Source organism: Elephas maximus, chromosome 15 (assembly GCF_024166365.1).
Source record: "Elephas maximus indicus isolate mEleMax1 chromosome 15, mEleMax1 primary haplotype, whole genome shotgun sequence".
NCBI lineage: Eukaryota > Metazoa > Chordata > Mammalia > Proboscidea > Elephantidae > Elephas > Elephas maximus.
In genome coordinates, this window is record NC_064833.1 from 55,552,278 (window position 1) to 55,665,923 (window position 113,646).

General features: G+C 39.8%; 1 protein-coding gene across 2 annotated transcripts; it reads right to left on the reverse strand.

Moving 5' to 3' along the window:
* Positions 1-42,276: 42,276 nt before the first annotated feature.
* On the reverse strand, positions 42,277-95,960 carry ATP6V0D2 (ATPase H+ transporting V0 subunit d2). Of its 2 annotated transcripts, XM_049854081.1 has the most exons (8): positions 95,608-95,960; positions 79,176-79,347; positions 57,432-57,610; positions 55,853-55,932; positions 54,196-54,273; positions 46,461-46,637; positions 45,003-45,080; positions 42,280-43,021 (listed from the first exon to the last, which is right to left on the reverse strand). In XM_049854081.1, the coding sequence occupies exons 1-8, from the start codon at positions 95,735-95,737 to the stop codon at positions 42,860-42,862; spliced, it is 1,056 nt and encodes a 351-aa protein (XP_049710038.1). In that variant the 5' UTR covers positions 95,738-95,960; the 3' UTR covers positions 42,280-42,859. The 2 variants fall into 2 exon arrangements, with proteins under 2 accessions (XP_049710039.1, XP_049710038.1); XM_049854082.1 differs by lacking the exon at positions 54,196-54,273 and having other exon boundaries at positions 42,277-43,021.
* Between the last annotated feature and the right edge of the window lie 17,686 nt (positions 95,961-113,646).

The following is a 113,646-nucleotide window of genomic DNA, read 5'->3' on the forward strand; positions in this document are numbered from 1 at the left end:
TTTTGGGAGCTTATTGAAGCAATCATTGTCACTTTTTAATGTGATTTGATAATGACTGTTGCCTCCGAGACATCTATAAGTTATTGTATTCATTTGTTTTATGTTTGCTCACTGTGTCCTAGCTTCTTGCTTTCTTTTGTTTTGATATACCCAAATAGGCTGCTTGAGTGAACTAGCTTGACTACTGGAGCCTTTAAAGCTCTAATGTCCTGTCATCAGATGGCTAGAGCTATTACCAGGTATATGCGCCTAGAAGTCCATTCACTTTTCTTGTATGGATTCAGCTCAGGTGTCCAGGTAGTTGGTCAGCAAGTGTGTGGTATAGGCTCTCTCCTATGTTCTTAGAGGAGCAGTGGTGTGTGTACAGGTTTATGGTTGCAGTAGGGGTCACACTCTGAGCAAGACAGGGGGCTGATAACCATCCCCCAAGTGTCTGTGAGGAAGGCATGCCCCTGTTCTCTAGAGCACACAGGTAGGTGGGTTCTGTAGCCTTACCATAGGCACCCAATGCTTTTAACTGTAAGGACTGGGAGGCACCACTTATCTTTGGACTCATGTTGCAGGAGGCTAGGTGGTGTGGGTGGAGCCTCCAGTCCTCAGGTCCCTGATGTGGGTAGGTGAGGGTCCTGTTTAATAGCAGAGCGGTGTCAAACATCAAAAACTCGCCTCTCCACTGCACAGCTGAAACAGTAAAAGTCAGACCTCAGGTACATATACCCTTGCACTGTGACAAGGGCCTCATTGCTGAAATGGGGGCACATGGATCCATGCAGGGGTCAAAGGCATTCAAAGTTGGTGGACCACTTGTGCCTGGATAGGAGACACTTCTGCCCTAAGTTCCCAGCTTAGGGGAGCCAAGAGATTGTTTTTTCCGTTTGTAAATTTTTCCTTTTCCAAAGCTAGGAGAAGGGGTCTGTGTGCACAGCAGGACCTATCTCAGGCCCAGGGAAATCGACCATCACCGAAGCCAGCTCAGGGCCTGGGGTAGAGGGTAGGAGGGATCACATAAATGGGAGAGAGTTCTTTCGAAAGGGGATGCAAGCACTAATTTTATGCCAAGAGCACTGTTCTTCACTAATTTCAGAGGCGTGAGTAGACTCTGTGCCACCAGCTCTCTGTGCCTAAGAGACCACATCCCAAATGCTACTGCCAGCCCTGCTGCAGTGGCGCCAGGGGATCAGGGATGAGGGGTGCAGGTTCCCATCTAGTTAGGTTCGGCAACTCCTCTGAACCATCTCTCCCTCACCCTGCTGCTCAGTCTGATTTCTTAACTTTGCCTTTGATGTTCAGGACTCCTAGCTTGTCATATATATTATCAATTCACTTGTTTTTTCAGGTCTTTTTTTGTTGTAAGGGACCACCAGAAGTATCTGACTACTCTGCCATCTTGGCCCCGCCTCCTCCTGTATTACTTATAGCATGCTGTTTTGGCTCATGAATGCAATATCTTCACTTATGTCTCTGAAGATATAGATAATAATTTTTTGGAGTTTGTTTTTTTTTTTTTGTAAGCACTGTTTTTCTGACAATTTTTTTTTTTTTTTAACCGTGGAGAAATGGAGGCAAACTTAACTTACACTACAACTGCCTGCCCTAGACTTCTTATTATGTGCCTTAATTGAATATTATTGTGTAAGACACTTTTACCCAGTTATTCTACTTCAAGACAAAATCATCTTAACTGGTAAAAGTGGTTATATGCAGGGTGCTCAGCACTTAGAGAGAGAGGGTAATTAATCTCTTTAAACCTGTTTTATCACCTTTAAACCTGTTTCATTACTTATAAACATAAGTTACTGCCTACTGCTTAGATTTGTTATGAGAATTGAATGAGATATATATAAAAACTAGATAAAGTGTTTGTCTTGGTGCTGGCACACAGTAAACTCTAAATGAATGGTAGTTAACATTATTTTAAATAAATCAAGATCTTTACCTTCTTTTGTTTTGGTAACCGTCTTAATCACATCCATGATTTGGCCTAATCAGACTATACAAATAGGAGGCAGGGACAGCTTTATTTAAAGTGAAAGTTTACAGTTCAAATTAGTTTCTTATCCAAAAATTTATACACACATTGTTATGTGACTTTAGCCGTTCTTCCTATACTGTGACAACACACTCTTCCTTTCCACCCCGATTTCCCATGTCCATTTAACTAGCTTCTGTCCCTTTTTACGTTTTCATCTCACCTTCGAACAGGAGCTTCCCATTAGGTCTCAAGTATCTACTTGAGCTAAGAAGCACTCTCATCATGAGTATATATCATGTCTTATAGTCCAGTCTAATCTTTGTCTGAAGAGTTGGCTTTGGGAATGGTTTCAGTTCTGGGCTAACAGAGTCCAGGGGCAATGTCTTCTGAGGTTCCCCCAGTGTCAGTCAGACCACTAAGTCTGGTCTTTTATTAGAATTTGAGCTCTTAACCCAATTTTTCTCCTGCTCCGTCAGAGACTCTCTGTTGTGTTCCCTGTCAGGGGAGTCATTAGTGGTAGCCACGCACCATCTAGTTCTGGTCTCAGGCTGATGGAATCTCTGGCTTATGTGGTCTTTTCTGTCTCTTGGGCTTATATTTTCCTTGTGTCTTTGGTGTTCTTCATTCTCCTTTGTTCCAGGTGGGTTGGAACCAATTGATATATCTTAGATGGCTGCTTGCTAGCTTTTAAGACCCCAGATGCCACTCACCAAAATGGGATGCAGAACATTTTCTTAATAAACTTTGTTATGCCAATTGACCTAGATGTCCCCTGAAACCATGGTCCCCAGACCCCTGCCCCTACTACTCTGTCCTTCAAAGTGTTTGGTTGTATTCAGGGAACTTCTTAGCTTTTGGTTTAGTCCAGTTGCGCTGACTTCCCCTGTATTGTGTGTTGTCCTTCCCTTCACCTGAGATAATTCTAGTCTACTACCTAGTTAGTAAATACACTCTCCCTCCCTCTCCACCCTTGTAACCATCAAAGGATGTTTTCTTCAGCGTTTAAACCTTTTTTTGAGTTCTTATAATAATGGTCTCATACAATATTTGTCCATTTGCAACTAATTTCATAATGCCTTCCAGATTCACCTGCGTTAGGAGATGTTTTGTGTATTCATCATTGTTCTTTATCATTGCATAGTATTCCATTTTGGGTTTTTGGGTAGTATTCCATTGTATGAATATAACATAATTTGTTTATCCATTCATTCATTGATGGGCACCTAGGTTGTTGCCATCTTTTTTGCTATTGTTAACAGTGCTTCAGTGAACATGGATTTGGATATATCTATTTGTGTGAGGGCTCTTATTTCTCTAGGATATGTTCCAAGGAGTGAGATTGCTGGACCTTAGGGTACTTCTATTTCTAGCTTTTTAAGGAAGCTCCAAATTGATTTCCAAAGTGGTTGTACCATTTTACACTCCCACCAGCAATGTGTAAGTGTTCCAGTCTCTCCACAGCCTCTCCAACACTTATTATTTTGTGCTTTTTGGATTAATGCTAGCCTTGTTGGAGTAAGATGGTATCTCATTATAGTTTTGATCTGCATGGCTAATGATCATGAGCATTTCCTCATGTATCTGTTAGCCACCTGAATGTCTTCTTTGGTGAATGTCTGTTCATATCCTTTGCCCATTTTTTAATAGTTTTTTTTTTTTTTGTCTTTTTGTTTTTCAGGTGTTGCAGTATCTTGTAGATTTTAGAGATTAGATGCTGATCAGATTTGTCATAGCCAAAATTTTTTTCCCAGTCTGTAAGTAATCTTTTTACTGTTTTGATGAAGCCTTTGGATGAGCATAAGTGTTTGATTTTTAGGAGCTCCCAGTTATCTAGTTTCTTTTCTGGCATTTGTACATTGTTAATAATGTTTTATTCTGTTTATGCCATGTATTAGGGCTCCTAGCATTGTCCCTGTTTTTTTGTCCATGATCTTTATCACTTTAGATTTTATATTTATGTCTCTGATCCACTTTGAGTTAGTTTTTGTGCATGGTGTGAGATATGGGTCTTGTTTCATTTTTTTTTACAGATGGATATCCAGTTATGCCAGCGCCATTTGTTAAACAGACTGTCTTTTCCCCGTTAATGGACTTTGGGCCTTTGTCAAATATCAGCTCATATGTAGATGGATTTATGTCTGGATTCTCATTTCTGATACATTGGTCTATGTATCGGTTGTTGTGCCAGTACCAGGTTATTTTGACAACCGTGATAGTATAATGATTCTAAAATCAGGCAGTGTGAGGCTTCCCACTTTTTTCTTCTTTTTCAGTAATGCTTTACTTCTCTGAGGCCTCTTGCAGGGTGTGTCTTAAGCCAATCACTTTTGAGATATAAAAGAGCACATTAGTCACAGAAGCAAGCAAGCAAGCACTAATGGGGAAGACAGATGCAATGCCACATGAAGACTGCCAAACAATCAAGGAACAGAAACTAAAAAAAGACAATGACCTTCCCCTAGAACTGACAGAGAGAGAAAGCCTTCCCCTGTAGCCAGTGCCCTGAATTTGGATTTCTACTCTCCTAAACTGTGAGGAAATAAATTTCTGTTCATTAAAGCCATCCCTTGTGGGTTTTTTTTTTTGTGTGTGTGTGTGTGTGGTATTTCTGTTACAGCAGCACTAAGAGGCTAATCCTATCTGGAGTTTTATACTAAATATCATATTTGATTATGTGACATCAAATTTCAATTCATACAATATACATTTAGCATTGTGTTAAACAGAACTCATTAAAACAAATGGAATGCAGCAGAGAGGTTTCCATAGAACAGAGTGTTCCTCATAAAAGCTTGTGGCCTCTATAATCCTTTTCCCCTTCTGAACTGTCGGGCTCATTCTGGGCACCAGAAAGAGTTCCAATTAGAGTTCCATCATCTTTTGGTCCCAATCTTATCACAACAATTTGTATTTTTAAAAGGAATACATAAAATTGAAAGATAATATTATTTTCTCTTGTCCACAGGAAACGTGCGTTGTGTTTTTCACTGAAAAAGTCTGGCTCACATATTTCTTGACGTCACAATGGAACTTAAAACCCACTCTTGTTTTGGAATCTTTAAAAAGTCTGATTGCAAGTTCTGCAGAAATCACAGTCTAAAAAGCAAGGGCTCAAATGTCTGTGCTGTTTTTCATGCTCATTCAACAGAATCCAAGTTACCTCAGGTCAATATAAAGGAAATGGCTTAAACCAGTTATTAAATTTGTGTAAAGTCTTCTGGAATGAAGTAAATAATTTATGTCTGAATATTTTATAAGCTTAAAGGCTGAAACAGAGAGATATGGTTTTGAAAACCCAAACCATTGAAGAATTAATGCTGTAGTTTCTTCGGTTTCTTTTCTGGAAAGCCACTGAAAGATTATGGGCACATATCTGGGGATAAGGGAAAAAGCCACTAATGGGACAGTGCCATATGCTTTCTTCACCTTGTCTAGCAGCTGAAGAGTGGCCCTTGTAGAATCCCAAAGTATTAGTAGGCTTCAATCCTCAGTCAGTGGAAGACTCAGCTTATGGTCGGATAAGGACAAACGTTCATTCGCAAACTCATGAATAAGTAGTAACAGAAGGGACAGTATGGCTGACTTAGGTAGAACACAAGTGCACTGAAAAATTTTCAGCTGCGGTAAACCAGTAAGGAGCCTTTGGGTGGTGTAAATGAATAAAGCACTTGGCTGGTAACTGAAAGACTGAAGGTTCAGGTCCACCCAAAAGCATCTCAGAAGAAAGGCCTGGTGATCTAATTCCAAAAAATCAGCCATTGAAAACCCTATAGAGCACAGTTCTCCCCTGACACACACGGTGTCACCATGATTCGGAATCTACGCAATGGCGGCTGGTTTTTTACTAGTGAAATGAGGCCTTAAACACCAGTTCGTGAGAATGCTCAAAGAGTATACACAGGGTATACAAAAAGATTGGAGAAGGACAATTATCACTCTCCACAGTGGAGATGGAGATTTTATTTGCTGGTTCACATTGGCAGTGGAAGTGTGTTTGGCAATATCTCATCTTCCTAAGGTTGTTGTGAGACTTAAATGAAATTATGTCTATAAATTGCTTAGCCCATGTAAAACTGGCACGGGGGCCGTGTCTGACCTCCTCTAACCCCACAAAGGGGAAGGAAAACCAAGATCAACAGCTCAAGGCTAACTCCTATAAGTCAGTGGCCAGATAAATCTCCTCTCTCCACCATCTCTATCAATTCTGACACTTAACTGTCCCTCCCACAACACTCTCTGCTGGGTTAGATAATTCATTGCAATGTCCGCACAGAACTAATAGACCATACTCACAATTATGGAGTTCTTTTAGGGAAGTAACAACTACAATTCAGGCTCAGGGACACTCAAAATACAATTCTTCCATCAGGATAGACTTTTCCCAGCTGTGTTCACAGGCACGCCTCTCCCTGGCCCTAGTCTCTCCTCAAAGGCACTCAGCCTCCTCACTCCATGGGCCGGGAAGCCCAATGTGCCATCTCCTGCTACCGGATCTCCCCTGCTTGTCTCTCCTTCCTTGGTGATGTTGGGCTCCTCTTCTCTGCTCTGGAATTGGTTCTCTTTTAAGGCGAAACTGCCCAGTCTCCTTGGTAGGCCACAGTTACCCTATCACACAATCACCTAGGTGGGAGTTACAATACCATGGCTAGAAAGGCCGCACACAAAGGTAATTAATTGCACCGCAGCCCATAATAAGGGCTCAGTAATTGTTAATGGATATCATTACTATGGAAGCCCTGGTGGTGTAGTGGTTAAGAGCTATGATTGCTAACCAAAAGGTCGGCAGTTCAAATCCACCAGGTGCTCTTTGGAAACCCGATGGGGCAGTTCTACTCTGTCTTATAGGGAGGGTCACTATGAGTCGGAATCGACTCGACAGCAATGGGTTTGGTTTTTTTTTTTTATTGTTATTATGTGTGTTGTACAAAATAACTGTACCACAGAGGCAATTTTATTTAAATTCTCTTTAGATGCTCCATTAACTCAGGCAACAATGAAATGAACAAGTCCATCATGAGATCTCAGACATCCATGCTTTCCTGATTCTTAGTTTTATAACAAGATAGAATGGATGAAAGAATTTCTGACATTTTAAGGCAGAATTGCCTTTCATCCCACAAGTATCAAGGCACCTTAAAGACACCACAAAACTTTCAGCAAAATTGAAAATGAGAGTGCTGATTATTAGAATTAGAACTCAAATGCCAAACAGTGTGTTTTGAATCTGGGATTGTGCAGAAGTAACCAGCAAGCCTCCCCTGTAGCACACCCAAACCTTCCCACCCCTTTTGCTACCCTCCCCACCAGATCTACCCAACTTCTCTTGCATTATTTCATTATTTTGAACAAGGATTAGCTATGGTTAGTTACTTGAGAAAAAGCTTGAGTATATTAAAGGACATGATTAAGCCATGTGATATTTTCTTATTTTGAAGGAATGCATTCCAGAATAAAGAAAAACAGAAAGAAAGCCAATCAAAACTACATGGAAGAGCAAAAGACGATACGAACCAGTCTTCAGAAACAGGAGTATAATTAGCATACCACACAGACAAAAACGTCTAGTCTCTAGGTCATTGATAACACATTTTCTGGAAAGTGTCTGAAGGCAAACCATTCTGGGATTCAGTTATAATTTATGTTTTCTTCTTATCTTGAAAATGACTGATATTATTTTTCTCAACTTTTTTAATGGCAAAAATTATTTCCAAATGTTTGTGCTTCTTTTAAAATTTATCTGATGGAGAGAATAAATTGTCAACATGTCCAAAAGCTTTATATTGTTTGATTCAATTGCAAAGAGGTAAATTGTTACCTAACTGTACCCTGATATTTCCATTTGCCTACTCGAGCCTTTTGCACTTGGATGTTTTACTGGTATTTGAAACTCAGCATGTACAAAATTTAACTTCTTCCCTACCAAAACTACTCTACTTTTACCTCTCAATGACTTTAATATCTTTCCAGCAATGTCCCTTCCCTCAACCCCAATACTCAAGCGGCTATCTATCTTAATTTCATCTTGACAGTATTTCTCATATTGGTTCTGTCTTTTCCATTGCCACATCTACTTTTCTAGTGTAAGCCCTTAATGTCTTTTAATAGCAGTTACTACAAAAACCTTCTAATTAATTTTCCTGCATCTAGTTATATTTTTCCCCAGTCCATCTTCCTCATTGGTATCATTTAATCTTCCTGAAGCATAGCCATGGACATGCCATTCACCTATTCAAAATCTTACAATGCTTATATCCCATTAAGCTTAGGATAATGTTTAGAGTTCTTTCAGATACTTACATACACTTCTGATCCTTAAAATGTCCATCATTTGTTAAACATCCGTCTTAGGAAATGATAGAGTTTTCATCTATATTATCTTTATTTCTCATAATTAGGTCAATGTGATTAGGCTCTACCAACTATCCCCCACTTCCTGACTTGGGTTGGGGTGGGCGGTGAGTTTAGTTATTGGGAAGGTACAGTTGAGCATGTAACCCTCCTGTGCTAAGTCCATGGGTAGGAACTTTGAATTACAACCAAGGAGAGAAGAGGACAGCTGTTCTTCTAATATAGGATCTAAAGTTATACTAGCAGGGGGATATGAATCTCTTCTAGAGACTTATGGATGGAGGCTATCTGACTTGTTTTATATCCTTGAGGACAACCAGAGAAAAACAAACTGAAACCTCAAACACCAACTCACATTGGAAGATTGTCTTTCTTTCCTCTTCCACTTTGCAGCTTCTTCTTCCCTACCCCACAGTGGACTCAGGCAAAGGGGAGAATGACTACAATTCACAACTTATGCTGGAAGCAAATAAAATTTTCCAGACTCTGGAGAAGGTTGAAAAATGGTAGTGCCCAGGAAGTTGCGAAGGGAGAAGAACATGATGGGGAAAGCTGAGGCTTTGGTGGAGAGAAGGTAAGAAGGAGCATAAGGAATGTAGACAGGGTCAATGTAGGACAATCTGCTGACTTACGAAATATTTGTTTGGGGACAGCCTAAAGATCGGGGCAGTTCAGTTCCATATTCTTATATGATGACCAGAATAGAGGATGAAATGCTACTCTTCTTCCCAGTCTCTGTCATCTGGATTTTATCACTGGAAACTTGAGCGTAGATAGGGCTTCTTGAACCTCGCTTGCCATTTCCTGCGTAGAGTAATAGAAACGCCTCTTCACCCTCAAGGGCCAATTCAAAAATAGCAGGCAGCTGACACCCTTTCAGTTTTTGTGTGAGAAAGAGAAGTTAGGAAAATACTAATGCTGAATCCCTTGCGCATCTCCTTCAGCTTCACTACCCTTGTCACCCCCAATGTCAAAAGTAAGGACCGTAAGAACCAAAATAAAACTATTTCACATAAAAAGATTCTGAAACTCTGAGAGCATAATTAACTTGTTCCAGGCCAGAGTTAGAAAATGGCAGAATCAAGAGCTGAACCTAAATCTGTGTCAAAAGTCATATTATTTCCACCTGCACATTACCTTTTAGCTAGAGATGAGCCAGAATCTAACATTAGGGAGTGAGGCTACACTGTTGGTTGGGGATGGGATGAAGAGCGGAAGATATGGGAGGTTTTGTGTTTTGTGTATAAAGATGGCACCACTCTCTGACTCCCTCTTTAAGTGTCTCAGGCTGTTGCTTTCACACTTTTTTCTCTAATGTACTTTTATCATAGTCTTCAAAGCCATAATAAGGACATATTACTTTAAAGCTGTTGAAATAGTATCAGTTTTGGAGAAAGTACCCAAGAGAAACAATTGCTTCTTCTTCTCTGACTGTCTTTCTTAACAAAAGCTGTCTCTCCTTTTCTGCCCTTAAATTTTACAATTTCCTTTGTTCTGATTAAATTGACCTAGTTGGTGTTTATTCGACATTCCATTTATTTCTCCATCTCCATGTATTTATACCCCCTCCTCAACTGCTTTTCTTTGTTTCTGTCTTTTTCATCAAAAGACACTGGTCCAAATCCTTTCTTGAAATCACTGCTTTCCGAGTAAAAGTAATCTTCTCCCTAATGAGCTCCCATAGTACTCTCAGACTCCTATATTGAACTTGCCAAATTCTGACATGTATTATAGGTACAGGAGTCCCTGGCTGGGCCAAACAGCACACGGCTACTTAACTGAAAGGTTGGAGGGTTGAGTCCATAGAGAGGCACCTTGGAAGAAGGGCCTGGTGATCTGCTTCTGAAAGGTCACAGCCATGAAAACCCTATGGAGTATAGTTCTACTCTGCAACACATGAGGTCTCCATGAGTCAGGATCAACTTGAAGACAACTGGTTATTATAGGTCTAGTGCATAGGGATAGCTCCTCATTTCAAATTGTGAGCTTCTGAAAGACAGGGACATCTTTTATTGTTAATGTAGAAATTTCAAAATGGTAAAATCATGAACAAATATAAAATGAATAACTATCAACATTTTATTTAAGTTATTAATTAATGGGATAAGAAGATGCTAAAACTAGTTCAAATGAGAATTTGACTTACAGAGATTTATATTCTTCTCAAAACAAAATTAATTTGCATTGCCGTGAACTAGAGTTATTTAAATTATTATCAGTTTTCTACAATTTAACTTCTATCCCCCAGAGTTGTAAAAAGACCTAGTCAAGAAAAGAATGTCAAAGGTCATACCCCTATAAAACCTGTATAAAACCCAAACCCGTTGCTGTGGAGTCAATTCTGACCCATGGCCGCCCCATAGGACAGAGTAAAACTACCCCACAGGGTTGCCAAGGAGCAGCTGGTGGATTCGAACTGCCGGCCTTTTGGTTAGCAGCCAAGCTCTTAAACATTGCATCACCAGGGCTCTGAAACCAAACCCTTTGCCATCGAGTCGATTCCAACTCATAGCGACCATAAAGAATCAGATAATTCTCAAGAATCTTTCTGTTGACACCTAGGACTCCACTAAAAGGACACCTAGGAGTCCCTTTTGGCTATCTCCACATCTTGGACAAAATGTCCTGATATTATCTCTTATAATTTCTAATGAAATGCCAAAACCAGTGTCTTGAGATATCATACTGAAAAATAGTATACAATTGAATTAGCATAATACTTATTACTGTTGTGTGGTATAATAATTATAATACTTAGTAATGTTGCATATAAAATATATTAGATATCTGAAAAAAAATCACAATTCGATAACTCCAAAAAATGTATCATTGTATTTTCTACTAAATCTAGGCCTTAGGTTGAAATTTTGGCTTGTCAGGCCTTTATCTTTAGAACAATTTTTAGTAGCATTATTTGGAAACTATTTTTTAGTTCCTGGGACTAGGCAAATCCAACTCATCTGGTTTATATTAACTTTACCAAGACGTATTGAATTATGATGGTCAATTAATTAACACCAGCTTTTAGAGAATCAAATAAATCATGTCCTGGGCATTCCCAAAATGTTATTTTGATTGTTATTACCTCAGACAACCCAGTTCCACTAAATGATTCAGAAAAGGAACTTTATTTTACTCAAAGTTTCCAAACATATTTAACCATAGAAATCCCTTTAATAATACCACCTATAAAAACAAATGGTTCATAATTTGGGAAACCTACACATAACATAATAAATGAGAAAAGTTTTGTCCTTTAAAGTAAGAAAGAGGCTAAAAATATTCTTTAATTCGAGAAACATTTGTACGTCTACCATATGGCAGGCAAAAACTTTTCAGGACCTCAAATGTATTCTGAGAGTGGAAATGGGAAATAATCTGATAAATAGGAAGCTATAAAATCATGGCTCAGTTAACATTGACTCACTAGTTGTGATAAACCTCTTGTACAGTGATGCTTTCCTGGTACTGGAGAAAATGCCCTGAATCAGTGCAGAATTTACCTGATGTGCTTGGCTGCTAACCAAAAGGTTGGTGGTTCAAGCCCACCCAGCGGCTCTGCCTAAGACCTGGCGATCTGAACCCGTAAAAATTACAGCCTAGAAAACCCTATGGAGCAGTTCTACTCCCTCACATGGGCTTTTCCATGAGTTGAAAATAGACTCCACACCACCTAACAACAACAGTTTCAGTTGGCATTAAAGACAGCTGCCAAAGAGACCAGATCCAGCCTAATGTAGGACCAAACTAATGAACTAATTGGGCCAGCTGAGATTACTTAATGTGTTTAATTAATTAATAAAAGGTGAATCCAAGTTACTGGCTTTTCGCTTAAGAAAACTCTAACTAGTTTCAAGTTCAAGAAATTTCTCACAACTGTCATTTTGATTGAAGTGCCAACCCAGTCAGACATTAAAGTGAAAATCCCTATGTGAAATTTTGTTTGCGTTGCGCTTGTTGTTACCAACAATGGTACTGCACTGATCTAGGTATATGACCATTCTAAAACCGAAGCCAAGACAGTTGCTGTAGAGTGGATTCCGATTCACAGGGGTCCTATAGGACAGAGTAGAACTGCCCAATAGGGTTTCCAAGGAGCAGCTGGTGGATTCAAACTGCCTACCTTTTGGTTAGCAGCCAAGCTTTTAACCACTGCATCACCAGGGGTCCATGAGCATTTAAAGGCCCATCTAATTGATGTTGAGGGTGGGGGTGGGGCAGTGCTCTAGTGCAGAATCTGTTGGGAGGAAGAGGAGGCCTGGGACCACTTCTGGGGCTATCTAATCCACTCTAAAAGGCAGCTGAGAAGCAGCTGGCAGAGCTCGAGGTGCTACCATTTATGCTTACTGGAGGGTGGCGTAGTGGTTAAGTGCTACGGCTGCTAACCAACAGGTCGGTGGTTCAAATCCGCCAGGCGATCCTTGGAAACTCTATGGGGCAGTTCTACTCTGTCCTATAGGGTCGCTATGAGTCGGAATGGACTTGACGGCAGTGGGTTTGGTTTTTTTTTGGAGAGGACTGTGGGAGATGGCCTGGAGCAAAAGGTAAGGGAGGTGCACACAAAGTCAGGGACAAATACCACTGTCCCTCCTGGGATTTCTTCTGCTCCCGGAATTCTGCCACGGGGAAATAATCCATGCCTGCTGAATGAGAAGGAAATTTTGAATGTAACTCATCTTATATGGAAACTCTGGTGGCCTAGTGGTCAAGTGCTACGGCTGCTAACTAAGAGGTCGGCAGTATGAATCTGCCAGGCGCTCCTTGGGAACTCGGTTGGGCAGTTCTACTTCTGTCCTGCAGGGTCACTATGAGTTGGAATCAACTCGACGGCAGTGGGTTTGGCTTGTTTTTTTGGTACACCCCATATTAGCATTTTCATGGTCACCATTCGTGTATAACTACTGAATGCCTGCTGAATACGTATCCTTTAACTAGGGAATATGGAAAAATTCCACGGAAAAATGATAGAGATTTTACAGAGAAATGAATAGTTATATATTAAATACACACAAAAAATGTATATACATGCACATATATATGTAAATTTAGTGCATATTAATAACTGGGCTTAAAATTAGTGTCCAGATTACAGATGATACATTTAAATTGCGAATAGGTGATAATTTGTTTATACTGGTGGCAATGAACTTTTCCTTGGAGAAGCTCTCATGGACTCCAGGCTTCCCAGGGCGTTGGGGCTGGATGAACTCCTGAAACTATTGCCCTGAGATAACCTTCAAACCTTAAACCAAAAATATATCCTGAATCTTCTTAAAACCTAACAATAGTTTAGCTTACCTAGTAAAAAATAACTGCCTTGAGCATTATGCTCTTTTAAGAGCTATCTATATGGGATCAGATTGACAACAGCAATTCAAAAGATGAGATAGGAACTAAGAAGGCAGTGAGTTTATGTTAATAGTGGAAGAAAAACTCAGAAAAGAAAAATTATGCAACTCAAAGAATGTAATCAATGTCCCTGAATTGTACCTGTAGAAACTGTTGCATTGGTATATGTTTTGCTGTGTATATTCTAATCCACAATAACAACAACAACAAAATCAATAAAATTTAGAAAAAGCGTTTTTCCTTGGACAGCCAAGATCTTATTTCCCATTTATTTTAGTTGGTAATAAACCCTTTGCCTTCGAGTCGATTCCAACTCATAGTGATCCTATAGGACAGAGTAGAACTGTCCCTTAGGATTTCTAAGGACCACTTGGTGGATGCCAACTGCCAACCTTTTTGTTAGCAGACATAGCTCTTAACCACTGTGCCACCAGGGCTCCTCCATTGATGATGTCAAGTAGTAATTCAATTGTGGAAGAGAAAAAATGTTTCTTTTCTTTATTATTGGTTTATACTGCACTGTCTCTTAGAATTAATATTTGGTTTTTGGAGGTGTGTGTAATATGTGTGTGTGTGTTCATTTTTAACAAGCCTCTCTGTTCAACTGGAAGACTAACTGCCATGCCTTCAACTGAGAGTGATGGGTGATGAAGAGGATGACGGCACCTGGAAGACCTCACTACCTGGATGTATTCTGAAATGTCTTCATTTCATCTTAAAAATCAAGGATTCTCAGTACAGGTATCAATTAACTTTGTCAGCTTCACCCTAAAAAAAAGAGTTGCTTCCTGCCTACACATACATCCTCTCACACATTTCTGTATCTCTTCTGCTTTTTCTTCTGGGCCCGCTGCTATCTCAGTGGGGCTAGGGGTGGGTGGGTAGGTGGCAGGGTCAGATTTGGGTGAAAGTCAGTGAGGGGGTGAAGATTGGAAATCAACTCACACATTCAGTCTATGAATATTTATTGAGAATTTGCTCTGGAGCAGGCACTGTGGCAAGCTCTAGAGATACAATGTTTAGTAATAATAGACACTGATCTTGCAGCAGAAACAGGTAGTAATCCCTCTGTGTTCAATCTCACCTAATGTCCTAAATCTACATTTTTTAGGCTCTTTTGCAATTAGGTGTGGTCATATGACTAAGTTGTAGCCAATGGGAGGAAAGTAGAAGTGATGTTTGCTCCTTTGGGCTCTCACCCTTTAAAGGATTGTGCTTGTGTTTCTCCGCTTCCCTTTCCCTTCCCATTGACTGGGAGATAACAAGAACTTGGCAGCCTTCTTGGTTTGGAGATGGAAACTATGTGTCGAGGGAAGCAGAGCTATCCCACTAGCTCTGGATTGCCCAGCTCTGGAATGTTATGTGAGAGAAAAAAAAACCCTGCAACTTGTATAAGTCACATTATTTGGGGTTCTCTTTGTTAAAGCACTTTAGCCTATATATTCAGTAATGCAGTGCCTATCTTTATGGAGCTTACAGTCTAAGGGAAATTTAGACATTAATTAATGTATCTAAAAAATAAATGTGTTATTACAAACTGAGACAAAAGTCATTAGGAAAAGAACATGGTATTATAAGAGCATTTAACAAGGAATGACGAGACTGTGTCTTACATACTTTGGACATGTTGTCAGAAAGGATCAGTCCCTGGAGAAGGACATCATGCTTGGTAAAGTACAGGGTCAGTGGAAAAGAAGACCCTCAATGAGACGGATTGATACAGTGGCTGCAACAATGAGCTCAAGCATAACAATGATTGTAAGAATGGCGCAGGACGGGCAGTATTTAGTTCTGTGGTGCATAGGGTCACTATGAGTCAGAGCTGACTCAATGGCACCTAACAACAACAACAACAACATAGTGAGGGGATTTGACCTAGTCTGGGAGTTGAGGGAAGATTGGAGAAAGAGCAAGGATGGAGTAAGCACTTAGATATATCAAACACAGTATTTGATAATTTAAAAAGTAGTGATTTTTACCTTAAACCATAACCTAAACACTTTTCTGTATGAATTTCTCTGCCTGATGTGGTCCTTGGACTTGAGGAAGAGATTACAAATGTAATACACAGAATAGTCAAGTGAGATATTACAATAAAATGAAAAAAAATGTAGCATTTTGTAAGACACCGAATTAGGATGAATTTTCAAACAATAGTATATATGTAAGACATATGAGCTATAAGTATTATAAAAAGGAAAGAATCCTAAATTCTGAGCAGAACAACACTATTAGTATGTAAATTATGTTTGACTTAAAAAATAAAGGGAAGAGAAAGATGTTTGTAGAAGGTAAATCCACATAGATAGTCATATGAGGACAGCTGAAGTACTATACAGAGAAAATCCAAGCCAAAAAAAAAAAAAAAAAATTCCAAGCTATTTCTCTTACCAGAGAATGAGGTTATTTTTCATCTGAATTTATGGCTTGGCTGTATACAATGATCCGATACAACAGAAAGACTGTACAACTCTCTGTTCACTTTGTATAAACTTGGAGCCAGAGACTAATTACAACTGATTGTGTACTGAGAGGGAAAGACAATATATAACTAGAGCAATGCTCCATTGATGAACAGGAAACATTTTCAGTATGATAGACACTCAAGCAGTTTTAACAAGGTGATGAACAAATGCACAATTTTACAACAGAGGTTCGTTGCATTGTTGGATGATATCCAGGTATCTGAATAAGAAAACCAGTGGGGACAGGCCAACTCGCAGATTAAAACTGACCACTTAATCTGTTTGCTCTATAAAAGATCTTTGTTTTTGTTATGTCTCAAATGGGGATAATTTGGACGTGTAGCCACAAGGAATTGACTAGATCCTCAATATTATGCTAAAACATACCCACTCAATTAAAAACACCCCCCTCCCCCTGACCCAGTGATTATGGCAAAAAGTTGCAAAAATTACCCCATATTACCCCATGATGGAGCATCATAATCTTCCAAGTTAAGATGCAATTATGTAGAAGAAATAGACACATCAAGAAAAAATATGGTCTTTGCAGAAAGTATTGACTGGACCAATTAGTTCACATGCTAAATTAAATGTAATTTTCATTTAGTGCCTTAAGGATAAAAGAAAATATGCATTGGGAGGAAGAAAGCAGCATGAAAAATGAACAAATAGTTAAAAATATTGGTAAGAAAATAGCCATTAACATGCTCCTTTCCCATATAAATGGAAAATTCTGCCAGTGGATATCATCTTAATAATTATGATGCTGATGGAAATTTCACTACATTAGTTACTCTAAGTGTTTTTCAGGAGAGTACTGATAATTTAAGCAAATCTCTTTTGAGAAGAAATTGTTTAACATTTTGTTTTAATTATATCAGTATATAAAGAGAAAGAGTATGTGTTTTTGGAAAGCTGAATTGACATGGGAAAGAAGAAATTTCAAAGAACCTGTTGTAAATATCACCCTCATCTATTTTTGATATAATTTTATTATGATAATAAAAGCCATATCTAATTCAAATTAATATCATGTTCAACTATGACTGATTTAAAGAAATAAAAATGTCATAATTTAGAAAATGAATTGTGATACCATCTTAAGTGGAAGATAAAGAATCTAATAGAAATAAAGAAAAGCATATATTCAAGAAACAAAATATTTCATTAAAAATAATCACATGTACATCTTATTTTATGATTTTCAAGACATTACCATAGGCATTACATAGTTTAAGATTTATAAAATTCATGCAAGAGCAGATAATTATTTAGTAAGTGCTTATTGAGCACCTATTATGTGCCAAGCACTATTAGGCAATGAGGATACCATGCTGGGCAAACAAACACAGTCATAATCTCTTAGAGTTTATAATTCCTATAGTAGAGAGGGAAATACATTTGATAGTCTTTTGTAGGAGGAAGAAAGACATATTACACCACCGTACCCATTGCATTTGGGTTGATTCCAACTCATGGCAACCCTGTATGTGTCAGAGTAGAACTGTGCTCCATAGAGCTTCCAATGGCTGATTTTTTGGAACCAGATCACCAAGTCTTTCTTCCAAGGTGCCTCTGGGCGGACTCAAACCTTCAACCTTCCATTTAGCAACCAAGTGTGTTAACCATTTGCATCACCCAGGGACTACACCACCCACTTAGAGAAACTTAAAGATGGTCAGTGTGCTGAAAGCACAGAATGCAAGAGGGAATTAAGGCTGGAGAGAGCGATAGGCAGTGGTGTGCCGGCAAATTGTTTCTCCAGGGGGGAAAAAGTCCTGATTTGTAGTTTGTTGATGTCCATGGTGTACATTCTCCCATCATGGTCAATTCCAAACTACCAATGGTTCAGCAATCAGCTTTCAAAATTCCTGAAAATTCAACAATTGGGTCTCAAGAGCCAGTACTAGCTGGTATGAGCGAGCTACAGCACACTCCTGTTGTATACAGGGACCAGATTACCCAGCAGCTTTTATGCCATGATACAAAATTTGGTTTTTATCTTAAGAGCAACAGAAAGCCATTGAGGAAATTTATTTTTAAAACGTAACTTTAGCTATAATAAGGAGAACAGATGGAGAAAAATATGATAGGATGTTATAAGACAACTTCTAAAGCTATTGCGAGGGCCAAGTGAAAGATAAGGATGGGTTAGACTAGGTGATGGCGATACAGAAAGAGGAGTAGAAGAACTCAAGAAATATTTTGGAGGTAAAATTGGCAGGACTTAGTCATAGACTGGGGTGTAAGGGAGAGGATTGCTGTTGAATAGAAGTTACAGGCTCTTGGCTTGCAAAATTGAATGGTTGGGTGGGTGGTAGTATCAAAATAGAAAACATGGAAAGAAACTAGATTTGGGAACAAAAGGCCATGGACTTGTAGATTTTGACATGCCTTTCAGACCTCCAAGTAGAAATGTTGAGTGGATAGTGGGATATGCAGATTTAGAATTTAGAAGAATAGGTCTGGACTAAGGATAGGTTTGAGAGTAAAGGACTTAATTAAATCATAATTGATGCCATGCACTTGGAAAATATGAAGAGAGAAGAATTAAGAGACCTAGGAACAAGCCTTGAGGAGCTCTGCCATTTAAGGTCAGGTAAACGAAGTTGAGCCAACAAAAGACGGACACCATGGCCAGCAGGGCAGGAGGAAAGCTAGGAGTGTAGTGTCACAGAAGCCAAGAAAAAGGAGTTCTTCTGAAAGGGTGGAGGGGTCAACACTGCTGGATGCAGGTTCAGGGGGTAATTTGTCCAAGCTCACCCTGTGGACTAGGATCTAGTCCTTCTCACTCTGCCAGTCAGAAACAGAAGCTCAGTCTAACCAGGTAAAATAGAAGGAAAGATTATTTCAAAGATACATGGATTTTATTGAGAAATTAGTACAGGATCTGAAATTTATGGGAATTAGAAATGAAAAAAGCTTAACTTCTATTTGTTATTTATTGTCAAATATATGCTATACAATACATATCATATACTATTATATGCTACATATAGTTACGTATATTTATGTCATTATATTATACAGTTTATAATTATGTAGTATATTATCACATCATATTACATTATAATTGATTTATAAGCTTACTATGGGCCAGAGGCTATTCAGCACCTCACATACATCTTTTGATTTTAACAACAGCCTATGAGGATGATACCAACTCCGTTTTACAGATAAGGAAATTGAGTTTTAGAGAGGTTCAGCAATTTTTGTGAGGTCATACTAGTTGGTAGAGGATCTAGGGCTCAAACCTAGGTTTAACGAATTCCAAAGATCATATTCTTGAAAGTTATACAGGTTTTCATGAACCAAGGCAGCAGGTACTCCCTCTATGACCCTGTCTCTCAGAGGCCCACTGTAACTTGTGCTTCTCTCTGTAGGAGGGCTCCATTTTCGTCTTTTTGAGGGTGGCTTCCTCAGCTGCAGCTTGCACATGGCATATCATAGTCTTAGCCCTGACTCTTCATGAACTCAGTCTCTACACACCTTGACTCCAAACGCTACAGAAGAATCTTTTCTTTCCAGACCATAGAAAGAATCAGGTACCTTCTCCTGATTCAAATAGCTGTGGCCACGGATTGAGGTGGCAAAGACTGTAGGAATCATGGGCAAGGACTACTACCTCAGAAGGGTGCTCTGGGCAGCCAGAAACAGGACTGCTGTCTTGAGTATACGCTCAGGTTTTCATCTTTTTGTGTGTTCAGTGTTTTTCCTGCTTCTTTTTCCTGAACATATAAACATGTTCCCCTCGGTATTAATTAGGCACTTTTGATTGGAAAGGGTAGAAAATTAGGTGGACCTTCCTTAAGCAGCAAGGCGAATTTTATTATAAGGAACCTGATGATCTCATAAATCTCAAAGGAAACTATGCTGGCTGGGTCTCTGGAACGACCAGATACAAAGATCTAAATGTTGCTAGAGCCCATCTTTCCTTCTTTCTGTCAGTCCTTTATCTTTAATTCCTCTAAATCTTAACTTCATTCTTTTTTCTAATTGCAATTTGGTTTTCAACACATGATGAAAGCAAATTTTACAGCTTATAGTTTCAAACACTGTAAAAAAATTGACTTGATATTTTTCTAGTCTAAAATCTGAAAATCCCATGGTAGGGAAGCATTGCCTAACTTGAGTCAGTTAGCCATTCCTCATTCATTCAAGTGGTTCATGGAGCTGGGTTCTTTGGACCAGTTTGGGTCAGACTTATCCTTGGCCAATCAACCTTGACCAGGTAGTGGGTCATCTAAAAACACAGCATCTCTCAAAAATACCATGTAGATGGAACTGTTTTGGGAAAAGGCGGGAGGGGGATGCAGTTTCCAGGAGAAGGAAGTTGCTCCATTTTTCCCTTTCTGATGGCTGACTTTCTCTGCTTCAGTTTGCACATGACCCAGTGTTAAGGATTGAATTGTACCCCTCCACCCAGAAAAGATATGTTTAAGTCCTAACCCGTGCACCTGTGAATGTGACTTTGTTTAGAAATAGATTCTTTCTTGGTAGATGTTATCAGTTAAATTAATGAGGTCATACCGGAGTAGGTGGGACCTAATCCATTCTGAGTGGTGTTTCATAAATGGCATAAACAGACAGGGAGACAAGTTACACAGAGATAAGACACCAGGTGAAGACACATCTACAAGCAAAAGAAGACCAAGAGATTCCTGGGGCTGCCAGAAGCTGGGAGAGACACAGAAAGCATGGCCCTGCTGACAACCTGAATTTGGACTTCTTGCCTCCAGAGCTGTGAGACAATAATTTTTTTTTTTCTTTAAAGGCACACATTTTGTGGTATTTTGTCATAGCAACCCTAGGATTCTAAGACACCTGAACAAATTCTTTGTCCTAGGCTCTTCCTGAGCTACATTCTCATGAGGGTGCTGAACTAACCATGGTATTACTTTTCACCTTCCTTTTCACGGGCCAGCTTATGGAAATGGAATCTATATTCATCTTCAGTTGCCTTATCTTAAGGTCAGTCCTTGATATACTGCAATTTGATTTACATTCTTACCACTCTAAGAAACTACTTGGGCCAAGGTTGCCACTGAGTAATTCAATGACCGCTCTTCAGTCCTTACAAGAACTCTCTTCATTTTATGTTATTGTTCACAAATTACTGTGGGGCAGAGATTTCCTGTTGCTTCTTAGGATCTATTTTTCCCTTCTTCATTAGTAAAATAGAGCCCTATTATCAACTGGACTCATGGTTGCCCAGAATAAAATCTGTATTTCCCAGCCTACCTTAATGCCTGATGTGGCCATGTGGCTAAATTCTGCTAGTGGATTCAAAGTGGAAGTGTTGTATAAGATGCAAATAAAGTGTCCTTAAAGGCTTGATCGTGTCCTCATTTCCACCGGGATGAATCTTGAGCAACTATCTTAGACTATCAGGATGTTGAGTAGAAGGTAGAAAGAACCTGATGATCATGGAGCCACCACACTTGTACTGGCTGCCTGGCTCTGTACTTGATTTATATGAGAAAGAACTGTAAACTGTAAACTAAACTGAAAAAAAAAAAAAAAAACTGAAGCTAAGTCTAATTCAACTGAAACATTCTCTTTCTTGAAACTCCCTTTTTCTTTGTATACTTTCTGTGACTCTGCTCTTAACTGATCTTCCTATTATTCTAGATTTTCCAACTCAATCTTCTTTTCCTTGATCCATCCCTTAATTGTTGTCTCCAGGATTCCATCCTCAGATCTTTGCTTGTTCTAAAGATTATACATTGAGACCTCATCAGTGCCCATACTTTGGTCTGCTACATGATGTTGTTGACTCAGAAATACAGCTGTCATTCCCTCTTCTCCTGACTACAGACCCATGTATCCAGTTGGGCTCAAAAGAGTTTCATCATTTTCTTCTTAAGTTCCTTATCTCAGTTAGGCATCCATTATCGAATTTGTTCCCTGAGAAAGAAGACTGATTTTTCCTGGATGGCTGTTTCTCCTTCACTCCTCACATCCAATTGATTTACAAGATCTGTTGATTCTATTACATGTCTCTCAACTTCATTTTTCTTCTCCATTCCCACTGCTGCTAGCTTAATTCAAAGCCTCATAATCTACCTTGTTTGTTCTATTGCTGCTCTCTTATACCTGGTCTCCTCTTATTTACACTCTCCTCCCCATTGCTGCCAAAGTGATCTTTCTGAAACCGAACTTTATCATGTAACTTCCCCAAATAATAAACCACTTAGTGATTCACTATTGCCTAAAGCATCAAGTCCGTTCACCTTAATGTTATATAATAGAACTTTCAGGGACCTGCCTTTCTCTACAGACTCATTTTCATCAACTTTTCCTTCAGATTCCAAAGCTCCAGCAATAATGAACTATTTGCAGGTCCCAAATTATCCATGCTGTCTGTTACACTTTATAGATTCTATATGCATTGAAAATGCATTTTCTCTATAGTGCATGCCTCTCTTCCACTATTTCACAACAAAGTCCCACATATCCTTCAAGACTCAACCCAAACATTTTTCCTCTGGAAAGTTTTCCCTGACATCTTAGGTGTATATAGATTGGTGCTTTTCTTCAAGGCTTTTAACTTCCTAAATAGGTGGAGCCCTGCAGGATATCTACTAATGACATTATTTACACACCTGCATCCCCCACTTAATTAAGAAATTATCTTTTTTATGCCTGCGGTTTTGTTTTCTGCTTGGCACACTGTAGGAATTTAATGAAGTGTTGAAATTATTAATTTGAAAATGTAAAAATATAGGAAAACCAATGCTTTATTGATAGCCATGTGAATCAAGAGCCTGATTATGAGCTCATTAATAATAGTCAAGGGAAATTGGGGTGGCTGCTCAGTTCATAATAATTCTCCAAGTGTCTGTATTGCTTGTCTGTATTGCCTTCCCTTACACCTCGCACTCCGTATTCCTTGGTATTTGCTATTAATCCAAGCGTAGAGATGCTAATTCTGATTGGTCCATTAGGATACTCCCTACCCAGGCATTTGCAAAGGAATTGAGATATTCAGAAATGGCAGGTTCTCAGGGCTGAGTCACCTGATGCGAGTGTCCTAGAGAGAAGGTTTGTGAGCAACCAGCCCTAATAACTTCCTTGGATCTACTCTGATTTCTGTCCTTCTCAAAGTCTATGTATCCTCCATTTCGTCTGATTTTGTAAGCAAACTTTTCAATGAACTATGTCACTTGGATTAGCCAGAGTCAGGTTCTATTGCTCGCAGAGAAAAGAATCTTAGCCAGAGCATCAATTAAAAACATGTGAAGAGACTGCAGACATATTGGCTAATTGTCTGCTCTGTGGGCTAATAATTAGGTTTCCGTGAGCACAGTATTGGAAATACCAGCTTCCAGTGCAATGTGCAAGCCACCACAGTACGATAAACAGACAGACAAGTGGTGGGTCATAATAAATTATGGATAACATTGCTAAGAATGAGTATTCTAGAACTCTTAATTGTTCTCGTGTGGAGCCTGTACATAGGACAAGAGGCAGTCGTTTGAAAAGAATGAGGGGAGACTGAGTGGTTTTAAAATCAGAAAAGGCGTGTGCCAGGGTTGTATCCTTTCACCATGCCTGTTCAATCTGTATGCTGAGCATATGAAGAAGAGCGGGGCATCAGAACTGGAGGAATACTCATTAACAACCTGTGATATGCAGATGACACAACTTGCTTGCTGAAAGTGAAGAGGACTTGAAGCGCTCACTGATGAAGCTCAAAGACTACAGCCTTCAGTATGAATTACACCTCAACAAAAAGAAAATAAAAATCCTCACAACTGGACCAATAAGCAATATACAATAAAAAGAGAAAATATTAAAGTTGCCAAGGACTTCGTTTTACTTGGATCCACAATCAACGCCCACAGAAGCAGCAATCAAGAAATCAAATGATGTATTGCATTGGGCAAATCTCCCGTAAAAGACTTCTTTAAAGTGTTAAAAACCAAAGATGTTATTTTGAGGACTAAGGTGTGCCTGACCCAAGACATGGTATTTTCAGTTACCTTATATGCATGTGAAAGCTCGACAAAGAATAAGGAAGACCGAAGAAGTAATGATGCCTTTGGCGAAGAATATTGAATATACCACAGGCTGCCAGAAGAACAAACGAATTTGTCTTGGAAGTAGTACAGCCTGAATGTTCCTTAGAAGTGAAGATGGCAAGACTATATCTCGTTTACTTTGGACATGTTATCAGGAGGGACCAGTTCCTGGAGAAGGCCATCAAGCTGGTAAAGTAGAGGGTCATCAAAAAAGAGGAAGACCCTCAATGGGGTGGATTGGCACAGTGGCTGCAACAATGGGCTCAAACATAGCAATGATTGTGAGGATGGTGCAGGACCAGGCAGTGTTTCCTTCTTTCGTACGTAGGGTTGCTATGAGTCAGAACCTACACGACAGCACATAACAACTACACAAACTCAGACAGAGAAGCTCTTCGAGCATACAGGTTTCATAGCCCTTTAAGCGGTTAAAGTTAATAGAAACAAAGGTAGGCTCCACAAACTGTATGAAACAAATTGTATCTCTCTCTCTCTCTTTTTATTTCAGATACCCTGGTGATGTAGTAGTTAAGAGCTACAGCTGCTAGCCAAAAGGTTGCAGTTCGAATCCACCAGGTGCTTCTTGGAAACTCTATGGGGCAGTTCTACTCTGTCCTATAGGGTCACTAGGAGTAGAAATTGACTTGACAGCAACAGGTTTGGTTTTGTTTTTCTTATTCTCACTAAAGGCACATATTTCCCCCTTCAAGAAACTGACTTCTACTCACTTCCAATTTTAAATGTCAAGCTGAGTTAGTAAAGGATCTTGATTTAAACTGTTCCTTGACATTAGGTCCATTTTCTTTCAATGTCAGTTAAAACACATAGTCTGACATAAGGGAGTATCTGATGTTTCCATAGAAGCTCGCGTCTAAGCAGCTTTACTTACTAATTAGCCAGACAGTAGGCTGTGAAATTCCTTCTGCCCAAAGAATACAGGCTGTAAGAGATGGCCTTTTTGTAAACATAACCTCACATGACAAGAAGCCAAAAAAGCAAAATTTACCTAGATGAAACAGAAAGGGGAAATATGCTCAGCCAAAGAGTTAAGTGCAAGCTGAGATTTGGCAGAACACTGGGAAGAAAATATCCTCTGCTGTTTTGTTATCACACACATACTCAGTGGAATACTTAATAATCAGAAGGCATTAAAGGCTTGGTTTTGTAATTAAGTCTGGCAGCTGGCACTGCCTGTACCCGAGGTCTCTGTATGGTCACAGGACATTATTTCATACTGATTTAGAGGACATATCAGTCTGCTGATTCAGCTCCACTACTTCCTGTCAACAAGACTAATAGTATAAAAACCCTTCACGTACCCAGCAGTTATTTAACAAAGTAATCTCAGCACTCAGGAAATAGAAAATAATCCATCAAGCCAAAAAATTACTGAGAATTCAAAGCAGCATCACAAAGTCCAGGTGTGAAGGCTTATTTAGCTTTATGTAGTCTTATTTTAGACAATTTGAACTGGCATGAAAATTTAGTTTTATTGCCCCCAGTACGTAAGCATCAATCAGAATCACTAGAAGGGAGCTAGAGAAAGGTAATAAAAAATAACGGCTATTTCATTGATCCCTGGTGGCGCAACAGTTAAAGTGCTTGGCTGCCAGCTGAAAGGTTGGTGGTTAGAACCCACCCAATAGCTCTACAAGAGAAAGACTTGGAAATCTGCTCCTATAAAGATTACAGCCTCAAAAAGCCTATGGGGCAGTTCTACTCTGTCATGTGGAGTCGCTATTTACTCAACGGCACTTGTCAACAACAACAGCATTATATTAAGAGCAAGAAAGGAGGCATGAAAATTATAGAAAATACCACACGTTTATCTGGAGTCATTTCAAGGAAGGGCTAACAACCCTATTCAGCTTAGCAGTTCCCAAGCCAACACTGTATTTTTTTTTTTACCAGCAGAAGTGGGGGAGCAGGCATTTCGAGTGATAAGAGTTTATGTCCTGTGTGAAGCCCTCTGTTTAAGAAGGCAAGCACATATTTATTGAAATTTCTGTAAGAAGTTACTAAAGACTAAGTAGAGGCCTGGGCAGGGAAGGACTCTGAAAGAAGTGGAGCAATAAGTCCCAGGAAACAAAACAGGAGACATGACCAAGAAGTCCGTTGCGGATGCAGATGTTACCATGAAAGACTTGGGAAGGGAAAGGAGAAGGAGAGTTGGAAGGAGTAACTGGAATTGACAGGACAAACGCATGAACTGCTCTAATTGGTTAGGGGAAGGCGGAAGGGAAAAGGAGGCCTTGGGTTAGTAACAGAAGAAATTGCTGAAATGAGAGAGAGAGACTACACGGCGTTGTGCAGGTTAGTATGGAGAGTGAGGGTTATCATTTATTAGAATTTATGAATCTGCAGCCAACAGCAATCTGGGAATAAAGTAAAATTATTTTAATCATATATCTATGTGTGTCAATATCCTAGATCAAATGTTTGATTTTATTTTAAAAAGCATGTGTGATTTATTTGAGCAAGCATTGTGTTGTGAAATAATGGAATACAAAGGTAAATATGAAATGGCCTCACTTTCCAGGTGCTTTCAATCTAGTAACAGAGATACTGGTAAAATGACACACAAAAGTCATTTTAACCCAAGTCTAAATGAGATACAAATAGAATATTTATTGAGTACCTACTTTGTGACAGGCTGTGTATTAAGGATTTAAACATATTTTCTAATGAGTTGGAATTGACTTGACAGCAACAGGTATTTTTTTTTTTTAATCAAATATAAGAGGTATAGATAACAATCTCACTTTCACAGATGACGGAACTGAGTTTTAAAATTAAGTAACTTGCCAAGGCCACAATATTCTGGAAATTAGAAATGATTGAAATTCTCAGACTCCAAAGAAAGATTTGTCTCTTCAAGGGCTTCTCTCCTCTAACTAATTGATTTCTAAGAGCGCAGTTTTGTTTGTTTAATGCCCAACAATTCAAATCATTTGTTTATGAAACCTCATCTGCTAAACTCTGCCTAGCAAGTAAAGGAGACCCATTTTGGAGAGTGATGCGATAACATATTGAGAAGAGAGGTCCTCCATGCAGGTGGGGCGCCTCTCCATTATCAAGAATATGGAAAATGAAGTTCATCTCCAAAACCATTTTGCCCTTTGACCCCTTGATCTTTTAAATTTCCATTCTCCCATATTATCAATGCAAACAATAATCTTTGATGTAGCTCTGTCTCAAAAAAATCTTCCTGCATGAATATAACATAGGTTCTAGAGAAGGGGCAGCTGGTCAGAAGAGCAGCAAATAAAGACCGATATGCCCAAACATCTTTATCTTTTATTACTTTCCTTCCTCTAGGCCTGTATTTCATATGTCTTCCTAAGTTAATATGTTGAAGTGTTAGGGCTACTGAGCTGATTTATTTGGGGAGTGTCTCCCTTGAAACTCTCTTCTTTTTGGAATGATGAATTTGAGAAATATTTGACAAGATGAAGTTTATTATTAAGCCTAAAAGGACTGAGTGTCACTGAGGAAATACAAAGCTATTCCATAGCAAGTACTCACCTTGAAAAATAATTGCATAACTGCAGAGAGGTTTCATAAGAGTCAACGCATTCGTGTAGCTTTTAGTCTGTGTTTGGACATGGTCTTGCTTAATCTTAACCAACTCCTGAAGTACTCCATTATGGAATGTTCCTCTCACCCACCTCAAGGCTTCCACATTTAATTGTTTGTTTTGAATAGATTCCTAAATGCTACGTAACAACCACAAAAGCATATTATGTAGATGTAATAATTGTGGAGGCCCCCAAACAGCTATTTCAGAAAATCTCAGAAAATGCCTCTCTAGTTTAATAGTTGTTGTTAGGTGCCATCAAGTCGATTTCAACTCATAGTGACCTCATGTGACAGAGCAGATCTGCCTCATAGAGTTTTCTTGGCTATAATCTTTAAGGGAGCAGATTGCCAGGTCTTTCTCCCACAGAATGGCTGGGTAGGTTTGAACTGCCAACCTTTCAGTTAGCAGTGCGGCACTTAAATATTGCACCACCAGGGATCCTTAGCTTAATAGTACAGTAGCCTATCTAAGATTGTTCCATATTGGTAGGATGGATGATATTCAGCTTGGTGCCTTGTAGACAGACACTGGGTTCAGTAATGTTTGGAACTTTGCAATTAACCTTAGATGCTATTTGTAGATGTTTGAAATAATATCTATCCCTCTCCTTTTTCTTAATATCATTTGTCTTTTCCCCTGTAATATACCCATTAATTTTCATTACTGAAGTGGAATATTCTGTTTCTGCTTTTATCTATATGCCTTGAACACTTTGAAGGAGAGATAACATAATTAGTTGAATAAGCAGTGCATGGTAGAGTATATCTCCTTTGGTAGTTCAGTCCAATCTTTTTCTTTTAATGACTTCATAAATGAGGAAATTAACCAGTTATTCATGTATTCTAGAGTCTATAAATCCCAAGGTGGATGTTCAGCGTTTGGGCAGGCAGACTGGATTGAGAGTCATTGCCTAGGCTTGTGCTGGTGTTCAGGAGACACCATGGAACAATCTTGGTGTACTTACTTATCTCTTGGGTTTGTCCTTTGACAACACCCGTATTTGTAGACCACAGGAAATAGGCTCTATTAGTAAAGTAGTTCTTGGCCGAAGTATATTTCAGGGCTGGAACTGACTTGGCCTCTGACTGTTAGCACTATGCCAAATGCTACCACAAGCAAAGAATTGGGATCTGGCTGCCCCCACATACTCAGTGAATGCTGTGTTTGGTGCAGATCCCAGAATCTGCTTCCCCCTTTTGTTGCAGGGGTCAGGTGTGGGTACTGACGGAATAGTTTTCCCATATACAGATTTATTCATTAAACAAATATGTGTTAATGCCTACTGTGTGCCAACCATGTGCAGTATGCTTCGCTTGCTTTGCCTTCTCTATCTTCCTTCGCACTAAAAATGTTTGTACCCGGATGGGAATTTACGGATCCCTTGGCCTAGTTTTTTTTTTTTTTTTTTTTTTCCGGCCTTTTCTTCTAATATTTGAATCATAGAATTTTACAGGTGGAAGAATTAGCTCATTCGTTCATTAAATAAATACATATTAAATGCTACCCTAGGCTAGGCTTTCTGCCAAATACTGTATATGCAGCAGTGAACAGAAAGATCAATTTCCTACTCTCACAGAGCATGGTTAGATGTGGAAGACCAATATTACAAAACAAATACATAAATTTATGGTTACAAATTGTGATAAGAACTACAAGGTAAAAGAATTGGATACTTTGAAAGAGACCAACAGAAGGTATCCCTGTAAGACTGAAGGACCTCTTTGATGAAGTACTATGCAACACTGCTGTGTACTGGTTGACCTTTGCACAATTCCAAAGGTTGATATTTCAAGTTTTTGGATGACGATATGAAAGACACCCACTGAAGCTGGCCAACACAACAATATGGTGACATTAAAACCACAAAGAAAGAAGTGGCCAGCCATGTGAAAATCCAGTGGAAAAACATTTCATGTAGAGGGAAGAACATGTGTGATGGCCCCGAGATGGGAGTGAGCTCAGGGTATTGAAAACCTTAAAGAAGATCAATGAGAGTGAGGTTATAGACATGCAGAAGCCAATAAAAGAGATTGGAAAGATAGCCAAAGGCCTGACCATTTCTGGCCTTGTAGGTCACGGTAAAGGTTTGATTTTGTTTTGTGTGCAATACAGAAGGGTTTTAAACTAGGAGATGATATGATCTTAGGTTTTTACAAGCTGTCTTGGTAGCAGTGAGAATAATGGATTAAAAGGGCACAGAAAGGAGACAGCCAGGAATTTATAGCCCTAATCTAGATAAGAAATGATAAAAGATTAAATTTAGGTAATGGATGAAAGAAATATTTTTTGTTAGTAGAATTGGGAGGGTTTTTGGTTGTATATGGTGGATGAGAGAGATTAAGATGTCACAATGTAACTTAATTATTAACATTTTAAATTAAATATTTTAAATAAACCAAAGCTTTAGTAACACACATTCTAAATAATTTTATGTATTTGGCATTAAGGTTGGACAATGGCAAAATGATTTGCAACTAGAAGTCTTAAATTGCTGTGAGCATGATAAGGCCTGGTAATTACTATGTATTCAAATATAAATAAAATAAAGAGTTTCTACTATCCAATAATTATAAAAACAAATTAAAAGCATATCATTGTTTATATTTTTTCCTGATTTCCCAAATATTAGTAGAGTGGTAAATATTGTAATTGGAAAGGTTCACGTGAAATGCCTTAGCAGACAAGTCGCTGTCAATCCCAGTACTTTTTTGTTGCTATTGGAGAAGAGGGACTCTTACAGCTGGAAGCTGGTAGAACGTAAACTGGAACTGCTACTGATCATCTCTGACCACACTACACGGGCAGAGACAGAGAGACAGGTTCCAATGAAATCTTTAAACCCTGCCATCTAGGTACATTTGCCCTTTAACTTCCCAATAACATGAGACAACCAATTTCCTTTTTGTGTTGTAAGGTAGTTTCATGGTATTTGCATCATTGTCACAGTTCGTCTTCTGACCTAACAAGGACCTTAGTCAAACTGGAGGCTATAACTTAAGGGGAATATAAAAAATGAAGCCAACACTAATAAGTGTGGGGGGGTGGCGGTGAGGGAGGCCTAGAGATAGAGACAAGGGAGAGAAAGAGGGAAAGAAAGAGATAATGGGAATGGAAGTCAGGACACTTGAAAAACAGATCTAGTTTTGATTCCACTGACTTCAGTTCCTTTATTTGGAAAACTAGGGTGCCTTCTAGCTCTGAAATGCCGTGTTTGTTTCTAAGGACCCATTTTAAGCCTATATTTCAGTATCCAGTTTAAATAATGCATCTTATTTCTTGGTCCCTTAGGGTAGATATAGCAGTGAGAAATAAAGATGTTTCTTAGATAGCTGTTGCCATTGAGTCGAGTCTGATTCATAGAGACCCTAAAGGACGGAGTAGAACTGCCCCATAGAGCTTCCAAGGAGCACCTGGTGGATTCTAACTGCTGACCTTTTGGTTAGCAGCTGCAGCCCTTAACCTCAACGGGTTTCAGTTTCTTAGATGACTATATTGAATTAACAAGGAAACAGAAGAATATTCATGTGCACACACTAAGGTTGTCAGATCAAGATTATGGTGATTAAAGATGAATTTACTATAGAAACATTAATAGTCATATATGGATGTCTATTTATTTATAGGGATATCATGTAGCTATTTAGTCTGAATTTGTGCTGTAAGACAACAAAGGCCTAGCTACAAGTAATACAGAGGAGGTGAATCTCTCCGGCATATACAAACCAAACATGCTGACCAGGTGTGTTAAAGCCCATGAAGGATATCATAAAAATACAAAAATGGGCTCCGATAGTCTGGACTTTTATCACTTTAGAGAAACCATGAGAGGCATCTGCTATCTCGCTTGGTTAAAACAGTGCTTCCTTACTTCCACCTCATTATGTGCATGCAAAATGATGGCATTTGTATGGCACTCGGGCAAAAGCAGACGAGATGATCCTGGTGAGAGGAAACTGGAGGCCATAGGCACCCTGAGTCTGCGGGAATCAACCTCTCTACACCCCTATAACCCACCTAAAGCAAAGCTGTGTACTTTGCTAAGCTGCCAGAGAAACTCTGATTTAAAAAATATGTCTCTCTCCCACATACTCACATATGCCAGTATCATATTGTCTTAGTTATCTAGTGCTGCTGTTGCAGAAATACTACAAATGGGTGGCTTTAACAAACAGAAATTTATTTTATCATAGTTTAGGAGACTTTCTCTCTCTGTCAGCTCTAGGGAAAGGTCCTTGTCTCTTTTCAGCTTATGTTCTTTTGTTCCTTGGTGGTCTTCATGTGGCATGGCATCTATTTTCCCCCATCTCTGCTTGCTTAATCTGCTACTTTTATGTCTTGAAAGAAATTCACTCAAGATATGCCCTACACTAATACTGCCTTTTAACATAACAAAGGGAAAAAAATCCATTGCCGATAATTTGATTCTGACTCATAGTGACCCTATAGGACAGAGTAGAACTGCCCCATAGCATTTCTAAGGAGTGGCTGGCGGATTTGAACTGTTGACCTTTTCGTTAGCAGCTGAGCTCTTAACCAGTATGCTATCAGGGCTCCTAACGAAGAAAATCCATTCCCAAATGGGATTATAATCACAATCACAGGTATAGGGAGTTAGAATTTGCAACACATATTGTGGGTGACACAATTCAATCTATAACTAGGGGCAGATTACCCAATAGACAAGGTAACCACTTTGTTAAGGTAACCACAGTGGTTATCTTGCTTACCAGATCATCTGTAGTGAACAATGCCACATTTTTTCACCACATCAAAGATTCTACTTCTGGGTATGCCTGACATCTCTCTCTCTCCCCAACCCCAAAGCACCTTCCTACAGAATCAAAGCCTCTTTTCAAATTTACAGTCCCTGACAGGGGTGGATGACCCAGTAAGCAAGGTAAGCACCAGCCTACTTGTGCTTACTTACTAATCCATAGTGAACAATTTAATAAAAGATGTGGCGAAACCCATGTGAAATTGTTCACTAGAGATGAGCTGGTAAACCAGGTTAGCACTGTGCTATTGGATAACCCACCCTTGTCCATAACACACACGTATATGTTTATACACACACATATACACACACTCAAAAAACTGTAAAATTCTGGGTTTGGGCTCACGTTGGTTGGCAGTGTCCATTAGTCCCTCAAAACTTGTTTCAGCAGATTGGTAGCACTTTTATGAGCTTGAATAGAAAAACCTTCAATTTACATCTACTTTATAAAATAAGAAGACTAATTAAAAGGCTAAGAGCCCTGGTGGTGCAATAGTTAAGCGCTCGGCTGCTAACCAAAAGGTTGATGATTCGAACCCAGCAGCCACTCCACTTGGTGGAAAAAGTCATGGCAGTCTGCTTCCGTGAAGATTTACAGCCTTGGAAGCCCTGTGATTCTACTCTGTCCTATGGCGTTGCTATGAGTCAGAATCGACGTGATGGCAGTGGGTTTGGTTTTGGGTTAATAAAACGGCAGTTTTTCTTTTGTGCCCACAATCACATTTATAGAATGCTAGAGGTGGGGGCTCATTTTCTATTAACTATCTCAATTTGCTGAATTTGAGAAGAGCCTTCTTAAGGTGTATATGGAGCACTTAATTAATTATTCCAGAGGGTCCTTGGATGTTCAACAAAAGCTGTCATACTGCCTTACTTTGGTCTCTAAGAGGTTAAAGCCTTTTGGTTCCATAGTGCCTGAGAGTTAATATTTGAAATCAGCCTTCATGTGTGAGTCTACTTTTGCCTGATTCAATTTAGCACTATTGATAATTATATCCTATTGGGCAAATACATAGGGGAAACCTAAATAAAACGTAGGGAGAAAAAGGTTAAAATATTAGCTTGACTTTAAAAGAGTATGCTTCGCATTCAACAACCACCTGACATTTGCTTTCACTGGCTTTTCCTCAGGTAAGTTGTCTAAGTAGGCTACTCTCATGGCTTGAACCCAGAGCCAATTTTGAAAAAAATCATATGCTCTGTGGAGGTTTCCACTGATGATTCCTGCTTTGTTTTTACAGAAGCATCCCTTTTCTCCTTTCTGCTGTCTTCCCATATTTTAAAATCACTCCTGTCATAAGCCAATTTATGGTTTCCATGTGGCTTACGAGGGTGCAAGCAGTGTGTCCAGCTGTTTTTATTTACACAGAATCATTTTCTCCACAATCTTGCCTGAAAAAGGCCTCGCTGATGCAGGGTAACGCAGGCTACTTCCTGCACATAAAAATATATGTTTTCTTCTGGGAAATATACTGATTTAAATCCACCTGCTCTTCCTGGATTTATAATATTTACTAAGGAGGTTATGCATCTGGCCTGCCCACTCTTCACTCTTCCACTTGACTTACTTTTATTTGACTTTAAGCAATAAAAGATGACTAAGAAGATAGAAATGATTCATTTCAGGTGCCAGGAGGGAATGTGAAAGCCCAATTTTCTTCTATTTCACCAAAGAGGAAGCCTTAAAAGTATTTTTTCCTATTTGACCATTCAGCCCTGAAGAAAAGCTTCAGGAAACGTCGCAGGTCTGAGTTTATTTATAATCAATTCACAGAGTTTTCTCCTACTTTTCTTGCGAAAAAAGCAGTATCATTGCGTAATACATTTAGTGGATCTGAGTATCAATAGTTTTAAAAACAGATACAGATGCTTTGGCTTATAATTTTGGTTTAGTATGAGGGCAAAATGGCTGTGACTTCTGTCACTCCATTCATCCCCATGATTGATGTGACTGAATCTTACTGGCCAGGTGCGGAGACCTTCTCCACCAAAGCACGGTGCCTTTATCCTCAAGCTTCTTGCTCAGTTGAATAAGATGCCCTTCTAAGAGGCGGAAAGTGTGTATGAGTACCTATATTTTCTTTTTTTTCAGATTAAAATCCTATCTTATCCATTACTTTCTATCTCATCATTTTCTTTCCGCTGATAACCTGTGCAATAGAGGTTTCAGCCTAGAATCTATAGACCCTGAGGTTGTCCATGAGTGGATTTTAGGGAATCCATTGTCCCTTCAAATATTATGCAAAATTTGGGGTGAATGTGCAGATGTCTATTATTCTGAGGATGTCCAAAGTGCTTATCATATTCTTAAAGGGTTATACAAACCCAAAGGATTCAAACCACTGTTAGGGACTCATGGTGAATCCCATGGCCAGGATAATCCTGGTATTCCACAGGATTACATCCAGCGCAGGACAGAGGGTTCAGCTGCAATATGTTGATTCTTCAAAACGTGATTTGTGTTCCTTTTCATGTATGGATCTTGCATAATTTTCTTCCTTCTACTGAAAAGCCTTTTGATTTATTCAGCAGAAATCATGTGATCATCACCCCCAGGGTAAGTCCTTGTGTACAACCACATGATATGGGCACAGGGGAACTGAGATTTGTGGTCACCTTCTCTTCCATGCCTCCAAAAATCCTAAGAAATACACTGTTGAATTAAAACAATACCCGATCATGAAGATTATTAAAGTCTTAGCTATATGCTTTGTGTGTGTGTGTGTGTTATGAATCATAAGCTTTATTTTTCAGTTCATGAACTGGGGAACATCTAGTCTAGAAGTCAGACAAGAGCTCTGAAGCATGGTACAAAGCAAAAAGGTTTTATAACAAGGAAGCTTATACTGGACAAATTTTGGATTGGCTGGCAGCATCTTCTCTCCTCCTTTGGTATTAAGAGGAAATTTCGAACGAGGTTAGGCTCAGCGGGAAAGTCCTGATTCCTAGCTTAGGCTTCCATTTCTGGGGGAGTCAGTGGATTGACTTGGACTTCTGTGCCAGGGAAAGTTAGGCATTTACGAGAAATAGAAATTTAGATTTTGGTTTGCCGACATGGGACTCAGCACAAGCAACTCCATTTTGGGCCTAGTTCAGTCAGGTTAACAAGGTTAACATGAGTAGAAAAGGTGCTATATGAATTTTTTTTTTTTTTTCCAAAAGGAAAGGCCTACATTCAATCTCTTAATTTTTAAAAATGCCTCATGTTGTAGAAATCAGCTGAAATGTATTAGTAATCCACTACATTGATACAAAACACAAAAAACAAAGAAAGCAAAAATGTGAAAAGTGAGCATCTAACAATGAAATATGCATCACAACATTTATAGCTGAATATCGAATTAAATGCTTGAATTAAAAATAACCCATAGAAGTGGAATCTAAAAATGTACAAATAATTTAAATTTTGGAATTGCTGTTTGTTCAAAAGATGACAAAGATAATGGCTTTCATCCCTGGAAAGCTAGATTCATTGTCAAGACAAGATGTCCAGCTAAATTCAAAGCCAAGTCTTACTGGGAAATAAGACTATTCCATTGGCAACTGGTGTTGCTTGGTCACATCTGCCTCTTGGAATTGGCGTTCTGTCTTCAAATGGTACAGAGGTAGTCCCTCTAGGTTAGAGGTGAAGCTCATTTGTAGGTGATTGTGTGTGGAAAGCTACACCCTTCCTGACTACTTGCAGAGATGACTGCAGCACATTGGGAAAGGACTTATGGGAGAATACAAAAATATGTTTGACATATTAAGTGATGATTGTTGAGCACATTGTTTCCTTTTCTGTTACTGCAAAATAAAGTAACAAAACTTAGTGATTTGAAACAATGATTTTATTATCTCTAGGTTCTGCAGTTCAGGAATTTAGGAAAGGCTTGTCTAGGTAGTTCTCACTTGGAGTCTCTCATGCAGTTGTGGTCAGGTATCGGCTTGAGCCTTAATATTTGAGGCTCAATTGGCTAGATTTCCGAGACGGCTCTCTCACCTAGCTGGAAAAACCCATTGCTGTTGAGTAGATTTGAACTCATAGCAACCGTATAGGACAGAGAAAAGCTGCCCCATAGATCTTCCAAGGAATGCCTGGTGAATTCAAACTGCCAGCCTTTTGGTTAGCAGTCGTAGTTCTTAACCACTACACCACCAGGGTTTCCCACCTGGCTGGTAGTTGATGCTATTGGTTAAGAGCTAAACTGGGGCTTCTGTCCTGAGTGCCCATACTTGGCCTCTCCATGTGGCTTGGCTATCTCAGAATATGGAAGGCTCAAGAAAGTTGGACTACTTTCCTGGTGGCTCAGGACTCCAAGCACTAGTGGATGGTGCATTGCCGTTTATGCCCAAGCCTTGGAAGTCATATAGGGTTACTTCTGTATTTTGTCGATTATAAGCAAGTCACCAAGGCCAGTTCAGATTCAATGAGAGAAGACAAAGGTTTCCACTTCTTAGTGGGAGAAGTGTCTAAGTTATTTGTTGACATGTTGTAAAACCACCACAGCCAGCCATAATGATAGTCACCTCTATTGATTAGGGGCCTATCTCTTGCTACCTGAAAGATGACTTACGTTTTCTTGTAGTTTTTTTTTTTTTAACTTGTTTCCAACTTTTACAATAAGAGATTTCTACTGGCGTTTTTTTTTTTTTTTTTTTACTGGCTAGCAAGTACACAAGGCTCAGGGGGACCAGAAGGCTACTGATAGCCCTACTCTTATCATAGAGCTACAGATGTATTTTTAGTTTGTCAAAGATGCTAGCTTTTACAATGGTGTTCGCGTATTTGGTCAGGGCTAGTTCTCTGGAGACAATTCCTTTGTAATACATTGATATTCACACTGGACTCTTTCTATCTTTTCAAAGACAATTCCAACTTGACTTCCTTTGCATTAGTAGCCAGATTTTATCCATATTGAACAACGCTCTGGTGAATTGAACTTCAATGAGTGATCAAGTCAGTGATGGAAGCTGAAAACTGCAGCACAAAGTGATTGAAGAGAAAGTGGGAAAGTAATTAACGGGAAGCCAAATGAAATATTGAAGGTGTAAAGGAGAAAAAGGATGGGCAATTACTTAGGACAGGTGGTTTGGGCCTTATAGTTTAATCATCCTAGTATTGTAGTTATAATGTATCCATCCATACTTGAAGCATCAGCCATAGTGAGACAGAAGGGATGAACTCATTAAGAATGATATCCTTGAATAATACCCCATACATTCCTCAGAAGTTCTACTCCATACACATAAGTATTAATGCTGCTATTTGCTGAAGAAGAAAGAAAATGATTCAAAAGTAATTAAATGAATCAAGGAATAGGGAGACTATTGTATGCTCCTGAAACTAACAAGACAAAATACAAAGAAACTATAATCATATTCTTTTTCATATCTATGTCTTATTTGTTAGATCTGTTAAGATATTGTTGACAATAATTGTTAAGTGGTAAACTGAAGAATTAATATTAATGAAGTCCCTGAAATCCAATCACTGAAGTTTTTTTCCCTCTACAAAGATTTCTCTTAACCTTCTCATTGTCTTATTACATTGCTGCTATTGGCGGAGGGTCTTCAGTCGGGTCAGATGAATTCCATCATTACCTAACAATGCTCGGCCAAACTGGCCCAGATTCAGAAAGATTATTTCCAACTGCTCTCAGTCAATGTTCCTCATTCATCATAAAAAAAAAAAAAAAAGAAGAAATGACTAAATTTCTTCTTTGATGTTTTCCAAATGTCCTCAGAATTGCAACTACTTTCCCATGTTCTTGTTAGCTTTTGTCAAGTGAAACTTCTGACTCATGGTGACCCCATGCACAATGGAACTAAATGCTGCTCCGTCCTGTGTCATTTCCCTGATCATTGTGGATCAGACCATTGTGATTCATAGGGTATTCATTGACTGATTTCTGGAAGTAGATCACCAGGCCTTTCTTCCTAGCCTGTTTTAGTCTGGAAGCTTTGCTAAAACCAGCAGCATCACAGCAACACAAAAACTCCACGGGTGGTAGCTTTTCATGACGTGTACCGGCCGGGAGTCTTCCTCTAATCCTGATGCCTTGTTCTTCTTCATATAGTCCAGCTTCTCTGATTATTTGCTCAGCATACAGATTGAATAGGTATGGCAAAAGGATACAACCCTGACACACACCTTTCCTGACTTTAAACCACTCAGTATCTCCTTGTTCCATCCAAACAACTGCTTCTTGATCTATGTGTACAGGTCCTCATGAGCACAATTAAGTGTTCTAGAATTCCCATTCTTCACGATGTTATCCATAATTTGTTATGATCCACACAGTCAAATGCCTTTGCATAGTCAATAAAACACAGGTAAACATCTTTCTGGTATTCTCTGCTTTCAGCCAGGATCCATCTGACATCAGCAATGATATCTCTGGTTCCACGTCCTCTTCTGAAACCGGTCTGAATTTCTGGCAGTTCTCTGTCAATATACTGCTGCAGCCATTTTTGAATGACCTTCAGCAAAATTTTACTTGTGTGTGCTATTAATGATATTGTTTGATAATTTCCACATTGGTTTGGATCACCTTTTTTGGGACTAGGCATAAATATGGATCTTTTCTAGTCAGTTGGCCTGGTAGCTGTCTTCCAAATTTCTTGGCAAAGATGAGTGAGCACTTCCAGCACTGCGTCTGTTTGTTGAAACATCTCAGTTGGTATTCCATCAATTCCTGGAGCCTTATTTTTCGCCAATGCCTTCAGAGCAGCTTGGACATCTTCCTTCAGTACCATCGGTTCCTGATCATATACTACCTCCTGAAATGGTTGAATGTCGACCAATTCTTTTTGGTATAATGACTCTGTATTCCTTCCATCTTCTTTTGATGCTTCCTGCGTCATTTAATATTTTCCCCACAGAATCCTTCACTATTGCAACTCGAAGCTTGAGTATTTTTTTCAGTTCTTTCAGCTTGAGAAATGCCTAGTGTGTTCTTCCCTTTTGGTTTTCTAGCTCCAGCTCTTTAATAGCTCATTAACAACCTGCATTATGTAGATGACACAATCTTCCTTGCGGAAAGAGGACCCGCAGTGCTTACTGATGAAGATCAAAGACCACAGCCTTCAGTATGGATTACACTTCAACATAAAGAAAACAAAAATCCTCACAACTGAACCAATAAGCAACATCATGACAAATGGAGAAGAGGATGAAGTTGTCAAGGATTTCATTTTACTTGGATCCACAATCAACACCCATGGAAGCAGCAGTCAAGAAATCAAAAGACACATTGCATTGGGTAAATCTGCTGCAAAAGACCTCTTTAAACCATTGAAAAGCAAGGATGTTACCTAGAAGACTAAGATGTACCTGACCCAAGCCATGCTATTTTCAATCACTTCATATGCATGAGAAAGCTGGGCAATGATTAAGGAAGACCGAAAAAGAGTTGACGCCTTTGAATTGTGGTATTGGCAAAGAATAATGAATATACCATGGACTGCCAAAAGGACAAACAAATCTGTCTTGGAAGAAGTACAACCAGAATGCTCTTTAGAAGCAAGGATGGCGAGACTGCATCTTACATACTTTGGACATGTAGTCAGGAAGGATCAGTCCCTGGAGAAGGACATCATGCTTGGTAAAGTAGAAGGTCAGCAAAAGAGAGGAGGGCCGTCAATGAGATGAACTGACACAGTGGCTGCAACAATGGGCTCAAGCATAACGATTGTGAGGATGGAGCAGGACTGGGCAGTGTTTCATTTTGTTGTACCTAGAGTCGCTATGAGTGGGAACTGACTGGATACCACCTAACAACAACTAGCTAGGAGTTGAAGCTGTCTCATGCACAGAAGGTGAGAATTCTACCATTAACCATCAATGCCCCTACTAGAGCATCACAAATTTTCCCCAGACTGTGAAACCTTTGGAGGTCTCAAAGTTCCTGCTCTTGGGTCACCAGGGAAGGGGCAACAAGCAAACCTATGATAGCAATGCTAGAGAGTGAGGGATGGAGAGTGACAGTGGCTGAAAAGACTGCTGGAGTGTACAGGCAGTATTGACTGCAGACTGCGAGGAAGTCCAGGCGTAAGAATGTATATGGAAAACAATGTTCCAAGACCAAATGCAGCAGACTAGAGAGGTGGAAATCTGAGGGTTTAAGGAAATGCTGGAAGGTATTTGCTGGAGATCAGCGGGGAAGGGAAGACAAGAGCCTCAGTTTCAATTACTCAGAACAAGAAATACATTTTTGCATTACTGTTTTCTACTTTGTTATATATACCTAATCTTTTGACCTCATTTTATAGAAGATAAAATTTCTCTAATGATCTGTGGTTCTCTACGGTAGACACGTTCCCTGAGGCATGACAGCTAAAACTTAAGTTCAGAGACCAGCTTCACCACTTAATAGCTATGAGACTTCAAGTTCAAGTTTGAGATGTGTCTCATCACTAACGGGGGCACACAGTACTTGTCCCATGGGGTTGTGAGGGAAGTTCCTTTCTTCTATATTCATATAATGGTTAGAGTCTTCAGGGACCTGAAGAGCTGAGGTTGGGAGATTGTGGCCTTCGTTGTTCTTATAGAGGAAAAGGGAGAAGTTATAACTTAAGCCTATAACCTTGTCACACATTAAGAGTCCCATCCATAGCATGCAGAGGTGGGGTAGGAGTGGGGGGTTAGACTGAGAATCATCTCATACCTTTCTCTAAGCTACCCCTTTCCCATCAGCAACAACCTCTAAAGAAGCCCCTAAATCTTAAACCTTCCACTGTGGCCATCAAGGTTAAAATGTAGAGACACCTCCTGACCCAGGCCCTGGGGTGAGAGACAGCGGCCTCTTGCAGGAACCAGGAACAGGTCAGCAGAGGAAGCTTTCCAGATCAGGTGTAGCACCTGGGAAGGGTCTTTGGCCTCAGTGGGTTGGTCTGCACTGGAACCCTCTACAAAATTTGGATGTGTCCTGGGCCTCCCACACAGATGTGAGGTGAGGCCCTGACTTTGTCACTATTTTTCCATATGTTTAAAAAATACTAACACTAAAACTACTAAAGTGTTTTGCTAATATAAAGGTTGGATTCTTGAGGAAAAATGGATTTACTCCTTGGTCTATGCAGCTAATTGTAGATACTAGTATAGGTTAGTTCTCTGTCAATATTCTCATTCAAAGGATTTCCACATATGTATATACACTTTTTTTTTTTTTTTTTTTATATATACACTTAGGAAATTCTGGTGCTGTAGTGGTTAAGTGCTATAGCTGCTAACCAAGAGGCCAGCAGTTCAAATCCACCAAATGCTCCTTGGAAACTCCATGGGGCAGTTCTGCTCTGTCCTATGGGGTCGCTATAAGTCGGAATCAACTTGACAGCAGTGGGTTTGGTTTTATATATGTTTAATTTTAAAATATAGCAAATATAGATTTTACATTTAAGGAATCTCCTTTATTTTTAAAGGAAGGAATGAAGCAGCGTTTGACTTCTCTTTCTGGATAGCTTATGTGCCCGTCCTTCAGGGGTTTCATGGAGAATCCATAACCCACGTACTGACTCTGTGATTCATACTTCTGCATGAATGAGATACAATTAGCCGTGGCTTTTTTTCTTCTCAGGCAAAGCATGAGGAAACCACAGGAAAGAGAGATACACCTTTTATTTAAAGTTGTGAGAAATGACTTTATAAGGGGTAGCCTGTTGATAACAAAATTAACACTACTTCCATCTTAACCTGTTACTGTCACTGTAGCAGCCCTATAGGACAGAGTAGAGCTGCCCTATAGGGTTTCCAAGGAGTGGCTAGTAGATCAACTGCCGACCTTTTTGGTTAGCAGCATGAGCTGTTAACTACTGTACCACCAGCGCTCCAGTTTGCATTTAGGGAATATGATTTGGAATTGTGTAGCTTTCCCAAGCCTACTAAATCAAACTTTATTGGAGGGAAGATCTACAATATTTCCCATCACATGTGGCCCATGTTGGCTACCCCTGGCTCTGGACTTTTATGGAACTAGGGAAGTAAAAGGTAAAAAGTAAAACAACCATTCAGCATTTGGGCCTGTGGAGCTGCATGGAAAAAGCAGAAGTAAAATACTTTTATTAGTCTTGATTTTTAGCACAGCACAACAAGAATACAAAAAGTACGATACGGTTAAGTGAAATCAAAGTCTAAGGGACAGTGAACAATGAGACATAAATGTGGAAGCCAGATTTAAGGCCACTGGAAAAAAAAAGACATGCTGTATTTCTGGGTTGGTTTATTTTATTTCCAGTGATTCTGCAATTTATGGAAGGTAGAGTGTAGTTTACTTTTGCGTATCCTAGATAACGTAACAGATTTCTTACTTTCCTGTATAACTTCCTTTTAGCATTTATGATTTTCTGCATTTGAGGCCCTCTCCTGGGTTATAAAATTGGAATGTAACTGTTGATTTTAGTTCGATGTCTCTGGGAAATGCATTCTGCTATCCATACGATATTTCTCATTTCTTGTTCCCTCAGCTTTATGTATGCATAAAATACGCCGTAGTGGAATTGCCTGTTGAATGCCAGCACATTCATCTTTACCTGAGGAAGGAAAAAATGAATAAATAAATAACATGAACCATGAACTTCTTTGGAACACACTGCATTTGTGAAATAATATTAAACTACAGCTTGCACTTAATCTACTTGTGCTGTGCTCGCTTCTATTTAAGCAAACGATATCTGAGTCAGGCCAAATACAGGAAAACAGTGGCAAAGTGGCAAGTGCTAAAGCGATGGTGTCAATCTGCAGATAAGTTTAGAGACAACTGTGCTTTAAAAATAAGTTTGGTAGAATCACAAGACACCAGCACAAAGATTCCTAGGAGAACTTCTCGTGTGTGTGTGTGTGTGTGTGTGTGTGTGTGTGTGTGTGTAACTCTGTAGTAGTATCTGTCTTCCAGCTATCAGGCTCATCTCATTTAGGTAAGTAAAGTCTTTCTCCTCAGCCACAACTATTGCAATTTTCAAAAGGTTTCAGGCTGTCTGTTCCTCCTCTAAGCAATGCCATGAGCCCCTGGAATTCAGACTGAGTGATATTCTGAGCTTTCTCAGGATGCCCTGCAGCCACTTCACACACAGTTGAAATGTTTTCTTTCTGCAGAAAGGTAGATGCGCAAAAGAAACTTAAAAAAAAAAAAAAAATTTTTTAAAACTGGGATAAAGTCGGAAAGGAGCTCCTCCTTTGTTCTTTTCCACTTTGACATTTAGAATGGAAAAAGGAGGCAAGGTGCTGAGTCCCACAGGCAGCTCTGAAAACATCAAGCAAAGTAATCAGGAAGTGGGAGCTCCCGCTCTCAGGAATAGAGGCTCATATTTTCTGCCAAGAGCAGCTTCCTTAACAGCCTCCTTTGAAGCAGTAGTGCAACATTGTGAAATTTTTAAACATCGCCAACATATTGAGGAACTTGCATCATTTTTACTTCTTCCCAGGACAGGCACTAGAGAGCTGCAGGAAAATGCCTACAGAGCAGTCCCTAGAGAAAGGTAACATACTGCTCCCAAGAGCAACTCTTAACCACAAAGCTTGGGTAAATGTCAGCGTTCTTGGTTAGTCCCTGTCAGGTTGACATGGAAGAGCCAGGGGTTTCAGACAAATGAATAGTAATACACTAGAAAATTTCTCTAGACTTGAGGACTCTTACCTAGCACCAAAAATTTGTGTTGAACCGTAAGTGGCCCAGAAATGAACTACAAATGGGCTCAATATTCTCCTGCCTTTTCTAGGGGAACAGAAAAATTTAGACCTTCTGAATAGATTTTTACGCAAATGATTCCTGAGAGTTATAGTTGTGCCCATTAGTTATAATTATAACCATAGTTAGACCCATTGTGGAAGAAAGGATGGAGCAGATACGCCGATAGAGTGTGTACCATGAGAATACTTAGTATTTGATCATAAGTATGTCCTAGCTTTGCTTCTCTATATTTATTAATTGTTGAATAGCTGCATTCCTTTCAGAGCTTCGCTCTGTGCACATCCATCTGAGTAGGGCAATTGTGCACAAGGCCATCATGTGTGGTGGCTTTGTCTCTTCAAGGAGGAGACACTAATTAACCATTAACTATGCCCTGTCAAATTAGGATTGTGCCTAATTAATTGGCCCAATCAGCTGTAAAAAGAAAACCCAAAGTAACAGTAACATCACTAGGGTTGGTGTCACCCAGTGCAGAAACTCATGGTGTCACCCTCCCCACCAATGGATCTTCTTCTGTACCAGACCATACAGAATCTGGCCAGGCCTGCCACCTCTAGGTGTTCCCCCACCACATGTGCCAAGACTTGGACCAGCCCATGCTGCCATGTCACCTGCAGGTGTCCAGCCTGGCCTGTCAGCGTCTCGGACACCAGTGCCCACAGCTCGCACTGCACAAAAATTTTACGGACAGCCATTTTGGTATCACCCCGGTGTGGTCCACACTCCTCACACCGCCCTGGTAACACCACTACAAAGTAAGAAAACATTTAAAATCCAGAGTAAGAGAAAAAGAGCACATAGGTTAATAGCATTTCCACTTATACCTCATGCTCAAAAAACACGTCCTCCAATGTCTTTCCCCCATTGTTATCACCTACAGCATCCAACAAAGGCTTGTATACCTTAAAAACAGAGACAGAAGATTATTTTTAAATAAATATTCACTTCTCATAAATGTATACAAATGTATTTTCCTAGCAAAATAGAAATCGTGCACCTATTTATTGTAGGATCTTTGGCCTCCTGAGAAAATGCAAAAAAAAAAATTTCAAGTAAGGAGAGAGTGTGGATGCTATTCTAGCCTATTGGCTTATTTAGGCTTACAAGGCAAGAGGAAAAAACAATTCTACTCTCAATGTACGGTACACTGTTTGAGCCAACTTCCGCGTTCAGTTTCCTAGGGCTAAAAAAAAAGGGCTAGTGAGGCACATTATAGAGACTCAGTGAAAGCTTGTGGCTTGTCAAGTATGGGTTCTGTCACAATCGATACAATTCACATGGAATTTTAAGTGAGGGGTGTGGAAATTGAGGAAATTTTATTGCTATGCTAAAAAAAAGCCTCATGCAATTTCATATGACATATTACAAATGTTTATCCATAATTTGCCAACTTTTGTCTTTCCAGCGAAGTTCCTAGGGTGGTACAAATTGTTAACAGCTTGGCTGCTAGCTGAAAGGTTGGTGGTTTGAGTCTACCCAGGGTCCGGCCATCTGCTCCCCCCAAAATAAGCCAGTCAAATTCAAGAGAGTGCAGTTCTACTTTGACATACATGGGATCGCCATGAGTCTACTCAACTGGTTATTGGTTATCTTTCCTGAAGGGCTTGAGAAAAATGCAGGAAAAGAGTGTCCCTGTAGTCTGGAAAAGTCACCTGGAGGGTATGTGTATCAATGTCTGCAGTTCTAAGGGAGGAGGCTCATAACTGTGAGCTGAGACACTGCAGGCTCTCCAAGAGCAGCTGGATGCTGGAGTAGGAGAAGGACATGAACAGCCCTGTTTCCTTCCCCTATTTCTGGCCACTCAGCAAAGGGAGTCATACAAGCCAATGCATGCATACTCTCCCTTGCAGTCCGTGTAGACATTCTGTACCTTGCCCTGTTTACCCAATCCACACTTGAAAGGACTGCTGGGTCAGGTTATTTTACATAACTTTGGCGTGAGCTCAGATTTCCAGAACACTGCAGCAGTCTCATGGGGAACTTGCTTTATTGAGCACTTCAAAAGAAGTGCTCAAATGACCACCCCTTGGGGAATTAAACAAGTACTTACTTGGCAGGAACCTTTAAAAAAAAAACCAGTTTGGGCTAGAAACTTGAAATACTTCTTTTGGAGAATAGTTACAGCAAGAGACACTGTTTGCTACCTTAAAATCATTGTACTTGCTTTAGATAAAAAAATATAATAATAATTTGACATATGAGCTTTTAAAGTACATGTGATGAACTATGTCGTGCCATTTGGGAATGGTAAGACATTCAGGGAACCCGGTGTAATCACGTACTTCGTAATGATCTGCTACTCTCTTCATCTGTTCAAAGTCTTCTACTTGGGCCAACAGGCGAAGGCCCTCAGGATACAGCTTGCCACAGGTAGGGTAAAGGGACTCCCGGTCATCCTTGGTCAGTTCAGTGCCAAAGGAGTTAAGAGTGATGATAAAAGCACGTCTGTCAGCCTCAAACTAAATTTGCAAAACATAATATTGGTGAAATCTAATCATCCACTAAACGGTACAAACAGAACTCTATGTAGACAAATTCATTTCCAAAGTGGTTTGCAATCCTTCCTGGAGCTACGTCTAATTACAAAGCAGACATGTGTTATTAATGTTCCCTTAAACTCTTCTTATAATGGAGTAAATTTACTTGCCCGAAAAAGACCACACAGCAGAGAAGATGGCCTACGACTCTTGAAGTTTCACTACATTTTATTTCCCAGGCACCCTGCAACTAGTTATGTGTCTCTGTCACATACACCACTGGAGTCCTTTCCATAAAAACGGGACTAATAATACTTACCTGCTTTTTGGGCTTCATTCAAGGAGAACAAGACAAGTGGAAGTGCCCAGCCGAGGGTTTAGAACAATAAATGCACATAATACATGTTAGTATCACTTTCTAATAGTTGACGTTAGCATACTTTTTACGTAGTGAAACTTAGTGCTACCTACCATTTGCTGACACTCTCATGATTTTATTTTTCTTTTTTAATATCCTGAGTTAGATGTCAATAAATCTAGCTTGGTAGCTAATGATCCATGGCTTGTGGCAAGTTATCTTTCTCTCAGCGTCTCAGTTTTCTTATTTGTAAGATGATAGTGTTTGGTTGCGTCATCTTTAAGGTAGGTTACCATATACTCATGGCCATATACTGCCATACTCTGTATGCTGGGCACTTGAGCTCCCCTACCCATGTCAGACTTTTGTTTTACCTAATTACTCACTCCTTCTTAAAATTCTTTCTTCATTCCTGTGGTCTCCATGTCTCTACGGTCTCTTGGTTCTGCTCCTATGTACTCTAACCATTCCATCTCAATCTGTCCTCCAAGGCTCCTCCTCTGCCCACCACGGGTGCTGGCCATGGTGTCCTTGGTTTAAGAAACTCTTCTTTATATACCGAAAGCATCCTGAACTTACCACATTATGTATTTAAAATCTGTATTTTTCTCCCCACTAGACAGTAAAATCTTTGAGGGGACTTGTCTATTTTGTTCATCATTCATCTTTTAATATGCATTGCCCAACACATAAGAAGATCTTAACTGTTTACTGAATCAAACAGAATGGTTTATGATTCTACCACTTTTGAAATTCTCCAGTATTCTCTACAGTGTTGTTTCTCAAAGTATGCTTCATAGATCAGCAGCTTTGGCATCTCCTGGGAGCTTGTTAGAAATGCAGAGTCTGAGGCTGTACTCCAGACCTACTGAACCAGAATCTGTATTTTAATAAAATTCCAAGGTGATTTTTCTGCATTAAGGCTGGAAAAAGAATTGCTGTACAAAATTTTTTAATTTGCTTACATTTTGACTAACTAACCAATAACAAAACCAGACTTGCAACAGATTTTACTGGAACTCTTTTGTTAGAACAGGTGTTTCCTGTCAGGAGAGCCAAAGTTTAGTTTTATCTAATCTTTTTGATTGTCCTCATGGAAATTATGGATGAGCCAGAAGCAGGGAGTAGCCTTACTTGGAGGCAAAGGCGGGTGCCTCTAGCTACTGAAATTAATCAGTCCTGACAGTAATTTTAGACCTTATAGAGATAAGAGAAGTCCTGGTGATGCACTGGTTAAGCATTTGGCTGCTAGACAAAAGGTCAGCAGTTCGAATCCACCCACCACTACTACACGGGGGAAAGATGTGGTAGCCTGCTTCCATAAAAATTCCTAGGAAACCCTATGGAGCAGTTCTATTCTGTCCTCTAGAGTTGCTATGAGTCAGAATTGGGCTTGGTTTTAGGAATAAGAGGAGGAGCCCTAGTGGCACAAGGGTGAAGTGATCAGCTGCTAGTTGAAAGTTTGGAGGTTTGAACCCACCTAATAGTTCCAAGCAGCAGTCAAGAAATCAAAAGATTAACTGCATTGGGTAAATCTGCTGCAAAGGACCTCTTCAAAGTGTTGAAGAGCGAAAATGTCACCCTGAAGACTAAGGTGCACCTGACTCAAGCCATGGTATTTTCAATCACATCATATGCATGTGAAAGCTGGTCAGTGAATAAGGAAGATCGAAGAACAGTTGACACCTTTGAATTGTGGTGGTGGCGAAGAATATTGAATATACCATGGACTGCCAAAAGAACGAACAAATCTGTCTTGGAGGAAGTGCAGCCAGAATGCTCCCTAGAGGCAAGGATGGTGAGACTGCGTCTTACATACTTTGGACATGTTGTCAGGAGGGATCAGTCCCTGGAGAAGGATATCATGCTTGGCAGAGTACAGGGTCAGTGGAAGAGAGGAGGACCCTCAACAAGGTGGATTGACACGGTGGCTGCAACAATGAGCTCAAGCATAACAACCATTGTAAGGATGGTGCAGGACTGGGCAGTGTTTCATTCTGTTGTGCATAGGGTCGCTATGGGTTGGAATCGACTCAACAGCACCTAACAACAACAACAATAATTCCAGGAGAGAAAGGCCTAGCAAACCCTATGGAGCAGTTCTACTCTGTCATATGAAGTCACTATCAGTGAAAATCAACTCAACAGCACCAAACAACAAGAAAAAAAGAAGAAATGCAAGATGGAGATTTCATGGCAATAAGAAACCTTGAAATAAAAATTAGAGCAGGAGGAGGCAACAATGTAGGTAACCGTCTTAGATGTTCTATACAGAGCTTTCTAGTTCTAAGATGTTATGATTTTAAGGAGAGAAATGGGATAGTGTAGGCTACACTACAGACACCCAAGGCAACTGAAGCCATCCTGGGGGAAGAGGCTGCGTGAAGAAAAGCGTGACATTTTGGAGGGATGACTATTGTTCAAGTATTAGGGAAGCAGCTGCTATGGTGTTTTCAATCGCCTCACATGCATGTGAAAGCTGGACAATGAATAAAGAAGAGCAAAAAATTGATGACTTCGAATTATGGCGTTGGTGAAGAATTTGAATATACTATGGACTTCTGAAAGAAGGAACAAATCTGTCTTGGAGGAAGTACAGCCAGAATGCTCCTTAGAAGCAAGGATGGAGGGACTACGTGTCACATACTTTGGACATGTCGTCAGGAGGGATCAGTCTCTGGAGAAGGATGTCATGCTTGGTAAAGCAAGGGTGAGCAAAAAAGAGGGACTCTCAACATGATGGGTTGACACAGTGGCTGCAACAATGGGCTCAAGCATAACAACAATTGTGAGGATGGTGTGGGACTGGGCAGTGTTCCGTTCTGTTGCAGAGAGGGTCAATGAGTTGGAGCTGACTTGATGGCATCTAACAACAAGAACAAAGTATTTAGTGAGATCTTTCTGCAGTTTGAAGCAGTTGCTAAATTTAGAAAGAATGACATTCTCAGTGAGAAACCAGCTAATGTAAATGCCCTATCATTGGAACAAATCCAGCATATTCAAGGATTTCAAGGAAGACTGGTGTGACCAGAGCATAGAAGGCCAGGGGGAAGTGATGTGAGACATGGTCTGAGAGGGAGGGAGAGGGCACACTACAAAGGGCATTCTGGGATAGACGGAGGACGGGCAGTGTTTCGTTCTGTTGTACATAGGGTCGCTATGAGTCAGAACCAACTCAACAACACTAAACGACAAGAGTTGGAAAAGTAGGATGGACAAGTAGCTGGGGAGAGGACATGCCAAGAAGTCTTTGATTGATACAACAAGTTACCTGAATCCTCCACACACTTTCCAACTCTTTGTCTTTGCAAATGCTTCTTTCTCTCTTCTATACAATAGCATATATTCCATTCCATAACTCGGCATATCAAAATTTTAACTCCACTCAAGAGGCCTCCTCAAATTCCACCTTTTCAATAACAAGCTCTTCTACTTCTCTAACTGGATATGACTTCTTTTGAACTGGTATTACACCTTAATTTTCCTCTTTTTTATAACTGTCTGTGTGCCTACCTTACTCATCTCTTCTAGTCTAGAAGCTCTCCGTGTATGAGTGTGTGTATCCTTTTCTTGAAAAGGACTATAATTTTGGAATTATAAAAGGGCTACATTGTTCTTTGACAATCCCTAAGCAGACAGTTAAACACATGTGTCAACTTGGCTAGGCCATGATTCTCAGTAGTTTGGCAGATATTATATACTCATCCTCCATTTTGTGGTCTGATGTGAGTAGCCTATCGGTTGAAAGGGGAGTTTCCTTAGAAGTGGGGGCTGCATCCAATAATATGGATGTTCTGGCAAAGTTCGCACTCTCTTGATCCTGTGTTTGCCTCGTCATCTTCTGACCTCTGGTTCTTTGGACAAAACTACCAGCTGCCTGACCTGCAGATTTTGGATTCACCAGCTCCTGCTGCCCCATGAGCCAGCAGCCTGCCATCTGACCTGCAAAGTTTGGGTTCATCAAACCCTGCTGCCACGTGAGTCAGAAAGAGCCTCCAGCCTGATGCCTGACCCGGGGATTTGGGACTTGCCAGCCTTCACAATCAAGTGAGCCATTCCTTAATAATGGCGCTCTCTCTCTCTCTATATATATATATTTATATATGCACATCACTGGTTTTGCTCCTCTACAGAACCCAGCCTAAGACAACATCTGATTGTAAAAGAGTGTGAGTGGGATGGTATTAGTCTCACTTAACCGCTGCTTCTTCGCAGAGGATTGGTGCGATGATTGGCAGTGTAAATCGGATGTCTTATGTCTCTTCTTACTTACTGTTTACTCCTCCCTACAAATAGGCATTCATTTTAAAGCCATAACTTAATTTCTGTTGTTGTTGCAAAAAATAAAAATGCACTGTCGACTTATGGAGTAAATTCTTCAAGATCACTATTATTTGCGCATGATCGAGTTGGGCTGCTCAGGTCACACATTCTAGCCCATTCCTTGCACGAGGGAGAGTATACCTGGTGGAAGCCAGTGGGTGGAGGTGTGGATGGCAATGGAAGAGAGTGAAATGAACTGGAATCAAGGCCAGCCTTATTAGCAGTGTGTGCCGACCAGTGGAGAGAATATAAACACATTCTGTGTTTATTTTTTCACTATATTTCACTAACCACACAGACAATCAGAAAAACAGGGAGAAAAACCTAACAGTACAGTTCAGCGCACTTGCCTGGAACATAAATTGGTGTCTATTTTTTTGTATGAAGTTACAATTTTGTAGTTAGGTCAAATTTTCCTACGCAAGCCTGGGTGAATGCTTTTTCTCCCACCATATTAAATCTTTTGAAGCCTCCTGTCAAATGAGATTTAATGAGAATATATACAGAAGTTTATAAACTGTAAGTACTTTCCAGTTGCACAAATAAAAGAGGGGTAATTGCATGACCTAAGATATTTATGTAAAATTGATAAACCTCTTGTGATTATATCATTAGAAAGGTTATAACTGCATGCTATTGCAACTGATATTTCTATATAAATATATGAAGATAATTAAATGGATTTCTATATCAAATCTAATGCATTAGTATCATGGGATAGGAAAGGGGCCATGAGAACACTGGGCATAGAGAGTTTCATCAAACCCTCTCAACAGCGAGCTTTTTTGAATCATATTCTGTCCTATTCACATTACCAAGGTTTGCAAAGACACAATTCTGTATTATTTCTGATTTTTATAGTACCCCAGTATGATCTTAGAGCCCTGGTGGCATACTAGTTAAGAATTTGGCTAACTAAAAGATCTGCAGTTTGAATCCACCAGTCGCTCCTTGGAAACCCTATGGAGAAGTCCTATAGGGCCGCTATGAATTGGAATCAACTCGACGGCAACGGGTATAGGTAAGTATAGTATGATCTTGCTTATAATTTAGCGCTTACTTTTACACAAAAAGAATTGTGAATGATAATTTAATGTAGTGGCAATGTGATATAGTGGATAACCATATAGATTCTGGAGCCAGGCAGGCTGTCTGGGTTCAAATCCTGACTACCACTTACTAGCTGTGTAATGTCAGGCAAGTCACTAGCCTTCTCTGTCCCTCAGCTACCACTTTGGAAAAATAGAGATACTAAGTCACTCATCTCCATGCTATTTTGAAGTCCAAGTAAATTCAGGTATATAAAGCACTTAGCATAGTATGTGACCCACAATAAATTTTTGCTATTAATAGTGCCATATTGTATACCTTTTGTAAAGTTATGAGCTTTAATGTAACTTCTACTTCACATATTTTTGAGTATAAAGTACACAAACCATTTCTAAACCACAAGAATTATGCCAGATAGAAACTATACTTTTGAGCCATAGACAATGTGGCTTCTTCTGTCGTGGCTAATAGTTGAATTTATAAAAAGAAAGGGACTGCTTCATAGGGTCACTATGTTACTTATGTTATAAATGTGATTAGCATATCTGAAAGAGATAAACTTACTTTCTGACATTTACTATGCCATGAAAAGATGCTATTTATCTGATGTCTACTTTCCGTGTAATATGGATAAGTATAAATGATATTTCTTGGATTTCCCCAGTGATAAGCTTCTTATTTCAAAGAGCTTTATTTTGCCTTTATTTTGAAACTTTCAACATGAGAAGCTGTAACTGTAAAATTTAATGCTTTAAGAACTAATTTTATCATACATAGTTCTAGAACATTAGGCTAAAATATATGCAGATGAAGTTATTCTGTTTTTTTTTCCCCCCTAAAGGGTAATATTTATCAGGCTTTTCTGGAAATTGGAGAAGTCATTGAGCTTATCTAAGTATCTACCCACTGATGAAATTACTGAGGCGAAAATCTAATGATTAAAGAGATTCTTTAGATGAAACTTAGTTTCACAGAGCAAAGCAAAGCCTTAGGAAAGTCCAGAATGCTGTTCGGTATTAAAGAGCACAGATGAAATCTGTTATAATAAAGAATTAAAAAGAGTATAACAGTAATTAAAGAGGAAGACACCAATGATGACATTTGACACACAATTAAATATGCTTGCAAACTATGAATCTCCTGCTCCAAGGAGTCTTCTTGCTCAGAGTTGGAATGCTTGCTCAGTAGTTAATTGGCACAGCTCTGTATTTTAGGGTTCGTATTTTTTTATAAGGAACTAGGTCCCTGTGAACAGAGACATAGTGAACTTTGGTGTCATGCTATGGGGTTTCCCAGCTCCCCAAGATTCCCTATGGAGGGAATTTGGGTGATTTTTACGAGTGTTATATATAGGTAATTATCTATATAGTCCACAATTGCCCATGGTCTATTAAGTTTTTAACTAAGTATTATCTACTTTCTGCATGCTACATCAAATTAACCATGATCAAGCATTTTTATGTGTTATTTTTTTTCTAATTCCAAATAATCTCTTCTATGTGGAAAGCTTGGAAAATATTACTCTTAACTGAAGACATCAAATGATTGTATATATAGTTATGTGTAATATATACTGATTATGTATTACACATGGTTTTTGTTTTTTTATGGTTTTTTTAGCATATATATTATACTATGTATATAATGATTTTATATATATGTATATAAATGTACTGTTCATTTTATCTCTAGATAAAGGTGCTTCTAAGGCTAAAAAAAAAAAAAAGAAAGAAATGGGGTTAAACAATGAAAACTGTAAAGGACATTATTTGGCATTAAAAAAAAAAAAGCTCAAGGACTCTTTCTTACCTCAAGAATAGGGCACATAATTTCTGCTGTGACATCACCATGATTCTTACAGAACGTATAGAATGCCTCAAGATAAGACTTAAAAAAAGAGAGATGATAAAATAAATATACTTTCCTTTAGGAAATTTCTAGATAAGCTTTTCAAGGCTTATAAAATGCTTTAATGGAGATTGAAACACTTCTCCCCTAGGGAGCTATCTTATAATACATTTGGTGCAAATGTTCACCTAGCAACACGTTGCACAGACTAAAAGAAAACTCCACAAAAGAATAAACTCAACTGCACTTACCATAACTTATATTTCCTTACCAAGCATTTTTTTACATGGTTCTTAGGTTATTTCACACGGTTAAGTCTTACTGTTCTAACAAGAGTAACAAGCTCTTTTATGGACAGAACTCAGACTCAAGCTCAGCAAATAATTCTAGATTTGATCCTATACTGACATGGTGCCCAGAATATACATTTTGGATGGCTTTGAGCATGGAGAGTATACTGGAAAGGCACAGAAGTCCAGGCTGTAGAGCCAGATCGATGTGTATGAATTCCTACTCTATTACAGCCCGAATGCTCCTTAGAAGTGAAGATGGCAAGGCTTTATCTCACAAACTTTGGACATATTATCTGGAGGGACCAGTCCTTGCAGGAGAACATCATGCTTGGTAAAATAGAGGGTCAGGAAAGAGAAGAAGACCCTCAATGAGATGGATTGACACAGTGGCTGCAACAACGGGCTCTGCATAGGAATGATTGTGAGTATGGCACAGGAGAGGGCAGTGTTTTGTTATGTTGTACATAGGAACTGACTCGAAGGCACTTAACAATAACAACAACAGCAATGGACTCTTGCTAAGTCAACCTTCTCTCTCCACACCCCAGTTTTCTCATCTGAGGAGTGGGATGGTACAAATATCATAGTTTTACTGAGTAGATTAAGTCCATTAACACCTTTACATTGCTTAGAGCAGTGCCTCTGTTAGCTGCCTCTCAAGGATGCCTTCTCTGAGCCCATATCTCTTTTTATAAAAATAAGATTGCCTGTGATATTATGCTTTTGGGAAGACCATGTGTTTCTCCATAGCATGCTTTATATATACATAAGGCAGTCATCTGGTATGCAGCACAGGGGCAGTAGATTACAACTGAATTGGGAGATTCAGGGAACCTGTCAGAGGATCAAGGGCAGAGATGAACACTAGATAACAGAAGATTCACTATATACGCTGGTGGCTTTAAAATGAATTGATATGGTTCACCCCATTCATCTTCTACACACCCACCACCCATCCATCCAATCAGCACTTTTTATGTTCTGAACACTGTGCAAGGAGCTAGGGATACAGAGAAGAAAACCCAAAACCCAGTGCCGTCGAGTCAATTCCAACTCATAGCAACCCTATAGGACAGCTAGAACTGCCCCAACAGAGAAGAATGGGGCATGCTATTCCCTCTCAAGAATCTTACTGGTTAGGGAAAGTTGACATGCACGTATTTAACTAGAAGACAGGGCAGGATGATAAGAGCTATATTACAAAATGCAGAGCTTGGTAACTATAAAAAAAGAGGTTGGCTAATGTACAAAGCAACTTTTAATATAGAACTCTAGTTATGATATATTGTTAAATAAAGAAAAACAATATTTGGAGAAACAGTTACCTTGTACAGTTTATTGCGCAGTAATTCAATATTCAGTTCATCTAGAGTATTTTCAGACATACAGTCTTGAAAGAATGGAGCTGAAAGCAGGAATGATCACACACAACAAATAATCAAAAGCATGATTACAAACTTTAGAAAAATGTATCCCAAACACACCACCCCGTGCTCACTCCTGATTAGATGAGTGCATGAACAGGTAACCCGGACTGGATAAAAGTAGCAATAATGATGATAATAACCAAAAAGCCAAACCTGCTGCTGTTTTCGATTCCAACTTATATCGACCCCATAGGACAGGATAGAACTGCCCCGTAGAGTTTCCAAGGCTGTAAATCTTTGCGGAAGTGGACTGGTACGTCTATGTCTTTCTCCTGCAGAGCAGCCTGTAGATTTGAACTACCAACCTTTTGGTTAGCAGTGCTTAACCACTGTGCCACCAGGGTGCCTTAATGATGATAATAGGAGTTATTAGAGCCACTGGCCAGGTTCAAACTACTAACTTCTTGGTTAGCAGCTGGGCACATAACTAGTGCACCACCAGGGCTCCTTGTGCTATAGTAAGATGCCATTATTTCTAAAATGAGGGAGCTTAAATGAGTTGAATTGCCCCGAGCCACTTGTTAGGACTGGGCAGAGAGCCCGGCTTCACACCCGGCTGTCCAGTTCCAGAGCTCATGCCCTTTCCACCATGCTATGCTGCCTCCAGTATTAGACACTTAATGACGACATAAGACTTTTTTAAATTTCTGTTTTGAAGGGCAACTATTTTGACAGATGATTAATAGTGAATTTCTAGGGACAGGAGGGAGTGAGGGGCAGAAAGGGAGGCATTGCTTAGGGGACACTGAGTTTCTGTTAAGGGTGATGGGAAAATTGGAAATGAATAATGATGGCAGTACACCATGATGAACATAACCAACACCACTGAATTATACATGGTAAAAAATGTTGAAATGGCCACACACACACATACACACAAAAAGTAAATTGCTACTGTCCAGGCTTCCTGATAATACTAAATAAAGTGGTGCTGTGATAAAGAGCTCGGCTACTAAACAAAAGGTCGGCAGTTCAAATCTACCAGCCGCTTCTTGGAAACCCTATGAAGCAGTTCTACTCTGTCCAATAGGGTTGCTATGAGTCCGAATCAACTCGATGGCAACAGGGTGTTGTTGTTGGTTTATATGCAACTTTGTTTACACAGAAGCCTAAAATAAAAACATAAGGAACTAGTCACGTAAAACCCAAGTAGACAATTTTTTTTTTAAAGTTACAAATTCTATCTTTAATTTCCACAGTAGGGTACAAAGTACAAAGGTTTGGAGGTTAGGAGATGAGCCCAGTTCCTTCACTATTACAAATAGCTTGTTTGTGACCCAAAGCAAGTTGATTCACTTGTCTTGACCAGAAAAATGAGGGAGCTAGACTAGATGATTCTTTACTGTTCCTTCAGTTCCTAGGAACCTGTATAGCATGACACCGTACTCATGGGGGAAAATTTGAATTGAAAGTACATTTTCTGATGACTTTGATAGCCTACGTAGGCAGCTATAGAATTGCTTTTATGCATTCATACCTAACGGTGTTTCAACCAAAATGGCATTAAAGAGATCTGAAGCTGTTTCCGCAATGTTGACTGCTTCCATTTCCATGAAACTGCCCAACGGGTGGCACTTCACCAGAATATCCTTCACAGGTTTTTTTTGCAGTGCACCATTCATCAATAGGATGACATTGTCTATCATGTAACTGCACCTGGTTTAGAATAAGTAGTACAATTATTAGGATAAGAAGCATCCTCCAAGTAAATAACACACACCACAGTTCAGGCACACACTCTTCCACTAAGTGAGTCCCATTTTATTTTAAACTCTGGGGTTTGGGAGATGTGCATGGGGTAAAATGTTTGGCTCTGAGTGTGTCATGGGTGGAAAAGACATATGCAGTGCCATAATAACCAACTGTTGTCTCGTGCTGTCAAGTCTGTTTCGATTCATGACAATCCCCTGTGACAGAGTAGAAGAGCTCCATAAGGCTTTCTTGGCTGTAATCTTTATGGAAGCAGATTGCCAGGCCTTTTCTTCTGCACTGCCACTGGGTGAGTTCCAACCGCCAACCTTTAGGTTACCAGACGGCTGCAAACCATTTGTACCACCCAGGGACTTTAAATAACCAACTAAAGCTAAATGAAACCTTGACTGACAGGAATATACAGGAGATGGACCCTACACAGTAATTGTCAGATGTAGTGAGAGTGGGTGAAGGTATGAAATTGACTTATCTGAATGGGCTGGGGCTTGAGATGTCAAGAAACACAGACCTAGAGAATCTTACATCTGCTTTAAAAAACTGGCCATTTGTCAGTGACGAATCTCTGAAACATTTCATAACATGGAGGAACCTGGAAGGCATTATGCTGAGCGAAATGAGTCAGAGGCAAAAGGACAAATACTGTATAAGACCACTATTATAAGATCTTGAGAAATAGTAAACCTGAGAAGAACACATACTTTTGTGGTTACGAGGGGGGGAGGGAGGGAGGGTGGGAGAGGGTTTTTTTATTGATTAATCAGTAGATAAGAACTGCTTTAGGTGAAGGGAAAGACAACACTCAATACATGGAAGGTCAGCTCAATTGGACTGGACCAAAAGCAAAGAAGTTTCCGGGATAAAATGAATGCTTCAAAGCTCAGCGGAGCAAGCGCGGGGGTCTGGGGAACATGGTTTGCGGGGACTTCTAAGTCAATTGGCAAAATAATTCTATTATGAAATCATTCTGCATCCCACTTTGAAATGTGGCGTCTGGGGTCTTAAATGCTAACAAGCAGCCATCTAAGATGCAGCAATTGGTCTCAACCCACCTGGAGCAAAGGAAAATGAAGAACACCAAGCCCACATGACAACTAAGAGCCCAAGAGACAGAAAGGGCCACATGAACCAGAGACCTACATCATCCTGAGACCAGAAGAACTAGTTGGTGCCCGGCCACAATCGATGACTGCCCTGACAGGGAGCTCAGCAGAGGACCCCTGAGGGAGCAGGAGAGCAGTGGGATGCAGACCCCAAATTCTCATAAGAAGACCAAACTTAATGGTCTGACTGAGACTGGAGGAATCCCGGCGGTCATGCTCTCCAGACCTTCTGTTGACACAGGACAGGAACCATCCCTGAAGACAACTCATCAGACATGAAAGGGACTGGTCAGCGGGTGGGAGAGAGACGCTGATGAAGAGTGAGCTAATTATATCAGGTGTACACTTGAGATTGTGTTGGCAACTCTTGTCTGGAGGGGGGATGGGAGGATAGAGAGAGAGGGAAGCCGGCAAAATTGTCAAGAAAGGAGAGACTGAAAGGGCTGACTCAAGACGGGGAGAGTAAGTGGGAGTAGGGAGTGAGATGTATGTAAACTTATATGTGACAGACTGATTGGATTTGTAAATGTTCACTTGAAGCTTAATAAAAGTTATTATAAAAAAAAAAAAAAAAAAAGACTAAAGGGGCACACCAGCCCCTGGGGCAAAGACTAGAAGGCAGGAGGGGACAGGAAAGCTGGTAATAGGGAACCCAAGGTTGAGAAACGGAGAGTGTTGACATGTCATGGGGTTTTTAACCAATGCCATAAAACAATGTGTGTACTGTTTAATTAGAAAAAAAAAAAACTGGCCATTTGAATCGAGGCCCTGTATAGTCTTAACCACTGCCACAGATCACTGGATGAAAATTAACTGAGACACTTGAAAACATTGTTACTGGCGCTGGCTGCATGGGTTACCGATTGCCTGTGTAAGAACTCACTTATGGCTGGAAAAGAGAGTCTGCTTCATAGTGGAGCTTCTAATGATTTACCCCCAATAAAAATTCTAACTACAGAAGTTTTTGAAGCAGGCCAATTATGCCTTTTTAAAAAGCGCAAGACTGTAAAGCTTCTTCCCCTCCAAAACAGCACTACCAAATTTAGATATTATGGAATTTTTTTAATCCTTTTTATCTCTTGAAAATGATATTAAAATAGAAGTGGGTTTTTAACTGTCCCTTTATGGCTCACTCACAAGTAATTACCTTAGAGGGAAATTGCTAGCCCTTGATAATCCTTAGCAGGCTCCAGACATTTAATTGTTCCCTACAGCAGCCCTGTGATGTGAAAGCATGTGAATTGCTAACACTCCCAATATACAGAATACTGAAATCCTCCTGGCTTAGTGCTTAAGTGCTACGGTTGCTAACCCAAAGGCTGGCAGTTCGAATCCACCGGGCGCTCTTTGGAAACTCTACAGGACAGTTCTACCCCGTCCTATAGGGTCACGACGAGTCGGAATCGACTCAACGGCAATGGGTTTGGTTTTTTTTTGTTTGTTTGTTTTATTAGACCAATGCAGAAGAAAGAAGTGGCAGTCTGTTTCTGTAAAGGATTTACAGGCTTGGAAGCCCTAGGGGGCACTTCTACTCTGTCCTATAGGGTGGTTATGAGTTGGAACCAACTTGACGTTAGTGGGTTTGGGTTTACTAGACCAATGTTGACGGGCAACAACACTAAAGATTTGGCCCACATGTAACACTCAGGCCTATGCCTGTATAGTGGGTGTGTGTGGTTGTGTACATAGGTGTTTGTGTGTGTGCATGCGTGTGTATTCAGTATTTTTTTTTTTTTTGCTGCTAGAGAGGTTGTGCCTTACATTGTGAAGAGCAAGGGCTCTGTAGATTGGATTCAAATTTATTCCAACTTTTATTAAGTGTCCTTGTTTCGGGACAATAACACCAGTTCTCATAGTTCAGGAAACCAAGTGAGAACCCAGGGCTTGGCCCGTGGTAAGGGGTTTCTCTTTCCTGCCCTCTCCCTCATCCGCATCATACATATGCACCAGACACGAAATTATAATTGGCCCTTAGGGGTGTCATGTGCCTAGAGGACAGTTTACTTTCCCCAGGGTCATTCATATGGAGGTGAAGAATGAAATAATTGCTGATGTTGCCTGAGTAATTTTTGAGCTTAAAGACACACCTGGGTATTCACCTAGTTCAAACTCATTTTTTCGACAATCGTGCTCATAAGTAGTGACAGTGGCAGAATTAACTTTTCTGCTACTCATGGTCTAGACGTAAAAAACCAAACCCATTGTCATCAAGTTGATTCTGACTCCTAGCAACCCCACAGGACAGGACAGAACTGCCCCATAGGGTTTCCCAGGCTGTAATCTTTATGGGACGAGACTGCCACAGCTTTCTACCATGGAATGGCTGGTGGGTTTGAACCACTGACCTTTTGGTTAGCAGCAGGGCCCTCAACCACTGTACCACATTTGTCCTCATTTTTAGTCCTAAATTTTTTATTCTAAAACTCTGATATTGGCACCTGTGAAAATCATGAAGTCACCTAAAACTGATAAATTACTGAATTTCAAAAAAATTTAATAATAATAATTGCTACTAATAAAATAGTAATAATAGTAATTTTTTAAAATGCCAATTCTTTTTGAGGATTTTCCTGTATGCCAGGCATTATATATATGTTCTCACTCAAGCCTGGCATCAGTCCAATGCTGTAAAGACCACAATGGCCACCACTTTAAAAAATACAATGAAACTGAGGCTGAGAGGGATTAATGACCTTGCCCAAGGTCACACTGTTGTAAAGAGGCAAAGCTAGGACCCCAAAGCTAATGCGGTGGCTCCTGATTAGTTTCAACTAAAACAGCTTAAACCAAACAATATTTGAACATTTTCCCTTTTGTCTTAGAGCTCTTTTTTATCTTGCTCCCTGACTTCTTTAAAGGATCGTGAAGATAACTAAAACATATTTCCCCTTTGCTAACTACCAAATTCTGGGCTGATGTAATAGCTGTTAAATGGCCAAATAACATAGAGCCATAATTTGGTGAGTTAGAGGAACTCTTGCTCTATGGATAAAAATTTTGAGTGCTTAAGTATCAGAAGCAACAGTTAAGAAATGGCTGATGTTCACTCAGCACTCTGGCATGAAATGGAAAAAGAGAAACATGCTGTAAGGCAAACGTAGCTCTGTGAAGCTAAGACGAGTTCAGAAGAAATGAGCCAGGCCCTTTCTGAAGACACAGTCACTAGAATGGTGGGCAGAGGTATTACCAGCATTCAATTCTTTACAAATAGACCTTATTTTTAAAACTTTGGGATTTATAGAAAAATTCTGAAGACAGTACAGAGAGTTCCAATATCCCCTGCACCCAGTTTCCCCTATTATTAACATAGAGTACATTTGGTACATTTGTTAATAATTAATGAAAAAATATTGATATCATTAACTAAAGTCCATAGCTTACTCAGCTTTCCTAGTTTTTACCTGATGTCCTTTTCCTGTTCCACAATCCCATCCAGGACACCACATTGCATTTAGTTGTCATGAGACTTTCCTTGTTTTTGATGACCTTGGTAGTTTTGAGGGATACTGGTCAGGTGTTTTGTAGGGTGCCCCACTATAGGAAGTTTCCTGTCTTTTTCATAAGATTGGGGGTATGGATTATTGGGAGAAAAATCACAGAGGTAAAGTGGTATTTTCTTCACCTCATATCAAGGATACTATTAACATAATTTATAACTATTAATGTTGACCTTGCTCACCTGGCTCAGTGGTGTTGGTCAGTTTCTCTACTGTAAAGTGACTCTTCCCACCCAACCCTATACTGAGGAACCCTGGTGGTGCAGTTGTTAAGAGCTACCACTTTTAACCAAAGGTCAGTTGGCAGCCTGAATCTACCAGCCACTCCTTGGAAACCCCTACTCTGTCCTATGGGGTCGCTACGAGTTGGAATCAACTCGAAGGCAATGGGGTCTTTGGTGGGGGCGGGGGTAGGTTTCCACACTGTACTCTTCAGAAGGAAGTCATTCTGCACAGCCCACACTTAAGAAATGGGGAGTCACGATCCCCCTCCTTGAGTGCTGAGCAGCTGCATAAATCATTTGAAATTATTCTTTCCCATTTACTAATTCATTTGCTTTTTGTTTTTATCAGTATGAACTTATGGATGTTTGCTTTATACTTTGGCTTGTAATCCAATACTATTTTTTTTAATTTAATTTTTATATTTATTTTTTCAAGAGTTTCATTTCAGTATTATTCTCACTCAGTAAGTTCCACTTCAAAGATGTCACTCATGACTTTCTTCTACTGTGTAGAAACTGACTATTTGAAAATCTTTTGCTCTAGTCAAACCCTCTCCCCAACCTCAGATCCATATTCTCTTACTTTCTTTCCAGGATATATGGCTACCTGATTTTCTCATAGGTATCTCATTCCTATTGTCTCAAAACCTCACTTCCCCTAATCTCTTTTTCCTTCTGCAATCCCTGTCTTAAGCAGGGATATCACGACCTAATCGCCATCAAAGTCAAACTGGGAGTCATTCCATTTTTTTTTCCTTGCATATCATATTTAATCAATTAAGTCCCAGTTCCTTTTGTCTCCTAAATTCCTCTTTTAATGCAGTCTTACATTTTAGTTTGGTCATCTGATTTTCTTGCTGAACTGCAGTAATAACTTCCTACTTTAGTCTTAACTCATTCTAGTCCATGCTCCTTTCCAAAAAACAAATCCCATCATGTCATTTTCCTTCCTAAAAATCTGTCAATGGTTTCCTTCTGCCTTTAGAATAATACACAAATTTCTCATCATTGTGTTCAAGGCCCTTTATTAGTTGGTCTGATTACTTCTCTAGCTATGGATGTGAATTAAACCATTAAAAAGTAAGTGTATATTTAGAAGAGCAAATAAGGCAGAGCGCCCCCCCTCCGCCCCAAAACCCTAAAAGCCTGGAAGGAGACATTGCAGGGAAAAATGAGGAGGGGCTGGAATGTTAAAAGGAAAACAGAAAGTGTTATCACAGAATGCAAGAGACAAAGGAAGCTGAGAGCTGTAAATACCAAGGTGAGTTATGAAAGGACTTAGCAATTAGTATGGTTTTGGTGATATGATGGGATAGGAAACAAGACTAAAGAGGGTTGAGTAAGTTAAGTGAGAAGGCAGAAAAAGCGACTGTAGACGATCCCTTTCAAAAGCTTGGTAGTAAGGGATAGGAGAGAAGAGAATACCATGTCTTCACATGGTCATCGTGAAAATTAAATCAGACCATTGACATAAACAGATTGCAAACCATAAAAAAAATTGTCGTAGTAGACTGAACCCAGGCTTTGAAAGAGCTAAACCTGATTGTAAGCCCAGCTCTGCCACTTAAAAACCAGTTTAACAGAAGCTCCATTTCTTTGGTTTTAACATGGAAATATTTCTTTAACTTTAAATGGTTGACATTAGGATTAGTAATACACACAAAAGTACTAGAAGGGTGGATAGGATAAAGGATCATGCACTGTTAGAGACAGATGTTTGCCCATAAACTGGACTTCGCAAGAATGGAAGCAAAACATTGTAAATTATATAAACCACGTAAAAAATCAAAATTGTATAACTATATAATCTGTGAAAAAATTAAAATTATATAAACCACATAATCTATGAAAATTTTGCAATTATTTATATTCTTTTATTAAGCCTGAGATCACCACATCTCTGTTGTTTTTCATTTAGTTCTAGGCAATACAATCCTTTCTAAATTAGCTGATTGCTCTAGGAAAATAAGGAGTTATCAACCCAGGTGTGGTGAATGGTACAGTCATTTGGAAGGATGGAAATATCCCCAAGACCATAAATCTTTTTACCTGTTGGGATACTGGCCCCAACTCTGGTTTACACCTATTTTATAAAACCTGTTTTATAAAATTCTGTTCTGCATCTTGTAACCTAGGTGTGTCCTTGTGTGATTACTATTTTGTATATGTTTCCTTTGAGATGTCTGAACATTAATGTTTAATGTTATCTCGCAAAACAACACTTGCTAACAGGTTGTCATGAACGGTAGCCACTTTTTTAAAAAACAGAAAGGACTGAATCCCTCTGTTAGATGAAGGCACTTCAATGCTTTTCAGTCTGAAATGTCTCCTCTCAGGCTCAGTTGAATAGTAAATAACTTGCTGATTACGACAGACTCATTATTTAAAAGCATTGCAGCTAAAATCTGGCTTCATCACAGGAGGCTTGAAATCACATCTTTATGTCAGGCCTTGATTGCTACGAGTTCCTTTTTACTCAGAAGACAGAGTCAGCACCCTTTCCTCCGCAATGCCTGAGACTGTGCTGTCAAAGGCAACGATTTTCTGTTTTTGGTGACCAGAATTATGCGCTATATTAGCTGGGTCACACTTGTATGCATGGACAATGCAGGCACATAAAATGCCTCTTCAGAGGTCATTGTCCATGGAAAGCCGGAGGGGGGGGGGCGCTGAAATATATTTGGTGCATTTTTTAAGTGACTTCATTACTTACAGGTTCAGTTACCTTTCCTTAGGGTGCTGATTCACTTTTAATATGTCGTACCATTAGTGAGGAAACCCTGGCGATGTAGTGGTTAAGAGCTACAGCTGCTAACCAAAAGGTCGGCAGTTTGGATCCAGCAGGCACTCCTTGGAAATCCTATGGGGGCAGTTCTACTGTCCTATAGGGTCGCCATGAGTCAGAATTTTCATGACAATGGGTTTGGTTTGGCTTTTTTTTGGTACCATTAATGATCATGACATGGCAGATAAGAGCCGTGTTGGAAGTGGAAAAGATACTTGTTTTATATATGTACTATATTAATTAAAATACTATATATAATGTACTATATTAATTTTCAAATGAAAGTTTTCCTTGATTACACTGGTGAACATTTCAGTCACATCCCAGGTTTGTTCCATCTGAAGCTCACCGCATCTGCTCAAATGGGGCAGCCATGCCATTTTGCCTAATTGCTGAATAGTCTGTTGAGGTTTAGAATAATCAGATAAACACCCTGCTTCCTCTTGAAATTTGCCATTTTTGGTAGCATTTCTTACTTCCCTGAAGTTTCCTTTTTTTAAGTAGAGGAGGTGAAAATGGAAATAATTTTAAGGGGAATTAATTTTGATGTCCCATTCATTTTCCCTTCCGGCAAAATAAAGTCCTGAAAAATTACTTGAGAAGTCAACATTGCCTATGATAGCATATTCTAGAACAAAGCTACGGCTCACTATGCATTTCCCAAACCCTTGATAGCTCTGGAATCTTTAGGAAAACTCTCTTCTCTAGCATTTCAAATTCTTTACAATCTTGGTTTAGCATGTTTTGGATTCAAAATCCCCCAAACTTGTTTGTCCTCTTCATCTCTAGACATAGAATTCCTCCCTTTCCCACCAATCACTAAAAGTTGAAATCCTTCCCACTCTTCAAGTTCATATTCAAATACCACATTTGCCATTAAACCTCTAAATGTCTCCAGCTAGAAGTGATAATACATTTTTTCCCCTCTAAATTTCTGCATTATACTTATCCTATGGTTAAATTAGAGGAGCTTTCATAGTGCAGTGGTTAAAGTGCTCAGCTGCTAACCAAAAAGCTGCTAACCCACCAGCTGTTCCATGGGAGAAAGATGTGGCAGTCTGCTTCCCTAAAGATTTATGGCCTTGGAAACCCTATGGAGCAGTTCTACTCTGTCTATAGGGTCACTATGAATTAGAATTGACTCGATGGCAATGCATTTTCTTTTTTTTCTGTTTTAGGATTAGTTTTCAATATACATTGGTAGTATCAGTGGTACATGTTGAGAATATTTAGCTGTCAATCTCAAACACATATTACATAGCTAATACAAGATAAGGTATGGATTTCTGTAGTTAAGTCTGCCACTAATTGGCTATGTTCTCTTAGGTGAGTCATTTTACATGTTAATTTCAAATATAGTTATTTGCAGGTAATGCTTATCCATCTTTATGTAGTATAATATCCTTGAAGGTAGGGACTTTAGTACATTTTTTTTTTTTTAATAATTTTTATTGAGCTTTAAGGGAACATTTACAAATCAAGTCAGTCTGTCACATATAAGCTTATATACACCTTACTCCATACTCCCACTTACTCTCCCCCTTCCAGTCTCTCCTTTTGTGACAATTTTGCCAGTTTCTAACCTGGATCAGACCTTCTATCAGACTGGGAACATAAACAGCATTTTTTCAACGAACGAGTAAGTTTTTCTCTATGTTCATACGAATATATTAGCTCTGCTACCCACAGAGTAAACAGAAGTGAAGGTATCTTACCCCCAGCTCCCTTTCTAGGAGTTATAGCTGCCTGTTCCTTGCTTGTCCTTTAATTTCTCCATCCAGGAGAAATTATTGTAATACTAGAGAGGTTCTTCCAGTATTGCCCCTTCCCTATCCATGCATATGAATATTCTGGTAACTCATAAGAAAACACCAATAAAGAAATTCTTCTTGCCCGTTAGCCAGGTTAAACATTCTGTGTCTATCATAGTCTTTAGTGTACTCAAAACACCAGTCACAGCAGACCGGAGAATCTTATTTCTTCTAACAAGGAAAGAAAACACACAGCCCAGAGGGTAGGAAAGAAATAAGACTTCTGGACATTGTTGAAGTCTGAGAGAACAATCTGGTAATATCTATCAAAATCTAAAACCTGCATATGCTTTGACAAAGCAATTTCACTGCTGGGAATCAGTCCTAAAGAAATTCTGGCATGAGAAAGCAAAGATACATGTACAATGAAGTCCAACGCAGCATTACGTGAAATAGCGGAGAAGCGAGTCAGCCTAGATGGTCAATAGGTGAATGACTAAATAAATTAGAGTACACCTCACACAATGGGAGATGACAGCTTTGTTAAATGAGATAGATCTATACACATTTATGGAAAATGCCTAAATAGATTATGTAAAAAACAAGACAAATTTTAGACAATACATACATGATCCCACTTTCCTAAAACAATCAAACCAACTGTCTATATTTTACACATATAACTGTTGCTGTCAAGTTGATTCTGACTCATGATGACCCTATAGAGCAGAGAAGTTTCCAAGGGGTACTCTTTAGGGAAGTGAACTGCTACATCTTGTTTCCACAGAGTGGCTTGTGGGTTCAAATGGCCGACATCTTGATTAGCAGCCAGGTACTTAAACACTGCATGACCAGGGTTGCTTTTAATATATATAAAAATATAGATACATATGAAATTTGTTTCCACATAGAAAAAAATTCAAGAGATATGCACCAAACTTATCAGTAGTTACCTCTGGACTTTGGGAAATGGGTATTGAAATATAGTGTTTACTGGATCTCTGTTTCCTTATTTTTAAAAAACCCAATAATATTTATGCCTCCTCACAAAGTCATGAGAATTAAATGAATTAATACATTGAAACTGATTGTAAAAGTGCTGGGTTATAAAAAAAAAAAAGCACTAAATAAATTTTAATAAAAACTTAAAAAAATAGGTGCTCTTTTTCCATTATTCTAGGGTAGTGAATATCTGGATTAGTACCACGGTGTATTTTAATCTCTCAAATTTGTTTCACCAAACAATTCGTTGGGGAAGGAGTATTACTTTGGCAAACAGGTTCCTGGGATCAAACATGCCCCCTGGTGGTTGACTGATGCCTAGCCAGCAAGTGGATGAACAACAAAGGAAAGAACATGGCTCTTAGCATGCCACAGCAAGGGGAGTCCAAGGAACCCTGGCTGCTCAATGGTTAAAGTGCTTGGCTGCTAACCAAAAGGTGGGCAGTTCAAATCCACCAACAGCTCTGCAGGAGAAAAGACCTGGTGATCTGCTCCCATATAGGAAACCCTATGGGGCAATTCTACTCTGTCCTATATGGTCACTCCTGATTCCACAACAAACACCAAGGGGAGTCCCTGGGTGGTGCCAACTACTAGCTGAAAGCTTGGCAGTCAAAACCACCCGGAGGTGCTTTGGAAGCCAGGCCTGGTGATCTGCTTCTGAAAGGTCACAGCCTTGAAAATCTTAGGGGAGCAATGTCAGAATCAACTCCGCAGCAACTGACAACAGGGGAGAACTATTTGTGATGGCATCCTAAGCGCTTTCACATCCATTATTTCCTTAATCCTCAGACAATCATTTTGCTGACCTTGTGTGGCATCAGCAACCTAGCAGTAGTTCTTGCAAGTTAAGCCTCTTAGTCTGTGCTCTCTCTGCCAGGTGTGCGTTGTCCCAGCCATGTCCACATACAGACATGCTCCCATCCTTCAAGCCTCAGGCATCACCTTCTTTATGAAAATCTTTTCTGGCTCCCAGGTGGAACATTATATTTTATTTTTGAGCATTGTGTACATATATGTGTGTGGGTACATTTATATATTTTATATGTATACATTTTCAGTCAAGGCCAGCTTCATGGGAGCACAATCTGGATAGTTGCACAGGGCCCCACACTTGGTTTAATGCTCTGCTGTTTCCTTGGATGGTGGACATGCTGTCAGGAGGAACTAGTCCCTGGAGCAGGACATCATGCTTGGTAGATTAGAAGGTCAGCACAAAAGAGGAAGCCCCTCAATGAGATGGATTGACACAGTGGCTGCAGAAATGGACTCAAACATAGCAACAATTGGAGGATCACGCAGGCCAGGCAGTGTTTTGTTCTGTTGTACACAGAGTTGCTATGAGTTGGAACCAACTAGGTGGCACCTAACAACAATAACATCGCCCTCTTGAAATTCTTATTTTTTTAAAAGGGGGCCCATATTTTCATTTTGTACTAAAAAAAAAAAAAATTGTACTAGGCCCTGCAAAATACGTAGCCTGTCCTGTTTTCAAACTCACAGCTCGATTCTGCATATAATTATTATTTCTGTCTTACAGATGAAGAAAGCAAGGAATTGAGTGACGTTTTTCAAGATCCCTTAGCTGGTATTTTGTGGATCAAAGTTAAAACCTACTGGTTGTATTTCTCACCTGCATCAGAGACAGCTGGTAGTCTCGTTAAAAGGACACATTCCAGGACCTACTGAATCATAATTTCAGAGGCACTGTCTTGGAATCTATGAGTCGGAATCGACTTGAAGGCACTGGGTTTGGTTACTGGGTCTCGGAATCTACCCCTTAAGCAACTGCCTTAGAGAGCAACGTCTATATTCAATTCATCTCTAATGCTAGAATCTAGCACAGGTTTCACCCACAGCAGTCACTTAATAAATGTTTTCCTAATTAAATGAACATCACTGAGGTACAGATACAGCAAGTATTGCTTTTGCAGAACAGTACCAGTGTTTTTCAATTCGCAAAGCACTTGAGAGTTTGAAACGCTGAAGACCTTATCAGCAGCTACAGTTGAGACATTTTTGCCTTGTACTTGCTCCAGATTGAAACATTCATATTGAATCTACCGATATGAAACCTTTAAGACAGCACAATCTTTAAGGCTTCAGAAGAAATTTTTCTGGGCAATAGAGGTTCAGAATCACAAATCACAATGGTGTCGCATAGTCAGTCCTAACAATACAATTGAGAGTCTGATTACCAAAATCAGTTTAACAAATTAAACACTAATGCAGACTTTGGGGTAAGGGGCAGACAAACTTACATCCAAAATGTCTGTGATGGATGGAAAGTTTTATATAGTCATTTAAAAATGTTGGTTTAATTTTCTTTTTTGACATGAGAAAAATGCTGATAGAACAAGAGAAAAATTAAGATTCAAAATTTTACTGACAGAGTGATTTTAGTTCTGCAAAATATAGAAGAGCATAGAAATATGTCAAATATAGAAATATGGTGAGATTAAGAGATTTATTTATATAATTTCCTGCATTTCATATTCTTTTTTTATTATTAGAAATAAGAATCAAAATTCTTTATCTTACAAATTCTCTCTTCCCTTAGCTTAGAACTCTTAGGAACCACTATGTTTTCTTTCACCTGACATAAATCAAAATACATAATTCTATTACGCCTATCTCCCAAATGTGTATCTAACCACTGTCCCCTTCTTCTTATCTTTACTGTTGCTACTTCTCATCTAAATATTTTATTTATTTTTATTGCGCTTTAACTGAAAAGTTGACAATTCAAGTCAGTCTCCCATACAAAAATTTATATCCACCTTGCTATGCACTTCTAGTTGCTCTCCCTCTAAGGAGACAGCACACTCCTCCTGTCCACCCTGTATGCCCCGTGTCCATTCAGCCAGCTTCTGTCCCCCTCTCTGTCATCTAAATATTTTAAATAGCTTCTTCACTGGTTTGTCTGGTTCAAGCCCCATCATTTCAAGGCCTCTTTTATAACACCAAGGGGAACATCTTCCTAATATATACATCAGAACAATTCCCTCACATTAGGAGACAGTGGTGGTTCAGTGGCTAAGAGTTCAGCTGCTCACCAAAAGGTCAGCAGTTCGAATCCACCAGCTGCTCCTGGGAAACCCTATGGGACAGTTCTACTCTCTCCTATAGGGTTACTATGAGTCAGAATCAACTTGACGGCATCGGACTTGGTTTTGGTTTTAGAGTTGAAAAGTAAAAAGAAAAAACATCACCTTTGGAGACACACCTGATGTCACATTTTAGCTTCTCTACTTACTAGCTAAGGGGGCAGTGGTGGTTCAGTAGAATCACAGCAGGTAGAATTCTCACCTTCCATGAGGGAGACCCAGGTTTGATTCCCAGCCAACGCATGTGATACACAGCCACCAATTGTCTGTCAGTGGACACTTGTGTATAGCTATGATGCTGAACAGGTTTCACCAGAGACAGACTAGGAAGAAAGGCCTGGCAACCTACTTCCAAAAAATCAGACAATGAAAACTCTATGGATCACAATGGTCAGATCCCACTGTTCATGGGGTTGCTATGAGTCGGGGCTGACTTGATGGAAGCTAATAACAACAACAACATACTGGCTATGAGGACTTGATCACTTTATTTTATGTATGCCCCAGAAATAAGGCATTATAATAGCAATTATTGATTATTGAACAAGCATTATGTGGCAGGCACGATGCACAATAATCCTAAGAACAGGTATTCTTCCATTTTCTAGATGAAAAACTAAAGCTTTGAGGTTAAATTGTCTTAAGTCCCAGGGGTAGAATCAGGCTCCCCAGTGCTCAACAATTCTGTCATACAGCCTCCCGGTAGGAAAATACTCCTCATCTCAATGGTGCTGACGGTTAAGTGACAGGTACAGCAAACAAGAAGCATGCAAATGGTAGTGTCCTTTCTGAAAAGCCTTCCTTTGTTTTTTAAAAATTTAATTGTTGTAAAACATATAAAACAAAAACTTTGCCGTTTTAACCATTTGTAAGTATAAATAAAGTGACATTGATTACACTCAACTTGTTGCGCTACCATTACCATTATCCTTTTCCAAAAGTTGAAAACTGCTGCCATCAAGTGATTCCCACTCATAGCGACCCTTTTGGACAGAGCAGAACTGCCCCATAGGGTTTCCAAGGAGCGGCTGGTGGATTCAAACTACTGACCTTTTGGTTAGCAGCCAGGCTGGCCTTACAGACTTAATGTTAAAGCCTTTAACCTGGCATCCAGGCTCTTTACTCTCTTAGCTCAGTCTACACCTCTGCTCCTGTCTAGGCCTCAGCCATGTCTGAGATGATTTATCATTTCCAAACACAAAATCCTTTCATCCTTCTCTAATGTGCAAGTTATTCCTTCAATCTAATGCCCATTTTTAACATCGGTTCAATTCTACTTTCCCTGCAAAATCTTTTAAAATCTGAATTGGTTGTTCTACCCTCTAGGTTCCTCCAGTTGAATGCTCAAGACTCTACCATAGCTGTTACCTAATTCTGTCTGATGTTGTGGCCATTTGTAGACACATCTGGTTGCTCTATTGGCATATAAGCTCCTAGGTGAAGAGTTTGGCTGCTAACCAAAAGCTCTGCAGTTTGAATCCACCAGGTGCTTCTTGGAAACCCTATGGGGCAGCAGCTCTACTCTGTCCTATAGGGTCTCTGTGAGTTGGAATCGACTTGACAGCAATGGGGTTTGTTTGTTTGTTTTTTAAAGCAGCTCTAATTCGATGGCACTGGGTTGGGTTTTTTTTGGTTTAATGGCTTCTACAGCTCCCAGTAGCTCTAATTAAATTCATTTTTTAACTGTCAGGTGATAAGATTACCCAGTTTATCCCAGTTTGCCTAGGACATTCCCAGTATTACCACTGGAAGTCCTACATCTTGGGAAACCCCTCAGTCCCAGGCAAACCAGGATGGTTGGTCACTCTCTTGTAGTGCACAGTGCAGAGCCTGTAGAATGTTTATATCACTGGGATTCGTCTAGAACTTTGGTTAGCCTTAACCAGTGAATTCTTCAGTGTGTGATCCTTAACAAGATTCTTGATTTACTATGTAAGTACCGAAGACTCTATTTCCATGATGATCCTATATTCTGAAAATTTGAATACAGACCCTGAGATGGAATGCTTTGAATGCTGAAGACATAATTCGAAAAAGATGGTTAATTTCCAAAGGGAGGAGAAGTTGAGATGCTGCTGGGAAGTGTTAGGTAGGAGGCAAGAAAAATAAAACAACTCAGGCTTCTATTAAACAGTCTTTTCATTAAAATGCTGTTGGATTCGTTCCTTTGTTTCACACAACTGTGTATAATTATAGTATATAAAACCTCCAGATCGTTCTGCTATTCGTCCTGCTATTAGGTATTTAAAAATATCTATTCCACGTCTTCAAAACAAGTTTCACATATACAGTAATTATATCCCACAAAATGTGCAATGCTTAGGATGAACTTGATATACCAACTTAAATTTAGGCTGTCTGTACAGGGTTGACTTAATCATTCCTGTAAGATTGTCCTAGACACTTCCTAACAGGACAGGAGGTAAATCTATTTGATAGAAGTTCATGGGTGCTAGACAGATACTTGACTTTGCAAACTATAGAAGAGAAATAAAAAAAAATGGTTTCAGAATTGTGAGACCTCCCCTTCATTCGTACACCCTTTGCTATGGTAATAAATCTCTAGGCTCTGCAGGGGACAGTTGGTGCTGCCAGTGCTGGCAAGAGACATGCAAATGGCAGAAAGAACCATGGGTTGCCATTCAGAAGACATTTGTTTTGGTGCAGTTGATCTCTTTTGTCTCTGAGAGGGAGATGATGCTATCAGTGTAGATAAGTATGGGGGGAAACTCCTGAGAGATTTGTGAAAATACCTCCCAAGCCATGGAGCTAAGACACCATCAAAAGGAACTTTTAATCAGAGGGGAACATCAGAATAACCTTGGGAGCCTTTTCAAAACACAGGTGGGCCTCACTCAAAGCTCCACTAAATCAGAATTTCCTGGGGCAAGGATCAGGAACATACATATTTTTTTTTAAATCACACAGGTATTTCTGGTGTGTCTGACTTGTTATAAACTACTGGGGCAGTGCCAAGGTTATTTGCTTTCTAGACTAATGGACCTGGAGTAGAACCCCTTTCAAGACTCTTAATAATTTTGTGACTTCAGAAAACTCATTAACTCGCAACACTCGGTTTCTCTAATTTAAAAATGGAAATAAAACAGCTTTCTTACAGTATTCTTGTGTAGAACCCACCACCAGTGTAGAGATATAGCTAAAACATCTAGGTCAGATTTCATAAACAAGTATCTTCAGGGGTCTGATACGTAACCTAAGTGCATGAAGAAGATTGTAAGGCCATAAGGAGTGTTGGAGATTGTGGCTAACTGGAGAACTCAAGCTCTGCTTAAATGTATTTGAAAAATTGTTAAAAAACACTGAAATGGCCAAACGAAATATATCTGTAAACACGACATCAAGTTTTTTCCCCTAACATATTGGCTCAATAAATAACCAATATTCAAGTGCTATATAAAACATAAAAATGCGGAGTTCTGTGAAAACATTTTTCTAGTTCTGTATAAAAACCCATTGCCATCGAGTAATTTCCTACTCATAGTGACCCTATACGATAGTCTAGAGCTGCCCCATAGGATTTTCTACGCTGTAATCTCTATCTCTAAGGGAACAGATTTCCAGGCCTTTTCCCCACCCCCCGCACAGCCACTGGGTTGGTTCGGACTGTTAACCTTTCGATTAGCAGCCAATTACTTAACTATTGCACCTCCAGGGCTTCTCTATAAAGATTACAGCCAAAAAAACCCTGTGGAGCAGTTCTACTCTATAACATATGGGGTCACCACGAGCTGGAATTCACTTGATGTCACAAGACAACAACAACAATGTACTATACCAAGTGCAGATATACTTAAAAATTAATTCAAAAAATTTATAACCAAGAGGGAGAGAAGGCAAATGAAAATGTCTGTTACTAACGCTGAGGAGCCCTGGTTAAGCGCTCAGCTGCTGACAGAAAGGTTGGGGCGATCTGCTTCCCTAAAGATTTACAGCCTTGGAAACCTTAAAGGGGCAGCTCTACTCTGTCCTTTAGGGTTGCTGTGAGTCAGAATCAACTCCACAGCAACAGGTTTTCTTTACTAAATACGAACACTACCAAAACTGCCTTCCTACTTCCCTTGTAGTGTAAACACTCTACCCAGGCCTTGTGACTATCTGTATTCTTGTGTACAATTTTTATACATCACTCTATGGACCCCTGGTGGTTAAGAGCTCAATTGCTAATCAAAAGGTCAGCAGTTCGAATCCACCAGCCGCTCCCTGGAAACCCTATGGAGCAGTTCTACTCTGTCCTATGAGTTGGAGTCGACTTGACAGCAACTGGAGAATGGGAGAATGATTATATAAATAAGGAGCTCTTGTGGTGAAATTGTCAAGCGCTCGGCTGCTAACTGAAAAGTCATTGGTTGGAACCCTCCAGCCACTCTGTGGGAGAAAAAACCTGACAATCTGCTCCCATAAAGATTACAGCCTAGGAAACCCTATTGGGGCAGTTCTACTCTGTCCTAAAAGGTAGCTATGTTGCAATCGACTGGATGGCACACAACAACAATGGCTATAAATATTTGTGTGTGTGTGTGTGTGTTTCAAAGAAACAAAGTATATTTTAACTAGAATAACATGTAGTTTATTGTGAAATAAGGATGTTTGCCTAATTAATGCTAAGGCTCCTTTCAGGTCTAAGATTAGGTTGTCTGCTGTCCCGCAAGAAAAGGAAAGGAGCTCCCAGGAGCAGTTAAGAGCCCAGCAGGATGTTGAAGGGAGCATTGGGGAGGGGACATAGCTGCTGCTTCTAGGGTTTCAAAGGGCGATGCTACCTGGGTTACAGCCACTGCGGCTGCCATTCCGGTGGGCTGGGAGAATGGGGCTAATGCCCAGAGGGTGAGGCCAACACCCATATGGTACCTTAAAATAAAGATTATTTTCAAGTCTTGAGATCTAATGAGATTTGTTCTGCAGGGTTTTGGTCTTGCTTGGTACCCATGATACCTTGTTTACCTCCAATTTCTCCTTTTGGAATGGGAATATCTACCTGATGCCCATCCCACCATTGTATTTTGGAAGCAGATAAATTGTATTCTAGATTTCAAAGGCCCACAGACAGAGAGGAATTTTGCCCCAGGATGGAAAACACCCAGAGTCTCACCCATACTTGATTTAAGTGATTTAGAAGATGAAGCTTTAGCATTAAAAGTAGATGTTGGAATGGGTTAAAAGTTTGGGAATGCTGGGATGGGGTGATATATTTTGCACGTGGGAAGGATACGAATTTTGGGGAGACAAAGGGTGGAGTGTTATAGATAGAATTGTGTCCTGCCAAAAGTTATGTTGAAGTTCTAACCCCTATACCTGTAAATATGACCTGGTTTGGAAATAGGGTTTTTTGTTATGCTAATGAAGTCATACTGGAATAGGTTGGGTCCTAAACATAATTACTTCTGAGTTGTGTTTCATAAAGGGGAACACAGACACAGAGAGAAAGATACAGACAAGGAGAAGAGACCATGGCAGAACTGTCTACAAGCCAAGGAATGCGAAAAGAAAAATACGCCTGGGGCCACCGATGGGGAAGGATCCTCCCCTGGAGCCAATGCCCTGATTTGAACTTCTAGCCTCCACAACTGTGAGACAATAAATTTCTCTTCTTTAAAGCTACTCACTTGTGGTATTTTTTTGTGTGACAGCAGCACTAGGTAACTAAGATAGGCAGCCAATACATATGACTAATAAATGTGAAATCATGTTCAATTTCACTCACAAAGAAATAGAAATTGAAGCAAAGAGATACTGTTTTTTAACCTACTGGACTGGCAAAAATTAAAAAGATAATATCCAGTGTTGGTTATGGTGTAAGGACAAGTGCTCACATGCACTGTTTTGGGGGTGCAAATTGGTGCTACCTTTGTGGAAAATAATTTAGCAATATTTACCAAAATAAAAAATGGATATCCCTTCAGCTTACCACTTAAAAATAAGTTTAAGAGCTGCATAGAAAGAAATGAATCACAAATGTTTTTGTAACGGAAAAAAAAAGCAATTTAGTTACTCATCAATGGATGACTTGTAAACTGTCATGGTACACACGAAACATGAAAATCTAGGTAGTTGTGTGAAAAAAGTACTGAAGGAATATGATTACACTTGTATAAATTTGAAATGTGGGGATGGGATGTGGAGAGTGTGTATTAATACACACAGAGACATTAATATTTTTTTCTGGAAAAAATAGTTGAGAAACTGAAAGTGGTTACTTTTGGGGAGAGGAACTGGGTGAGAACAAGGGGACACGTGGAATGGAGGGATACCTTTCTGAACTCTTGGAGCAATTATAATCTTGTCCCTTGACTTACCTTTTTTTTTGTTTGTTTGTTTCCTTAATTATTCATTAAGTAAATTTGATATTCGAATAGTGTGATGTGATATTAAATGCCAAACAAAAGGGCCTTTACTTCTGGTCTTGTCCACTATCAACAGCAGGAAGGTTACACTGATTTTCCTCTGTGCCTAAGGCCTGAAAATGCAGTTCTGTTTCCAGAATATTTTCTGATTGCCATATTTAGATTTCAAGAAATATCTGGCACAGTGTGAGGAATCTTGCTGACTTATGCGTTATTTTACCCTCAACTTAAAGTCATGTTCAGCAGTTAGAGTCTATTTAGCTTTGTTCAGCTTCACAGATACATTCGGATATTCTTAGCTCCATTGTCTTGTTCACCGACTATAAAGGTGCCTGATGGAGAGAGTCACTGTTATTTATAGAACACAAGAATGGACGGATAGAGAAACAGATGGAAAGAAGAAAGCATAAAGAATGGAAAGAGTATCCTTCTGGTTGGATAAGCTGATCATTTTTAGTGACTGGTGCTTGAGGCAATGAAGTCATGTTACAAGGTTCCAAGTAGAGGTGTAGCTAAGGCTATACCTTAGCAGGAAGGTGCGTTGCCAGCTATGAGAGATTGTTCAGCAACTTAACACTAATTGCCCTAGGTGCCATGTTCCATAGATAGGCCCCTGCCCAAGCCCAATCCACCAGGTGGAGGTTGAAGCAGAGGTACAAAGTTGGCTTTTCATTTCAGAAGGCACCATTGACATCATTCAGCCATTCTCGTATTCAGTTGGAAATCCGTGGTCACTTCCCAATATCACACTTCGACAAACCCCAATGATCTGTTTCTTTTGTTCATACAAAATTTCTCTAATTTCCTACCTCTACAGCCAAGCACAGTGTTCACTGAAAAGTCCTATTCTTCTCTTCCCTTTTGATTAATTTCTAGTTTCTGTAATGTTGCATTTCTTCATTTTTTGCTTCTTTTAACAAATATATTGAATCCCCATGTGCTGGGCACCAGTCTCAGGACTGGACCTGGCACGCACAATTGTGTACATTACATCTAAAATGTGTCTATGTAAAAAACAGCTCATCCATTGACGACATTTGTTCTGGCTTGTCAGCTAAGACTATTGGAGAGGCACAAAGTCATTTCAAATGCCCCTTTTAATCACTAAGTAAAACTCATTAACTGAATTAATAAAAGTACAATTTGCTATTGTGCGGGAGTTCAAACGTTTTTAAGAATGAGGAGCCCTCAAACTGAAAAAGCTGGAACCATTGGTAATGAAGGGGGAAAAAAATAGAACACATATAACTGTGACAGGGCCACTCTTTCTGTCTGTCTTATGGGAATCAGGAAGGGTTAGGTGTGGTCTTGACAATTTTTGATACTTCAGTCCCACCTCCATTCAAAGACAAATGATCCAAAAATGTCCCATAATATTCACCTTCAGTAGAAATAGCCAGAACACCTTAACCATCAGTACTGCTGATTATTTTTTAAGATGAAAAATGAAAACAATCCTTTATGTGGAGGATAGTACCACCCACGTGGCTATTTTTATAAGTAAATAAAATCTGTTTTCTAATAGTAAAAATGTTCTGTGAGCTTATAGTTGCTAAAATTTAGAGGTATTCCAGCTTACAAACAATAGGAAAGGCCACTCCAGCTTAATACCCTACCTGTAACTTTTATGAGTCATTTGCACAATCAAACTGGGGCTTAATAGGTTTATCTGTTGTCACTTACGTCATGTAGGTGAAAAATGTGCTGAGGGGCTCCAGGGAATGATTCCGAAAATATTCAAATTCTCTGCATAGCTTTTTTTTCATCTTGGTATCGATGATGGAAACAGTAAGAGGACCTGTTTGATCGGCCAAGAAGTTGCCATAATCAGTGGTCTGGAGATGAATTTTCAGATCTGAAATTAAACGAAATCCCAAATCAGATTAAATTTTGGGCGTGCATGATAGCCTTTACAATATTAACTGAATTTATGATAACTTTATGTTAAATAATTAATTGTTACCTCATTAGGCCTTAATATAGTCACTGTCATTGAGTTGTTTCTGACTCATAACAATCCTCTAAGACAGAGTAGAACTGCCCCATAGGATTTCCAAGGCTGTAAATCTTTACAGGAGCAGAGTGCCATATCTTTCTGACAAAGAGTGGCTGGAAGCTTCAAACAGCCAACCTTTCAGTTAGCAGCCAAACACTTGGCCCCTGCACCACCAAGGCCCCTACGTACCTTAACATGATGTTTTGGTTAGGTGCCATCTAGTCAGTTCTGACTCACAGCAACCCTATGTGCCACCCTCACAATCACTGCTGTGTTTGAGCTCATTGTTGCAGCTTCTGTGTCAATCCATCTCATTTTTCTCTGACCCTCTACTTTACCAAGCATGATGTCCTTCAGGGACTGGTCGCTTCTGATAACATGTCCAAAGTACATGAGATGAAGTCCTGCCAGCCTTGATTCCGAGGAGCTTTCTGGTTGTACTTCTTCCAAGACAGATTCGTTCATTCTTCTGGCAATCCGTTCAATATTCTTTGCCAACACTACAACTCAAAGACGTCAATTCTTCTTCAGTCTTCCTTATTCATCGTCCAGCTTTCATATGCATATGAGGAAATTGAAAACACCATGACTTCAGTCAGGTGCACTTTAGTTCTCAAAGTGACATCTTTGCTTTTTAACTCTTAAAAGAGGTCTTTTGCAGCAGATTTGTCCAATGCAATATGTTGGTTGATTTCTTGACTCCTGTTTCCATAGGTATTGATTATAGACCCAAGTAATACAAAATCCTTGACAACTTCAACACTTTCTCCATTTGTAATGATGTTGCTTATTGGTCCAGGTGTGAGGATTTTTGTTTTATGTTGTGGTGTAATCCATACTGAAGGCTGTACATAGTCTTTGATCTTTATCAGTAAGTGCTTCAAGTTCTTTACACTTTCAGCAAGCAAGGTTGTGCCATCTGAATATCGAAGGTTGTTATTTAGTCCTCGTCCAGTCCTAATGCTGCGTTCTTCTCCATATAATCCAGCTTCTCAGATTATTTGCCCAGCATACAGACTGAATGAGTATGGTGAAAGGATACAACCCTGATGCACACCTTTCCTGATTTTAAACCTTTCAGTATCCCCTTGTTCTGTTCAAACAGCTGCTTCTTGGTCTATATACAAGTTCTGCCTGAGTATAATCAAGTATTCTAGAATTCCCATTCTTTGCAATGCTATTCATAATTTGTTATGATACATAGTCAAATGTCTTTGCGTAGTCAATAAAACTCAAGTAAGCATCTTTCTGGTATTCTCCGCTTCCAGCCAGGATCCATCTGGCATCAGCAATGATATCCCCTGATTCCACATCATCTTCCAAATCTGGCTTGGATTTTTGGCAGTTCACGGTCAATGTACTGCTCCAACAGTTTTTTAATTATCCTAGCAAAATTTTACTTAAGTGTGATATGAATGATGTTGAATGTCGACCAATTCTTTTTGGTACAGTGACTCCGTGTATTCCTTCCATTTTCTTTACCCAAAGAATCCTTCAAAATTGCAACTGGAGGCCTGAATTTTCTCTTCATTCCGTTCTTTCAGCTTGAAAAATGCTGAGCGTGTTCATCCCTTTTGGTTTTCTAACTCCAGGTCTTTGCACATTTCTTTATAATCTGACGGATGATACTGAGTTTCTCCATCATCTCTTTCCAAAATGTAGTGGATTTGATTCCTGTATATTCTATCAGGTGAGCTCCATGTGTGTAGTTGCAGTTTATGTTTTTGAAAAAAGGTATTTGCAATCAATAAGTCATTGGTCTTGCAAAATTCTATCATGTGATCTCCAGCATCACTTCTACCACCAAGGTCGTTTTTTCCACATATCAATCCTTCTTCTTTGGTTCCAACTTTAGCATTCCAATCACCAGTAATTATCAATGCACCCTGATTGAATGTTTGATCAATTCCAGACTGCAGAAGTTCATAAACATCTTCAGTTTCTTCAGCTTTGGCATTAGTAGTTGGTGCATAAATCTGAATAATAGTCATATTAACTGGTCTTCCTTGTAGGTGTGTGGATATTATCCTACCACTGACAGCGTTGTACTTCAGGGTAGATCTTGAAATCTTCTCTTTGATGATGAATGCAACGCCATTCCTCTTCAATTTGTCCTCCCCAGCATAGTAGACCATATGATTGTCTGATTCAAAATGGCCAATACTAGTTCATTTCAGCTCACTAATGCCTAGGATATTGATGTTTATGAGTTCCATTTCACTTCTGACAATTTCCAATTTTCTTAGATTCATACTTCATACATTCCATGTTCTGATTATTAATGGATGTTTGCAGCTGTTTCTTCTCATTTTGAGTCATGCCACATTAGCAAGTGAAGGTCCTGAAAGCTTGACTTCATCCACGTCATTAAGGTCAACTCTACTTTGAGGAGCTAGCTCTCCCCCAGTCGTATTTTGAGTGGCTTCCAAGCTGAGGGGCTTATCTTCTGGCACTATATCAGACAATGTTCTGCTGCTATTCATAAGGTTTTCACTGGTCTTTTTTTTTTTTTTTTCCTAGAAGTATATCATCAGGTCCTTCTTCTTAGTCTGTCTTAGTCTGGAAGCTCTGCTGAAACCTCTCCACCATGAGTGATCCTGCTGGTATTTGAATACCGGTGGCAAGCCACCGCAGCATGACAAAGTAACGGACAAGTGGTCAACCTTATATACGAGTCTATGTGTGGCCTTAACATAGACTCATATATAATTTAGATTTCAGTATTGATCTCTAAAGCAATGGAAAATTCAATGTTAATGTAGATATTCTAGGAGTCCCTGGGTGGCGCAAACGGTTAAGTACTCGACTATTAGCCAAAAGGTTGGCAGTTTAAGTCCATCCAGAGGCGCCTCAAAGACAGGCCTGGTGTTCTGCTTCCAAATGGTCACAGCCTTGAAAACCCTATGCATCAGTTCTACTCTGCACACAGGGGGTCACCATGACTCAGATAATTAAACGGATGGACTGTTAACCAAAACGTTGGTGGCTTGAAACCACCAGTGGCTCTTCAGAAGGAAGATGTGGCATTCTGCTTCCACAGAGATTTATAGCCTTGGAAATCCTATGGGGTCACTACGAGTTGGAATGACTCCATGGCAGTGGATTAACAATAACATAGCTATTCTAGTATAAAATTAGCAGTCTCTTGTTGGTGCAAAAAGTTAAGCACTCGACTACTAACCAAAAGATTGAGGGTTTGAACCCACCCAAAGGCATGGCAACTAGATTTTTGGCTTAGCACACCATTAACATTTTCAAGTACCTAAAAAATCTAGTACATCGAAACCTGAGAGAGCCGAAGGCCCTGCCTTGTTTTTCCCGGTCTCACAAGTTTTCTGCCTTTGACAGGGTGCAATCTTAGCACTTTTCTATTGCTCTCTATCAGTGGAAAATATTTGGGTTTTCCTTCTCTGACAGGTTTTTGCCTTACACAGGTTCCAGCTTTCGCAGGTTTTACTGTATCGTTAAGTAGAGCTGAAAAGAGCATTGTCAAACATCTAGTCCAGACACAGCCAGAAAGTTTTACCTAGCCAGTTTCAGTCTATTGGGAATAGCTGCTTAGAAAACTGTTGAGATGGGCAAGTTCTAAGGCTCCATCCCAGTTTGGTGGAAAAGTGTAATTTATTAGTAATATCTGCTACAGATGCTGGAGGTAGGATGGAGAATAATCACTATTTTATTTCAATATCTTTCTGTTACAGAAAAAGAAACTGAAGCTCAGTAGGATTAAAGGACAGTTGTATAGTGGTAGTGCTTGGGCTAGGGGATAGGTCTTCCTACTCTTAAAATCCAACATCATTTCCCTGCAGCATGCCAAGCATCCCTTGAATGGCAATGTTTCTGGCTGTTAACTAATGGGATTCAGTTAAATTCCAGGTACATTTGTTGTCACTTCCTCCTGAACAAACCCTGTGTCCCAAGCATGAATACTTTTGTTAATGCTGACCCCTCTCTCCAGAATTCCCCTTGCCCCACCCCGGCTTTCAGACTTGCTCATTGTAACGTATCCTTCAAGGTCACCAGTAGTTGAGTGCTCATTATGTACCAGGTATCGTATTCAGCATGAGGGCATTGGTGGCTCAGTAGTAGGATTCTCACTTCCATGGGGGAGACCCGGGTTGATTCCCAACCAATGCATCTCATAGGCAGCCACGACCCGCCTGTCAGTGGAGGCTTGTGTGGAGCTATGATACTGAACATTCTTCAGCCAAGCTTTCTGACTAAGACAGAGTTGGAAGAAAGGCCTGGCAATCTACTTCCAAAAATCAGCCAATGAGAACCTTATGGATCACATGGGTTTGACTGCCAACTGATGATGGGGATGACACAGGACCTGGCAGTGTTTTGTTCTGAGTTGGGCTGACTGGATGGCAGCTAACAACAACATTGTATGAAGGTATGATCTCCTTCCAAACTCATGGCAACCCCATGAGGCGGGAACAATAAGAATACTGAAACTCAGAGAGGTTCATAACTTGCTCAAAATCACATAGATAAACTGGGATTCAAAGCCAGATTTGTCTGACTTCAAAGCCACTTAAAACCTGTATTATAGTGCCAACAGATTAAATGAGAATGTCATTTGCTCTCTAAAGCCTTAATTCTCTCAGGCGGAATTATTCAAGTTCACTCATCTGAATTTCAAGGTGCTTTGATAATACCTTTAGCATAGTACCTACTCAGTGTATTATGTAGTCTTAAGTACGTTAACTCCAAAAATGCAGATATATTATCTTTTATCTGTGGTTCCTTGCACAGTATTTAGCAATTAAATATTGATGAATATCTGAATATTGAAAATATCTTAAGCACCATGTTGGAGCCAGTATAACATCCTAGAAATTAATAAGTCATGATTCTTTCATTCAAACATTTATTAAGCATCTACTACTGCTGTCAATGGCCCTGGTGGCACAGTGGTTAAGTGTTTGGCTGCTGATCAAAAGGCTGGCAGTTGAAATCCACCAGCTGCTCCTTGGAAACCCTACAGGGTGGTTATACTTTGTCCTATAGGGTCACTATGAGTCAGAATTGACTTGACAGCAACAGGTTTGATTTTTGGGGGGTTTACTGCTGTTAATTACAAGAAACCCAAAAATGAACCAGACATATTTCTTGTACTTAATGGTACCACAAACAGAGAAGTCAAACAATGTGATAAGTTTAATGATATAGACAAGAACCTTGATTTATGGGAACATAGAAAAAGTAGAGACTGAACCATAGGAATGGAACTTGTGAGAAGTCCAGGAAAGTTTCCCGAAGGAGGTTAAGCTAGATAGAGGTGAGCCTTAAAATGTCATGTTAGAGTAGGAGGAAGGCATTCCACGAATCAAGAGAGGTATAGTATGTGCAAAGGAGCCCTGGTGGTGCAATGGTTAAGCACTCAGTTGCTAACCGAACCCGGCAGTAGCTCTGAGGGAGAAAAGACTTGGTGATTTTCTCCCATGAAAGATTATAGCCTAGGAAACCCTATGGGGCAGTTCTACTCTGTCCTATAGGGTCACTATGACTGAGTCAGAATTGACTGAGTGATACACAACAACAACATGGTATGTGCAAGAAGCTCAAAGCAGCTCAGTGTTGCTGAAGCATTGAGAGAAAGGGAGAGGTAAGAAATGAAGCTAGGGAGGTAGGCAGGGTTGGCTTGGTATGACGTCTTTTATGCTGAGAACAACAAGCCACTATGGGGTACAAACTGACTACTCTGGTCGCTGAAGGGGGCAGGTGGGGAGAGTGGGTCTGCAGTCAGGCAGGATGTGGTTGTGTGGTGAAGATTCAGGGTACGGGGCATTCGTCGACATGTCTAGAGCAGATGATGCATCTCACATCCTCTTTCTTTGCCTGCAGAATTTATTTGTTCAGTTATCTATTTAATTGACTTAAAACAATTACACTTTTCTTTTTTGTCATATCTTGTTTGGCTTTTATTTTGGCAGTTCAGGTATTTATGCTACTTGACAGTTTACATTCTCAGCACGGGAATATTTGCCAACAGAAGTGTCACAAATGGTATTTCTTTCAAAACCATGATATTTTGCTCATGTGACATATGTTTCTTTTAAGCAGAGTAACCTTTCAGCTGCCAGTGAGATCCTGAACCTAAATGTCCCAGAGCCTGTAGAAATCTTGTAATACTGTAGTTGACAGAGGGGCAAAGAGGCAACAAGAGGGAACCCCTCTTCTTCAACCAACAAGAACTTGAATCCAAAGGGACATTTGCATTTAGATTCTAAAAAAATCTTAGAATCTGAAATATTTCTTCTGATGCGATGATAAACCAGGTGCCGTGAGTCAGTTCCAACTCATGGTCACCCCATGTTTGTCAGAGTAGAATTGTGCTCCATATGGTTTTCAATGGCTGTAGAGTTTTAGTTTTTGGAATGTCTCTCTGAAACGTTTTCATGATTTCTACATAACCTATTCAATAGTCCTTGCTGTTGTTAGCTGCCATCGAGTCAGCCCCTGACTCATGGTGACCCCATGCACCACAAGATTGGACCATTATGATCCATCAGATCTCATTACTACTCAAACATCAGTGAAATCCTTCCTCCTAACCAGACACTTCCTCCATTTCTTCTAACTTAACTACTATTCTTACGATGCTGAAACTTCAGTGTCCTCTTTGGTGCCTCATTACTCCAAATCCCCTGGATTGTTCCTCCATTTCTTCTGATTTCCACTTTTCGCTCCCTGGTTTAGGATCTGATAACTGGATTACTGTGGTGATCTCTTAATTGCTTCTCCCCCTCATTTCTCCACACCCACTCCCTCCCTCAAGTTTCCTAAGAATTGTTTTGATCTTGTAATGACCCAAGTAAGTTGGAGCAAATAAGAACTTTGTGCAGATTAAAAAAAAAAAAAAAAACTTTTATAATGTTTGTAGTGTTTTATCACTGACAGGAGGGTTTTAATATACATTATCTCTTAACCTTAACAATAATCCCCACTTCATAGATGAAGAAATTGAGGCACAAAAGTAACTTGTTTAATTCACTAGTTCTAAAATGTCTAGAATGTCTTCCCATCCCAATCCACCTCTTCCACCCCCTAATCTCGTTGGCCTTTTCACGGTCTATTAGTGGCATAGTGGTTAAGTGCTACGGCTGCAAACCGAAGGGTCGGCAGTTCGAATCCACCAGGCGCTCCTTGGAAACTCTATGGGGCAGTTCTACTCTGTTCTATAGGGTCGCTATGAGTCGGAACCAACTTGAGGGCACTGGGTTTGGTCTTTTTTTGGTTTTTGGTTTTTTTGGTATTATCCTTTAGGTTCCCATTTAAGTGTATCTGCAAAACCTTCACCTTACCTGAGGTATTCTTTCCCTCTCTGGACATAATTACTGTTTGCATTCTTGTCTATAAGTTTGAACTGTTCTCATACTTTTAATGATCAATTTTTTAACTTATTATGATAACTTTCAACTAGATTGGAAGCCCTGGTGGCGTAGTGGTTAAGAGCTATGGCTGCTAACCAAAAGGTTGGTAATTCGAATCTACCAGGTGCTCCTTGGAAACCACATGGGGCAGTTCTACTCTGGCCTATAGGGTTGCTATGAATCAGAAACGACTCAACGGCAATGGGTTTGGTTTGGTTTTTTCAACTCGATAGTTACTTAGGGAGTGAGTATAATCTTATTCTTTTTCATATTCTCCATAGCACCTAACACAGTAAAATCTGTGAAAGCTGGAAACTGTAGAAGGCAGAAACCTGTCAGAGAAGGAAAACTCAAATATTTTCCACTAAAACAAGTGATAGAAAAGTGGTAAGACCACACTCTGTCAAAGACAGAAAACTTGCAAGACCCTGAAAAACAAGGCAGTCCCATCGAGTTCCGGGTCTCAGTTTTCACTGTATAATTATTGTCATACAGATGACCCTCAAAAATTAGTAGATTCAATTGTAATTAAAACCTGGAGTCAATAAACGATGTGCAGTCACACAGCACTTCATTACGTAGTTCAGTGAGTGTTAACCAAACCAAACCCATTGTCTCCAAGTTGATCCTGACTCATGGCAACTCTATAGGACAGAGTAGAACTGCCCCACAGAGTTTCCAAGGAGTGGCTGATGGATTTGAACTGCTGACCTTTTGGTTAGCGGCTGAGCTCTTAACCACTGTGCCACCAGGGCTCCCAGTGAGTTACCAGTGTCAAAATTCCTCATTTAGATTCTTCTGTACCAGAAAGAATATTTCCATAACAAACTGGTATTCTCTGAAGGAGAATGGAATCAACTAGATAGAGTCGTATACCAAGCACCATTAACCAAAAACAATGAAATGGGACCAACTATTTCAGGAATTCAAGTCTAGCAGAGGAGAGAAAACTAATACGGGCAGTCCCCAGATTATGAAACAGTTCGGTTCCTAAATCTGTCTTTAAGTTGAATTTGTATGTAAATCGGAGCAATTAGGTACAGTTCATATCTAATATCAGTCAAATATTTATCTTAGTCTATAGCATACCTTTCTAGGCATCAGAAACATTCAACACTTTCAGATACACTAAAACATCTTTAACATAATACAGTAGTAATAATAGTAATAATGTTTTGATGCACATGGCAAAGTAGCACTCATTGGTTACTACAAACCGATGTATGTACCTCTGGCTTTTAATATAATAGGCTTTACGGGGGTTGGTTTGTAACTACAGGTTGCATGTAAGTCAGATGCTCTGTAACCAAGGACTGCCCGTACTGGTTATCCATACACTTCAGTTCATGGGGTGTATCTCAAGAATACTTAAGATTTACACTTTACAAAACATCTTCGGAGGTTTCTGATTAAGCTTACAGTATTGGACATAGAGCCATTACTCAAGAATTAAGCCCCTGGCAGTGACAGTCTCTGGGGCTAGAAGGACAAATGAGACAAATGGCCTGCCTCTTATATACTTTGGACATGTTATCAGGATGGATCAGTCCCAGGAGAAGGACATCATGCTTGGGAAAGTAGAGGGTTGGTGAAAAAGAGGAAAAACCTCAATGAGATGGACTGACACAGTGGCTGCAACAATGGGCTCACGTGTAACAACTGTGAGGATGGTGCAGGACCGCGCAGTGTTTTGTTTTGCTGTACATAGGGCCTCTATGGGTCAGAAGTGACCGGATGGCAACTAACAACAACAACATGGTAATTTTAAGTTTAATCAGACAAAAAATGTTCTTCTTATCTAAAAGTGGCCAAGGAGCCCTGGTAATGCAATGGTTAAGCATTCGGCTGCTAACCTAAAGGTCAAAAGTTTGAATCCGCCAGCTGCCCTGCTAGAAAAAGATGTGGCAGTCTGCTTCTGTAAAGATTTATAGCTTTGGAAGCCCTTTGGGCAGTTCTACTCTGTCCCATAGGGGTGCTCTTGAGTGGAAGTGGACTTGACGGCAATGAGTTTGGTTTATAGGCTTTGGTGAGAGGTGGTCTAAGTAAGCTTTTTTGACTTCAGAGGAATTCTCAAATGTTTCATTACAGTAACTAGGATCTTGCTGAGGAGGTCTTCTGCACTCTACATTCTGCAATTTCCTACTTGTCCATTCCTCCATATACCTGCCTCACCCTTCCCAGGACCTTCCTCTTTGAGGCAAACTGGGTCAAAATGGCTGTCTCCCCTCACCCTCTCTCTGGCTCTCCTCAATGAGAGGGGAATTGATTTTTTTTTTGACTGTTGGATGATAAAAGTCCCATACCCACCAGTTCACACAACTCATTTGGGTAAGATAGTTGATGAAGTTCACGCTCACATGTGACCAATTTCTCAGTGAGATCTAAGCTCCATCACATCTTAATGGGAATGAGTTAGGCTAGAGAACCCTGGCAAATGTGTTCCGAGTTGACAAAAAGATAAACATAGGGAGGAGGATAAACATAGGTTAGTCAGAAGTTGCTCCTTCTACACTGTCAATGTGTGCCACCACTGTGTGGCCTTTGCTTATGGCTCAGAGTGTTTCTCAGCAGGAATAAGTCTGGGGTGAGGAAGCACAGCTTAGTTTCAGCGTTTACAAGACTAAATGAATCAAGCTTGGGTCAGACCAAACCAAAAAAAAAAAAACAAACCCAGTGCCGTCAAGTCGATTTCTACTCATAAGCGAGCCTACAGGACAGAGTAGACCTGCACCATAGAGTTTCCAAGGAGCGCCTGGTGGATTTGAACTGCCAACCATTTGGTTAGCAACTGTAGCACTTAACCACTACACCACCAGGGTTTCCAACAGAAGGGTGGAAATTGCAGGGCAGGGTTAAGTTAGAACAAGGAAGTTGAGGAGCTAGAACGAGCCCTTAGAGTAGGAGCAGCAGAAAAGGGGGTTGGCTCATGTCTCACCTTTGATTGCTGAACAAATTGAGACAAGGACACAAGAGTGGATGATGGATCAAAATATTTCTTTAATATCTGAGAAATATGTATTAGTGATCACTACTTGGGCCAGAGGCCAATATGGCTTTTACTCCTTCCCTCAAAATGTCGATTGTGGCAAGGCTGCAAGGAAAGTTTTTGCAGAGCAATTGCTATCTAGCTTCATAGGGTTGTCAATGACTGTGATCTTTCACCTCTGGGTGAACTTGAACCACCAACCTCTCAGTTAGTAACCAAGTGTCTACCTGTTTGCATCACCCCAGGACTCCTGAGATAGGCAACACTGCTTTTTAAACTAAGAGTAAAGCTTATGATGAAAGCCATTGAAGTATTTTTGAACAGGAAAGTGACAAAACTGATTTGTTTTTTAATACACGGCAGAAAAAAATAAGTGCTATAATTAGAGGAATAAATAATGTCTAAGGGAGCATTTTTTAAGGGAGCATATAAGGCTGCTAACCAAACGGTCGGCAGTTCAAATCCACCAGGCGCTCCTTGGAAACTCTATGGGGCAGTTCTACTCTGTCCTTTAGGGTCGCTATGAGTCAGAATCGACTTGACAGCAGTGGGTAGTGGAGTGGAAGGGAGCATAGAGGAAAGCTCTGGGAAATAAGAGTCTTCTATTTATTTTTTACTTTAAATTTTAAAATAGATAGTAGGTACACAGCTATCACCCACAAACCCATCCAACACAGTCTTTGGATGGAGCACGTGGCTAAGCGCTCCACTACAAGCAGAAAGGTTGGTGGCTAAAACCCACCCAGAGGTACCTCGGAAGACTGGCCTGGCAATCTGCTTCCAAAAGGTCACAGCCTTGAAAACCCTCTGGAGCAGTTCTACTTTGCACACACCAGGCTGCCATGAGTCAGAATCAACTCAATGGCAACTAACAACAACAACCCACCTGCTCCCCTTGACCACTCACCCTGGCCTTGGGTTCCTACTATAATCAGTTTCTTGTGGATCCTTTCATTGTTTCTTTGTATTTAGACAAACATACAGAATATATACATATATTTTTATTTATCCCCCCTAGATTTTATCACTTAATATATCTTCTGATATTTCCATATCAGAGTGCTTCCTCATTCTTTTTTTTTTAATAGCCAAAGAATATTATGTGAATTATTTATTTAAGCATTTGCCTGTAGATGGACCTTTGACTTATTTCCATTTTTTGGTATCACAAACAATGCTACATGAAGAGTTTTGTACACCTGTTATCTCACATATATGCAGGCCTCTCGGCAGGACTTGAAATTCCTAGGCCTAGTACGTAAACATTTGGGATTTTGATCGGTATTGAACCATTGTCCTCTTTAAAGTTTTCTTATTTTTCTAATACTTACGTTCTTTAGAAGTGAAGGTCTCTTTAGGACAGAGAATATGTCTTATGCATCTTTACTTCTTCGACTCTAGCTACCAAACAAAAAACCAAACCCGTTGCTGTTGAGGCAATTCTGAGTCATGGCAAACTCACGTATTACTGAATAAAACTGCTCCAGAGGGTTTTCTTGGCTGTAATCTTTACAAAAGCAGATTGCCAGCCTTTCTCTCATGGAGCCGCTGGGTGTGTTCAAACAGCCAACTTTTAGGTTAGTAGTCAAAGGCAAACTGTTTGCGCTACCCAGGGACTTTCTGACCCTAGCTAGAAGGTATTTAATATGCAGTTGTTGAATTAAGACACAAGTGGAAAAAGAATGAAGGTGATGTCCCTTGTGACATAATTCTTAGTAAGGTATAATCAGCTACCCTCAGTCCCTTTCAAAAAATTATGGCAAGCGAGACAAAGCAGAAGCTCACTCCAGTATGTCTTCACCATGTCCTGAGAGCCAGGTGGACACTTCTACCACCTCTTTTAGAAAATCCCATTTATTACTAAATTCTAGAACTCTAAAATGTTAGTTTCACCACCACATCTTTTTCAAAGAAGAACGAATACTTACAACATAGCAGCCTTTTTTTTTTTTTTTTAGCAGCCTTAGTTGTAATTAAAAACAACATTCCAATGAAAATAGTAGTGTTTATTCTTTTAAATATATATTTTGCGTTCCGCTAAGGTTATGATTTTGGTTCAAAGCCACTTTTAAAGAACTTAAAATTTCTTTATGAATACCACCTCAAAATACTACCAGTGACAAAGGCAACTCAAAGTAGCTTCCCTCTTTTGTACCTTGGAAAGACTGAGTCACAAGGGACTAGTCATGGTTATTCTGTTAGTCAGGGGCAGACCCTGGAATAGATGCGTATTTCTGACCACACTTACACAATTGTGCACACAATTAAGCACGGTTATGAAGACTAGGACTTTTCAAGGCTTTTCTGTACAATCTTTATCTTTTCTTTTTCAAAAGCATAGGATCCCTGTTAGTGGTTCAAAAACAATTTGTTGACATCAGAACATTTTTCTTTTGAAGATGAGATGACTCTAAAACATGCTAACCAAAAGGTCGGCAGTTCGAATCCACTCGCTGCTCTTCGAAAACCCTATGGGGCAGTTCTACTCTCTCCTACAGGGTTGCTATGAGTCGGAATCAACTCGACAGCAACAAGTTTGGGTTTGGGTTTAACATAGAGCAGTACTATAATGACACTGCTCTTCTTTAGCCATAATTTGTATGAAATTAAAAAATTATATTCATATTTGCATGAAGTGCAAAAGTAAACGGAAATGCATATTTTGCACAAAAGTAACTTCTGTCTCAACAACTGTCTTTGATTTCTTGTCTTCAGCTATTAATCCAGCTGAGAAGCTGGCTAGGCCTCTAAGTGCATTCACAGATACGACAGTTGCATTGCTCTTCACAGATTGTTTCCCACTACCCTGTGAAACAATCAGATAGGACAGTCCTTATTTCTAGAACAAAATGGAGCTGACGTCAACTCGATACAGACCTATTCCTACATCTTCAATTCATATTCAGGAGGCAGTGACATATTAGAGGGGAAAAAAAGAGACCCAGGTATCTCTATCCTTTATGACAGTGTGTTAGGTTGGTCACCACCGTTATAAGCCTCAGGGTCTTCAACTGTTAACTGAGAAAGTGAAATCATTATTTAGGTCAATTTTCTCAGCAACCATTATAACCCAAACATGGTTTGATGACTCATATTCGCTATTTCTGGAAGTCTCCAAACAGTAGAATAGCACACAGATTCAAATATAATTGTGAAATGAATGGTTGAAAAACTTGGGGAGGAAAGAAAGGTAGAAACCAGGAGGTAAAATGACATGGCAGGGTGCAGGGATAGGTTTGTGGGGGCGGGGGATGAACTCCCTGACATTGTACCGAAATTTCTGTATGTATGCATGCATGTGTATTTTTCTGGTTAAGAACTTGGCAGCTAACCAAAGGTCGGCAGTTCTAATCCACCAGCCGCTCCTTGGAAACCCTATGGGGCAGTTCTACTCTGTCCAATGGGTCGGTATGAGTCCGAATCCGTCTGACGCAACGGGTTTGGTCATTCTTCAGGTCTTCAAAAGGGCCTGAAACCTTTCCTTCTCTCCCAAATTGAAACTGTTAAGGTACCATAGTCATCTAAGTGCGGACATAGATGTTGTTAGGTGCCCTAGCCTCGGTTCCGACTCATAGCGACCCTATAGGACAGAGAAGAACTGCCCCATGGGGTTTTCAAGTAGCAGCTGGTGGGTTCAAACTGCAGACCTTTTAGTCAGCAGCCTGAGCTCTTAACCACTGCACTACCAGGGCGCCAACATCGGTGTGTAAACTTGTGCTCCTTCCTCCTCTTCTCTTGCCTCCTCTATCAACTGAATCATTTGGTCAAAAGATCCCTTAGCAGAAAACACTTGGGAGCAACTTTAAAATTCCGGATTTTTATTTTTTACTTTTATATTATCTGGAATTCTTTATATGGCTTTAGAATGGCTGCCCTTGGTTTCTTTCTTACTCTTTTGTAAGAGGCCTAAACCATGTTTTGTATCACAAAGATATTTTATGTTTTGTTTAGGGCTTAAAGTCGCATTCCTTTGGCCATTAAATTCATTCGAATGGCTTCTACGGAAGAACTTATACTCTGTCCCATGTTTTTAATGTTTTCTATCTCAATTTAGGAAACTCTGGTGGGGTAGTGGCCTGGGTTTCTGGGTTTGGGTGGCGTAGCGGTTAAGTGCTACAGCTGCTAACCAAGAGGCCGGCAACTCAAATTCCCCAGGCGCTCCTTGGAAACTCTATCGGGCAATTCTACTCTGTCCTATAGGGTCGCTATGAGTTGGAATGACTCCACGGCGGTGGGTTTGGTTTTCTTTTTATCTCAGTTTAGGTAGCTTTTCTATACAGTATTAACATTCTCCAGTCACCCAACTCCTAATTTAAGATACTGAAATGTTTGAGGATTTGGGATTACAGGGTCTTAGCCAACAGAGTTAGTTTTATCAGCTGAGAGAATCAAAACTTGGACATTTCCACAGTACTTGGCTTTAACAGGTCAGAGCGGGCGTTCGGCTTTGCTGGAGCAGCCTGCAAAGTCACCTTCACAGGTTTGTTTGTTTTTTTTTTTCTGTTTGCCTTCCAAATACTCTTCCTAGGAAGCTTGATGTTTAATGCTTCTTTGCTTTAACTAGAATAATCTGGCCGTTCAGAGCACCTAATTGACATACACTGAGTTCTTAAATATGTTTCAAAATGAGTGAGTGTAGCCGTCCTTAATAATAACGACACTACACAGATGTGAAATCATCTTTGGTAAAACTTTGAACATGCTGTGGCTTAAAGCGTCCTCTCGTATACTGTCTCACTGATTTCTTCGTACAACCCAGCATGCAGGGATTTCGATCACATTTTACAAATCAGGAATCTTTAACCCCCAGGTCATTTTCCTAGACCTGGCAGAGGTCTTAGCTGGAACTTTAGAATCTGGGTTGACCCCGAAACTGGCACATCTCTTAGTTTTTTCTTAAGCTTCAGCTAAAGACAAATTTCAAACTCCCCAGTCAATAACCTAACTAACTAAACAGTTACTATTGAGTCAATTCCAATTCACGGGGACCCCATGTGTGTCAGAGCGGAAACTTTCTTCCAGGCACCTCTGGGTAGACTTGAACCTCCAACCTTTTTGTATTGCACCCACTAGAGACTCCCCCAAATCAATAGATACTGAAAAACTGGGTCTACAATAAAATTCTCTAGACCAGACCTTGTTAACATTATTATTATTATTATTATTGCCATGGTCCCCTTGGCAGTTTGGTGAAGACTATGGACCTCTTTCCCTGAATAATGTTATAAATGCATATAATAAAAATATATAGGATTAAAAGGAAACCAGATATATTAAAATACAGCTATCAAAATATTTTTAAAAATTGCAATAAATGTTGTGATTCTTTAGTAAGGCATTAAATATTGAGGTCAAAAGACGAGCGTAACATCTATTGTAATTCTAAAATAGGGAAAGCACAAATGGATTTCAAGGTATCTGCAAGAACTGTAAAGGGACATGAAAGTGTTGATCATTTCTGTTGGTGACAAAGTCACAGGTACTGCTGACACTAACCACCGTGATTTGTTGTCTAGATTGATAATGAAAGGAAATGCTGAATCTCACTTAACAGAATACTGAAAGTATAGATGCCTTTTTTTTTTTCCTCATTCAAGTTCGTGGACTGCCAAAGTCTGTACCCTGGGAATAAGGACCTGCTTTGGGTTTTTTTGGGCGGGTCTCAACACTCAAGCCATGGAAACATGCTTCCAGAAGGAGACATCATTTCTCCTTTTTTTTTTTTTAAAAAATGGGGAGAAAAGCTGCACGTACCTTCTAAGTTCTCACATTGGACGAGGTTGAGGTAGTCCTGCTGGGTCAGGAGGCTGGCTTTGCACCCTCGCACCAGGCCCTCCAGGTAGCCATGGTCTACGTTGAAGTACAGCTCTGCACAGTCAGGCATCGGGGAGGAGATTTCAGCAGATTTTCGCTGAAGCAGACCTGTAGTCCTGGTTAGCCCCTGAAGACTTGTGCTAGTCTGGAAGCTATCAGACTAGCTGGTAGTTATCAAGCAAAACAAGCAATTTGTCAGCTGATAGTCAGGGTTTTCATGACTAGTTTTCCCCAGTTCCAGCGGCTTTCAGCACAGAGGTTTTGTTTTTACAGCAACAGTGAATCAGCCAGATGACCCAAGTATACCCAGGAGGCAAACCACTACGAGGGGAGGGAGAGCCATAGGGAGGGAGGGTCAGGGCTCAACCCCCTCCCCTCCCATTGAAACTGACCCCTCCCCAGCTTTGCTCTTGGAAAGCATGATCCCTGGCTGTTTTGTAAACCTTTCTTCCCCAACCCAAACTTTTACCTAAATTCAAGGGCTAATTGTAAATCACATTCTTGAGGACTATTAATATGAAGAAAAAGCCTGTTTCTCTTAATTTTAAGTGTGAACTTATGCGAGTAGACCATATATGAGCAGGCAGTTTGAAGAATCTTAAGATGCTAATTCTGAAACACAGTTGTTGGTAAAACAAATGGTTAGTAATTCTTAAAATTGCCAAAAGCTGGGAGCTGCTTCCCACCCAGTAAGGGGCAGTACCTCTCCATCTCCACCCCTAAACCCCCTCCCCCCCAAAAAATCCTGGAAGCAGATACTACCATTCTATAATAATAAGCCACTGCACTGGTAAAATTTGACCATTTGTAAGGTGCTCCTCATTTTTTTTTCCCATTTGAATCTCACAATTACTCCAAGAAGTATATCTGGACAGTGAGTATTATTAACCTAGTCACAGAAAAGGAACCAGCTCTCAGAAGCTGTGAGGTACCCCAACATGCATAGCTGGTTGTACTCAAGCCAGGAATTAATCTAGACTCTCAGATTTTTATTAGATTGAAACAGGCTTTGGAGATAGAGAAATATTTGAGATTATTCTCTATCGCATTTTTCAAATTGCAGTAGCAGATCATGAAATCAAGATAGTGGACCCCTCCCAACATTCAAAAATGAGATAGAATGGAAAATTTCAGACTGCTTAGCACATAGCTAAATGTTGCAAAAGTTTTGTTTCATACGTATGTACGTATATGTGTATGTGTATACTGCATTTTACCCAAATAATGCACACCTTCTATGTTTGTTTGCCAACTGCACCCTCTCCCCCCATGAGGTATTTTCATAAGTGCTGCTAAGCCTATTTTTTGTACATGTTGCTGTAAAAAAATTAGCATAGTGTGCTTACAAAATATCTTGGTGGGGGGAGGGTATGGTTAACAAACATACATAGAATGTGCACATTATTTGCATAAAAATACAGTATATACATATAGAGAGAGCGAGCACTGGTGGTGCAGTGGTTAAGAGCTACAGTGACCTACCGCTGCTAACCGAAAGGTCAGCAGTTTGAATCCACCAGCCACTCCTTAGAAACCCTATGGGGGAGTTCTACTCTGTCCTGTAGGGTTGATATGAGTCAGGATCGGCTTGGTGGCAACGGGTTTTATGCACATATATGCATGTATGTATAAAAGGAAATCCTGGTGGTGTAGTGGTTAAGTGCTATGGCTGCTGACCAAAGGGTGGGCAGTTCAATTCCACCAGGTGCTCCTTGGAAACTCCATGGAGCAGTTATACTTTCTCCTATAGGGTCGCTATGTATAAAAGCCAAAAATGAAACTAATTGCCATCAAGTCAGTTCTGACTCATGGCAATCCTATGTGTGGCAGAGTAGAACTGTGCTCCATAGAGTTTTCAAGGTTGTGACCTTTGGGAAGCAGATCATCAGGCCTTTCTTCCAAGGAGCCTCTGAGTGAGTTGAACTGACAAGTTTTCAACTAGTAGTTGAGGACTTAACCATTTGGGCCACCTAGGGAATCCTCTGTGTATGTGCGTGTGTGTGTGTGTGAGAGAGAGAGAGAGAATATGAATCCCTGGGTGTGCAAATGGTTAAGCACTCAACAACTGGTCAAAATGTTGGCAGTTTGAACTCACCCAAAGGCACCTTGCAACGTAAGATGTATTCTTACTATGGATCATGATAGGAACATTGGAACACATTGCTCTGGCATAAGGTAAAATAGATAAGATGGGAAAGGAACTATTAAGATTTGGACATGTTTGGGAAAGCCTGTGGAGTATCTATGTTGAGGGGTGTCCAGCTGGTAGTCAGATCAGAACAGCAGGCATAGGATAAAACTAAATTCACCTGCGTGGCAGACAAGTTCCTTCAGGTTGTCTGCTCACCAGTTTGCCCTTGATCTTTTTGTTGTTTCTGTTGTTTCTGGTTTCTTCTCTTTCTCGTTACACACGAACAATCCTCCCAGAAGCCTCCTGCTCTAGTGCCTCAGTGCCTTTGTATGACTGTTCTAGAGTAAATACAATAAAGTGCCTAGAAAAATGCCTGGCACAGAGTCAGATTGCAATGCATGTTATTGATTATTATCATTACTTACTGGTTTTTCTCAAAGATTCCTTACTCTTCAAGACTCAGTTTAATCATATTGTCTAAGACATGAATTCTCAATGGAGGCAATATCACTGTGAAGGGGGTGAAAATTGGGAAGTGAAAAAAATCTTCCTCTTTATATATAAAGTACAGATATACATACAGTACAGAAACAGCATATATCTGGTATTAACATTTTATGCACGGAGACATGATTAGAAAACAATTATCTAAAAAGGCTGTATATTACTTCCATATGTGAATTCTATTTCTGTTTGTTGTAATTGTAATTATTTATTTAGATCCTGGACACAAATGTTATCTCCATTTTACCAGCTGGACTACATTTCTACCTGGGATATAATAGGTATAATAGATATTGTTCAAATTCCCTCCTTATCTGGTTTTTCTTCACTGTTTTTCCATATATAGACACCACTCCTCACTTATCAACATGGTTAGGTTCCAAACACTTTATTCAAAAATGGAGGATGTCTACATCATTACATAACTGCCAAACCACTGAGAATCATGGCCCAGCCAAGTTGACATATAAGCTTAACTATCATAGTCAGCGTTACTCTCGCGTCACACCTCAGCTTTCGTTACTGCTGTTAATGTGCAAAATAGTAGGATAGCAGATTTTTTACTATTGTTGTAAATGTGAAAGATCGAATAACGAGGTAGTCGATAAGTAAGGAGTAGGAGTATATGCATACTTTTAATAACATTTTATTATGTTTTCAGTGAAGGTTTACACAGCAGTTTATGTTCTCATTCAACAATTTCTACATAAGTTGTTCAGTGACATTGGTTACATTCTGTACAATGCATGAACATTCTCATTATTTCCTACTTATATATATATTTCTAAACAAGTGTAGAAAAATGGAAATTCAGAATCTAAGAGTTGGAAAGGACTTTAATGTTCTCTAACAGTCTTCATATCAGAGCAAAAATCCACTCACTGCACAGCTTCTCTGCCAAGCTGCCTTCTGCTTGAATGCTTGCTCTGATTGGGACTTTCCATTTGGAAAATGCTGTTCATTTCATTTTCAACAGCTGTCACCGGTAGGAAGTTCATTCTTACATGGCATCAAAATTCCTCATCACTTCCCAGACTGACTTTGTTCGCAACAGCATGATGAGTTTAACTTGTTATGATTTTAAACATACAGCCGATGAAAATCCCTTGTCTGTTTGTTGTTACTAAAATTTATATTAAGCCAGGTCTTTTATTCAAGGAGTTGATTCTTTGAGTCTAAATGTAAGAATTTATAAATAATTCCATTCATTTTATCTGATTCTTTTGTCCCCCAGTTCCAGACTGCTCAATTTTGTTAGCAATTTATTCTATAAACCATTGTATTGACTATCTGTCCTAGGCATGTGGCCTCTATAAATTTGATGTTTGTCATCTTTGTTTTCATTTAAGTTCTTGATAAATATTTGGGAAGACCAAGACCAATAAGAAGGAACTGAAAGAATTCATAGAATTCTTTTTTCTCATTTAACTTCAAGTTATATAGAGGCTGAATTGTCATTTTAAAAACAATCCACTTTAATGCTAGCAATAATAACAATCTAGTGAGTGCTTTTTCTGTGTACTTGACACTGTGCTAAGTGTTCTCCACATACTGTGTCATTCAAAACTCACAGCAACCTTATTGTCTCACTTTCAGATGAAGCTCAAAGAGGTTAAACTTAGCCATGACAATAGCAGTAAATAAGTGAGCAGGTCAGAATTTCAACCTAGATCTTCCCTGGTCTCAAGTGTATGATCTGTATATTGTGTCACATTGTCTTTTATCAAAATATAGTAACTAATGTAAATTAACAGTACATTATTCTTAAATATTTTAGATGGTATATTGGTAGTGATGAATAAAAAACTCATTGCCATCGATTCCGACTCATAGCCACCCTATAGCACAGAGTAGAACTGCCCCATAGAGTCTCCAGGGAGTGCCTGGTGGATTCTAACTGCTGACCTTTTGGTTAGCAGCTGTAGCTCTTAACCTCTATGCTGTCAGGGTTTCTGGTAGTGATGATATATATTAGAAATGAATTTTGTATTATTTTTCCCCATTATCTAATCACCTATTTCCTTGTATTCTTTCTTGCCTACTAAAAGTTGATGTCAAAAGTTTTACATTTTGTTTGGAGCAAGTGGAGGAATGTGTGAGCACTTCAGGTGTGTGTTAGACCCACTAATTGGGAAAGTGAAATTGTAAACATTGGCAGCAAGGTGGCTGTAGAACAACATGTCCTGCTTGACCGCGCTGTGACTGAGGGACAACACTCCAAGTCTGCATGTTGCTCACAGGTCGTACCTGACTTCAAGACAGCCAGGAGGCCGCTGGAAAAAGGGCACCAATAACTAACATGGATCTCTCCATAGACATCACGTCCTTCTGCTCAGAGCCTGAACACAAGTTAGCACATGGAAAGCAGCTTTTATTACGTACAAGACTCAGACAGCAGGCAACAGGAAAAGTCCCATCACGAGCAGCACCCCCCTTCAAAAGCTGTCTGGGCAGAAATGACGTCTCTTCCTTGCACACCCCGCTCTGGGCCATGGTGAAGGGCTTAAATAGTACCCTGCCTACTGCTGGTCTCCCCCTGGCCAGGTAGGTCTATTTAGGCAGACTGTAAGCTTATGCTATGCGTGCCTCTCTGGCACCACAGCTGAAGAGACCAAGAGAACTCCCCCTTCCAGCTATTTTACACCCTAGCCTAAGTGACTAATCATATCTTTTTTAACCCTGCTAACAATTATTAGGCCTTAGTGGGGGTGGTGGTTGGTTCTGAGGCCTAAAGATGCCAGCAGGGAGAGGAATAGAGAAAACCGTGACCACCTGGCTTATCCCAAGGTTTTACTCCTCACAGTGGCTATTAAAAGTGACTCGTTATTTGACAGGCCTACTTTCTTAGATTATTTCAACGTATGTGTTAAAGAACCTACTGTGCTGGGGCTTATGATAGTCAGTGAGGCTAAAAAATTGCTATGGAATTACCTTATTGCCTTCAAGGACTGGGAGGAAAGACAAGCACCAACAGTCAATTACAACCAACACGAAGCACGCCATGTGGAGAAGAGATATGAGGGTGGAGAATCAGAAGCCTCTAACTTGGCCTGGGGAGTCAGGGTGAGGGGGAGGTCACAAGAGGTGACATTCATTCCCGGTCTCAAAGGGGTCTGCCAAGCAGTGCAAGAAGAGACTTCAGAGAGAAGAACCTGTGCAGAGGTAAGGGGTTGCTAAAGAACACGGTGAGTTTCAAGGCCTACAAGATGTTGAATGTGGCTGAGCCCAGGGTGGGAATCGTGGGCACTGAGCCTCAGTACTCTGGTTACTTATCAGTGTTCTGAAGATGACTTCCATCAAGTTAAAAATGGGCCTTGTTTGGATCTTCCATCCTGCACAGGTACTGGGGGACCCCGGGGAGACTCAGATGTACCCCCTGGTGTCACACAGCATTCTTGTGCTGCTTCTGCCTCTTTATCCCACACTGCAGCAGACCCTGGCAGGACCGTAGCCCTTAATCTCTCGTGCCTTCTGTGGTTCTTTACTCTGGGCTGGTAAACACATAAGGATCAATCTCCCATGTCTCTTGGGAAGAGAAACTTCCAGTGGGGACTTCTGGGGTGGATGGGCCTCATCCTCTTACTTGCTGGCAGCCCCATCCTACAACCTTGTTGTTATTAGTTGCTGTTGAGTTGGCCCCAGACTCATGGAAATCCCACTGACAAATAGAAAGAAACACTGCCTGGACCTGTACCATCCCCATGATCAGTTGTGGATTGTATCATTGTGATTCATAGGATTTTCATTGGCTGATTTTGGCAATAGATCATCGGGCCTCTCCTCCCAGTCCATCTTGGTTTGGAAGCCAGGCTGAAGCCTATTCAGCGTCATAGCACCATGCAAGCCTCCACTGTCAGACAGGTGGTGGCTGTACGTGAGGTGTACTGGCCAGGAATTAAACCCGGGCCTTCTGCATGGAAGGCAAGAATTCTACCACTGAACCACCACAACCTCTCCCCTCTCTCACCCCAGGGCTTTCCCGCTGCTCCTGAGGCACAGGAGCAGGACATTTAAGTATGGTGACTTTGTAGATGTCTAGGTGGGGAATGGAGCCCTGGTGGCACATTGGTTAAGAGCTCAACTGCTAACCAAAAGGTCGGCAGTTTGAATCCGCCAGCTATTCCTTGGAAACCCTACGAGGCAGTTCTACTGTGTCCTATAGGGTCACTATGAGTTGGAATCAACTTGAGAGCAACAGCTTTGATTTTTGTTTTTGTTTTAGTAATGGGGGAGTAAAATGTCAATTCGCCTTCTTTCAGGTATCCTTAAACTTTAAAAATACTTTTCTTGGGGTCTCCCTCCATTGGAAAGAAAACATCCCTTCTCACAAACAAGACATTTTTGTCCCTCCCAACTGCCCCCTTAGAGAAGCAGAAAAATGGGGGTGAGCATGGTAGTATGAATTCTGCTGAGCTGGAGCCTTTTGGTAGCCTTGTTGAAAGAATTAGCTCACCCTGCCACTGGCACTTGTCCTTTTGTTCTTGACTCTGGGCCTTAGTTCACATTTTCCCTCTTGGCTCCTAACCCTGTCCTGATGCAGTAACTAGAGGAGCAGCAGAGTCAAGGGATGTTTTCACTGAAGACAGAAAGGGAAAAGCCAGAGGAAAGGGAGGGCTTTCTCCTGCTAAGAGGAGAGGACAAAGGAAGCCTCTTTAGGGAAGAGGGGCTCCTAAGAAGGAGGGGCAAGTGTAGGCATTTGAAGAAGGGGAGATGGCAGAAAAGGCAGTGCTGTGCTCAGCCTGCTACTATGGTCTCATGGAAGTTAAATTTTCAGGAATTTTGTCAACTGATTGTTAAATACTACCATTCTTAAAATTTTAAGTGGTATAAGCTTACAACTGAATAAATTATAAAAACAAACTCATCATTTCCTAGTCATCTGACTATGTTTTACTATTATTTAAATACTTGAGGTTATTTATGTCTCTTGTATCTGTATGGGAGATAATGTATATAATGGTGTGTGTCAAATAAACAAATCCAGACTTAGTAAGGGAGAGGCTTTATTTAAAAGGATTACTGCAAGGAGAAGAAAGGGAAATGGGATTATTTCAATAAGAGGAGAGGGGAATAGTTGTTCTGATCATAAAATCATCAAGAATCTCAAAAATTAGGAAAAAGGAATTTTCTTTTATAGAGATAAGAATAAACAAGGCAAGAAAGAACTGGGTGTGGGGAAGGGATGAAAGGGTGTTATGACTGGATAGTAAATCAGAGAAGGTTTTACCATGAAGGCACCCTATTCTATTGTTGTTGTCCTTAGATGCCACTGAGTCAGTTCCGACTCATAGCGACCCTATTCACAACACAACAAAACACTGCCCAGTCCTGCTCCATCCTTACAATTGTTGTTATGCTTGAGCTCATTGTTGCAGACACTGTATCAATCTATCTTGTTGATGGTCTTCCTCTTTTCCGCTGACCCTGTACTCTGCCAAGCATGATGTCCTTCTCCAAGGACTGATCCTTCCTGACAACATGTCCAAAGTATGTTAGACACAGCCTCGCAAGCCTTGCTTCTAAGGAGCATTCTGGTTGTACCTCTTCCAAGACAGATTTGTTCATTCTTTTGGCAGTCCATGGTATATTCAATATTCTTTGCCAACACAATTCAAAGACATCAATTCTTCTTTGGTCTTCCTTATTCATTGTCCAGCTTTCACATGCATATGATTCAATTAAAAATACCATGGCTTGGGTTAGGCGCACCTTAGTCTTCAAGGTGACATCTTTGCTTTTCAACACTTTAAGGAGGTCCTTTGCAACAGATTTGCCCAAATGCAATCTGTCTATTTGATTTCTAGACTTCTTGGGTGTTGATCTTAGTAAAGGGAACTCCTTGACAACTTCAATCTTTTCTCCATTTATCATGATATTGCTTATTGGTCCAGCTGTGAGAATTTTTGTTTTCTTTATGTTGAGGTGTAATCCATACTGACGGCTGTGGTCTTTGATCTTCATTAGTAAGTGCTTCAAGTCTTCCTCACTTTCAGAAAGCAAGATTGTGTCATCTGCATAACGCAGGTTGTTAATGAGTCTTCCTACAATCTTGATGCCTCATTCTTCTTCATATAGTCCAGCTTCTCAGATTATATGCTCAGCATACAGATTGAATAGGTATGGTGAAAGGATACAACCCTGACACACACTTTTCCTGACTTTAAACCTCTCAGCATCCCCTTGTTCTGTCGAACAATTCTTATTGATCTATGTAAAGCTTCCTCATGAGCACAGTTAAGTGTTCGTCTCAATGTTATCCATAATTTGGTATGATCCACACAGTTGAACGCCTTTGCGTAGTCAGTAAAACACAGGTAAGCATCCTTCTGGTATTCTCTGCTTGCAGCCAGGATCCATTTGACATCAGCGATAATATCCCTGGTTCCACGTCCTCTTCTGAAACCAGCCTGAATTTCTGGCAGTTCCCTGTTGATATACTGTTGTAGCCACTTTTGAATGATCTTCAACAAAATTTTGCCTGTGTGTGATATTAATGACATTGTTCTATAATTTCCACGTTTGGTTGGATCACCTTTCTTGGGAATAGGCATAAATATGGACCTCTTTCAGTCAGTTGGCAAGGAAGCTGTCTTCCATATTTCTTGGCATAGATGAGTGAGCACTTCCAGTGCTACATCGGTTTGTTGAAACATCTCAATTGATATTCCGTCAATTCCTGGAGCTTTGTTTTTCTCCAATGCCTTCAGAGCAGCTTGTACTTCTTCCTTCAGTACCATCGGTTCCTGATCATATGCCACCTCTTGAAATGGTTGAATTATTGACTAATTCTTTTTGGTGTAATGACTCTGTGTATTCCTTCCATCTTCTTTGGAGGCTTCCCGTGTCGTTTAATATTTTCCCAATAGAATCCTTCACTATTGCAACTCAAGGCTTGAATTTTTTCTTCAGTTCTTTCAGTTTGTCTTACTGTGGGGGCTTGTGTGTTGCTGTGATGCTGGAAGCTATGCCACCACTATTCAGATACCAGCAGGGTCACCCATGGCAGATAGGTTTCAGCTGAGCTTCCAGACTAAGACAGACTAGGAAGAAGGACCCTACTAGGACAAACGACCCGGCTGTCTACTTCTGAAAAGAATCAGCCAGCCTATTCTGTAGGGGACCCTTAAGGAGGAATAGTATGTTGCCTCAGGCTGAGGATGGGCCAAAATTCAGGGACTTAGGGAAAAGAGAGAAGCCTAGCCGGTTTACTTAACAAGGATTTTGTTCTGATTGATCTGTGGGGATAATCAGCAAGTTAAGTGAAATAAAAGAATGGAAATTTGGAGAGTCTATGTGTGGCCTTGTCACAGGTAATCAAGGAAGGTACGTAAGTTCTGTCTAAGTCCTACCGGAAGGGTGGTTCTTTGCAATAAGCAGTCTTCTGGAATAGAAAGTGTGAGAGGAATTTCTTAATCTTTGCTGTTTTACAGGATCACAGATTCAGGTAAAATCCAACATTGTCATTTCTTCTCAACTCCAGGTTTAATGATGTCAATTTGATAGCTTGAAAGACACTATGGTGGCAATATTTACAGCACAAAAATAAGTAAATGCTACAAATCAGAGCTTGGTTTATTGCTTGGTTGATGTTCCTGGGGAGTGTAAATGGTTAATGTGCTCAGCTGCTAACCAAAAGTTTGGAGGTTCAAGTCCACTCAGAGGCTCCTTGGAAGAAAGGCCTGGCAATCTTCTCCCAAAAAATCAGCCCCTGAAAACGCAATGGAGCACAGTTCTACACTGACACACATGGGGTTACCATGAGCTGGAGTTGACTTTATAGCAACTGTTTGTTTAAGTCAGTGATGGGGAAAATGTTAATAATGCAAATTGCACTTAAAAGTGTGTGGTGTCTACAGTCATGACCTTGTGAATTGTAAAAAAAAGCATTCTTGCAGTACAGGTAGTCCCCAACTTACTACATATTAGAGTTACAACAAACCATACTTTTTAATAGTTGTACTACATATAACGTTAAAATATATCTTTAAGTTTATATGTAATGTCGAAGAAAGGCCAAGCCTTGCAAAACTCTGACATTGTCGCCAAGGTGGACAGCTGAACCCTCCTTCAAACAGCCTCTGAGAGGTTCTTTAGAGGCAGGCGGTTATAAAGGAGGCACCTCTGAGGCGGGCTAGGATGCCATTCTTCCTTTTTTTTTTTTTTATTGTGGTAAATATATATGTGTAACAAGTTGTTCACCATTTCAACATTCTTCACGTGTACCATTCAGTGACATTAGTTATGTTTACCATGTTGTTTATCCATTTCCAAATTTTCCCATTACCTTAACAGAAGCTCAGTGTCCCCTAAGAAGATGCCATTCTTAATGATAAAATCAAGGGCCAAGTCAAAGCCCTTTCTTAACGCTATTGAAACAGGCTGCTCAGGCATATTGAAAACCCCAATCAACACCCCTTCCCTCCCCTTTGTCTTGCTAACCACAAGCTTGTTTTGAGCAGGAAGTCACAGCAGGTAGTGGCTCTGTCCACTGACTAGCCCTAGTTACACCAGCACGCACAGGTTGAAATCACATCCTTGAAGTGCCCCCACCCCCACCCCACCCCCACCCCCACCCCCACCCCCACCCCCACCCCCACCCCCACCCCCAAGTGTAGGCATGGGAGGGCTAATGGCAGAAAATTCCGGGTACCAAACCCAACCCCCTGACGCCAATGGAAACAAAAAGCTCCCCAGCCCCCTTAGTCAGCGAGCACGTGGCCTTAAGGTCACTAGATCCCACACGCTCCTTGTATGTGCAGACAATAAACTTGCAACTTTCTGTTTCCGTTGCAATCAGTGTCCTTCTTATTTCAACCGGCTATTAAGACAGGACGAGAACCGAGTGGCGTTAGGTTACACTATCAACAGTTTTTTTTTTTTTTTAACTTTCTGATCTTTTATTATGGAAAATTTCAAACATACATCATGAAAGGAAATAATGCTATAATTAACCACCATATATTCCTCAGCCTGTGTATTGGATTGAATTGTGTCCCCCAAAAGTGTGTGTTGTAAATCCCAACCCCTGCATCTGTGGTTAAACCATGACGTTATAGTGGTTAGGGGCTACTGCTGCTAACCAAAAGGTCGGAAGTTCGAATCCACCAGCTGCTCCTTGGAAACTGTGGGGCAGCTCTACTCTGAATTAACTTGATGGCAAAGGGTTAGGTTTTGGTTTATACCTGTGGTTGTAATCCCGTTTAGGAATGGGCTTTCTTTTTATGTTAATGAGACACTATTAGCATAGGGTGTGTCTTAAATTCATCTCTTTTGAGATACAAAAGAGATTAAACAAGCAATGGAGCAAGCAGAAGTGGAAGAAGAGAGATGCCAAGCCATACAAAGATTGCCCAGAGCACAGAAAGTCAAAGAGACAAGGACATTCCTCCAGAGCTGACACCGACAGAAAGCCTTCCCTTGAAGCTAGCACCCTGAATTTGGACTTCTAGCTTCCTAAACTTGAGAAAATGAATTTCTGTTTGTTAAAGCCACTTATTTGTGATATTTCTCTTATAGCAGCAGTAGATAACTAAGACACCCAGCTTCAATAACCATCTGATCATGGTCAATGTTGGTTCAGCTATACTAGGGATTGGCAAACTTTTTCTCTAATGAGCCAGATAGTAAATATTTCCAGCTTCGTGGGCCATCTGGTCTCTGTTACAACTACTCAACACTGCTGTTGTAGTGTGAAAGCAGCCATAGACAGCACATAATGAATGAGCGTGACAAAGTTCCAATAAAACTTTATTGGGCCAGTCTTGGCCTGAGGCCTGTAGTTTGCCAGTCCCTGGCCTATAATCTCTCCTACTTCCTTTCTACCCTGAATTATTTTTAAGTAAATCTAAAATGTCGTATTATTTCATCCCTAAATATTTCAGCAAGTATCTCTAAAAGATAGGCTCTCTTATAATATAATCACAACTCTATTATAATACCTAAACCAAAAACAAAACAAACCAAACCCATACTACTTAAGGTTATTCCTTAACATCACCAGCTATCCAGTCAATGTCCAAATTTCTTCAATTGTCTCATAATTTTTATTTGTTTAACATTCGGTTTGTGTGACTTAGGAGACACTGGAATTGGTTTATATGTCTCTTAATTTTCTCTAAGCTACTCTGGCCATCTTCCTAACCTCACTTTTAGTTTAAGAAACTGGATTGCATGTCCTATAGTGTTTTCCCCATTTGGAATTTGCTAATTACCTACCGAGGTGTCTTTTAACTTGCTCCTCTGCCCTCTATAATTCTTATACATTGGTAGTTAACTTTGGACACTAGATCACTTTTATGCTCCATTTTTTTGCAAGATGATTTCATAGCTGTAATGAATACTTCCATCTTGATGAATGTAACATCTGTCTCTCTTTTCTATGTCAGCAGCCATTTATGATCACCACCTAAATCTACTATCTCATTAAACCTGTTGCCATCGAGTCAATTCCTACTCATAGCTGCCCTATAAGACAGAGTAGAACTGCTCCCATTGGGTTCCCAAGAAGTGGCTGGTGGATTTGAACTGCGGACCTTTTGGTTAGCAGCCGAAAGCTTAACTGCTGCACTACCATTTCTCCAAAGAGCTCTGGTTGAACATTGCAGTTCTTCATGCTGTTCAGAGAAAGACGAAGTCTCTGCAGTGTCTTCGGCAGTTCAGCAGTTGGGATGATGGCCCCCACGCCTGTCTAAAAGCCAAGGTTAGTACATGCAGACGGCAGATTTCTAAGAGATTTCTGAGACTTGCTAAGCATAGGGAACAGTGCTTCTGTGTGTGAGTATGGTGTTGTCTTTCCTTAATTTTCCCTTCAGTACTTAAGTTTTTCTGATCTAGTATCTCAAAAGAAAACAAACAAAAAAACCTCATGTCAGTCCAAGAAAAACTTTACGCTGAAAAACTGAGTTTTTAAAGCCATGTGAACTTAACTGCTGTGTGTATTCTTCGAGAATCCCAATTTGATTAAAGTGGATTACAAAGAGAAAAGCCAGAAAGCATGTGACTGTCTTCAGTACAAAAAAACTGCAGGCAAACCAAAACTGCTCCCTTGATGTTGATTCAGAACAGCTATTGTGTAACCCAGCCAAGGCACAGACCCGGTTGGACTTGCTTCTTATAAAAAGGAGAATTTGTGAACTGTCATCAGAGTCATTGACTTTCTGGCCTACTTCAGCCGGAAGGGTCCCTTATGTTTGAGGTTAGAAGTGGGGCCTTTTATGCTTTGTTGACTTTGGATAATTTGAAGTTTTAAGGGTGTTTTAATATTTTCTTCTTCCTGAGGAGAGGACTAAACATATTTTAGGTGTCGGCAAGCTAGTAAATCTTTTATGTCAGTGATTTGCAGTGTGCTGTTTTTTTTTATTTGCCTTAATGGTTCACTTTCTGTACTTTAACAAAATAATATTTTTGCTTTTGTATGTTAATTACCTGGACCTGGCTTAAAACATCTTCCTTCATAATAACTTATTGTTCTTCAATGACAGTATTTTATTTCTTATTACATAATCTGTTCTAAGGTAAGAATTTCAAATCTTACTAGGTAAGTACAAAGATCTTTCATCACTCATTAATATTTAGATTCAGTACCATATAGGTATACCTACAAAGCAAAGGTGAACAGTTCAAAATCATGGAGTCATGATTTCAAGAGGTTACTAGTAGTTCAAAAGACATTGGTAATTTCATCCAGACCCTGTATTCTGACTAGCAGAGAAACAGATAACTAATTACCTGTGAGAGACGATATTTTTTTCTGTATTTTATTATATTTTGTTTTGTCCTTATTGTTTTCTTTTCTGCTCAATGACTACCTTTTGAAAAAAATCAAACATTACAGAAATATATGAACTGAAAATCCCCCTAATGACACTCTGAAATGATAATCATTGTTAACAGTTTGGGCGAACATTGAAAGAGGTTGTTTACACACCAAAATGTTCAGTGCTCCATGTGTCAGAATTAACTTTTCAGAGGACCTCTTTGGTTTTGGACCACAAGAGGTCACCATAACATTAGAGCAAGCATGTTTTCATTAGGTTCACCTTACCTGTAAGTTTTTTATTTGAAAAATGTCACACCAAACTTTAAACAAGTGATATCCAGTTATGCATGTTAAGAAATTTTTTAGACATCTCACCAAATGTCAGAGTCCTGCCACACCCTGTTTTTCACCCCATACCCTCAAACTACCACTCGCCTTCATCACAAATGCATCACAAAAGCTTTGCATTTCCCTTCATCCTTGTGCAACAAATGAATTTTTACCTTTTCTTCTGCTATTGCATAATCTGGTTTCATTGACCCTATATATTCACTTACCTTGTTTAAGGGATCCCTGAGATTTGCTCTGTGGGAAAAAACAAGCTCTGTGGACAAACATGTTTGAGAAATGCGGTAGAGAGTATATTCCATCTCGGACAGTCAAAGTGAATGTTTACATAGTAAAGTCTCTGAAAAGTCCTCTGAGAAGAAGTAATTAAAGCTGTTTTTAACATTTTGGAATTTCCCAAATGCATGGACTGGACAATGGCTCCCTTTGTTTGGGTAATTAATATTTTTACCAAGCTGACGAAATAGTCTTCTTTGGAACATTTTTTGGAAAATTCTGATTTATAACATTAATTTTTTTTAATGTGATAGAACTCACCCATCATATTATTATATATTCAATTTTCTTTTTAATTGAAAAAAATGCAATTTTTGACTTTGCACGTATTTTAAAACTTAATAACTTTCCAGTGTTTTCTTCTCCCCTCCAAGTATTTTCCCCTTTCTAATTTTTCTCTGTGTTGATGGCTGCCTTCCCAAAACCTGTCTTGCTGCAGCAGTACGCTTGTATGATAATTACATGAAATAATGATGGAAAATTCACCAGTGGGAATAATAAATGGCATTATTAGGCTGAGAATATTATTTTTATGAGAAAGTATGAGAATATTATTTCTAAGAAAAATGAATTATTGTAGGTAGAAAGGTCATTATTTTACATGATTATAATGCTACAAAAAGCATCACAGAAGAACCGTTTGTCATCAGAGAAGGTTGTTTTTATCTGAACAAATCTTATGATCTTAGAATAGAAGGGGACCTCAGAGGTCATTGGACATAATGTCAGAGCAACTGCAGAAATAAGGAAGAACTCATAACTTTTTTGAAGCTAATCATGATATTTTCAAGTATTGCCAAGTATTATCTTTTTCTTAGTAAAGCAAAACATGGTCCCATGGAACTCCACTCCACTAGCTCTATTTCTGCAAAATACTGGTTTCTATTTTTTAGCTTATTTGGCTGACCAAATTTTCCTAACAACAGCTATTATAAAATTGCTGCCTAAAAATATTTCAAGCACATTTTCTTCTTTCTGGAGATTTCTTGATGTAAGAGTACTCCAAATGTCATATAGAATAGAACTGTAGGACATCCTGAAGGTAACAGAGGACTCAGAAACATCAAACCCAGCCCTCTTACCTTAAAGAGAAACTCAGCTTCAAAAAACTTAAGGAATTGTTTCAAGTGACAGGACTAGGGGTAAAATAGATACTCTAACTCCAGGTTTATGATTTATTCCACTATTTTAAAAGTGATTCCTAAGCTATAAACGGTTTCATACAAATTAGATTTGTTATCGTTCAGTTGATCTTTAAACTGTATTCTGGGGGTGGGAAACATGTAGTTATCCATTTTCACCAATAGATGGCAGGCTACTGAGTTGCCGAATAAGGGACCTGTGGTGCAAACGGGGAACCCTGGTGGCGTAGTGGTTAAGTGCTAGGGCTGCTAACTAAAAGGCCGGTAGTTCAAATCCACCAGGCACTCCTTGAAAACTCTGTGGGGCAGTTCTACTCTGTCCTACAGTGTCGCTATGAGTCGGCATCGACTCGACCGCAACAGGTTTGTTTTTTTGTTTTTTTTGGTTTGGTGCAAACGGTTAAGGGCCTGGGTATCTAACCGAAAGGTTTGAGGTTCATTCAATCCACCCAGAGGAACTTTGGAAGAAAGACCTGGAAATCTACTTTCGAAAAATCAGCCGACTAAAACCGTAGGGAGCACAGTTCTACTCTCATCCACATGGGGTTGATATGAGTTGGAACTGACTCGATGGCCACTGCTTTGATTTGGTTTGCTTTGCTTTTTAAATATATAGTAGTGAATATGGTCAATGAAAGGAGTGGTGAATTGCAAAGTCACAAAAAAGAGGAAGTTATAAAGATGTGGGTGAGTGAGATTTACTTGGGAAGAATAAGGTTATAACTTTCCTACTCCACTTTGCTTCTAAAGCAGTGAGAGGCAGTTCTAATGACTCTTGAACCTTGAGATATAATTTGCGTTAGTGATTTCAGATATCAGAAATACTGGTGCTGATTACACAGTAAATTTCAACATCAGAAATGTATCCAATACAGCAGGCTTTCCTGAGTATAATGCAAAAGGCAGACACAATAAAGGGAAAAAAATTGGCACATTTCTAAATGAATACTAAAAAACATTGGTGTTTGAAAATTTCTGTAAACAAAACTGAAAGACAAAACTACCAGAAGTGTCTCAGTTCCCACAGACTTGGATCATCTCCTCAGAAGGGAATGTGACCTTGGGCAGGCCTGAATGAGTCCAAGAATTCATATATTTAATTTATGAAGAGCAAATTAATAAAGGAGAGAAAAATTGGCAAAGACAATTCACAAACAGAAGCAAAAACCGCCAATAAATGATAAGGGAAAAATTCAACCCTTCTAGTAATCAAACAAATATAAACTAACAGTTTTTACCAAATTCTTCATAAAATTGAAAGATTGGTTTTATGGCTTGGGTTCCCCAGGAAGTAGATTCTGAGATACAGATTTGTGTGAGAAACATCGGTAATACTGAGATCATGGGGGAAAAAAATGAAAATGCATATATCAAAATACTGAAGGCAAAAAAACAAAAAAAAATCCTGAAGGCTTTAAACTCTGGATTTTATTTTCTGATCCCTTGTCTGAGGCATTTGTCCGGCAAGTGGTTATATTGTCCGGCAAGTGGTTATATAGTCAACATTTTAAAAGAAACAAACATATACAGACAAGTCGATGATGTAATTTTAATAACCTGAGCGCTTATTTCTATTCCAGAAATTTACTACTTCACTAAAGCACCCAGCATGTACTTGGAAATTGAAGTAAATAAACCAAGAAGCAATTTCTTTAAGAAGCAGAATTTCAGAAATAAAACCTCAAGAAATAGAGGGATAAAGTCTGGATTTAAGCATACTCTGCTATCCCTAAAGTCTAAAAATCTGACAGGTTTGGATCCCAGAGGAGTTGATAACAGGGTAAAGAGAATTGAGCCTTGAAAGCTTTTACAGCTGGCTT

Bases quoted from the DNA above. Each gene is read 5' to 3' on its own strand.
- ATP6V0D2 (XM_049854081.1), bottom strand. From the start codon at position 95,737: ATGCCTGACTGTGCAGAGCTGTACTTCAACGTAGACCATGGCTACCTG. The intron at 55,933-57,431 runs GTATGAATGCAT...TCCTGCTTTCAG, and splicing joins TTTGGTTGAAACACCGTTAG to CTCCATTCTTTCAAGACTGT. The intron at 45,081-46,460 runs GTACGTGATTAC...TCTGTTTTTAAG, and splicing joins GAGTAGCAGATCATTACGAA to GTATACAAGCCTTTGTTGGA.